The sequence below is a fragment of the Giraffa tippelskirchi genome, chromosome 4, assembly GCF_054371585.1.
Source record: "Giraffa tippelskirchi isolate mGirTip1 chromosome 4, T2T-mGirTip1v1.2.pri, whole genome shotgun sequence".
NCBI lineage: Eukaryota > Metazoa > Chordata > Mammalia > Artiodactyla > Giraffidae > Giraffa > Giraffa tippelskirchi.
Genome location: NC_137278.1, coordinates 134,530,848 through 134,675,026, shown reverse-complemented (window position 1 = coordinate 134,675,026; position 144,179 = coordinate 134,530,848). Strand labels below are relative to the sequence as shown.

At 38.4% G+C, this 144,179-nt stretch overlaps 1 protein-coding gene and 2 long non-coding RNA genes across 29 annotated transcripts; 2 read left to right on the top strand and 1 right to left on the bottom strand.

The window, feature by feature from the left end:
- Window positions 1-46,182: 46,182 nt before the first annotated feature.
- Window positions 46,183-123,972, bottom strand: SLC38A4 (solute carrier family 38 member 4). 27 transcript variants are annotated; one of them, XM_081483096.1, is made up of 21 exons: window positions 121,618-121,669; window positions 114,522-114,576; window positions 111,164-111,215; window positions 108,919-109,003; window positions 96,182-96,213; window positions 92,760-92,853; window positions 80,674-80,903; window positions 75,099-75,189; window positions 74,478-74,593; window positions 71,250-71,323; window positions 70,494-70,586; window positions 63,920-64,001; window positions 63,751-63,833; window positions 63,596-63,654; window positions 62,441-62,716; window positions 62,230-62,309; window positions 61,035-61,135; window positions 58,681-58,805; window positions 52,702-52,846; window positions 51,481-51,578; window positions 47,516-49,771 (listed from the first exon to the last, which is right to left on the bottom strand). In XM_081483096.1, exons 7-21 carry the CDS (start codon window positions 80,790-80,792, stop codon window positions 49,670-49,672), a joined length of 1,644 nt encoding a protein of 547 aa, XP_081339222.1. In that variant the 5' UTR covers window positions 80,793-80,903; window positions 92,760-92,853; window positions 96,182-96,213; window positions 108,919-109,003; window positions 111,164-111,215; window positions 114,522-114,576; window positions 121,618-121,669; the 3' UTR covers window positions 47,516-49,669. The 27 variants fall into 27 exon arrangements, with proteins under 27 accessions (XP_081339232.1, XP_081339230.1, XP_081339231.1 ...); XM_081483106.1 differs by lacking the exons at window positions 47,516-49,771; window positions 92,760-92,853; window positions 96,182-96,213; window positions 108,919-109,003 and adding exons at window positions 46,183-47,291; window positions 114,726-114,857; window positions 115,911-116,055; XM_081483095.1 differs by lacking the exons at window positions 96,182-96,213; window positions 108,919-109,003; window positions 111,164-111,215 and adding exons at window positions 114,726-114,857; window positions 115,911-116,055.
- On the top strand, window positions 57,750-89,007 carry LOC145503513 (uncharacterized). The gene is made up of 2 exons (XR_014051523.1): window positions 57,750-57,907; window positions 88,637-89,007. It is a non-coding gene; the product is annotated as an uncharacterized LOC145503513 (long non-coding RNA).
- LOC145503512 (uncharacterized) lies at window positions 121,807-124,243 on the top strand. Its single transcript, XR_014051522.1, has 2 exons — window positions 121,807-121,929; window positions 123,888-124,243. It is a non-coding gene; the product is annotated as an uncharacterized LOC145503512 (long non-coding RNA).
- Window positions 124,244-144,179: the final 19,936 nt, after the last annotated feature.

Sequence of the window (144,179 nt, the reverse complement as noted above, 5' to 3'; positions counted from 1 at the left end):
TCTGTTTGGAAACTTTCTTTTATCATAGGCCATGTTTTCACTTAAATATGTCTAATGAACCTGTGTTTGTTGGGTGCCAGCTGTGTAAGTAATTAGCTAAGGAGCCCAAGGCACTTGGCTGTTCCACCATTGCTAGATCCTAAGTTCCAAAAAATAGAGAAACAGAACAGTGAAAAATACCTTCCTCTTCAATTCCTGCTTCCTTTTCTTCTCTCATTCTGAAGCAGAGGGCTGAGAGACATAAAGATAATCTGGCCATTCAGGGGATGCAAAAAAGTTTCAAGTTTCCAACACTTTATCTTGTCCTTATACCAAAGAGCTGAAAAATATGTGGCTTTAAAATACATAAACCTGAAGAAACCATCACCCACAAAGCACTGCTGCTGCTGCTAAGTCACTTTAGTCGTGTCTGACTCTGTGCGACCCCATAGACAAAAGCCCACCAGGCTCCTTCGTCCCTGGGATTCTCCAGGCAAGAATACTGGAGTGGGTTGCCATTTCCTTCTCCAGTGCATGAAAGTGAAAAGTGAAAGTGAAGTCGTTCAGTCGTGTCTGACTCTTCGCGACCCCATGGGCTGTAGCCTACCAGGCTCCTCCGTCCATGGGGTTTCCCAGGCACGCGTACTGGAGTGGGGTGCCATTGCCTTCTCCGCACAAAGCACTAGAGGACAACAAAAAGGGAACTTCGCTTACATTTTACCCTACACATCAGAACACAGGTAATTCAAGGGAGTAAGGAGTGGTGGAAATTGGATTTGAAATTGATCAAAAAGGCTGTATATGTGAATGATACATTTTGAGGGGGTAAAAATGCAAGGAAATCAAAAGAAAATGATTACTTCCTAAAAGATGATAAGAACCTCCTAGGTCAGTGTTAGAAGGAATGATGAGGCAATAATAAGTCTGGAAAGGATTCGGGAGGTAGTGGGAATGGACTGGTGATTGAGAACAGGAGAGGGATAAAAGACGACTCCCTTTCTGAAGGCTGGAGTGACTGGGTGGGTAGCGCTGTCACCCCCTGAAATATGGAATATGGGATCAGCAGAAGGGCAGGGACAAGATGAAATGGAAGTTGAAGCAGCTTAGCTGCTTGCTCCAGCAGGAAGCAATGCCATGTGATAACAATTGAGAAGAGGAGTGTGTTAGGGCCTTGAGGACGGTCAAGGTTGACAATGGTAACCGAATACAGAGAAGATGCTGACCAAAGGGAGCACAGAGCATGACGGGCAGAACTGAGGACTCAGCAGAACCCTAAGGACACAGATTGGCAAAGTAGTATGGTTTTCTCCAGCTGTGTCAACTTAGGAGGGAGAGCAGAGGGTGGAGCCAATAAGCTTCAAAAAGGAGACATCCTGGAAGGCACAATGATGACTTGGTTTTGCATACTCTGATTACTGAAATCTTGACTGAGATAGTTAGGAAGTATCTACCCAGGCCAGATACTTAACCCACATGATATGTATTTTAAATTAATCACTGTATAAGTGAAAGTGAGAGTCGCTCAGTCATGTCTGACTCTTCGCGACCCCTTGGAATATACAGTCCATGATATTCTCCAGGCCAGAAAACTGGAGTAGGTAGCCTTTCCCTTCTCCAGGGGATCTTCCCAACCCAGGGATCGAACCCAGGTCTCCCTCATTGCAGGCAGATTCTTTAAACCAATGCACTTTGAGAAAGACTTGAGGGAACCAGGCCTAGATGAAGGGAGACGAGGTTGGAAGTCAGTCTGTGTGAAAGATGAAGTTCTGGACCAAGACAGAGTTAGCTGAGTTATAATTCAGGACCTTATGAAGTCAACAGAAAGGTGGATTTTTGTTGTTGTTTTTCCTTTTTTTCCCCCATTTATATGATTATCTGTCTGCATTAATATATGACTGAATCCTTAAAAGAGAAACAGATTTAGATGTATTATTTTTAAGAGACAGTATGATTTGGCAGGTAAGAACACATGCTAAGGTAAATCAACTCCCTGAGTTCAAATCCCAGCTCTACCATGTAAGAGTTGTGTGATCCCCAACAAGTTAGCTCACTCCTATCTATAAAGTGGAAAGAATGATTTTACTTAGTTGTATGGTTGTTGTAAGACTGAAATATGCTAATACATTTAAAGAGCTTAGAAAAGCTGGTACGTATGAAGATCTCAATAAATGCCGGTACTATTCTCTTATATATTTAATACAAATGTCTTCATCTCAGTCATTTTGTTCTTGATGTTAGAATTAGAATGGCTAAAGGGTCTTCTACAGTGCCCTCCTCCAAATCTGTGTGCTTTCCTGAAGATTATAGGAGCTCTTTCTCACAAAACGTCTGCTTACTTTTCATGTCCTGCAGTTGTTCTTTGTTCTACTAAGAGATAGAATCTTTTGTCCTAGAGTCCCTGAAGTATCTCCATCACAAGGCTAATTAGAAAATTTTTATGCAAAGCTTTAAGAGGGTAACAGTGGAGTTGATATCACAGCTCTGCAATTTACCATGAACTCTTAGACACCCCTGATTTGGAAAGTCCTTTGGACAGTCCCATTGCCTAGAAGGTGTCCCTGGCCACTGTTTTGTTCATAGGATAAGTTTCTAAGCCTCTTCTTCTCTCTTTCAGCCTCAACTTCTCCTCTCTCTTCCTTTTTAGTCCAATCTCCTCAGGTCCTATTTCCTGGGCAACTGGAGGAACTCCATCTTTTTTCCTTTATTAGTCGTATCAGTTAGCAATCTTTTTGTTTCACACTCCCATCTTCCAGAACTATGGCCTTTCAGTGTTTTTGTCAGATTAAAAATGAAATTATATTTTTAAAAATAATATATTAGCAGAATATGACTTCATTCATCAAAATGATTCCGATTAATCATTTGTAGATGATGACTGATAGCCAGATGCAATTAATATTAACTGAAATGGTTAAAATTAGAATTATTTAAATGTTTTTCACCATTGAGGACACCACCATCAGCCTTTGTTCACACCACTGTAAAACTGAGTTAAAATTTGTAGCTATAAGGGCAAATATAGCTACATTGATAGAATATGGACTGTTTAAGAATTATTAGCCTCGATTTCACAGCTTTAAAACAAATAGTGCTTTTCTTTACAATTTAATATCACTATGACACTTTCTCCATATACATAATGAGAATAAATACTGCTTTCTCTTTTCAGTGTTGTAATGTCCAAATAATTTTAGTAAAAGATCTTTATTTTGATATTATATAGAAAAAGGAAATGTATATCCATTTAAGAACAATATTTTTAAAACCAAACACTAATAAAATATTTTAATATTGCATATCCTACACTAATTAAAGATAAAGAACCATTTTTTTTTCTTAAACAAGATGGGAAAAAACAATGAAAGGACTAATAAATCAAGAAAAGAGAGATTCTCTCCCTAGGAAAATGCTGCCGTTGACTTTTAAAATAAATGTTTCACCGTTAAATGTAGTTATGTAAACAATGAGTAGGTGCTACATAGTGTTGTTCTAATGTAAATGTCTAATTCCTCAGTATATACTCTGGTGAAAAGTTTCCTTTTGTTCAACTTGTGGAGCGTTTTTGCATCTTTAATTCTGAGAGAGATTGATTTGCAATTTTCCTTTATTGCAATGTTCTTCACAGTTGTTGGTGTTGAGGCTAAACTGGCCTTAGAAATAGAGCTGGGAATGCTTATACTTTTTTCTTCCCTGAGAGAATTTGTATAAAAATATTATTATTTCTTCTATAATGTTTGGAAGTGTTCACAGGTAGGAACACTGGATCTGGATTGCGTGTGTGTGTGTGTGTGTGAAGTTGTATTGATGAAGCTCAAATTGTTTTTTATTTTAATTTTTCTTATCCATGTAGAAAAAGAAAATCTAGCTATAAACTCCATATGGCCCATCATTCCTATACAAATGCAAGAACAAAATCAAGTTATATGCTAAAAATCACAAAACTGTAAAACCTGTAATGTTTAAAATAAATATTTAAAATTAATTGAGGAGAACAAGATGGCGGGTGGAGGAGTGGGAGGACGTGGAGTACATCTCTCTCCACACGTACATCAGGGATACACCTTCAGACACAGAGGTGCTAGCAGAACAGCAACTGAGAGAGGCAGGAGTATCTGACCACTGGAAAAGAAAATATAGAACCATGCAAATCTTGGTAGGACAAAGGAAGTAGGGGGGAAAAGAGGAGAGTTAGTAGGACTCACCCTGCCCTTGGTGGGTGGGGGAACTGAAGCAGGGGTCTGATCCTCACATTGGGGCAATTTTGGGGGACAGAGGAGAAACATTTGAGGCTGAGAGCGAAGTAGCTGATCTGAGACAGTCTAAATGGAATGAGAATCACGTAGACAATCCTTGCCACAGCCATACATATCCCAGGGAGGGACATAGGTCCCACAGAAGGCACAGCAGCTGGGAACTGGAGCAGAGGGATTGTGGAGCAGTCCCAGGGTGAGGTCTGCTGTTGACTGCTGGGATATAGCCCAAGGTCATGTGAAGGAGGAGATTGTGGTGTGAAAACCAGGAAGCCATGGCGGCAAGGCAGTACTGCTGAGTCATGTGTAAGGGTGGAGCCATCACTGTAACCTCTCTATCCCCAAATGCCAGCACTGGCAACTGAACAACAGAGAGCCTGGCTCTTTAAGTGCCTGACACGTGGAACAACAGAGTAAGACCCAAGCCAAGGGGCCCTTTAAGGGCCTAAATGGAGGGAACCAACAGAGAAGGACCAGTCAAAGAGGCCTTCTGATCGCCAGCTACTAGAGGCTAGAAGAAGATTCTAACAGGACCATAGTTCCTGTGGCTGAGACAATCCATGTCACTGCACACTTGGTGCCTGGAGGATCCCTGTGACCCAAGTAGTCCACCACCTTCACACTCAGTCCTCACTGGAGCAGAGCTGCCACAGGCTAGAAAAAGCCTTAATAGCACAATTTACTTTGTGACAATAGATGCCAGTGCTCCTGCGTAGCCAGCATTGACAGGGTCCCCATGATCCAAGCAACTGCACCACCTCCATGCATGATCCCCACTGGGACAGAGTTGTCAGAGGGTATAAAAAGCCCTGCATCCATGCATAAGAGGTCACTTCAGTCATGTTCAGCTCTTTGCGACCCTGTGGACTGTGGCCTGCCAGGCTTCTCTGTATGTGGGATTCTCCAGGCAAGAATACTAGAGTGGGTTGCTATGCCCTTCTAGAACACCATATTTTCTGCTGCCCTAGCTGCTGGCTTCCATGGTGCTGCTGGGGCTCATGCAACTCAAGAAGCTGCATCACCTCCAAATCTGGCCCTCACAGGGGCAAACCCAAGTCCTGCAGGGCAGCCTCAGGAGCAAACCCCTGTGGACAACTCACAGGCAGAGGTGGAGATAAAGCCACAAATGAAACCCAGGGGCAGTGTGGCTAAGGAAGAGGACCCAAAACCTTCCCACCACCTGTGCAAGCTGTAGGTTAAATCCACATGATTAACCAGGCAGACTCTGTCTGTGTCTATGGAATATATAAAAGGACAATGAGAATTCCCACAAAAGAAAACACGCTAGTTCTGACAGCTGTGGACACTGGAGATAAGAACACACAGGAGTAGGACCAGATTAGAGTCTGAGCTGCCCTCACAGCAGATCAGAGACCAGCCCAGTGTTGGAGGGCACCCTAGGGAAGCAAGGTGGACTATGACTCCCGGTGAGGGAAAGGACTCTGACAGCAGACTCAAGAAAAGCATATATTAGTCTTACATTTTGATTTGTTCTGTAGTTGCTTCTGGAGTTTTTTTCTTTTTTTCTTCTTTGTTGTAGTTGTTGATTTTATTTGTACTATTAAATCTATTTAAGCTTTTGAGATTTTTTTAAAATCACACTTTCTTATTCTTTTATATACTTCTGCCTCTACTTTAGGTCTTCTGTGGTTCTGTATTTTCCTTTTTTCTCTGTTTTTTTTTTAATTTTAATTTTTAAAATTTATTATTTTTTTTATATTTATTCTTTTGTTTGCTTTCTCTACTGTTCTTTTCCCATTGTAGTTAATCTTTAATAATAAATCTTCTTTGCATTTCTATCTTTTCTTTCTTTTCTTCCTTTTGTTTGTTTTTCTCCCATGTTTGTTAGTTTGTTTTGTTTTTGTCGCTGTATTCTCCAGGTGGCACTTTGCTTTAGTTTTGCTTTCCAGTTTGTGATTTAGTCAGTTTTGGTTTTTACTGGTGAATATAAATTTTATTTTCCTTTGTTTGCCAGGTCAATCTATTGTACTTTATTTTTTGACTGTTTTGGTTTTGTTTATGGGTGTATATTTCATTATTTTAGTTGTTACTTGCCTGATTTTATATTGTTATTTGCCTGAGGTGTGTCTTTTGTTTCTTGTTTTTGTGTATTTGTTTTAATTCCATTTAATGCCATAACAAATCACCTGTGGAATCTATGTCCCTAGGCCAGAGATTAAGCCCTGAGCCTTTGAAGTAGGAGTGCTGACTCCAGGACCATAGACTACCACAGAACTCCTAACCCTAGGGAGTATTAATTAGCGAGAACTTCCACAAAGTCATTCACCCTTATACAAGACCCAGCATCACCCAACTGCCAGCAGCACCCTGTGCAGGATACCTCATCCAAACATCAAAGAAGACGAAAGTAAAAATCCAATCATCAGCAGACAGGATTACCACCTCACACAGTCTTGCCCATAAGAAGAAAAAAAAACACCTCACCTCCTCCCACCAACACAAGCACAAATCACATCCTATATGAAGCTTACACAAATCACTGGACCAACCTTACAAGGGCAGAAACCAAAAGGAAGAAAGAATTCAATCTCAAAGTCTGGGAAAAGGAGACCTCATACACAATAAGTTAAAAAAAAAAAAGAAAAGGCAGAGAAATATGGTGCAAATGAAGGAACAACCTAGAAACACAAAAGTCCAAAAAATGAAAAGGAAATAGGCAAACTACTTGAAAAATAATTCAGAATAATGATAGCAGAGATGGTCCAAAACCTCAAAAATAGAATGGAGAAACTGCAAGAATCAATTAACAAAGACCTAGAAGAAATGAAGAATAAAAACAGAGACAAACAACACAATTACTGAAATTGAAAATACTCTAGAAGGAATCAATAGCAGAATATCCGAGGCAGATGAGTGGATAAGTATGCTAGAAGATAAAATGGTGGAAATGACTGCTGAAGAGCAGGATAAAGTAAAAAGAACGAAAAAAACTGAAGATAGTCTCAGAGACCTCTGGGACAATATTAAATGCACCGACATTCAAATTATAGGGATCCCAGAAGAAGAGAAGAAGAAAGAGTATGAGAAAATTTTTGAAGAGATTGTAGTTGAAAATTTCCCCAATGTGGAAAAGGAAATAATCAAGTCCAAGAAGTGCAAAGAGTCCCATACAGGATAAACTGAAGGATAAACAAGCCAAGATATATACTAATTAAACTAACAAAGATTAAACATAAAAAAGGAATGTTAAAAACAGCAAGGGAGAAGCAACAAGTAACATACAAGAGAAACCCCATATCCTTAACAACTGATCTTTCACCAGAAACTCTCCAGGCCAGAAGGGAATGGCAGAATATATTTAAAGTACTAAAAAGGAATAATCTACAAACAAGGTTACTCTACCCAGCAAGGATTTCATTCAAAATTGATGGAGAAATCAAAAGCTTTACAGACAAGCAAAAATTGAGAGAATTCAGTACCCCTAAACCAGCTTTGCAGGAGAAGGCAATGGCACCCCACTCCAGTACTCTTGCCTGGAAAATCCCACGGACAGAGGAGTCTGGTAGGCTGCAGTCCATGGGGTCGCTAAGAGTCGGAAACCACTGAGTGACTTCACTTTCCCTTTTCACTTTCATACATTGGAGAAGGAAATGGCAACCCACTCCAGTGTTCTTGCCTGGAGAATCCCAGGGATGGGGGAGCCTGGTGGGCTGCTGTCTATGGGGTCACACAGAGTCGGACATGACTGAAGCGATTTAGCAGCAGCAGCAGCAAACCAGCTTTGCAACAAATGTTAAAGTGACTTATATAGTCAGGAAATACAAGAGAAAAAAGACCTACAAAAACAAACTCCCTACAAAGAAGAAAATGGCAATAGGAACATAAATATTAATTACTTTAAATGTAAATGGATTAAATGTTCCAACAGAAAGACGCTGACTGGTTGAATGGATACAAAAACAAGACCCATATATATGCTGTCTACAAGAAACCCACTTCAGACCTAAAGACACATAGACTGAAAGTGAGAGGATGGAAAAGTATATTCCATGCAAATGGGAAGCAAAAGAAAGCTGTAATAGCAATCCTCATATCAGATAAAATAGACCTTAAAATAACGTTACAAGAGATAAGGAAGGACACTACATAATGATCAAGGGATCAATCCAAAAGGAAGACCTAACAAATGTAAATTTTTATGCATCCAACATAGGAGCACCTCAGTACATAAGACAAACACTAACAGACATACAAGAAGAAATTGACACTAATACAATAATAGTAGGGGACTTTAACACCCCCACTTACACCAATGGAAGATTATCAAAACAGAAAATTAATAAGGAAACACAAGCTTTAAATGACACATTAGGCCAGATAGATCTTGCTGATATCTTCGGGACATTCCATCCAAATGCAGAAGAATACACTTTCTTCTCAAGTGCACATGGAACATTCTCCAAGATAGACCACATCTTGGGTCACAAATCAAACTTCAGTAAATTTAATAAAACTGAAATCATACAAAACATCTTTTCTGACCACAATGCTATGAGACTAGATATCCATTACAAGAAAAAAAAAACCTGTAAAAGCACAAACACGTGGAGATTAAACAATATGTTAGTAAATAATGAACAGGTTACTGAAGAACTCAAAAGGGAAATAAAAGAAATTCCTAAAAACAAATGAAAATGAGAACACAACAACTCAAAACCTATGGGATACAGCAAAAGCAGTGCTAAGAGGGAAGTTTATGGCTCAAAAAACAAGAAAAACATCTAATAGGCAACCTAACTTTACACCTAAAACAACTGGAAAAAGAACAAAAAAATCCCCAAAGGATTTTTTGGAAAAAAGTCATAAAGATCAGAGCAGAAATAAATGAAATAAACAATAGTAAAAGTTAATAAAATTAAAAGCTGGTTCATTGAGAAGATAAACAAAATTGACAAACCTTTAACTAGACTCATCCAGGAAAAAAGAGAGAAGAATCAAGTCAACAAAACTAGAAATGAGAAAGGAAGGTTTACAACAGACAATGCAGAAATATAAAGGATTACAAGAGACTATTATGAGCAACTATATGGCAGTAATGTGAACAACCTGGATATAATGGATGGATTCTTAGAAAAGTTCAATCATTCAAGACTGAAATGGGAAGAAATAGAAGCTATGAACAATCATTCACAAGCATTAAAGTAGAAACTTTGATCAAAAATCTCCCCAAAAACTCAAGTCCAGGGCCAGATGGCTTCACAGGTGAACTCTATCAAACATTTAGAAAAGTGTTAATGCCGCTCCTTCTAAAACTCTTTCAAAAAATTGCAGAGGAAGGAACACTTCCAAACTCATTCTATGAGATCACTGTCACCCTGATAACAAAACCAGGCAAGGACAACACACAAAAAGAAAAATTACAGGTCAGTGTCTCTGATGAACATAGATGCAGAAATCCTCCTCAGAATTCTAGCAAACAAAATTCAACAGCACATTGAAAAACTCATACACCATGATCAAGTAGGGTTTATTCCAAGAATGCAAGAATTCTTCAATATATGCAAATTAATCAATGTGATATACCATATTAACTATTAACAAATTGAAAGTTAAAAACCATGTGATAATCTCAATAGATGAAGTAAAAGTCTTTGAAAAAATTCAGCACCCATTTATGATAAAAAAAAAACCCTTCAAAAAATGGGCATAGAAGGAACCTACCTCAACATAGTAAAGGCCATAGGCAGTGCTAAGGCAAAGTGTTAAGGCATACGATAAAACCACAGCAAACATTATTCTCAGTGGTGAAAAACTGAAAGCATTCCCTCTAAGATCAGAAATAAGAGACAGGTGCCTACTCTCATCACTATTATTCAACATAGTTTTGGAAATCCTAGCTACAGCAATCAGAGAAGAAAAAGAAATAAAAGGAATCCAGATTGGAAATGAAGAAGTAAAATTCTCAGTGTTTGTAGATGACATGATATTATACATAGAAAATCCTAAAGATACTATTAGAAAATTACTAGAGCTAATCAGTGAGTTTATCAAAGTCACAGGATACAAAATCAATACAGAAAAATCATTTGCATTCCTGTATACTAACAATGAAAAATCAGGAAGAGAAATTAAAGAATCAATAGCATTCACCATTGCAACAAAAAGAATAAAATATCTAGGAATAAACTTACCCAAGGAGACAAAAGAACTGTATACAGAAAATTGTAAGACACTGATGAAAGTAAATGTACAAAAAAGATCTTCACGACCCAGGTAATCATGATGGTGTGATCACTCACACTCACCTAGAGCCAGACATCCCAGGATGTGAAATCAAGCGGGCCTTAGGAAGCATCATTACAAACAAAGCTAGTGGAGGTGATGGAATTCCAGCTGAGCTATTTCAAATCCTGAAAGATGATGCTGTGAAAGTGCTACACTCAATATGTCAGCAAACTTGGAAAACTCAGCAGTGGCCACAGGACTGGAAAAGGTTCATTTTCATTCCAATCTGAAAGAAAGGCAACGCCAAAGAATGCTCAAACTACCACACAATTGTACTCTCATCTCACACGCTAGCAAAGTAATGCTTAAAATTCTCCAAGCCAGATGTTCAAGCTGGATTTAGAAAAGGCAGAGGAACCAGAGATCAAATTGCCAACATCTGCTGGATCATCAAAAAAGCAAGAGAGTTTCAGAAAAACATGTATTTCTGCTTTATTGACTATGCCAAAGCCTTTGACTGTGTGGATCACAATAAACTGTGGAAAATTCTGAAAGAGATGGGAATACCAGACCACCTGATCTGCCTCTTGAGAAATCTGTATGCAGGTCAGGAAGCAACAGTTAGAACTGGACATGGAACAACAGACTGGTTCCAAACAGGAAAAGGCGTACATCAAGGCTGTATATTGTCACCCTGCTTATTTAACTTATATGCAGAGTACATCATGAGAAACACTGGACTGGATGAAGCACAAGCTGGAATCAAGATCGCCAGGAGAAATATCAATAACCTCAGATATGCGGATGACACCACCCTTATGGCAGAAAGTGAAGAACTAAAGAGGCTCTTGATGAAAGTGAAGAAGAGTGAAAAAGTTGACTTGAAGCTCAACATTCAGAAAACTAAGATCATGGCATCTGGTCCCATCACTTCATGGGAAATAGATGGGGAAACAGTGGAAACAGTGTCAGACTTTATTTTTTTCGGGCTCCGAAATCACTGCAGATGGTGATTGCAGCCATGAAATTAACAGACGCTTACTCTCCTTGGAAGGAAAGTTATGACCAACTTAGACAACATTTTAAAAAGCAGAGATATTACTTTGTTAGCAAAGGTCTGTCTAGTCAAGGCTATGGTTTTTGCAGTAGTCATGTATGGATATGAGAGTTGGACTATAAAGAAAGCTGAGAGCCAAAGAATTGATGCTTTTGAATTGTAGTGTTGGAGAAGACACTTGAGAGTCTCTTGGACTGCAAGGAGATCCAACCAGTCCATCCTAAAGGAGATCAGTCCTGGTTGCTCATTGGAAGGACTGATGTTGAAGCTAAAGCTCCAAGACTTTGGCCACCTGATGCAAAGAGCTGACTCATTTGAAAAAACCCTGATGCTGGGAAAGATTGAGGACAGGAGGAGAAGGGGATGACAGAGGATGAGATGGTTGGATGGCATCACCGAATCAATGGACGTGGGTTTGGGCGGACTCTGGGAGTTGGTGATGGATAGGGAGCCCTGGTGTGCTGCAGTTCATGGGGTCACAAAGAGTCAGACATGACTGAGTGACTGAACTGAACTGATGAAAGTAATCAAAGACAACACAAACAGATGGAGAGATACTCTATGTTCCTGTGTTGTAAGAATATTTCATTATTTTTGAAATGATGAAATTGTGAAAATAACTGTACTACCAAATGCAATCTACAGATTCAATATGATCTGTATCAAATTACCAATGGCATTTTTCACAGAACTAGGACAAAAAATTTCACAATTCACATGGAAACAAATAAGACCCTGAATAACCAAAGCAATCTTGAGAAAGAAGAATGGAGCTGGAGGAATCAACCTTCTTGACTTTAGCTTAAACTACAAAGCTACAGTCATCAAGACAGTATGGTGCTGGCACAAAAATGGAAATATAGACCAATGGAACAAGATAGAGAGCCCAGAAATAGACCCACACACCTATGAGTACTTTATTTTTGACAAAGGAGGCAAGAATATACAATGGGACAAAGGTAGCCTCTTCAATAAGTGGTACTGGGAAAACTGGACAGGTACATGTAAAAGAATGAAATTAGAACACTTCCTAACATCATACACAAAGATAACCTCAAAATAGATCAAATACCTAAATGTAAGACCAGAAGCCAACTCTCAGAGGAAAACATAGACAGAACACTCGATTACATAAATCAAATCAAGATCCTCTATAACCCACCTCCAAGAGTAATGGAAATAAAAACAAAAATAAACAAGGGGGACCTAATTAAACTTAAAAGCTTTTGCACAGCAAAGGAAACTATCAGTTCAGTTCAGTCGTGTCCGACTCTCTGCGACCCCATGAACTGCAGCACGTCAGGCCTCTCTGTCCATCACCAACTCCCGGAGTCTACCCAAACCCATGTTCATCGAGTCGGTGATGCCATCCAACCATCTCATCCTCTGTCGTCCCCTTCTCCTCCCGCCCCCAATCCTACCCAGCACTAGGGTCTTTCCCAATGAGTCAACCCTTCGCATGAGGTGGCCAAAGTATTGGAGCTTCAGCTTCAACATCAAACCTTCCAATGAACACCCAGGATTGATCTCTTTTAGGATGGATTGATTGGATCTCCTTGCAGTCCAAGGGACTCTCAAGAGTCTTCTCCAACACCACAGTTCAAAAGCATCAATTCTGCGGCGCTCAGCTTTCTTCACCATCCAACTCTCACATCCATACATGATCACTGGAAAAACCATAGCCTTGACCAGACGGACTTTTGTTGGCAAAGTAATGTCTCTGCTTTTAAACATGCTATCTAGGTTGGCCATAACCTTCCTTCCAAGGAGTAAGCGTCTTTTAATTTCATGGCTGCAGTCACCATCAGCAGTGACTCTGGAGGCCAAGAAAGTAATGTCTGACACTGTTTCCACTGTTTCTCCATCTATTTCCCATGGAGTGATGGGACCAGATGCCATGATCTTAGTTTTCTGAACGTTGAGCTTTAAGCTAACTTTTTCACTCTCCTCCTTCACCTTCATCAAGAGACTCTTTAGTTCTTCTTCACTTTCTGCCATAAGTGTGGTGTCATCCGCATATCTGAGGTTATTGATATTTCTCCCAGCAATCTTGATTCCAGCTTGTGTTTCTTCCAGACCAGCGTTTCTCATGATGTACTCTGCATATAAGTTAAATAAGCAGGGTGACAATATACAGCCTTGACGTACTCCTTTTCCTATTTGGAACCAGTCTGTTGTTCCATGTCCAGTTCTAACTGTTGCTTCCTGACCTGCATACAGGTTTCTCAAGAGACATGTCAGATGGCCTGGTATTCCCATCTCTTTCAGAATTTTCCACAGTTTATTGTGATCCACACAGTCAAAGGCTTTGGCATAGTCAATAAAGCAGAAATAGATGTTTTTCTGGAACTCTCTTGCTTTTTCGATGATCCAGCGGATATTGGCAATTTGATCTCTGGTTCCTCTGCCTTTTCTAAAACCAGCTTGAACATCTGGAAGTTCATGGTTCACGTATTGCTGAAGCCTGGCTTGGAGAATTTTGAGCATTACTTTACTAGCATGTGAGATGAGTGCAATTGTGCGGTAGTTTGAGCATTCTTTGGCATTGTCTTTCTTTGGGATTGGAACAAAAACTGACCTTTTCCAGTCCTGTGGCCACTGCTGAGTTTTCCAAATTTGCTGGCATATCGAGTGCAGCACTTTCACAGCATCACCTTTGAGGATTTGAAATAGCTCAACTGGAATTCCATCACCTCCACTAGCTTTGTTCGTAGTGATGCTTTCTAAGGCCCACTTGACTTCACATTCCAGGATGTCTGGCTCTAGGTGAGTGATCACACCATCGTGATTATCTGGGTCGTGAAGATCTTTTTTGTACAGTTCTTCTGTGTATTCTTGCCACCTCTTCTTAATATCTTCTGCTTCTGTTAGGTCCATACCATTTCTGTCCTTTATCGAGCCTATCTTTGCATGAAATGTTCCTTTGGTATCTCTGATTTTCTTGAAGAGGTCTCTAGTCTTTCCCAATCTGTTGTTTTCCTCTATTTGTTTGCGCTGATCGCTGAGGAAGGCTTTCTTATCTCTCCTTGCTATTCTTTGGAACTCTGCATTCAGATAAGAATATCTTTCCTTTTCTCCTTTGCTTTTTGCTTCTCTTCTCTTCCCAGCTATCTGTAAGGCCTCCTCAGACAGCCATTTTGCTTTTTTGCATTTCTTTTCCATGGGGATTTTCTTGATCCCTGTCTCCTGTACAATGTCACGAACCTCTGTCCATAGTTCATCAGGCACTCTGTCTATCAGGTCTAGTCCCTTAAATCTATTTGTCACTTCCACTGTATACTCATAAGGGATTTGATCTAGGTCATACCTGAATGGTCTAGTGGTTTTCCCTACTTTCTTTAATTTAAGTCTGAATTTGGCAATAAGCAGTTCATGATCTGAGCTACAGTCTGCTCCTGGTCTTGTTTTTGCTGACTGTATAGAGCTTCTCCATCTTTGGCTGCAAAGAATATAATCAATCTGATTTTGGTGTTGACCATCTGGTGATGTCCACGTGCAGAGTCTTCTCTTGTGTTGTTGGAATAGGGTGTTTACTATTACCAGTGTGTTCTCGTGGCAAAACTCTATTAGCCATTGCCCTGCTTCATTCTGTACTCCAAGGCCAAACTTGCCTGTTATGCCAGGTGTTTCTTGACTTCCTACTTTTGCATTCCAGTCCCCTATAATGAAAAGGACATCTTTTTTGGGTGTTAGTTCTAGAAGGTCTTGTAGGTCTTCATAGAACCGTTCAACTTCAGCTTCTTCGGCATTACTGGTCGGGGCATAGACTTAGATTACCGTGATATTGAATGGTTTGCCTTGGAAACGAACAGAGATCATTCTGTCGTTTTTGAGATTGCATCCAAGTACTGCATTTTGGACTCTTTTGTTGACCATGATGGCTACTCCATTTCTTCTAAGGGATTCTTGCCCACTGTAGGAGATATAATGGTCATCTGAGTTAAATTCACCCATTCCAGTCCATCTTAGTTTGCTGATTCCTAGAATGTCAACGTTCACTCTTGCCATCTCCTGTTTGACCACTTCCAGTTTGCCTTGATTCATGGACCTAACATTCCAGGTTCCTATGCAATATTGCTCTTTACAGCATCGGACTTTGCATCTATCACCAGTCACATCCACAGTTGGGTATCGTTTTTGCTTTGGCTCCATCCCATCATTCTTTCTGGAGTTATTTCTCCACTGATCTCCATTAGCATATTGGGCACCTACTGACCTGGGGAGTTCATCTTTCAGGGTCCTATCCTTTTGCCTTTTCATACTGTTCATGGGGTTCTCAAGGCAAGAATACTGAAGTGGTTTGCCATGCCCTTCTCCAGTGGACCACAATCTGTCAGGAAACTATAAGCAAGGTGAAAAGGCAACTCTCAGAATGGGAGAAAATAATAGCAAATGAAACAACTGACAAAGGATTAATTTCCAAAATATAAAAGCAGCTCATACAACCCAATATCAGAAAAACAAACAACCCAATCAAAAAGTGGGGAAAAGACCTAAACAGACATTTTCCCAAGACATACAGATGGCTAACAAACACATGAAAAGATGCTCAACATAGCTCATTATTCAGTTCAGTTCAGTTTAGTCGCTCAGTCATGTCCAATTCTTTGCGACCCCATGAATCTCAGCACGCCAGGCTTCCCTGTCCATCACCAACTCCCGGAGTTATGACTAACCTAGATAGCATATTTAAAAGCAGAGACATTACTTTGCCAACAAAGGCCCGTCTAGTCAAGGCTATGGTTTTTCCAGTGGTCATGTATGGATGTGAGAGTTGGACGGTGAAGAAAGCTGAGTGCCGAAGAATTGATGCTTTTGAACTGTGGTGTTGGAGAAGACTCTTGAGAGTCCCTTGGACTGCAAGGAGATCCAACCAGTCCATCCTAAAGGAGATCAGTACTGGGTGTTCATTGCAAGGACTGATGTTGAAGCTGAAACTCCAAGACTTTGGCCACCTCATGCGAAGAGTTGACTCATTGGAAAAGACCCTAATGCTGGGAAGGATTGAGGGCAGGAGGAGAAGCGGACGACAGAGGATGAGATGGTTGGATGGCATCACCGACTCAATGGACATGGGTTTGGGTAAACTCCGGGAGCTCATTATTAGAGAAATGCAAATCAAAAGTACAATGAGATACCAACTCAGACCAGTCAGAATGGCCATCATCAAAAAGTCTATAAGCAATAAATGCTGGAGAGGGTATTGAGGAAAGAGAATTCTCTTGCACTGTTGGTGGGAATGTAAATTGATACAGTCACTATGGAAGATGGTATGAAGATTCCTTAAAAAACTAGGAATGAAACTGCCATATGACCCAGCAATCCCATTACTAGGCACATACCCTGAGGAAATCAAAATTGAAAAAGACACATGTATGCTCAATGTTCACTGCAGCACTATTTACAGTCACTAGAACATGGAAGCAACCTAGATGTCCATTGACAGATCAATGGATAAAGAAGCTGTGGTAATATATATGACGGAATATTACTCAGCCATAAAAAGGAACACATCTGAGTCAGTTCTAATGAGGTGAATAAACCTAGAGCCTATTATACAGAGTGAAGTAAATCAGAAAGAGAAAGATAAATATCATATACTAACGCATATATATGGAATCCAAAAAGATGGTACTGATGAAATTATTTGCAGGGTAGCAATAGAGTCATAGACATAGAGAACAGACTTATGGACACAGTGCTGGGGGGGCGGGGAAGGAAAGAGAGGATGAGATGTATGGAAAGTGTAACATGGAAACGTATATTACCATATGTAAAATAGATAGTCAATGGGAATTTGCTGTATGAATCAGGGAACAAGGTGTCTCTGTAGCAAACTAGAGGGGTGGTATGAGGAGGGAGATGGGAAGGAGGCTCCAGAGGAAGGGGAGATATGTATACCTACGGCTGATTCATGGATTCATGTTGATGTTTGGCAGAAACCAACAAAATTCTGTAAAGCTGTTATCCTCCAATTAAAAAATAAATAAATAAAAATTAATCATATTATTTCAGTATGGTGGATAATTGTTTTCCTTGGCTATGTTGTGATTTGAAATATAAATGCATGTTGTTTGGGCTTCTAAGTTTACCATCCAGAAGTTGTCATGTGCCAATGGATGACTCAATTCTCCCATTCCTTTTCTTCATTTAAATATGAGAAAATTCTCTCATAAGGTACACAGTGACATCACCTGGTCTTCATTTAGCTGAAATGTCTCATCTCTACATTAAATCCTCAACTGTTCTTTATTTTTACACTAGCCCGTAATCATGAGACTAGTTCATTATTTCACTTGCTGGCAGGAGTTTATTTCATATTGTCAAATCAATCTCATTTATTAGTTAATATAAGAAACAAATTTCATGCTATGGAAAAATTTTTAATTGAAAACAATCATTCCAAAGAAAACTTGCATGTTCCTAAGTGGCAAAATAATTTGAGTGTAACTGAGAATAAGAGACAAGCATCTCTGTTTTGATATATTAGAACACTTAAGGTCTGGCTACTTTACTTATTTTATTTTATATATTCTTGGCTGTGCAAGGTCTTTGAAGTTGCTCGAGCTTTTCTCTAGTGTTGGTGAGCAGGGGTTGCTCTTTAGTTGTGGTGCATGACTTCTCATTGCAATGGCTTCTTTTGTCACACAGCACAGGCTCTAGGGCATGTCAGCTTCTGTAGGTGTGGCTCCTGAGCTCTAGAGCACAAGCTCAACAGTTGTGGCACACTGGGCTTAGTTGCTCTGCTGCATGTGGGATCTTCCCAGATCAGGAATTGAACTCGTGTCTCCTGCATAGGCAGGCGCCAGATTCTTTACCACAGAGCCACCGGATAAGCCCCTGGCTGCTTATCTAACATCAGGCAAACATGCTTCCAATGCATTAAAACTTAAATGTGGTCACTTAAAATGACTCCTTATGGTTACTGTAAAGACAAATGGAGAAGTAGGAATTAAAACTGCATGATGCTATTTGAGGATAAAGTGGTTGTCTAGATGATTACTAATATGTTTATAGTAATTTTTAAGATCATCATCTAAAAGAAAATATAGACTTAAAGAATGTGTAGGGAACACGTGAAATTGAAAATGCACTAAAATATAAACAGTAGATGACAGTAACAAATGCTAATATGTAAAATTCAGTTCTATTGTTCTATAATAGCCAATATCAGGAGTTTTGTTTCTGTAAACAGAAACTGTAGGAGAAAGCACATGTACTGTTCAAAAACTGTATTTTTGACAATAAACGATTAAATGAAAAAAGAAGAAAGAGAACTTAAAGACCCCAATTAGTCTAAGCCCCCTAGTTGAGAAACTTTATTTCATATGAAAGAATCAAGGTTTACAAATTCTGATACCATCTGATGACCTGTTCATTCATCATCCAATTCCATTGTCCTTTTCTCTGTGTCCTCTGCTGTCTCGTCCCAGGGCTAACGTGTACTTTTAACAGGGTCCTTGCTATTGTTCACAGAGATTTTAGACCTTGCAGCTAGACATGCAAAGTCTACTCAAAGTGTTGAGCTAAGAAGACTTGGCTGTCCTGTAACAAGTACTATAAAGGAATAGATACCAGCTATAGGGCAGGATCACATTCTTCCCTGTTGGTTTCTGTTAATTATGTTAGTTGTTTACCCTGTGACCTTCTCCTCTTGGAGCTAGATGATTTTGATTGTTTGTGGGCTCAGTCATGTCTGACTCTTTGTGACCCCATGGACTGTAACACACCAGGCTCCTCTGTCCATGGAATTTCCCAGGCAAGAGCACTGGAGTGGGTTGCCATTTCCTCCTCCAGGGGATCTTCTCGACTCAGGGATGGGGGACGAGTATCTCTTGAGCCTCCAACATTGGTAGGTGGATTCTGCACCACCTGGGAAGCAATAAGAGATTTTATTGTCCCCCAAATAAAAAGCACAAAAGAACCAAAGAAGTACATTAAATCCTTGCCTTTAAAATGTTGTAAAAGCCTCAAATGAAACACTGAGCTGTTCATCAGCCCTTTTGCTAGCTGCAAGGGAAGGTCTTGGACACAGTTGGAGTAAATTTAGAGGACAAGCAGAGAGCAAGATGCTGGTGAGGTGCTCTGAACAGGTTTGCTGTGCCCTGCTTCCCTCCCTTGTGGTTAGCTCCAACACTGGGGAGTGGATAGCTAATAGAACAATTCTCCCAACTGTGAGAAGCCCGGAGCAGAGGGGCCAGGGCCTCTGTTTTCTCTCCAGGACCCTGGGAACTGCTCATTCAGCAGCAGCATCCCATGACAATCTGAGTTGGCCAACAGAACTGTGTTTGCCAAGGAGCTGGGGTGTTGGGAAGGATGGACTGGTAGTTGGGGTTAGCGGATGCAAACTGTTATGTAGAATAGATAAACAACAAGTTCCTACTGTATAGTGCAGGAACTATATTCAATGTCCTGTGATAAGATATGGAAAAAATATGTAGAAGAATGTATATATGTATGTGTCTATCAGCTCAATCAGTTTAGTCACTTAGTCATGTCCGACTCTTTGTAATGCCATAGGCTGCAGCATGCCAGGCTTCACTGTCCATCACCAACTCCCAGAGCTTACTCAAACTCATGTCCATCGAGTTGGTTATGCCATCCAACCATCTCATCCTCTGTCATCTCCTTCTGTACCCACCTTCAGTCTTTCCCAACATCAGAGTCTTCTCCAATGAGTCACTTCTTTGCATCAGGTGGCCAAAGTATTAGAGCTTCAGCATCAGTCCTTCCAATGAATATTTGGGACTGATTTTCTTTAGGATTAACTGGTTGGATCTCCTTGCAGTCCAAGGGACTATCAAGAGTCTTCTCCAACACCACAGTTCAAAAGCATCAATTCTTCAGCGCTCAGCTTTCTTTATACTTCAACTCTCACATTCATATGTGACTACTGGTAAAACCATAGCTTTGACTAGATGGACTTTTGTTGGCAAAGTAATGTCTCTGCTTTTTAATATGCTATCTAGGTTGGTCATAACCTTTCTTCCAAGGAGCAAGTGTCTTTTAATTTCATGGCTGTAGTCACCATCTGCAGTGGTTTTGGATCCCAAGAAAATTAAGTCTGTCACTGTTTCCACTGTTTCCCCATCTATTTCCCATGAAGTGATAGGACCAAATGCCATGATCTTAGTTTTCTGAATGTTGAACTTTAAGCCAACTTTTTCATTCTCCTCTTTCACTTTCATCAAGAAGCTCTTTAGTTCTTCTTCACTTTCTGCCATAAGGGTGGTGTCATCTGCATATCTGAGGTTATTGATATTTCTCCTGGCAATCTTGATTCCAGCTTGTGATTCATCCAGCCCAGCATTTCACATGATATACTCTGCATATCAGTTAAAGAAGCCGGTTGACAATATACTGCCTTGACGTACTCCTTTCCTGATTTGGAACCAGTCTGTTGTTCCATGTTCAGTTCTAACTATTGCTTCTTGACCTGCATACAGATTTCTCAGGAGGCAGGTAAGGTGGTCTGGTATTCTTGTCTTTAGAAGAATATTCCACAGTTTGTTGTGATCAACACAGTCAAAGGCTTTGGCATAGTCAATAAAGCAGAAATAGGTATTTTTCTGGAACTCTCTTGCTTTTTTTGATGATCCAGAGGATGTTGGCAATTCGATCTCTGGTTCCTCTGCCTTTTCTAAATCCAATTTGAACATCTGGAAGTTCCCAGTTCACGTACTGTTGAAGCCTGGCTTGGAGAATTTTGAGCATTACTTTGCTAGCATGTGAGATGAGTGCAATTGTGCAATAACTTGAACATTCTTTGGCATTGCCTTTCTTTGGGATTGGAATGAAAACTGACCTTTTTAGTCCTGTGGCCACTGCTGAGTTTTCCAAATTTGCTGACATACTGTGTGCAGCACTTTCACAGCATCATCTTTCAGGATTTGAAATAGCTCAACTGGAATTCCATCACCCCCACTAGCTTTGTTTGTAGTGACGCTTCATAAGGCCCACCTGACTTTGCATTCCAGGATGTCAGGCTCTAAGTGAGTGATCACACCATCATGGCTATCTGGGTCATTAAGATCTTTTTATATAGTTCTTCTGTGTATTCTTGCCACCTCTCCTTAATATCTTCTGCTTCTGTTAGGTCCATACTATTTCTGCCCTTTATCGAGCCCATCTTTGCATGAAATGTTCCCTTGCTATCTCTAATTTTCTTGAGGAGATCTCTAGTCTTTCCCATTCTATTGTTTTCCTCTATTTCTTTGCATTGATCACTGAGGAAGGCTTTCTTATCTCTCCTTGCTGTTCTTTGGAACTCTGCATACGAATGGGTATATCTTTCCTTTTATCCTTTGCCTTTTGCTTCTCTTCTTTTCTCAGCTATTTGTAAGGCCTCATCAGACAATCATGTTGCATTTTTGCATTTCTTTTTTGGGGGGATGTTCTTGATCAGTGCCTCCTGTACAATGTCACGAACCTCCGTCCATAGTTCTTCAGGCGCTCTGACTATCAGATCTAATCCCGTGAATCTATTTGTGTATGTGTATATAGGATATATATATATATATAGAAATTAGCACAACATTGTAAATCAACTATACTTCAAGAAAATAAGTTAAAAATAAATTGAGATGGCTGCATGGGGAACATGGCTGGAGAGCCTCTGGTAGTCACAGCAGCTTTCCCCCAACCCATTTAGCAATGGGAAGGATTCAGAAGAAGTTGAGAGGAAAGCAGAATATTTCCATACCCCAAGAAAAGCACAAAAACCAGCTAAATGGAAACTGGCAAACCAGAAGTTGTTATATCAGTTCCAAGGGGAAGTCATCAAAAGATCTCAAAGGATAGTAGGTCTAAAAATCACAGAGAATGTGACCTCTTAGAAGATACTGGCATAAAGTGTAATGCTATAACCAGGTGAGACAATGGCCATGGTAATGAATGTAAATATGGACAGATGTCTAACAAGTAGATGCCTCCCCTGATGCTGTGGTGGTACCTGAGCCCCAACATAGATGCCACCTCAGGAAAAGGAGGGCAGAGGACAATCCCCAGTGACTGACGCTAGGATGACTACATTTATCTAGAACTGGCTAATCATATTTGTTATTATTTTTCAGCATCTAAATATGGCAGAAATTCAAAAGAATAGAATCATAAATTAATGAGTTCTCTTCTGTAAAAATATTTATCAAAGAAATATATCCTAAATTAAGGCTAAAAGGTGCTATCTCTCTCTGGGCAAGATGGTGGGGTGAGGGGGATTGGGGGGCAAGGCTGGTACGAATTTGGGGCAGCCGCACTATAATTAATATAGGTGCAGCTGATCTTGAAGTTCATGAGAAATCTATGGTTGTAAAAGCTATTTCTGGAGTTCACACTGTCCAGTTCAAAAATAAGCTGGAAAGAAATATTACAATACAAATTGACTATGCTAATGTTAAGATTTATAAACTTGATGACCTATACTGTCCTCTACCATGTTTCCTTTGTTAGGGCTTCCCGGATGGTGCAGTGGTAAAGAATCTGTCTACCAATGCAGGAGAGCAGGAGATAAGAATTTGATACCTGGGTTGGGAAGATTCCCTGGAGTAGAAAATGGCAACCCACTCTAGTATCCTTGCCTGGGAAATCCCATGGACAGAGGGGCCTGGTGGGCTACGGTCTTTGAGGTAGCAAAGTGTCTGACATAACTGAGGATGCACACATGCACGTTGCCTTTGTTGACTGCCCTGGAATATCACAATATTGTGATGGCTCTGTGCTGAACAATGCCACAGTGAGGGATCCCGCTTCTCTGTTGACAGCTGGTAATGAGTCTTGCCTTTTCATACTGTTCATGGCGTTCTCGAAGCAAGAATACTGAAGTGGTTTGCCATTACCTTCTCCAGTGGACCACGTTTTGACAGAACTCTCCACCATGACCCATCTGTCTTGAGTGGCCATACACGGCAGGGCTCATAGTTTCATTGAGTTGAACAAGGCTCTGGTCCGTGTGATCAGTTTACTCCAGTACTTTGGCAATCTGATGCGAAGAATTGACTCATTGGAAAAGACCCTAATGCTGGGAAAGATTGAAGGCAGGAGGAGAAGGGGATGACAGAGAATGAGATGGTTCAATGGCATCACCGACTCAACGGACATGAATTTGAGCAAACTCCGGGAGTTGGTAATGGACAGGGCATGCTGCAGTCCATGGAGTCGCAAAGAGTCAGACACAACTGAGTGACTGAACTGAACTGAATGAGTCTTGTCTTCAGCCTCAGACTTCTGAACACTTGAATGCTCTGGAAATTATGAAACTGAAGTATATTTTGATTCTACAAAGTAAAATTGATTTGGTATTTAAAAAAAAAAAAAAGCCAGACTAAAGAACGGTATGAACAGATCCTTGCATTTGTACAAGGTACATAGAAGGAGCATAGAAGGAGCTCCTATTATTCCAATTTCTGCTCAGCTAAAATACAATATTGAAGTTGTCTGTGAATACAGAGTAAAGAAATCTCCAGTGCCCCCAAGAGACTTTTTACTTCAGAACCCTGACTTACTGTTATTAGAGCCTTTGATATCAACAAAGCTGGATGTGAAGTTGATGACCTTAAGGACAATGTAGCTGGTGGTAGTGTTCTAAAAGGAGTATTAAATGTGGGTCAGGAGACAGAAGTCAGACCCCGTGTTGTTTCCAAAGATAGTGAAGGAAAATTCATGTTTTTATGGCTTTTCGCAGAGCATAATGATCTTCAGTATGCTGCTCTGCGTAAGTCGCTTCAGTTGTGCCTGACTCATTGCAACCCTATGACTGTAGCCCAGCAGGCTCCTCTCTCCATGGGGTTTTCCAAGAAAGAATACTGGAGTGGGTTGCCCTGCCCTCCGCCAGAGGATCTTCTGGACCCAGGGATCGAACCCGTATCTCTTATGTTTCCTGTGTTGGCAGGTGGATTCTTTACCACTAGTGCCACCTGGGAACCCTAATAAGCTGCTCTAGGAGGTCTTATTGGAGTTGGAACAAAAATTGACTCTACTTTGTGCCAGGCTGACAGAATGGTGTGGCAGTTACTTGGTGCGATTGAAACTTTACCTGAGATCTTCACAGAATTGGAAACTTCCTATTTCCTATTTAGACAGCTCCTAGGTGGACGCACTAAAGGAGACAAGAAAGCAGCAAAAGTGCAAAAGTTATCAAAGAATGAAGTGCTTATGGTGAACACAGGATCCCTGTTGACAGGAGGAAGAATTAGTGCAGTCAAGGCTGATTTGGGCAAAGTCGTTTTGACTAATTCTATGTACATGGAAGTAGAAGAAAACAAAACTGTCCTTAGTCAAAGAGTTGAGAAACACTGGCATTTAATTGGTTGGGGTCAAATAAGAAGAGGAGTGACAATCAAGCCAACACTAGATGATGACTGAAGAATTAAATAACAGATCTGGATGAAGTCAGAATTTCTCTTAACCTAGGGGTATAATTTCAAAGCAATAGTGGGGAATCAATTTCACAGTTCATTACCTTAGTAGTAGCTGTAAGGTTATTCTCATTTTTGAGTGATGAAAATTTAACCTCTAGTACTGAGATAGGGTCTACAAGAAATGTAAAAGTTGGCATAATGTTGGGTTGAATCTACATTTTACCAGAAATTAATCATTTCCAAATAATGTCTAATTTATACAGTGCAGGTTTGAAAGTAAACTGCTTGCTACAACCAGACTTTGCTGTAGCACGCATTCCACCGAACCTGTTCAAAATAAAATCTTTCTTCTTAAAAACAAAAAAGAAGATGCTATCTGAGAAAATATCTGGGCTTCTAAATTTTGCACACTTCAATATAAAACTATTAAGATTTTAATTAAGAATGGTTTCAATTTAACATTTGCTCTGAGCTTCCTGCATACATCAGTGTCTGTAGAGAGATTTTCTCAGGTAGATGAAGTTTACAGAACAGGATTATTTGAAAGTATTAATCATTTCAAACCCATTAACCACAAAATGCAAATCTGAGAAATATTTTAGGCATAACATTTCGTAAACGCCCTATTCAAAAAGATAAATTTGTCAAATGATACCAAGGCACGATAACTAAAGATAATAATGCTAAGAAAGGAATTAAAGCTCATGAATAAATCGAAAATGAAAGATTTTTACATGTCTTTGCAAGGAACAGATTTAATTTCAAATTTTACTTATGAGTAACATAAATATAGACATGAGCAAAATTGTAAGTGTAGAGTTACTTTTAGAGTTACATAAACTGAAACCAGCAGCCAACTGGAAAAATAGGCACTTCCAGGACCCCAGAAGCTTCCCTGCAGTTCCCATCTACCCCTCTCAGAGTACCCATTCTCCTAGCTTCTATCACCATAGATTAGTTTTGCCTGTTCTTGAATCCTATTCCTTTGTGTCTGTCTTCTTATGCTTAGTATTGTATTTGTGAGATTCATCAGTGATTTTGTGTGTAGTTATATTTTGTGTATTCTTGTTGCTTTGTTCCTCTATTATATAAATACACTATGATTTTTTATCCATTCTACTGTTGATGGACGTTGTGATGTTTTCATTGGGGGGACTTTTATGAAGAGTGCTGTAAATGACTACATTCTTGTGTGTCTTTTGATAAATATATGTACACTTCTATGTTGGGTCTATTCCTATGAGTGGAATTACTAGATCATGTGGTATACATATGGGCTTCCCAGGTGGCACTGCGATAAAGAACCTGCCTGCCAATGCAGGAGACCTGAGAAGCGTGGGTTCAATCCCTGGATTGGAAAGATCCCCTGGACGAGGGCATGGCAACCCACTCCAATACTCTTGCCTGGAGAATCCCATGTACAGAGGAGACTGATAGGCTGCAGTCCATCAGGTCACACAGAGTTGGAAATGACCGAAGCAACTTAGCATGCACGCACAGTATACATATATTCAGCTGTAGAAGATGCTGCCAAACACTTTGCAAAGCACTGGTACCTTTATGTCCAGGTGTTGCATCAATAGAGCCCCAGATGCTGAGTGTATCCTTATTAACATTTGCCTTTCTTCTCCTACTTCTTCCTCTTCCCAGTCTTCTCTGTCTTCTCCCCCTCTTTCTCCTGCTTCTATCCCCTCTTCCTTCTTCTTTCTCTTCCTTTCCCCCTTCCCCCTCTCTTCTCTTTCTCTTCCTCCTTCTCCTTCTCTTTCTCTTCTCCGTCTTCTATTACCCATCCTAGCACTCCTCCTCATCTTCTTCCTTCTTTTTTACCCTTTCTGTCTGGTGGATATCTACTGGTAACATATCGTGGGTTTAATTTGCATTTCTTGATGTCTGAACTTGAGCGTGTGTCATATTTGGAGATTCCCTTTTGTGAAACACCATTTAGAAAAATTGTGTTGCCTACCTTTTTCTTACAGATATGTAGTTCTTTGTAGATTTTGGGTATGAGCCCTTTGTCATATACATGTATTTCAAATATATTTTCCCACTTGAAAATTCTTACCATTCAATATGTGATATATATTTTAATTTTAAATACTCTATGAGAAAACAAATTTTCTTTTTCAGTCCTAATTTGCTAAAAGTTTATCATAAAAGAGCATTACATTTTATTAAGTGCCTTGCATCTTTCAAGTTGAACATATGTTTTTTCTCCTTTATTCTGTTAATGTAAGTGAGATATTATATACTGATTGCATTTGAAATGGCAAACCAATTTCAAGCTCTGGAAACAAACTCAACTTGTCCTTTTCTTTACACTTCAGAATTTCATTTGCTAATATTTTGCTTAAGGTTTTTGCATCTACTGAGAAAGAGTGGTCCATAATTTTCTCTTCTTTTGGTGTCTTTGCCCAGAATTAATGTCCTCATACAACATGCCAGTAAATATTCTCTTCTTTTCTTTTCTCTGGAAAAGAATTGTAAGATTAATTATTTTTGCTTCCTAAAATGTTTAGAAGAATTCACGTGTGAATCCAGCTGGATCCAGAATTCTCTTTGTGGGATGTTTTTAAATTACAGATTTAATATCTTCAATAAATATAAATAGTTTTTACTTAATATAAATAGTTTTTACTTTCAGTGTCATTTGGGGGAAACTGTATATTGACATAAATAATATATAATGTCTTGTTATGATTTTAATCATCAGTAATATGCATAATGTGGTCTCATTCCATTCCTGATATTGTAATTTGTGTTTTTTTCTCCTTTTTCTTGACCAGTCTTCTTAGGACTTTATTCTTTTTGTTAGTCTTCAAAGAACCTCCTTTGGATTTATTGACTATTTCTATAGTATACCAGTTGTAGAGCATTGTTACTTTATTAATTTTTTTCTCTTTATTATTTCTTTTTTCTATTTCCTATAATTTGCTGTATTTTTAACTTCTCTTTATAGAGAAGTATTAATTTAAACCTTTTGCCTATTCGAATATGTGCATTTAACACAATAAATTTCCTTAAAGAGCAGTGGTAGCAGCAGCCCACGTGTCTTGATTTGCAATAAATTTACTAACCTTTAGTTTAAAATATTTTCCAGTTTCTACTATGATATATTCTTGATCCATATTTAATTTCTAAGCATTTGGAGATTTTTAACTTCTCTTTTGTGGTTAATTCTGAGCTTAATTCCACTGCGTTATGAGCATACTTTGTGTGATTTTTATATTTGAAAAGTTTTTGAGCCCTATTTATGAATCCCTGATGGCTCAGTTGGTAAAGAATCTACCTGCAATGAAGGAGACCTGGGTTCGATCCCTGGGTCAGGAAGATCCCCTGGAGAAGGGAATGGCAACCCCCTCCAGCATTCTTGCCTGGAGAATTCCATGGACAGGAGCCTGGTGGCTGCTCTGTCCATGGGGTTACAAACAGTTGAACACGACTGATCAACTAACACACACACATAAGTAATTTGAGTAGCCATCCCATAAACAATTATAAAGAAAATATTCTGCAGTTGTTGGTTTTGAGTTTGTTAATCTCTGTTCAAATTCTCTATGTCCTTTCTGATTTTTAATCAATTACTTAGAGATTCTAGCTAATATTTTCCATTATGTTTATAGATTTATCTATTTATCCTTTAATTAAAGGGAATTATTTTCAGTTTTATTTCTACTGCCACATGAACAAACTCAGGGTATCCTACTGGAGAATGAGCATTTCACTGTCATCCCAGTCATTCCAGCTAAGGTCTGAGACATGTAAGTGAACCCAGGCATAAATAGATGATCCTGGTCCATACTAGAATGACCACCCAGTTGTTCTCAGTCTAAACTGATAACTACAGACTCATGAGCTAGGTAAATATTTCGTTGCTTTAAGCCACTAAGTTTTTGGTTGCTATGTTATGAAGCAATGAAAGTGAAAGTCTCTCAGTCGTGTCCGACTCTTTGTGACCCCATGGACAATACAGTCCATGGAATTCTCCAAGCCAGAATACTGGAATGGGTAACCCTTCCCTTCTCCAGGGTATGAAGCAATGGGTAAAATTAATTAGCAGAGTTTTGTAATTTGGGGGCCATGTCAGCATTTCCTTCCTGGGTTTAACTTTCTAATTGGTCTCCTGGGGCATGATGGAATGTAGTTAAACACCTGAAAGCAATGAGAGGTGGTATAGATGGAACATGAGGAGACTTTGAGCAAGAACTATCTCAGACAGAGAATGAGAAGATGATTTTACTGTCAAAGAGTGATCAGTAGAGTTGGGGGGATTCAGAATCATCTCATTCACCATTCTCATGTTCATGGTTCTGCTCTTTCTCAGTCTATGCTCTGCTTTCACATGAAGTTGTAAGACAGTTTTCCAAACAATGACACTCCACATTTGAGTTTTGGTATATTTTTCTTGAGACAAAGAAATTATCTTACGATAATCTGAGAAACTTTCTGGTTCTCTGATCATGCCTTGATGTAAAAACTTACATCGAGCAGTGAATTTCCTTTCTTTAAGCTTCAAAGCATATTAGAAGCATCCAACCCTCAGTACCTCTCTTGTATTTCTTGTGTCTTTCACACTGTGCTATGGAAGTGGCCCCTATCTGCCAAAAGTGCTAACAGACGCTTCCTGCGTACAGCTTTAAAGACAGTTTAAGTAGCTTTTTGACATTGCATGTTGTGAGTGATAAGTATTCTATTCCTTAATGGCAGTTGGATCTTCACTACCTTCCATCCACCATATCAGAGAACCAGTCCCTATCAATTGAGGTACCCCCAGTGAAAATTCGGTAGAGTCAACTGAATCCATTCAAACCAGTTTAAGCAGGAAGACATTCAGTGTAGGAAATTAGATGCTTTTTAAAACTTTGAAGGCTTAGGCTGAGCTTCTAGGAATGACTCCTTAAATGGTCTTGAAGAACTGATCTCTAAGTGAGCTTCTACGTTGACTACGAGCAGGAAGCTCAGAAAAGAGAAAGCTGCCATCACAACTACTGGCTCTAGAATGACTCCCACCCCTGCCCTCTGCCATGACATGGGCAAGTAAATGGATCTTCTTGCTCTCAGTATTCATAAAGCTAGAGATGGTCTTAAAAGACCAGCATCTTCTCTATCTGACACAGAAATACTCCCATGACACTGTTTTCCAGAAGAACTAACAGAGCAGAACTTTTCCCTTTCTAGATACCCTAGAATTTGAATCTTCCAAATCTCATGCAAATATATTTGTTGGCCTAAGCTCTGTGACTAGTTGAACTCCAAGGAATCAGGGACATTCAGCCCCTATTTTCTGACTGCACAAAGTATATCTGTAGCCCTATGGCATCAGCAACATTTGTGAGGAAACAGAGATAAGCAAGCCCATTGCAGAACCTGACACAAGGGCCAGGATGTTTAGTCTCAATGCCAGGGATATGGATGATGCTCAATTCATGTTAACTGTTACTGTTATTTGCCTGGCATTGCTCATCATGGGAATAAACAGGCTACAGAGTAAGCCTGAAGCTTCTTCAGGCCACAATAGCAGCAAATCTTTATTTTGTTTGTCTCTTTTTAAATTTTTTAATTCATTTCTTACTCTTTTTTTTTTTATTATATTTTTATCTTTTGGCTGTGCTGCATGGCTTGTGAGATTTTAGTTCCCTGACTAGGGATTGAACCTGCAGCCTTTGTATTGAAAGTGCAGAGTCATAACCACTGTACTCCAGGGAATTCTTTTTGTTGAGTGTCATGCTCTGATAAAAGGCATTCCCAAAATAGTAATGCTGAAAGGGGGCAGTTTTTGATGAGTAATTTTCATACTGTTTCTCTCTCATCATGAACTTCCTTCACCAATTAACTCCCCTATTGAAAAAAATTTCACTTTCTGTCTCTCCTTTCCTTGTTATCCTGTTTTTGTTTCTTGGTTTCCAGCTCTCCCTCCAACTCTTTCTTGCCCTTTTCCTCCCTCTTTCTCTCTCTTTCATGACTTAAAAATAAAGTTTTTATGTTATTAGAAACATTTTATTGTTTTTCTTCAGCCTTTGGACTTCACTAAAATGAGTTAATATTTGTAAAGCATTTAAAATAGTTCCAGACACATAGTAAGCATTGTCTGAATGTTCACTTTTATTTATTTACTGGCTTAAAAGAAGACCTACTTCAGGCATACTCTGGGGTCCATCTTTCACTGTAGGGTTTTTTCTTTTAAACCTTCAGGAATTAAATCACTTTGGATAGGATCCTACTTTTTTACAGCTATAAGTAATAACTGTAGATATAATCAAAGCCTAACATTGTATTAGTTTGTGTACAATATAATGATTTGATATACGTATGCATTACAAAACGATTACCTTAATTAATTTATCCATCACCTCACATAGTTACAATTTTTTTTCTTGTGATGAGAACATTTAAGATTCATTCTCTTTGCAACTTCCAGATACATAATGCAGTATTTTTAAATTTAGTCACCATGCTGTACATTATATCTCCAGGACTTATCTTATAACTGGGAGTTTGTACCCTTTGACCACCTTTACTCATTTTGCCCCATCTCCCACCCCCAGTGTCAGCAATTCCCAGTCTCTTCCCCATATCTTTGAGTTCAACTTTTTCAGATCCCACATGTAAGTGACATTATACAGTATTTGTCTTTCTCTGACTAACTTATTTCATTTAGTATGAGGTCCTCAAGCTCCACCTATGCCTTTGCAATTATTTTATACTAAATCTTGCTCTCAAGTGAAAAACATAAGACTTCAAGGTTGCCCGGACAAGGTTTCTAAACCTCTAGCTAATACATTGTAGGGAGAATAAAATGATGCTGAACATTTGGTCTAATTTAATGTGATTAAACCACATTTTATGAATAAAGATAACTCAGTTGCTTTAGGTGCTTAATTTTGCATTTCTTTAACACTTTGTTTCACACTCACTTGCATGACTGCTTAACAAGATTGGATACTGACTTTCCAGAAAAACCCGAGATAAATTGAAAGGAAACTATATACCTATTCGTCACAGACATATTCATATATTGGACAATTTTAATTATAACCTGATGTGCCTTTTTTAAAGGACTCTGAGAACTGCAAGAAAATAGAAGTACAGTGACAGTGAATAAAGACTTTCGAGCCTGAGAGGATGTAGCAGAAACTGAAGGGCCCACATCCTGGGAGGCTCATATCAGGGCAAACTTTGCCTGTAAAGATGTCCTTCAGATTTGTGGGAGACAGAGAGAGCGATTGTGAGTGGGAAACCCTGAGTCTTGCTTATTTGAGCCCTTACCGCAGTTAGCTGATTTGTTTTCCTGCATTTCAGGCACAGTTGAGGTTAATGTATTTGTCGAATGGTCTTTTCATCTACACATCCTTCCTTATGTTTTCTCAGCTGTGACCAACCCAAATGGACACTGGGTGCCCAGCTTTCAGCCTCTGAGACAGCAATTTTATCTTTTAAGTCACTTCAAAGGAGCATTTTACAACCCCTATCTCAGCTTCTTTGAGGTGGGGAAATGATCATTTTAAACAGGGTTGCAATAGACCTCACATTTGACACTTTCTTTGTTAGATTTAAGCACTTTGGGAATAAAAAGAATGGCAGAGGAGGAGGTTCTCAACAAGAACAGTCATTAGTAGAGCCCAATTCAAGAACTAACAGATCTTGATTCAACAATGATAATGAAAATCTATCTATGACTTGTGGCCAAGCAAGGATCCAGCTGTTTTCTCCAACATGACAGGGCTCTCTCCAGCGTAGTCAGTGTGACTGACAGATGGCTACCTTATGATCATTCAGTTCAGTTCAATCGCACAGACTCTCTGTGACCCTGTGAACCGCGGCACGCCAGGCCTCCCTGTCCATCACCAACTCCCAGAGTCCACCCAAACCCATGTCCATTGAGTCGGTGATGCCACCCAATCATCTCATCCTCTGTCGTCCCCTTCTCCTCCTGCCCTCAATCTTTCCCAGCATCAGGGTCTTTTCAAATGAGTGAGCTCTTAGCATCAGGTGGCCAAAGTATTGGAGTTTCAGCTTCAACATCAGTCTTACCAATGAACACCCAGGACTGATTTCCTTTAGGATGGACTGGTTGGATCTCCTTGCAGTCCAAGGGACTCTCAAGAGTCTTCTCCAACACCACACTTCAAAAGCATCAATTCTTCGATGCTCAGCTTTCTTTATAGCCCAACTCTCATATCCATACATGACTACTGGAAAAACGATAGCCTTGACTAGACGGACCTTTGTTGACAAAGTAAGGTCTCTGCTTTTTAATATGCTGTCTAGGTTGATCATAACTTTGCTTCCAAGGAGTAGGCATCTTTTAATTTCATGACTGCAATCACCATCTGCAGTGATTTTGGAGCCCCCCAAATTAAAGTCAGCCATTGTTTCCACTGTTTCCCCATCTATTTCCCATGAAGTGATGGGACCAGATGCCATGATCTTAGTTTTCTGAACGTTGAGCTTTAAGCCAACTTTTTCACTCTCCTCTGTCACTTTCATCAAGAGGCCCTTTAGTTCTTCTTCCCTTTCTGCCATAAGGGTGGTGTCATCTGCATATCTGAGGTTATTGATATTTCTCCTGGCAATCTTGATTCCAGCTTGTGCTTCTTCCAGCCCAGCATTTCTCATGATGTACTCTACATATAAGTTAATTTGACCCCATTTTCCAGGAGAATCTGGTTTAGGCATATTGTCCCTTTATTCATACAGTTAATAGCCTCATTCACTCTCATGTATGTACAGATTTGGATGATAAACTGTATGGACAACTTCTTTAACATACAAGCAAGTGTCAGGAACAAGTCACACATGGGTGTGCATTATCTGCTCTTGTCCTACAGGGTTCCTGGAGTTCTGATAAATTGTGATTTCTGCTAACTGAATCAGGAACTTAATGGTCTTCAGTGACAGGTGTGGGGAAGTGCTCCCCACTCACCTGTACTCTCCCTCCAGCTTTCCATTAAAACTGTACAAGACAAGACCGTTGGCATCATTTTGCTCATTTCCCATCTCCCCACTCCTGTCCTTTATTCCCTTTCTGCTGCTGTTCCTTTTCTCCTTCTTTCCCTCCCTGTCCCCCTCCTCTTACCTCCCCTCCACTCCCCCTCACCGTCCTCCTTCTCTTTCTCCCTCTTTTTCTTCTTCTTCTTCTCCTCCTCTTTCTTCTTTTTCTTCTATTTTTCCAGATTATTTTAAAATTGCATTTTCTATTTTAGGAATCTTTGCTCAGCAATTGTAATACATATTACAGCTGCAATATAAGAAATTCTTTGTCTTGATTACATGCTCTCCTGGTTACTTTTTCTATTTCTCCTATTCTTGCATTTCTTGTATATCTGTCATTCTTCTTCTTGGATTACATTTTTATTTTGGGTAATATTTTTCAGAGGGGTCTGTGGGTGGCAAAATTTCTAAATTGCTTGCGTGTTCAAAATTATCTTCCTTTTGCTTTCATACTTGAATGGCAGTTCAGCTGGGAAAAATTTACAAATCCTTTTCCCCCAGAATATTTTGCATATTTCTCCATGATTTTCTGGCTTCTTCACTTGCCAATCAGAAGTCTGGTGCCAGATTCATTATAACCCCTTTGTGATACTTTTCCTTCTACCTTCTGTTTTTCAAAAGTTCCTTCCACCTTCTCTTTTTTAAAAGTTTGTAGAATTTTCTTTTTATCCTTGGAATTCATGAAAATCATCAGAATGTGTGTTTTCTTAATATTTGTGTAAAACATGCTAAACCCTTTTGATCTGAACATATGTCTTTCTTTAGCATATGGAAATTTCTTCCACTGTTTCTTTGATTTTATTTTTCCCTCCATGCTCTCGGTTCTCTCATTTTATTGGGTAAGTATTTGAATGTATATTTATCTGGATACAGCTCCAAGTTTATTAATTTCTCATAGTTTTCATTTTTATTTTTTTGAATTCTTAACAAGTCCTTAGCCTAAGCTTCCAGGTTGCCAAGTGTACCTGCAGTCCTCTCTGTTTCTGTATTCAGTTCTTCTGTTGAGTTTTTAGCAACCAGATTTTTAACTCTCAAGAATTGTTTTGGGTTCTCTTGCATTAATTTTGCTTCCCCTGATGATTTTTTTTTTTACTTCTCCCATTTATTGCCTTTCTTTCTGTTTCCTCAAATGATGTCTGGTTCTATAGTAAGTGGGTTGATGTGATGAGTGGGCTTTTTCTGAAGTCCAGAGAGGCTTATTTATCTTTGAGTGTGAGGCTGTATGTCCTCAGAGAAGCCAGAAATGACCTGGGACATTACACCACTTCTCTCTCCAGCCCCATGGCTCATGCTGGGCACTTCGTACAAGTAAATCTATTGTCTAGAGAGGTATTTTTAGGACTTTAGACTGGGGCGAATGCTACAGGCAGTGACCTCAAAAGCAGATTCCCATACCCTGTTAGGTTTTGTGAACATCCAAGTCTAGTCCATCTGCTTTATACCATACAGATATTACCTCATATTCTCGTCTGCTACCATCAGCTTTTTGGTTTACTAGTGCTTCTAAGGATTTGGTTTTTATCCCTTCTATGGTACTGAGGGGAGAGCAAGTAAGTAAGTAGTCCACCCATTTTGAGCTATAAGGCACACCAATTCTCCAACTATTCTCATCCCAAAGATTTGCCCAATCTAAGCCATATGGATTGTATGGTTGATAAAGCTGAGCATAAAACACTTCTTATTATGTGCTTCTATTTACTGCTTTCTAATTATGTCTCCAATTTTGCATTTTTTCCCAATTTCTAACTCATTCATGTTGAAAAAAATCCTACTGTATGCTACAACTGTATTATAAGGACATTATTGGTAAGTTGCTGCTACTGCTGCTAAGTCACTTCAGTCGTGTCCAACTCTGTGTGACCCCATAGACGGCAGCCCACCAGGCTCCTCCATCCCTGGGATTCTCCAACCAGGAACACTAGAGTGGGTTGCTATTTCCTTCTCCAATGCATTAAAGTGAAAAGTGAAAATTGAAAGAGAAGACGTTCAGTCGTGTCCGACTCTTAGCAACCGCATGGACTGCAGCCTACCAGGCTCCTCTGTCCATGGGATTTCCCAGGCAAGAGCACTGGAGTAGGGTGCTATCGCCTTTTCCATTGCTAAGTTGAGCCAGTCACAAAAAGACAAATGCTGCATGATTCCACTTATATGAGGTGTCTAAAGTAGAAAAACTCAGAGAGTGGTTGCCAGTGACTGTGAGGAGGGAGAAAAAGTTGTGCAATGGATACTGAGTTTTAATTTTGCAAGATGAAATATTGCTAAGATAGTAAATTTTACATGTTTGTTAACCACACAAAAAAAATCAGAGCTTTAAATCTCAGTTCAAGAGAAGCTTTAAATGTAAATAATCCAGTAGGAGGGAAACAATTGGCTTAAATTTAACCATAGGTGTAAGAGACCAGTGTCAGGCCCTGTTATAATAGCAGGTTTGCAGAGCAGGAAGGGCTTCCCCAGTGGCTCAGCAGTAAAGAATCCACTGGCCAATGCAAGAGACTCAGGTTTAATCCCAGGGTCAGGAAAATGCCCTGGAGAAGGAAACCCACTCCAGTGTTCTTGCCTGGGAAATCCTATGGATGGAGGAGCCTGGCAAGCTAGAGTCCATGGGGTTGCAAAAGAGCTGGACACGACTTAGCAGCTAAAACAACAAGAACAACAACAAAGGATGGCTGATACCTTGACGCTGTGGGGCTTCTGAAGGGACAAGGTAGGCATAATATGTTGCCAAAGGGTTAGACCAATGCCGACTGTTACCCTGGAAAGTCAATGGTTGTTCTGACGCTGACACTTAGGGATTGAGCAATACACCTTGAATTGATAGATGACATTTTTGCAAAATTCCTTCAAGGAGTCAAAGGATGTTTGGAAAACAAATCCTATGGAGTATCATATGTCATTCAGGAAGTTATGAGCTTCTTTGGAAGATTATGTTGTGTATATGAATGTGTTCTGAAAAGTTAAAAATATATAAGGTAAAGCTTCATGGAGACAAAATCTGCCATAAGAAATGGTTTTGACCTGCTTTTCCTTTTTAAGCCCCTGATTATCTAACTTCCCCTAGTCATCTAACTTGCTAAAAGCTAAATTTAAAAAGCCTCTGTGTTACAGGACAACTCTTCACACTGCTGTTTTAATTGCATGTTTCCAATTTCATACCACTGACACCACACTGAGTATTAAGGGGAAGTTATGAAATATAAAAATTCCAAATGACCTAACTAATAGATGAAAATTAAGAAATACTAATGTTATCTTTTGATGAAAGATCATGAAAGCAAAAACAGAACACTCAAATTTCTAAGCTGGAGTCTTATTTGGAGCAGGAAAATTTTTGCTATGTAAAGTTAATGATTTTAAACACCAAGTTCAGTTCAGTTCAGTCACTCAGTCGTGTCTGACTCTGAGACCCCATGGACTGCAGCACGCCAGGCTTCGCTGTCCATCACCAACTCCCGGAACCTACACAAACTCATGTCCATCGAGTCGGTGATGCCATCCAACCATCTCATCCTCTGTCATCCCTTCTCCTCCTGCCTTCAATCTTTCCCAGGATCAGGGTCTATTCCATTGAGTCAGTTCTTTGCATCAGGTGGCCAAAGTATTGGAGTTTCAGCTTTAGCATCAGTCCTTCCAATGAATATTCAGGACTGATTTCCTTCAGGATTGACTGGTTGGATCTCCTTGCCGTCCAAGGGACTCTCAAGAGTCTTCTCCAACACTATGCTTCAAAAGCATCAATTCTTTGGCGCTCAGCTTTCTTTATAGTCCAACTCTCACATCCATACGTGACTACTGGAAAAACCATAGCTTTGACTAGACAAACTTTGGCAGCAAAGTAATGTCTCTGCTTTTTAATATGCTGTCTAGGTTGGCCATAGACTTTCTTCCAAGGTACAAGCGTCTTTTAATTTCATAGCTACAGTCACCATCTGCAGTGATTTTGGGGCCCCAAAAAATAAAGTCTCTCACTGTTTCCGTTATTTCCCTGACTATTTGCCATGAAGTGATGGGACCGGATGCCACGCTCTTAGTTTTCTGAATGTTGAGCTTTAAGCCAACTTTTTCACTCTCCTCTTTCACTTTCATCAAGAGGCTCTCTATTTCTTCTTCACTTTCTGCCATAAGGGTGGTGTCATCTGCTTATCTGAAAGGGCAAACTAATCCAAAAGCTACTTTTTATTTCAGGAGGGTCTTACTTAAGTGATTTTTTTTGTTCTCCTATCTTCTCATTATTATGAATATTTGCTTTATAAATGTATTCTTCCATGTAATCAATATCAAAGTATTTGCAGATTTAGCATCTGGTGAGAGCCCTCTTTCTGGCTTGAAAGTGGCTTTGCCTCTTCATGGCAGAGAGAGAGAGACAGCATACATTTGGGTCTCTTCTTCTTTGTATAAGGGCACCAATCCCATCATGAGAGTCTCACCCTCAGGACCTAATCTAAACTCAACTGCCTCCCAACAGTTACCTCCAGATAAGCATCAGATTCAGAGGTAGAGTATCAGTGTATGACTTTGGCAGGGGTAAAAACATTCATTCCATCACAGTGTGTGTGTGTGTGTGTGTGTGTATGTGTGTGTGTGTTACTGATGAGAGAGAGCTACATGGGGCTGGGATGTGAAGAATTGTATAAACCAGAAAGCTATGTCCTGGTCCTCTACTTTAATGTGAGATTCTGCCCAAACCTTTGGGCAATCTGTCTTTCTGGGAGATTTTGAAAATATCACGGGAATTCAGCAATTTTGAGACTTTTACTTGGTAAGGTTTCCTCTAAGTTTTCCTTTAGCTGAAGTCTCTTTCGTAGACTCAGTGGGTCTCTGGTTCAGATCATTTGGTTTAATCAGTCCACCAGATGAAGGGCTTTGTTGCAGGGGGGTCTTTCCCAGGATCCCCTGGCAAGGGCTGGTAGCTACCATTCAAACCTCCAAAGCCTCACTTTTCAATTTTTCTACTCCCCCATCAGCAGAGTTGGAGTTGGAAATAAAACAATATACTTTAGTTAACTCTTATTCTAAACAAGTAGTGAAAATAATTACATAAATCTCACTAAATAATACTTCATTTCATAACATTATTAAGTAGACAATGGTCTATGTGATGAGCATCCTTCACAAGTAAATAATTACTTGGTGAAATAGTCTATCTTCTTTTCCTTTTCTTGCACAGCAAGATATAGACTACTGTCATTTAAAGAGCAGCTATATCCATCTAGCAACCCATCCTGGCCAAGATTTGTACCTTTAGGAAAAGGGATAGATCCAAAATGGCAACTATTTTTAATACTCTTTAAGTTGCTGAGTTAGTATAGGCTGAAAGAAATTCTGATTATTCATCTGAGGACAGAGGTTTGGTCTGTAGACCAGGTTTAGACAATCTTTTACTCACCAAGTGAAACTGGTGATTTTCCAAAATTTTAAGGTAAAAAACTGGCAATAATGGAAAAAATATGCCCGTCACTTTATGGAGAGCAATCAAGTTTTCCTTTGAGATGATGGTACCAGGAACCTGATCATAGAAGAATCAGTCTCATGTAGCTTATTCACAAATAACCCTGATTAAATTCTCCACAATCCTGTGCCAGGGAAGCTGAGCTATGAACGGCAAAGAGTTGGGGTTCTGGCTTTCTCCCTGCACCCCCAGGGCTGGTGGAAATACTCCAGCTTAGTGACAGTTTCACTTAATGTCAAACTAAGAGTAAAGATTGTTGTCTAGGAGTCTTGTTGTTGGAGCTATATACTGTGTGAGCCAGGATTGAGAATTTCAAAGGCCAGGAAGGCCAAGTGCAGTGTGGAGATCTTTTGACAATTACCCCTTCATTCCTGGACCCTCAATTTCCCTTTTACAATATTTTCTTCTTATGGGTCTACTAACTAACAAGTTAGATCAAAATAAATCTGATTTGGAAAAAATTCATATTGCAGTGAGTTCATGTTTCATATGGTTACCTTCTGTAACCTTTCTTTGGCTGGTCTGGCCCCCTTCATCCTACCTCCAAAGCACACACAGACACACAGACACACACACACACACACATCACCACCACCACCACCATCATAGAATTAGAGTGGTACATGGTGGCAGTAATCATACCATTTTGTACTGCCATGCATAGGAACTCTAAAAAAATGGAGCCCATGTCCTTTTTATCAAAGAATGTTAACAATGACTTTTACAAAGGGTATATTTTATTAAAATAAAGATGTTTTAAAATTTTAAGATACACCATTATTTTATGAACCACTAGCAAAGGAAAATTTCTGTCAAACTAAAACACAATGCTTTATAAATTTTCCTTTTTATTTTGTCAGTCTTGGTAGAGGTTTATCAATTTTCAATTTTCCAAAGAATCAGCTTTTGTTTTATTGACTTCCGCTGCTGTTTTCTTATTTTCTATTTCATTGATACATGCTCTTACCTTTGTTATTTTTCTTCCTTCTGATTTCTTTTGTTCTTTTTTCTCATGTTTCTTAACTTAGGAATTTAACTTATTGACTTGAGACCTTTCCTCATTTCTAATGTAAACAATTTAGTGCTGCAAATTTTCCTCTCAGCACTGCATTAGATGCATTCCACATCTTTTGATATGTTGTTTTTAAAAATTTAAGTCAGTTCTATGTATTTAAATTTTTCTTTGATACTTTTTCTTTGATCCAAAGAGTATATAGAAGTGTGTTGTTTAATTTCCATATCTATTACTGACTTTTAATTGATTCCATTACAGCGCTTGAATAAATTCTGTGTATTCTGCTGCTGGTGATGGAGTGTTTCATATATACTAATTAGAACGTTTTAGTTGACTATGTTGTTCAGCTCTCTATCTTTACTGATTTTCTGTCTAGTAGTTCTATCAGTCCCTGAGAGACGAATGTGGAGGTCTGCTACTGCAATTGTGGATTCATATTTCTCCTTCAGCTCCATCAGTTTTTACTTCATGTATTTTGAGGCTCTGTGGTGTTGGAGAAGACTATTGAGAGCCCGTTGGGCTGCAAGGAGATCAAGCCAGTCAATCCTAAAGGAAATCAGTCCTGAATATTCATTGGAAGGACTGATGCTGAACCTGAAACTCCAATACTTTGGCCACCTGGTGTGAAGAACTGACTCATTGGAAAAGACCCTGATGTTGGGAAAGATTGAGGGCAGGAGAAGGGGGGCACAGAGGACGAGATGGTTGGATGGCATCATCAACTCAATGGACATGAGTCTGAGTGAGCTCCAGGAGTTGGTGATGGACAGGGAAGCCTGGCGTGCTACAATCCATGAGGTCGCAAAAGTCGGACACGACTGACTGAGTGACTGAACCGAATTGAACTGATTTCGAGGCTCTGCTCTTTGTTGTGTGCACACTTAGAATTGTATTTTCAGCTGCATTGATTCTTTTATTGTTATTTACATGATAGGGACAAAGGGCCATTGCTTTGTCTCTATTATTTTTCTTTCCTCTGAAGTCTATCAGATATTAATATAGTCACATTTCTATTATTATTCATTTTTTGAATGTGTATATTTTTTCATCCTTTTGCTTTCAGCCTACCTATGTCACTGAACGTGAAGCAAGTCTCTTGTAATCAGCATGTAACTGGGTCATGATTTTTATTCATTCTTCTAATCTTTTTTTGATTGGGGTACTTAGATCGTTTACATTTAAAGTAATTACTGCTATGTTATTGCTTCGGTCTGCCACTTTGTTATTTCTTTTCTTGTTGTTCTTTCCGGTTCTCATTCTTCTATTTCTCTTTTATTATTGGCTTCCAGTGTGCTAAGCATTTTTGAGGAATTCATCTTGGTTTAGTTATAGTGTTTTTGAATGTGTTTGTTTGGATAGCTTTTGTAGTGGTTACTCTGGATATTGTAGCATACATATATGATTTATCACATTCAACTGGTATCAACATTTAATCACTTTGAGCAAATTGTGAAGACCACACTTCTATTTAGGTCTCTGTTACCTTCACCATTAACAAAATATTACCTTGAGTATCAGATGTTATTGTAATTTTTGTTTCAATCACAAAATGTATTGACAAAACTCATGAAGAAAAGAATAGTCTATTGTATGTATATATATTTCTGGTCTTTCATTTGTTTCTTCTTTACTGATGCTCTAACATTTGTTCTTTTATCATTTGCTTTCTGTTTGAAGGATGTTCTTTAATCAATTTTTAAGACTAGGTCTGGAACAATTCGTTCAGTTTTCCTTTTTAGGGGGAGTGTTGTTATCGCCCTTCATTTCTGAAGAATACAGAATTTGCAGTTGACAGTTCTTTTTCTCTCAGCACTTGAAAATTGCTGTGCTGCTTTTTTCTGATCTCCATAGGTTTGGTAGGAAATCCTGTAATATTTGAACTGGTATTCCTCTGTAGATAACATTTTGTTTCTCTTGAGTGCTTTCAAGACTTTTTCCTTACCTTAACTTTTTAGAAATTCGAGTATTATTTGTTGTGGACTTTTTTTTTTTTTTGAGTTATCCTTTAGAGTGTAGCTTTGTATCTTTCACCAAATTGGGGAAATAGTTAGTCATTATTTCTATAAGCTGACTTTTAAAAGCCAATTTCTTCTCATTTTCTTCTAGAATTCTGATAATACAAATGTTGACTTTTTGTTTTTGTCACATATGTTCACAGTCCAGTTCTCTTATTTCCTTCTCTCTTTCTTTCTCACTCCCGTCTCTTCCCCTCCCTCCTCTTTCTTTCTTTCTCTCTTTCTTTCTTTCCCTAGTTCCTCTTTCCTTCCTTTCTTTTGTTCAGATTAGGTGAAAGTAAAATGAAAGTGAAAGTGTTAGTCGCTCAGTTCTGTCTGACTGTTTGCAACCCCATGGACTGTAACCCTCCAGACTCCTCTGTCCATGGAATTCTCCAGGCAAGAATACTGGAGTGGGTAGCCATGCCTTTCTTCAGGAGAACTTCCAAACCCAGAGATCAAATCTGGGTCTCCTGCATTTGCAAGCAGATTCTTTATTGTGTGAGCCACCAGGGAAGCCCCAAATTAGGTGAATTCCATTGCTATTTGCTCAAGTTCAATGATTATATCCTCATCATCTCCATTCTATTACCGAGAACATCAATGAATTTTTCTTTAAATTTCTGTTATTGTATTTTTCAGTTTATAATTTGCAGTTGATTCTTTTTTGAACTTCTGTTTCTTTGTTAAGATGTTCCATTGTTTTCCTCTTGTTTCAAAAGAGTTTATAATTGACCACTGAAGCATTTTTATGATGGATGCTGTAAAATCCTTGTCAGATTGTTCCAACATCTGATTCATCTCAGTGTTAGCATCAGTTAATTATCTTTTTCAATCAAATTGTACTTTTCTTGGTTCTTGATATGACTAATGATCTTCAGTTGTGTGTCAGACATTCTGTCTATTTAAATCTTTTACTGTAGTGGGCCATCACTCTCTTTCGATTTGACACATTGGTCCTGGTCTACTTTGTGGCTGTAGTACTAGGCACAGTTTAATTTTAAGAATCTTTGTTGTTTTACTTGCTCTGCTTGATTTGTATGATTCTGCTGGGGCTTCTACTGATTCATGCTGTTGCTGTGGTAAGATAATAAAAGATATTTTTAAAGTCACTAAATGTGTGGTAATTTGTTATAGCAGTACAAGGAATCTAATACATGGTTTGTGGAAGGCATGTGCATACATGTTTATGTGGGGAATGGGGAGGTCAATGAGAGGAATCATGTTCTTGTGCATAATACTTGCTCTTCTACTCCATCTCTTTACCTGATAACTCCAATTTGTTCTTTAGGATTCAACTTATGGGGTATCTGTTGCCAGAAATCCATGACTACTCCTCTTTCCCAAGGCTGAGTTGAGCACTCCCTTTAGCGGTTCCAGGGAATCCTGGGTATATACTAAAGCATTTTCCATTTTGTATTGTAACTATCTGTATACATGTTCTTCCTCCTCTAGGGTCCTTAAAACTCCTTGAAGATGAGGACTATTCTGTATTCTTGTACCTAGTGTGGAATCTGGCATGTTCTTCACTGAGTAAATGTTTATCCATTAAATTACTCAACCTGAGCAGCAAGGCAGAGTTTTCCTCAGGAGCATTTGACGTATCTGCTCATTTCCAGGACAAACTGCTGAAATCATCGTTGCAAGGTACGCTTTGTAACTTTCCCATTGGAAAGAGTTTTTCCAGCCCTCATTTGTGACTACTGCCAAACCTCTGCATTAAAGATATGATTGTTATAAGACAGAATCTTCTGACATTTCCAGTGATTACAAGCTAAATGATCTTGGGAATTACATTATACAGAAATTATTCCAACAAATATGAGGAAACTAAAGCTCAATAAAATTAAATAATTTGCCCAGAACATGGATATAGGACTCAAAACTTGGTCTCCTGACTATGCTACACTGTTTTCTTCAAGTCATCCTTATCTCATCCCAGCCCTACTTCTGATCAGGGTCTGTCCCATCCTTTGAGGGTCTGCTTCAGTCATTAATGACTATTCCCTAATTGTGAATTGCACGTTGATTTAATTATGCCTTTAGACTCAGCTGAAAATATAAAAATGTATAGAAATTGGCAGCATGGTTTAATTCTTTTCCAGAATAGAATTTGGCAGAAAGCCTTTTCTATTTCTGAAAAGTTTTTTCCTAATGATAAAAGGAATATATAGTCTTCACAGAAAATTTAGAAAATAACAGAAACATATGAAGATGAAAACTAACATTGCTAATCATTTTTCTACTTACAAATATTTACTTTTAACATTAGGTCGCTTTCTTTTTTTTTTTTCTATTTCATGCTTTTTTAATATATAAAATTGGGATAAGAAAGCTTTTATTCTTTTTTTACTTAATATTATGCCATAGTTTTTCATTTTATTAATGAAAATATTTTTTATTAAAATACTTTTGATGACTGCATCATCATCCAGCCTATGAAGGTACTAGAATTTATTAAATGATTTCACAATTTTGTACATTTGGAATATTTCAGAACTGTAAGATATTGCATGTTGAAAGAAGACAGAGTATGTAATAGTTCACTTTTCTGATTATTTCCTGAGAACAGAAATTAGTTAATCAACAGACATGAATATTGTATTTCATAGTTTCATATTGCTGTCATAGCCAACTATCACAAATTTAGCAGCTTAAAAAGGCACTTGTTTATTATCTCACAGATCTTTAGGTCACAAGTTTGGCTGGCTCAACAGAGTATTCTGCTTAGGCTCTCTAGGCTCAAATCAAGGTACTGGTGCCCTAGGCTCCTACTTGGAAGCTTAGGAGAAGCATCATCTTATTGTCTTATTTAAGTTGTTGGAAGAATTCATTTCCTTCATACAGTTTCCATGTGGTCTCCTCCATTTTCAACTCAGCAATGGCAAGTTGAGCCCTTCTTCTGCTTTAAATATTTTTGACTTTAGCTGAAGAAAGTTCTCTGATTTTGAGGGCTTATGTGACTAGATTATTCAGCATACTCTTCCTATTTTAAGGTCTATACTTCAATTCTATCTGCCAAATTCAATTTCCCGACATATTTTCATGTGCCAGGGATTAGAGTGTGAACATCTCTGGGGAGACTACTACAAGCATTTATGAGGGTCTGTATACGCATGGCCAGAATGAGTTCCACATAAGGCTAGCAAAGGAAAGGTTTCTGTCACCAGAATGAGAGTGATTAACTCCTCACAGTCATTAAAACAGAACATTGTCTTTTCTTTATTTTAGTACTCCGACAAAGCAATTTTTTTAGTTATGCTTTTACTTGCCTGTTGTTGATTCAAAGTGAGATCTAATTATTTGTAAACATGCATTCACCATTCATTTCTGTATGTGATTTCATGTTCTGTCGTCCATTCTTCTATTAGATTCTTAATAGATCTGTATTATCTCTTCATGCATTGAGGATATATTGGCCTGCATTTTGTAGTAGCTATTATCTTTAATTGTTTATTCTTTAATGGACAGGATTATATTTTCTTGCTACATAGTTATGTCTAATCATCCTTGACTGCCTTTGCGCTTTTTGCCATTGTGCTTTACTTTCCAGTGTGTTTTACTTTCCCTGATGGCTCAGATGGTAAAGAATTCACCTGCAATGCAGGAGAGCAAGGTTCGATCCCTGGGTCTGAAAGATCTCCTAGAGAAGGGTATGACTATTCACTCTATTATTCTTACTTGTCTTGCCTAAAGAGTTCCAAGGACAGAGGAGCCTGGTGGGCTACAGTCCACAGTTGTGTCACAAAGAGTTGGACACAAGTGAGTGACTAACACTTACTTTCATATGCAGCTATCAAACAGTTTTTCTTTAAATGTCTCCTCATCATGTTTTGGCTTTCCTAATGATTTTTTTTCATTTTGGTGTTTGGTGTGAAGAAAAGCTCTAAACTAATTTTATTAAACTAATAATTTGTGCAAAATTTTTTATTGAGAAAAGACAGTCATGAGGATGCATGCCACAGAAGCACAAACTATGCAAACTGCTTCTGTACATGAAGGAAAATACAGAGTCAAGAGAAAATGGCAGGACTTCCAAGCTGGTAAATGAGAATCGAATAAACTAGTTTCTCTTGTTTCCTCTATATGTGCCTATAGCAAGGGCTGAGGGATCTAATAAAGTAGACTACAAGTAGCTGAAAAGGATTTTTGATGTCTTGGGCCTATACAGGCAGTACTAGGTCTCCAAACTAAGATTTAAAGTGACTTAGAAAAAGTTATTTTTAATCAAAGATCCGTATAAAACAAGAACTAGATTAGCATACATTAGATGAAGCCAACTATAAAGCAAAAAGATACAATAACAAAAAAGGGAAAGAATTCTCGTACTCTCCAAATTTGAAAATCTAAACAATTATGACAATTAATCGACCATTCCAATTAATCTCATCCTCATTAAGACAGGAATTGCAAAACACATTTAGGAAAATGAGTAAGTATGCCATAGACTGGGAAAATACATTTGCAATCTGACAAAGGACGTGTATGTAGACTATATAAAGAATTCTGACAAATACACAATAAAAAGACAACCTAATTTTAAAAATGAGCAAGGGATTTGAACAGATACTTTACAAAAGAAAACATGAATGGTCATTATATGCATGAAAAGTTTCCCACACTAGTCATCAAGTAAATGGAAATTAAAATCACGGTGAGATAACTTTCCACACCTACTTGAAGGGCAACAAAGTACAAAAGACAACGTCAACTGTTGGCAGGGATGTGGAGCAACTAGAACTTGTGTATATTACTGGTGAAAATGAAAATGGTAGAACCACTTTGGAGAATGACTTGGAAGTTTCTTAGAAAGTTAAGCACACACTTAATATATGACCTGTCAGTCCCACTACAAGTTCATTTCTCCCCAGTCCTCAGCACTCCCATGTTGCTTTCCCTTCTCCCAAATATTTCAGATCTTTCTTTAACTATTTTCATCTTTCTTCTATTCCCTCTTTTTCCATCCCAGATGAATTCTTCATTAATTCACCATTAAGAGAGTCATTTCTTCCACATTCATTCTAGGATGATACAAAACAAGCATGATTTCAAATTAGCTGAGTATTTTGCCAGGATAAGATGGCAACTATTTCCTGAAAGCTATAAATACTAGTTTTATGTCAGAGTAACAATAAAAATGGAACATAAACCAATATAAAAGAGACAATATTAAGATTTAAAATATGTTTTCATTTATAAATAATATTTTTCATGCCTTCAACAATAGAAAGAAAATTACATCATAGTCATTTGAAAAGTTCATTTATTATATACCAATATACACTTTCTGTAATAAAAAAAAGCCTTCCAATATATTGAACCATCTTATAAATGAAATAAGAAAATAAAATTTTCATCTGTTTATAAATGGGGCTAAATTAACCAGTACAATATACCATGTGTATGCTTGTCCCGCAGTCTATGTGAACTCTAATCCTGAAAATGACCAGGAGAAAAAACGATGCTTTATTATTTGGCACTGTAGTATTGCTCTTGAATATTTATATAATTTTACATGTTGATACTTTCAAGTGAGTCATTTCAAATGTAAAGCATTCAAAATATATACAGATTTTACAGCTTTTCAGTTTTTTGGATCAATCCATTGTATTTACATTTAAATACATTCAGATCAAACATTTTTAACACTCAGAAGGCACCTTTTTTCCATTTTCTATTTTGATACTCTCTTTAGATGAATTGAAAATAGAAATATATCTTAAAAATGCTATTTGGTAAATAACAGTAAGTCAGAAGTCATGATAGTTTCTAGTAATGCTCAATTTCCCTAACACAGTGCACCATTTTACAATATTATGCCTCTAGAGAATAATACATAAAACAAATATATATTTATGTAAGGCACATTCCAGCAAAAACTATTGAAATATGATTTAATATTATCATACTTACATAACACCTGTGTTTCATACTAGGCTATACTAAAATATACAACAAATGTGCTTGCTACTGATTGAGAAAAAAAGGACAAAACTGTTAATTTTTAAATCCATTTCATGTAACTATGTTGTAAAAGTGAGCAAGAATGATAATTTGCATCTCTTTGTAGTGTTAGCACTTTTATTTTTGTAGAGAATAGCTCAATACTGTATTAAATGGCAAATCAATGTTAGCAAACACCTGTTCAAGCTAAAATGAACTAAATCCTATTTTAGACCTCCTAAATTAAAAGAACTACCTTAGTATTGATAATTATTTGCAAATAGGAAACTTATTTTCTTGTAGATGATTGTGGTAATATTGTAAACACTGAAGAAGAGCATTACCAAACTATTCAATATGTCACTCAGGTTTCAAATTTAAAATATGCCCAGTAGACAGATACATACATGTGGATTTTTGAGCCTGTCAACTCAATTCCCTACCCCCACCCCCAATAACATAAATGTTTGACTGTGAAGAGAGAAAACTACACATAAAAAATAAAAATCAAATGTACCATACATTAAAATTCTGATAACTACAGAATAAGATTATATACATAACCATAAAGCAATCACAGTTTCCTGCACTGAATGTTTATCAAATAAAAATGTATTAAACAATACTGGGTAGTGTAGCTCCACATGAATAGTGGTTTTCTAAAAATTCTGAATGAAAATGGAAGACGAGAGGGAGGGCATTGTTCAGTGACAAAAGTATGACAAGAGGACTGGGAATAACATTAATAAACAAATGCTTCCAGAACTTTCAGTACAGCCATAAGCATTGTTTTGCTGGTGCTCTATAATTTCAATAAAGCCCCTCTCTATGTTTCATAAGATGTTTTAATATTTACAGAAGAACGATTGAATGAAGAAGTCACTAATTCAATGTCACAAGTAGGATGGGCAAAATTTTCCTTTAGTGTTGAGCATAAGATGCTCCAGCCTGGTGTCTGATCACTCATGTAACTTGCAGAGACAGTTCATAATACATGTCTTTTGCCTCTGTCATTAAATAGACCCGGAATTTTTGGTGCAAGATTGAGGGAAGGGATTAAGTGGTGATAGCTTTGCCATCAGGGCATTTTTGCTTGATGTTCTGAGAATACAGAAATTTGGTACTTTTGTGGGGAGAGGGAAAAGGGTATTATCTGATGATCGTTACATGCAGCTACCCTTATTCTGTATACGCAGAAGCAAAAATACATCATCGCATACTGCTCTAGTAAATCCTGGGTGGAAATGTGCACCACAGATTTTAAACATATTAACAGCCATTTGTGACAAAAATGATGATTTTCTCTTTTGTAGGTGCTTGGTAATATTGCTGGTAAACATCTTTGGAATCTCCCTGTTATTTCCTATGACTAACATTCCAAACAAGATAACTAAAATGTCTTTGGGAGCATAATTGGTAACCATCTCCAACAGGAAAAGATAGTATTTTCCTTGGGTTAATGATGCTTGGAATTTGGGGGATTGTAAATCCAGTCAATTATAATGAGTGCCATGCTTCCCATCATGAAGATGATGCCAACCACGAGGAAAACTAAAGCCTGTAAGTCAGAAAGAACTTGTTAGGGAACACAGACATTATACTTCCTTAGTACAGTTTGCTTTTATAAGTTGTTTACTTAAGACAGCCATTTGATTTGCATATTGAATTGTATTATTCTTATAGCTGCCCATGCCTAGCAGTTAATTGATTTAGAACCCTACCTGGGGAGACAGGGAAAGAATACGATAGTAGCCAGATTTAACCCAAATGTTCAATATAGAAAATGGTTAATTGATTTGGTACATAAAATATTGGAATATCCTGTAATCCTTACAAACCAAGTAATAGAAAAAGATTAAATGACTTACGGAGTGCTCACAATCTTTCAGGTGAAAAGGGGCAGGTTATAAAAGAGTAGCATGTATGATATGATTAATTTTTTTAAAGCAAACAAAATCAAAGCCTAGTGGCACTAGTGGTAAAGAACCTCTGCCAATGCAGGAGACATAATATGAAATGCAGGTCTCATCCCTGGGTCGAGGAGATCCCCTGGAGGAGGACATGGCAACCCACTGCAGTGTTCTTGCCTGGAGAATCCCCAGAGGACAGAGGAGCGTGGCAGGCTACAGTCCATGGGGTCACAAAGAGTTGGACATGACTAAGGAGGCTGAGCACGCACACAATATAATGTATATTGCATATTTCTTGAAAAAAAAGCCTCAAAGTATATGTGTGTGTATTAATATGTAATTACATATACATATATGCCTATACTTGTAATATACCTGTAATTACATAAACATATAAATATTTCACAATTTTAACACTAAAAGGGGCTTTATAGACTACCACATAGATTGACTTCCTAATTCTACTTAAGAAACAGTGACTGAAGCCTTTTTTCACTAAGAAGGATCTAGGATATAATTTTACTCACTTTTACATCCAGCCAAACTGAAAAAGTAATTTACCAAGGTCAAAGTGCTATAAAAGTTGAAGCAGAATGGACTACATAGAGTGGAAATCTGGGGGCAAGATGATGGGAGGAGCTTTTGATACCAAACTTTCCTAAAGTCCCCAAACCATCCTGAGAGGAGAATGACTCACAGGCAAAATTCAGAGAGTCAGTCAGAGGCACTTTTCAAGCCTTAATACAAGACTTTATTAAGCAGTCATAGATAATATTTAATATTGAAGAACAATTATTTCTAGTATACATTTTTGTAGTACTATTATGGGAAAGAAATATTTACTTCCCAGGTTAATAGGACTATAAATTATATGGAAAGAGACTAACTGGACAACAGATGGTTCTGTTCTTAGTCCACAGGGAACAACAAGGTACTGAGGAGGGGAAAACAAAAGCAACATTTTTTTGCCTCACAAACCTAATGACTGTGACCATAATGTTTATATTTTTTCATAAAGCTGCTAAGGAGCCTAATTCCTTCCTGCATATTTTCCTGTGGATAGTGCAACAATAGCTTGGTGGTAGAAACTGTTATAAATGTATGCCTGTGGGCAAACTCCATTAGCATTTGACAAGTAGGAAGGACTTAGCACAAGCTATTTAATATGTGAAGAGAAGAAATCCCAGAATCATCTCAGTGCTAGAAATCTACACCTCCTTTTTTTTCCATCAGAGTTCCAGCCATCTTTGATTTTTGGTTCTTGTGCATCACTTCAATTTTTGGAACATGTGCATGCATTTCCTGGTTTACTCTAAGTAGTGGAAACTTAAAGGGAGAAATCGTAAACCTTACTTACCCCGACCTTTTGGGGTGACCTAAGAGGTTCTTTCTTGACAAGTTTAAGATAGAAAACTGCTGGAAGGATGAAGATCAGCATAGTGGCAGAAGAAGCCCCTGAGGAGAGACATGGGACGAGTCAGTCTTACTCAACAGGCAGAGACGTAAGGGCATATACTCAAAAGAAACCAAGTCTAAAACTACCCTTAGCAAAGCACAAAGCACAAAGCACAAAAAGCTCATGGTTTGTTGTTCAGTTACTTAGTCATGTCCACCTCTTTGTGACCTCAGGGACTGCAGCATGCCAGGCTTCCCTGTCCTTCACTATCTCCAGGAGTTTACTCAAACTCACGTCCATTGAATTATGCCATCCAACCATCTCATCCTCTGTCGCCCCCTTCTGCCCTCAATCTTTCCCAGCATCAGGGTCTTTTCCAATGAGTTGGCTCTTCGCATCAGGTGGGCAAAGTACTAGCCCGTGGATGTTTATTCAAAACAAAATATATTTATAAATAAAATTAAAATGCACCGAACATCATCGCTGCCTAGTAAATATACATCACACATGATAAACAACAAAAAGGCTGAGTGTTATAGATTTATAGGAAATTAGTAATCTAAACACATACTAAGGAAGCTGAACTCCTCACACACCCTTCGGATCCACTTCTAACTTTTCAAGTTGCTTACACCTGTGTTTTTAAAGTTTTATATTGTACTTAAAATGTGAGTAAACCCTCAAATCAGCAGAATGGAAAATTAAACACATTAATGGGTCACCCAGTTAAGAGAAATAATATGCTCTACAAAGTCAATCTCCTCTTTCTCCAAAGACATTCTTTAATGCTCAGCTGATACTCGCAGATCATTTAAGTAGAATCTACCTTCTTTCCTCCTTTTTTTTTTTTCTTGATGCAGAATTAAGACCTCAGTCCAAATCCTGTGTTCACTCCAACATATGATTTGACTTCTATAGGGCTAAGTTGCATTGTTTGTCGGAAAAGGCAACTAGATTAGATGACCTATAAGGTAGGTTTTAGCACCAACATTTTCTGGTCCTGTCCATAAAGTCCAGTGTCACCTGGGAGGAAGGGATGGTGACCAACTGGAGCCCAATTGGGCTACTAGGAATTCTGGGAGCTTGAGATGGACTAGGATCCCTGACCTCTCATCACTGGCTCCCTGCTCTCCATTTATGGACAGCTCGAGTTGACTAAATAAAAGCCTTTTGGAAACTTACCTATGAATCCAAAGATGTATTTTATAGTTGGCACAAGGATGACCAAAACATTATTAAGAGCAATAATTATGGCTGCAATCAGGAAATGCCTTATCCAGCTGAATGGTCTTTTGGGAAATAACAGTGTGGTCACTGATGTGCGAATCTGCAATAGGAAAGTTCAAAGGCAAGGTCAGTGCTTTGTGTTATTTTTTTATTGAAAATTCTTTTACAGTATTATGTTAGTTTCAAGTACACAGCAAACTAATTCAATTATACATAATATTATACATATTTATACATGTACATGTATATTATATATATTTATACATATATTATAAATATTCAATTATACATATAATTATACATATTTATGTATGACTATATATATTCTCTTTCAGGTTCTTTTCCATTACAGATTATTACAGTATATTGACTGTAGTTTCCTCTGCTACACCGTAGGTCCTTGTTAGTTATCTATTTTATATACCGTAGTGTGTATATGTTAATCCCAAACACCTAATGTATTTCCCCTCCCACTCCTCCTATCCCCTTTGGGTCAATGCTTTGTTTTCATCTACTTTTTCAAATATTCTCATCCCTCTAAAGCATTTTCTTTGTTTTTCTTTTCCCCCACAAAAGATCTTGATGCTGATATTTTTCCAAAAACATAAAAAATTGTGGTAAAGTACAGATAACATAAAATGTATCATCTTAACCATTTTTAAGTCTCCAGTTCAGTGGTATTAGATACATTCATATTGTTGTGTAAGTTTGATGCTGATTTTTTATGTTTGGGAGGGAGTCACTTTTCCTTGGCAATCTATCTTGTGCTTACTTTCTCAGTTTTCAGAATTTTTTTCTTGAAAACAATCTCAGTCAGAAAGATATAAAAGAACAGATAAGATATATAATTCAGAGACACAGAAAAACCCCTGTTGATTTCTAATTATGTCTCATCAGCCAGGATTAAGTATGAAGGGCAAGCACTGAATTTATTTGCATATGATTGTGAGCAGAACATTTACCAATCTGGCATCTCTTAGATTCACACTGTATTTAACATTTTTACCACCTGGTATTTTAAGAAACATGATACTTTTCGTGTTTACTTCTTTCTTTTTCCCCCCATCACCTCCCTGGCTCCCAGTATAGATTATAAATGCACACAAGGCAAAGAACAAGACCTAACAATCTTAACATTCCTCAGAGTTTCTATCTTAGTGTCTCACATGCAGAAGGCACCAATAAATGTCGATGAATTGAACAGAACAAATCCTTCCCCTCCCTTCAGGATTCTTATGAGATTTCAGTCCTATTGCAGCAGCTGAAATAAGTAGGTGAAGGGTCAGGTAGGCTCCAATTGTAGCATCTGCTCAAGTTACCCTGATGTAACCGGAGGAAAAGATCCTTGTGGGTAGAGGGAGGGAGAGCCTTTTATGTTTGTACAGCTTCACAAAGTTGAAAATATTCTTATCTTTGGAATCTTTTAGAAGACACTTTTGAACTTAGTGGAATTAGTTTATTGGCTTTTCAATAAATGAGCACTTCAGTTAAGCTAGGACTTCTTATTTTTAGAAATGTGGAATTGATTTGCACCTTAAACTTTTGCTCCTGAAGTCTCTTAATAGTGGAAAGATTGGAATTCACTGAAAAGAAAGAAAAGTAAAATATATTTTGAAAAACACATACAAATAACAAAAACTTTGAGTGGAATTGCCTCAGTGTCTAATGTAACATTCTTTTCATGCCAGTCCACCAAAAATTAAAGCCATCTGTTTAGGTTTAAAAGGTAGTTTCATTTCCAGAATGGCAAATCTGTATAGTCTCTGGAAACCGTTTAAGAGTGAGTTTGTAATGGATTTTAAAAATTGGATGAGTGAAAATTACACAACTCTGAAAAGTAGACGAGGAAAACAAAAGGTTTGACTTTGTTTTCCCCAATAGTTTATTAATTCTACATTATGTCTGACAATTAGTGCTTATTCAATGCTGTCCAAACTTAACATGCTTAAAATAAGCTTTCTGTGGTTTTAAGGATTTGTCTGAAAGTGATAAAGTTATAGCATAAACAAGTAGAATACAGGTTATTTTCAAGCAGGGGGTCACATGTTTATGCTTTTTAGTCCTTTATTGTAATAATACCTTTAATTGTATAAGCTGAGTTAGAGGCAAGCCTATATGTACTGGGTGTCTGAATGTAAATAAATACAGTTTCCTAAGATCTCATGGCTCTCAAAAACATTACAATTTGGCTTAATGATGTAAGAGTACAGAAAGTTTACAGGAATAATGGTTGAAGTAAATGGTGAAAGCTTGTGCTTCAGAATGAACAAGGAATAACAAAATCTCAGACAGAACTGAAGGCGTATAGAGTTGCCCATGTATTCCTAAAATGAGCGATAGGGCAAAGAGGGAGATGGGAGATGGGAGATGGGAGATGGTGGAAAAAAACAGAATGAAACTTGCTAGTCATTACACATAAAAACACTGCCTTGTGGAGTGAGCCTGGGATCTCGAGGTCCCCAGCAGCTCTATTTACCTATGTCAGGACAGAGGTGACTCTGGTTTATTACTGACTTATCTCCGTGTCCTTTTCTCTACTAACACAAACTGATAAGAACCTGGAAATGTGGGTCAGATACTGTGGGGAGGAAAGTTCCCCAAAGTGATTCCAGACAAGTTCCATGCAGCTCTAGAGAAAACATGTTATTTCCAGATTTAATGTTCCAAACAGGAGCCTAATAGGAGGTATTGTGTTCTAATATGGGGGCCCAATGGAAAAGTCAGAAGTGTGGAGGCCAATTGGAAAGCAGGACCCTTTGTTCTCAACTCTAAAAAAAAAAAATCCATTCTATTGCTTAGAAGTGAACCATACTTCACTTTGCAGGATTGTGTAGGACAAAGAGTGTAGGAAATACCAATGGTCACTGTGCTATTCCAGACATAGAAACATCTGCCATATTTCTATGCCTACATCCATATTCACTTCAAAACAGGAAATCTGAAGGCAACATAAGTGAAAAGAATGGTTTTACTAAAATAAAATGAAATGGAAGTAGCTGGAGGATCCGAGACATGATCTCTCTTTTTTCTTAAAGAGAAAAAGGTGCAGTGAGTAGAATTTGAGTCTTTGTGTTTTTTCTGTTTTTCATGAAAATGTGTGCATTTTCTGCATAAAGAGAAGCACAAGCTGAAAATGTCAATTCCATAATAGACACCCCAGCCCCATATCACCTTCTCCAGCTAAGAAAGAAAAAATGTTGAGCAGCTTGTAGAAAAACTAGCCTTAATTCTCTTTATTTGTTCAATAAATACTTTGTGCCTTTTCTAAGGAGGAAAATGCTGTCTGGAAAAAAGAAAGATAATAAACGGAGAGATAAAAGGAAAACCCAACCACCACTGGCAGCAAAACCTTTGTTATCTCTTCCTGGGCTCCTAAGAAAAATGACCAATATATTTGTTGAAAAATGGAGAATACCAAAAATACCTGAAACTGATAGATTTTAATCCAGATTAAACCGAATCCAATTTAGGTTTTGCTTGTTTTATTATTTATGTGTGGGGATATCAAAACAAAGTAAATAAATGTATTGGTCAAGACTTTCTTAATTCAAAGAAACTCATCAGGAGAACCATGCTATTTGACTCAGCATGCGACACATGGAAAATTTTGGTTAGAAATTGGAAGAAACAAAGAAATGCAACACAACCAATTTCTACCATTTTGGGAGAGAAGTGACTAAAATGCAGCCTGAATGTACTTAACTGGGACAAGGAGGCCAAACCCATTTTTATGTCATCCATCAAAACATGGAGGCTTGGTTCAGGTAGCCGAGATCCTCACTCAAACTGAAGCTCATGGCAGATGTTGGCAAGGGGAAGAGTCTATGTCTTTTTTGCTAGACAAGGCAGTTCATACAATTTAAGAGAAGGCAAGTTTCATCTGGAGATCGTCTTCCTTAGCAAACATGGTTGAGCTCATCCTATGCTGGTCACTGTGCACACCCCTAACCTCTAGGGGAAAATGTGGACAGTTATATAGACCCTCTCAATGTAACACTGTAAGGGTGAGGCGGATTTACAAACAAAATGTTTCATAACTGCTAATGTTGAATGAAAATACATATTGAAGGATAGCAGTTAGTTATGCTTTCTGAAATTTGGTTCTAATGGTCAATTTTGGTTTTAATGGGCATTGGATGGGAAATGCTTCTACACCACTACGGGAGATACATCTAAAGGGAAATGTGTTGCCATTCTTGATGGTCGGATTTATGCCAACGCCTTATCTGTTATACAGGGGAAGAATTTCTATGGTCAATCTGGATTGTTAATGTCAAAGTGAAATGATCATCACCAAATGAAATGCTAACTTCTACTTCCCATGATTATGACTACAGCCATCAGTGTCATCCGTGAGCAATGCATTAGCTCAAATGTTACCAGCTAGCTGGGTAACACAACCAAGTCCATTAATCTCCCGAGACCTCGGCTTGAAAGCACCTCATTTAGGGCTTATGAATAAAAAATAAAAAACAATGCAGAAGCACATAACAGATTTCTTTTATAAAATGCTTTGATTCAACAATGATATGAGTGCCCACTGTGTGCCAGAATTTAATCAGTAATATCTTTACACACAAAAAGAAGGGTTCCAGATATTCTTTTCTTGGTGATGCTGTTTGCTTGGAAGTTTTACCCTATGGTACAGTTTCTGTCTACAGCTGTTTTCTGCCTTATACCTACAATGGAGCTGACTTTAGGCTAAAGCTGTGTGCATGACATTTGAAATACTTTCAGATAAATGAGAGACAAGACATTATTTAAAAGTAAACTCTTAGCTGCTGTTGTAATAAAGATCTGATTCATGCGCTCATGAAAAAGGAATGTGCCAACAAATATTTCAGCATACAAGCTGCATTTAAAGTGACCACAGTGTCATTATATGACTAGCCCTCATCTGTTTGGCCCTGTATGGAACATTCTGTACAGGACAGTGCTGACTACTGTGCTGCTAATTTTTCCCCTAAAACGAATGGTAAATTCAGTGTTTATGAAAGGAAGGAGAGTTGGCAGGAAAGTGCAGACTTGTGTTTCTCCATAGGTAGTGGTTTTAACTTGTAACTCAAGTCTCCACAACCAGCCCTGCTCTATGATCCCATAACAACTGACCCCAGCGGTAAATGCCATGAAGGGACTGTCCCAGTACCAGTTCGACAAGAAGGTATGTGTCAGTCTTAGAAGCAGTAGAAGAGATATATGATGGATAATATGACTATTTTTTTTTAAAGGAAATTTGGTTGTAGTGTGTCATTTACTTAACATGAATCTCCTTCTCATTCACCTTTAAGAATCAGATTAAATAGGATGACTTTTGAATGTTAAGGCAGCATAATAGCACTAGGAGGTAAAAAATTGAAATACCTTCAGAACTGTGGTAAAAATTCAATATAATCTGAAAGTGAATGTGGTTTTGGCTTTCCAACTTCAAAAGTTGTATGAATTATTACTCATTCCTACTAATCTATAAGAGAGAAGCTCAAGATCTGCTTTTTTAAATTTTAGGTTAAAAACAAATTTCAATCTCAATAAAACCATAAAACAAATAAATACATAGAAACAAATTTGGTGATTTTTTTTCCCTACATTTGAAAAGTACTTAGCATTTAAAAATTCTCGCTCTACGGAATTCCCTGGTAGTCCAATGATTAGGTCTCTGTGCTTTCACTGCCAGAGATATGGGCTTGATTCCTGGTCGATGAACTAAAATCTGGCTAGCTGGATGACTTGGCCAAATTTTTTTTTTAACTTTTAATAAGTAAATAAATAATTAAAAATACTTGCTGTATCTACATATTACATAGTCAGTAGGTTCAAAATGCTATATAAAATATAACGTTCTCAGGAATTCATTTTAATTAAATCAACATCAAGTCAGAGCATATGTACTAATCTATGTGATCAAGCAGGATTCCTTTATCAAAGCCAGGTACTTACAGGGAACAGCACTATGGGCACGGTTAGTGTTACTGCCACAAGGACAGCCAGGCGTACCATGAGGAGAGGGGTATCAAATGTGTACACTTTGCTGTAAGCATGAAGCAACTCATCTTCAACTTCTCCTGCAAAGAGGAAGAGGAGAATGAGTCCACTGGTGTAGTCAAGTCGGCACTGCTCACCTATGACAACGTTTTATAGGAAGAACACAGTATAGTAGGAAGAACCCAGATCTGAGAATCCAGATACCTCTGCTTTTATCCTGTCTCAACTTATTAGTTGTGTGTGTGTGTGTGTGTGTGTGTGTTCGCTAAGTCACTTCCGTCGTGTCCAACTCTGCAATCCTATGGACTGTAGCCCACCAGGCTCCTCAGTCCTTCGGATTCTCCAGGCAAGAATACTGGAGTGGGTTGCCATGGCCTTCTTCAGGGGATCTTCCCGACACAGGGATCGAAACTGCCTCTGTTGCGTCTCCAGCACTGCAGGTGGATTCTTTATTGCTGAGCCACCTGTGTGACCTTTGTTCAAATGAACAAAGGGTCCTGAAGCTTGTAAAGTTGCAGGATTTAATATAAAATTGTTAAGGCTCTTCTCTGGGTCACTGACATTGTGATAAATCTCTCTGCTTTACAGAAGCATCACAAAACAGGACAGGCTGAGGTCCTCTGGTTGAAAGGGATGAAACAACTAAGCTTTATCATTCTGTCCCTGACATCTTGCCATCTCCTTTCTCTCCCACCTACCTAGTGAGCCCTGATGCAGCTTCTCCAAACCCAGTATGGAAGCCCTAGGACAAATGATCTCTAATACTTTTTCAAGCTCAACAGTTATGACCCCTTCATGACTCTGATAGACATATTCTTGGACTTTGTCAAGTTTTTGTTTGTCTCACTGAGTTGAGACTCATTAGACTAAGTAGCTGCAAGGAAATCAAACCAGTCAATCCTAAAGGAAATCAGTCCTGAGTAGTCATTGGAAGGACTGATGCTGAGGCTGAAACTCCAATACTTTGGCCACCAGATGCAAAGAACTGACTCATTGGAAAAGACCCTGATGTTGGGAATGAGTGAAGGCAGGAGGAGAAAGGGACAACAGAGGATGAGATGGCTGGATGGCATCACCGACTCGATGGACATGAGTTTGAGCAAGCTCTGGTAGTTGGTGATAGAGAGGGAAGCCTGGTGTGCTGCAGTCCATGGGGTCACAAAGAGTCGGACACCACTGAGTGACTGAACTGAACTGAGACTAAGTAACAATGCAAAGATGAAGTAGTATGATTGCTATAGAGTCTTCAATGAAGACTGCCCTAAGATTAAGATGCTGCCCTCCTGGAAAACACATTTCATTCAGAATTCCAGGCACACATGATAAGGAAATACTTACAGAATCAGATGTACTCTGATTTTCCCACTCCTTCCCTCAAATCAAAGGAAGCTAGAAATACTATCAATGACATTGTCCTGACTTCCATTAATTTATAACCAGCAGAGTTTATGCCCAATCTAAACCAGAGCTTGGTTAAAAACCAAATATTAGTCAAAAAGAAAAAAACCCAAGCAAATGGTGCCCTCTCCAGCCTCTTCCTCCCCAACTTGTCTTGCAATCAATTTAATTTGCTGAGTCAGTCAGAAAAAAATACAAAACATTAGAGAGTATTATTTTAAAAATATGTGTAAGTTGATAACATTGATTAATATTAATGTTTGATTCCCTGAAACTCATCTATAGGGCCATACTTCAGGGAAGAGAAGAACAATCCTGATCCCTTTGTATCCACAGAGCAAATATTTTCAGCATAATCTAATGTGACCAGAGTCACTTTGTTTTTTGATAATATGTCCCCAGATTGAAAGGAATTCTGTCAAGTCCTCTTCACTTAGAAACCAGTCACTATAATAGAATAGAATGAAATTAGCCAGAAAATTTGTCTAATGCTCCAGGCCTCCAGATTTGACTTGACTGGTAAACAAGAAGCAGGTTCCAACTCAAGGACTTTGTACTTTTTCTGCTATTTGTTTGTTAATTAGTTATTCTACCAAAACAGCTTTACAACATACAGCTGAAATATCCTTTATCCCTTAAGAAAAGGAATTATGATTGAGAGATTTTTTTTATAAAATATGAGGGAATTCACAAATTATTACTGTTATTAAACTGTTAGGTAGCCTAATTCAATTTTTCTTAAGCCATTTTCTTAGATCAAATGAGGAGGCTAAAATAGCATGCTAATTGAGTATGTGTATCTATAGATCATGCTGTTTATTGAGAGTAATTAAAAGAATTATACCTACCAGGTTAATGATCTGTCCAACTAGGATTTGCACAAAGAGAATGATTTTGACAGAGTGACCTACCATAAAAGGTTAGGTAACCAAAGAGGGCAGCAAGCAGATACATGACGAGCATCCCAGTGATGGAGACATTCGACACCGTTTGCATCTTCTTCCGGGACCGACTAAAAAAGATAAAGGACATTGAGTTTTGATTTTCTGAACTGATGAAAATACTACATTTTTGCAATTTAAAAACTAAGAAAATAATATATGTCTGTGTTGCTTATTATAAAATCACATTTTTAGTGCAAAAACATCACTTATTTAAATTTGCCTTCGAGAATTGTGTCGGATTTACTTCCATTTTTCTTAAATGCTACTTCTTCAGTCTTACAAATAACTATTTTCCTAGAAAAGGATCAGCTTATTTTATGTTGATAAGTATGCTTGTCTATTGCACGTTTGAGAGTGTAATTGACACAAAGGTCAAACTGGCTTCTAATGTAGAAAGCCTTCATACTTCACAGTGAGATAGATTTGAGGACAAGAATCCACTAGAATCAACAAAACAATCCTTCTAGGAGTCCAGACTACCTGAAAGCTGGGTATTTTTACCTGGGCAGCTTCTGGAAACCATTCTGGAGGCACCTGGCTGCTTAAACCATCATCAGGTCTCTAGGGTAATAGCTATCACCTCTCTGTCTTTCAGCTAAGATCAAGTGTAGATGAACTGCTACATAGGACTTTCCAAGTAAATCAAATTGAAGTGCTCTAAAAGTTTTTCAAGAAGTAAATCTGAATATATGGGGCAAGTTATTGTTGTTTAGTGAGAACTGAGTATTGAAGTCTCAGTAAAGAAGATGAGAATTATTATATGACACCCTCCCCTCGGGGTAAAAGAAGAAGCTGCTTAGCCAGGCCACCCTAATCATAATTTTTGGTCTGCATGGGTGTGGGTCATTTCCAGCTCAGGTGACATTTTCTTCCCACCAATTTCAAATTCAAATTCCCCATGCCTGCCAAAATCTTTGCAGACATGGGCTCCTCCTCCCCCTGAGCCCCTCACCTGGATCATTAGGATGAAGGAGTAGGAGAAAAGAAAGTAGTGAAGGGGCTGATTCACACCTTTGTGGTTAAAGCACGTTACTGATGAGTGGTTACAGCATAAACTTTCTGTAAAGACAAAGCTGTAAACTATGCTTCTGTATAAAGCACCTTTGAACATATGAGCACATTTTCAAAGCAAGTTTAAACGTTAAAATGATGGCTGCCTTACTCTTTAAGTTCACTGTAGATAGGAAGGACCTCAGGGTGGCATACAAAAGCAAATGCTAGGATGGGAATTGCATAGGCCGTCTGAAAAACAAAGATAACACCGCATATTTAACATTCCAACACAGAGGGCTACCTCAGGCCATCTCAGCTTCTGAAATAAAAACTCAGAGACTCCATTGCTAGGCTCTTAGAGGCCTCTGGTTCTCACATACCCTGGAGTTGAAGACAAAGTATTTGGGCTGACACTTGTCATCACTGTGTGCTTCAAACTCCACTCCACTGCCATGAAGAGAGCCCTTGGCCTGGTTCTCATCAAGTCCTGCAGCATTCTGGTGGGTGTAATCCATCATGAAGTTCACACCACTATTCTCAGAGTTGTTGAGTAACAACACCACATGCATTGGAACTGTATTGTTGAATGTCAGATTCCCAACACTGTGATCCAGAATAGGCAGAGGACAGGGTATTTGGAATTTCTTGTAAATCACCTAAACCAGATCATTAACAACAATACCAACAGAGTCAGCCTTTTGAGGAAAACAATGAAACAAAAATCCATATGGTTGGTTTATGGGGTAGACATGTGGGAAGTCTGCTGAAGATTCCTCTTAGACTAATGGATGATGGAGACTCCCTATAGCTTCTGTTCAAGGGAAGGAGCTGGAGCTATGGTTGGAGTTGGAGCTATGGTTTGCAACAAGACAGTATTTTGTGTGAATCTATCCTAAGCTTCATGCATACTCTTCCATGAGAAAAATGATCATTTTCTTGATGCATTTCATCTCTTTCATTTCTTCAAACTAATGAAAATAGTCATCAGAAACTCTTCCTTCCTCCTTTGCCTCTTTGGAGAAATGCTATATAAATGTCGGTGTTCATGATATTAGCTGAAATTCCTCCTTTCAGAGGGGAGTGGGATAGGGCGGGAAAGGATTTCTTTCTTTAATTCCCCTGTGGTCACCTTCTCTTCATGGGTAGAATGAGTAAGAGAAAATGGCTGATTCATGCAAATGTGGATAATTCTAGAGTCTATTCATTTATTTTCTGGGTCTCTTCACTTCTTCTTCCTCCACCTTTTTAAACACTGAGTTATTGTCACATTCCTGCTGAAGTGTTCCTTTTGTCCAACTATAACATCTAGTGTGCCTAGAACATACTATTAGCAATGGTCTTGACGTTCTAACTAACCATATTTAAACTCATGACTATTCTTCTCTCATTCCAAATGACAATACAAGAAAAGTGCTTGTGATGCAAGAACTATTTCATGCTAATGATGTGCTTGAACAAAAATTAGGACACCATTTCAGGCACTGAAAGCATCACATGCCTACCAAGTTACAAGGATCATGTCAAAAATCACTTACCACACTGACAAAAAACACCATGCAGGTAAGAGAAAATCCGCTGGTATAACCAAGGTAACCTAGGAGGTAGGAAATTCCAGAAGGTGAATATGGCATCCACAATCAGCTTACCTCTTAGAATATGAAATGAAAATCAAAATGGAAAATAACTTTACCTAAATTTTTAAGAAGAGAAAGTGGAAGAATTATTCCAACAGACACAAATATGACGAGGTAGTTGCCGTTGAGATACCATTCTCTAGAAAAGAAAGACCAGAATATTAGGATCAGAAAAGACAAAGTAGAATGAGTCTATTGATGTTACAGAGAAAACAGAAGACATACCCAGTATTTTCTTCAAGTCCCATGAATGCTCTGATTACTTCAGGTAGTTCATATTTAATGATAAAGAGGTAGCTTGACATGGCTAAAATGGAAAACGTGACAGCTTAGTGGTGTTTATGGCACCAACGTCACAGGCAAGTTGTGAGAAGTCCAGGCATTGGGGACATCCCAACTTCTCAGTAATTCCCAAACCGAAAGAAAAGCCACCCCCTGTGTATTCTGTATGCCTTCCAAGTTCTTCTCATAAATGGATATTGGGCCCTTTAGCTCTTCCCAATGGACGTTTGCTGACAGTATCAATGCTGATTCTGTGTTAAATCCAGCTCTGAGGTTTTCAGTGAAGCTGCAGTTTTGAAGCTTTCCTGTTAGTAGTCATCATGGCCTTACTTGTGTGCCTGTTTGTATCTAAAACTCAGGCAGAGGTTTGACAACCAAAGGTGTGAACCACAAGAGAGGGGGTAGAGTTGCAAGGTGGAGTTGGGTAGAGTACATGTCACTCTGCCCTCCATAGGTGGACACCAGTTTAGTCCTCTGTGATCTCCATGAGGGGTACACAAAATCTCAGACTGCTGATTCTCCAAATTGGAGTCATACTGGATTGATAAAGAAGAAAAGTACAAGAGAGGATAGCTTCTCTAACCTTTATCAAAGAAGTGTTTTTCTATATCCTTTGTCCAACTAAGAAATCATAACAAAGTGGCAAAATTTCTTGAGCATCTCTACAAGTGATGCACGTGTGATCATGTACTCTTCTGAAAATTTGACCTATAAAAATGTGCAAACCCTCTCTCTGGATAAACATTTATATAGACATGCGCAATAACATATAATTTGGGGGATTTATGCAACATCCCTTTCCAAAGTCCATCCACTCAGTGAAGAATAATACTAATTTGCTATTTCACACACGGTCAAAAGGCTCAACTGAAAGTAACACCGACAAGTTTCACACTGCAAGGTTTAAGTGTGTGCTACATCCTTCTAGTGAATTTTTGCTAACAGACATTTCAAGCAGCGATCCAAGTTGCAAATTGAACTATTAATAGTTTAAAATATTTCCTTAACCTCAAATAAAAGTAATAATAGTGATAACCATTCTCCACATGGTTTTGTTTTGCACGTGGTCAGCTGAAAAGCCATATGAAAGAACAAGATGCATCTTATCATCTTCATTCCACAGCGGAGGATATAATGATTATGAGAGCTTAAATGACATGTCCAACATCACACAGCTTGAAAAATGACAGACCACATCCAAAATATAAGCTCCCTAATTTCAGGCCAGTGTTTCTCCTCTATTGTGAAATGAAATGATTTTTACAATACCTGATGTGTCTTCTGTAAACATGACTTGGTTAATCTTTACAAAGACCTTGGCTAAAGCTAAATCTTACGGAGGGTAAACAGAGGAGATATTTCTGATTAACTAGTTCAGTGAGGTACCATTCAATTTTAGAGCTGTTAATTGCTGACTTTCAGTGATGTCACCACTGTTAATGTGTTTGGTATTCAAAAATTCAGAATGATCCAGACCTGTCTGGATAATATCAACATTATTCTGCTGATGTTGAAACATCCATGGTCAGTGTTAATTTTTCAGGGTATTGAGAGACTTACACGTTCTAAATGTGGAATTGCTAAATACAGAAATGCAAGTGATTTCTTTTAGGCCACAATAACCATTAATCACATAGAGTAACCAAAGTGAGAAATTTTCAGGAATGGTGTATGAAATTTCATCTTACTCCCTTAAAGCCACACTGTGTGTGTGTGTGGTGGGGCTTGATTGAGAGACCATGTTATAGGTTATTCCATTGTTTAGAAGCATAATAGTAGCTATCCTTGGAACAATAGACAATGCTGTTGCCACTCAGCCTACTGGTATCAGGGCTGAGTATGTGTATGTCCAGTTAGTTCTGTGGGCCAAATAAGTATATTAGATCACTTGCAAAGGACTCCTATGAAATCCTTAAATTTAAATCTCCTACTATGAAATGCTTGATATTTAAATCTTCATTGTACCTGTTCAGTCCAACTCTTTGCAACCCAATGGACTGCAGCACACCAAGCTTCCCTATCCTTCACTATCTACCAAAGTTTGCTCACACTCATGTCCATTGAGTCAATGATGCCATCCAATCATCTCATCCTCTGTTGCCCCCTTCTTCTCCTGCCCTCAATCTTTCCCAGCATCAGGATGTTTACCAATGAGTCACATCAGGTAGCCAAAGTATTGGACCTTCAGCTTTAGCATCAGTTTTTCCAATGAATATTCAGGGTTGATTTCCTTTAGGATTGACTTATTAAATCTTAATAAGGCTGAAAATTTGAACCAAATGTAAAGCAATTTATTTGGTGGAAGCTGGGCAACTTATATGCTTGGGGCTCAATGCCAGTAAAAAGAATGAAACAATTACTGCCAAATTCTACCTGGGATTGTACTCTTACTACATAAAAATATGACAGACATAAATACAAATCATTATGATATGACTGGATTTTATTTATCTTTTTACTAACTATCCATTAGTAGGAGCAATTATAGTTAGATAAAGGTTTTTAAAGAAATTGCTGCATTTTAGAAATCCCAGATAATTCCAATGATTTTATTAATCAGAAAGAATGGCCTCCTTGCAAGATCTCTATACAAGTTCATCTATTGCAGCATTGTTTGCAATAGTGAAAAACTGGAAACATTCCAAAACCATTCATGAAGTGATTCAGTAAATCAATTACTGTGCATTTGTACAATGGAAAATTCAAAAGCCATTATAAAGAGTAATATGCAAAAACATTCAAGGCATATTATTAAATAAAAAGCAAGCTGTAAATCAGTATTATAAGATGATCCTATTTTAACAATAATACTATATTTGTTAAATTTGACAGAGAGGAAAACCTGAAGTGGTTTTTTCTAAGGCTGATTTACATAAACATTTCTTTGTAATCTGTATATTTATGTAATGTTTTAGTTTTTCATAATTAGCATGTATTTGTGTTATAATTATAAAAATCCCATGTAAGGACAACCAGAAAACTGGGGAGGAATTATGCACTGAACCCGTTTTATTATGACCTTGTGAGAATGAACTACTACTCTCATTTACATAGATGGAAAAAATGGACGCAGATGTGTAAAGTGACTTTCCCAAGGTCATAGATAGGGACAGAAACAAACTCAAATTCAGGTGCGTCAAGCTCCAAAAGTCTGTTCTCTACTCAAAGATTTAAAAACCTCTTGAGATGGTTAGATAGCATCACCAGCTCAATGGACATGAGTTTCAGCAAACTCTGGGAGATAATGAAGGACAGGGAAGCCTGGCATGCTGCAGTCTATGGGATCAAAAAGAGTTGGACACAACTGAGCAACTGAACAGCAAAAACATACCAGTTCTATACAAACAAGGTTAAAGGAGCCCAGAGATGCCAGTACCTAATAGCTTAGAGAATGATAGATCATGGGAACAACCAAAGAGGGAGAACCAGAGAATGAGTGTGTGGTAGGGCTGGAGGATGGTAAAAGTAGGGGAGCTGAATGTAGTTAGTTATGACACAGAACACATAAGGAACAGACGATAGATGGGTAGGGAGAGAGAGAGAGACAGATCGATAGGGGGTTTTTCAGGAAAGGTAGACAAAGAAAGATGGTTAAGACCTTCATATGTCAGACTAAAGAGTTTAAATTTTATCTTGAAGATAATGAAGGCATGCTGAAGAATTTTATGCATGTGAGAAGGCAGGGTAGATCTGGATTTGAGAAAGTTAATTTGGAGGATGAATTACAAATGGAAGAGGGGAAGCTCAAGACAGAAAGATCAGTTAGATGTCTACTGCAACAATCTGTGGTGTGGTGATGAGACTAAAAGGAGAAAGATTAAAAAGATAAACAAGAGAAAGAATGGTTCAGTTCAGTTCAGTTCAGTTGCTCAGTCATGTCCAACTTTTTGTGACCCCATGGACTGCAGCACACCAGGCCTCCCTGTCCATCACCAACTCCTGGAGCTTACTCAAACTCATGTCCATTGAGTCGGTGATGCCATCCATCTCATCCTCTGTCGTACCCTTCTCCTCCTGCCTTCAATCTTTCCCAGCATCAGGGTTTTTTCAAACGAGTCAGCTCTTCGCATCAGGTGGCAAAAGTATTGAAGTTTCAGCTTCAACATCAGTCTTTCCAATGAATATTCAGGACTGATTTCCTTCAGGATTGACTGGTTGGATCTCCTTGCAGTCCAAGGGACTCTCAAGAGTCTTCTCCAACACCACACTTTAAAAGCATCAATTCTTCGGTGCTCAGATTTCTTTATAGTCCAACTCTCACATCCATACATAATTACTGAAAAAAACATAGCTTTGACTAGATGGCTCTTTGTTGTCAAAGTAATGCCTCTGCTTTTTAATATGCTGTCTAGGTTGGTCATAGCTTTTCTTTCATGAAGCAAGCGTCTTTTAATTTCATGGCTGCAATCACCATCTTCAGTGATTTTGGAGCACCCCCAAAAAAGTCTTTCACTGTTTCCACTGTTTCCCCATCTATTTCCCATGAAGTGATGGGACCAGATGCCATGATCTTAGTTTTCTGAATGTTGAGCTTTAAGCCAACTTTTTCACTCTCCTCTTTCACTTTCATCAAGAGGCTCTTTAGTTCTTCTTCACTTTCTGCCGTAAGTGTGGTGTCATCTGCATATCTGAGGTTATTGATATTCTTCCCAGCCATCTTGATTCCAGCTTGTGCTTCTTCCAGCCCAGCATTTCTCATGATGTATTCTGCATATAAGTTAAATAAGCAGGGTGACAATATACAGCCTTGACATACTCCTTTCCTGATTTGGAACCAGTCTGTTGTTCCATGTCTAGTTCTAACTGTTGCTTCCTGACCTGCATACAGATTTCTCAGGAGGCAGGTAAGGTGGTCTGGTATTCCCATCTCTTTCAGAATTTTCCACAGTTTGTTGTGATCAACACAGTCAAAGGGTTTGGCATAGTCAATAAAGCAGAAATAGATGTTTTTCTGAAACTCTCTTGCTTTTTCAATGATCCAATGGATGTTGGCAATTTGATCTCTGGTTCCTCTGCCTTTTCTAAATCCAGTTTCAGCATCTGGAAGTTCACGATTCACATACTTTTGAAGCCTGACTTGGAGAATTTTGAGCATTACTTTGCTAGCATGTGAGATGAGTGCAATTGTGTGGTAGTTGGAACATTCTTTGGCATTGCCTTTCTTTGGGATTGGAATGAAAACTGACTTTCTCCAGTCTTGTGGCCACTGCTGAGTTTTCCAAATTCACTGGCATATTGAGTGCAGCACTTTCACAGCATCTTCTTTTAGGGTTTGAAATAGCTCAACTGGAATTCCATCACCTCCACTAACTTCATAGTGATGCTTCCTAAGGTCCACTTGACTTTGCATTCCAGGATGTTTGGCTCACATCATCATGATTATCTGGGTCATGAAGATCTTTTCTGTACAGTTCTTCTGTGTATTCTTGCCACCTCTTCTTAATATCTTCTGCTTTTGTTAGGTCCATACCATTTGTGATCATTATTGTGCCCATCTTTGCATGAAATGTTCCCTTGATATCTCTAATTTTCTTGATGAGAACTGTAGTCTTTCCCATTTTATTGTTTTCCTCTATTTCTTTGCACTGATCACTGAGGAAGGCTTTCTTATCTCTCCGTGCTATTCTTTGGAACTTTTCATTCACATGGGTATATTTTTCCTTTTCTCCTATGCCTTTCACTTCTCTTTTTTTCTTAAGAGCTGGTATTTAATTGAATGGTCAGGGTTAGGGAGAGAGGGAAAGGTTTAGGCTGATCCCCAGATTTCTGGCTTAAGAAACTGGATGCTGCTGGTATTGTCTGTTCATGAAGATGAGAGAACAGAAGGATGGAATAACCGATTTGGGGACTGGGTAGGAGGTGGGGAAATAAGTGCCACTATGTGATGATATAGTCTGGATCATACCAGAGGACATAGTCACAGGACATCAGAAATATGTATTAAAATGTCTTTAGAAGGTCAAAGACATGACAGGACCAGTGAAGTTGGTGGGAAAGTATAACCTGGAACACACTTAAAAAATATATACTTCTAAACTCTCTCTGGAAATGATCATTTGCTAAGAATTATAGGAATCTGTTTTACAACGCTTTCGATGCCTCACCAGATTTTTACCTTAGCACAGCTTCTGTGAACACTGCCCAGTGGGCTGACTGGACGAGATGTGTCTCAATGACCCCAAAATTTACCACGTGCCTCAGATACTGAATTTTTCCTTTTGTGAAATATGCTCAATCATATATATTTAAATATATTTGAAATCAAGAAAGGTTTATTCTTTATTTTTTTATAGAATTTGTTTCATAAGGTTTATATAGTATTTCATTTCAATATAGATATTCATGTTTTGGGTTATAGAGAGATAGCAAATCTGTTTAGGAAACTTTACTTATTAAATTTAAAAATGATAAAACAGGTATTTCTATTTAAATTCTTGTTCATTGCCATTAAATTTTCTTATTTCTTGAACCTCCTTTAGAAAGTTTAAATGGTTTGTTGAAAGCTATAACCTCTTACCTCCAATGTTCTGCATTGTAATGGAAATAAAAGCTCCGATTTTCCCAGGCCATCCAAATGCCTTTTCACCTAGTTTTTCATAAATTAAAGACCCTATAATCAGAAATGAAAAGAACCTTGTTAAGAAACTGCTTTAGTGATGAAGATATTTCTATAATATAATTCTGCACTGGAGCCTCAAACATGTAAATAAACAGCATATAGAAATCACAGATCTCAGGTTCAGCCCCTGGGTTAGGAAGATCCCCTGGAGAAGGAAAATAGTAACCTGCTCCAGTATTTTTGCCTGGAAAATTCCATGGACAGAGAAGCCTAGGGGGCTATAGTTCACGGGGTCACAAAGAGTCAGACATGAGTGAGCACAAGCACCTAAATGACCTAAGCGACCATCTATAGAAATCATAAACCCCAAATACGCAATCTCAAAAGCCATTACAAAATATGGTGAATGTTCTCCAAACAAGGAGTGATGACTTCATTCATCTTGGCTCCATGCAGCAAGTCAGAACTGTTATTTCTATCATCCACCAAAAGTCTTTTTCTCTATTTGGCTTGAACCTGAGCAGGCTGACTTTCACTTTTACTTGATTTTTCACTTGCCTAGATAACTAAAAACATGGAGAGGTCATGTGATTGGGATTAGAAGAAAATTAAATGTAAAATTGACTAACACCATCTTATAGGTATGGAGCTGGAGACTGAAATGCCTTTAACTAGAATCAAAATGGCATGTCTGGTGTCTAAGGAGTAGCATACCTCCTTCTTTGGCAGTCTTTAATAAAAGATGAACTGAATAAAGAGATAGGACTGCCACGGCAAGCAGCATGATTCTGTGAAAGGAATAGAAAGGAGACAATAAGATTTCTGTAAAAAATAAGACATAATAATACATGATGTTACAATACATTATTACATTGGTCTTTTCAATCATTAACTTTCCAAGAGTATGTGGATTTGGGGAAGCTGAAAAATTCTTTTTCAGAAAGTCACAAATACTCTTTAGTGCTTCAGAACTGAAATTGGCTTTATTTTATGGGCCAAAACATACTACTGGAAGTCCCTAACACATCTTTTTTAGTGTGTTACTACTACCAGTAGTAGAATCTAGTTTAAAATTTAGATGCTAAAGGTACAGCAAAATTAGTAAATACTATATCTACTTACTCAGTATAAGGGGCATATGTATATATATATATCATATTTGCATGATATTCTCATGAATATTTATAATTGAAGGGCTATTCAATGACCTGACTAAATATCCATCTAAAATCTAGAAATAGAGAAGCCAAAGCAAACTCTGAGTTCCATTACTATTGTCTGTCCATTATATGAGAATGATCAGAGGTGTGAACCAGAGAGTCTGGCAAATGCCTGTATAATAGAAAAAACAGAAAAAGGTAAGTCTAGGCTGCAGGAAAACCTTTGTTGTACTCAGAAAAGAATCATTTCTGGTTCAGGGCCCTCCACATGTCCACAGGCATATATGGTTTCTTTATGTATTCAGTGATCAGTGCTTTCCAAAAACAAGAACTGAACAGCAAAAATAGAGTGCAGATAGAAGCAATTATATAATAAATTAAGGAACAATAGTAACCTTTACCTGAAACTGAAAAAAAAAATCATATTCTTTGTCTGTTTCCTATGATGAGAGCACACGAACCATTCTCCCCACAACTGATCTAATTCTTTGGTAATTCTTGGGGAAGTTAAGTTTGCAAACATAGATTTAGACAATGAGGTACAAATGTTCTAACAATTCTAGCTCTATTTATCACAAAATGTGATAAATTTATCACAAAATGTGCTCTTATTTATCACAAAATGTGTTCACCAGAACTGTCTAATCAATGTCTTATTCATCTATTGCTCTATACAGCTTATGAATTGACCTGTTTTTAAGAATTACACAATTCAGATTATATAATTTTATTCCCTGGATAAATAATGAGAACACTCTATATTCTAAACATATACTTGCTTTGGCAGAAAATACTAAAAGTAACACCAATGAAATCCTGTGTCACTTGTTGGGAATTAAGGGAGATTGCTGAATCCATTTTGGGCTACTTGGATACACAAAACACATCTCATGATCTCTAATGATTTAATTGCTTCGGCCAAATTAATCTGCTAAATGTTTACAGGCCTAAAATGAGGCTCTCAGTTTTAAAAGTGGAATATTCTCTTCCCATGAAGATGATCTGTGGCTCTAGAATCGGAGAAGGTATCTCTTACTTCTATTCATCAGTGATCTATGAAAATCTCCTAATTAATTTTAATGGTATGTGTAATTAGTACAGAGAAGGCAGACTGTTTGTTTGGAAGACAGAGTGTAATACAAAAGTATACAACTACATATATAGCCATTAAGAATCTGAGAATTTTTTAAAACTACTTTATTTCAAACATGGCTTAGAAAGCTAAAGTTGACATAAAAACCTATTCAACTAAAAACTATAATCTAACAGCTCAATCAAAGCACTGACACAATATCAATATTTATAGTCTAGCCTGATCCTTGACCCTCAAATAGCTATGTGATTATCTAATCATATGTGATGTTTGGAACATAAATAGCATATATTTATAATATAAATGTTACATTCTTAGACAGTTATTTAACACTCCAGCACTGCATTAGGGATTGTGATCTACATTTACACTGATGCCTGACTAACTTTATTCTTGTGAAGTATTTCACTGTTGCCAACTGTGTCTTTGAAAATATCAGGCTGTACATAATGCACAAATGTTTGTGGCTGTCTGTCACAATGTGGTCTCCATCCTCCAGGTCGGCTCTGTGATGCTGCTGCCACTAGGCAGCATTTGACCAAGTTTGGATAAAGTGCATTGGTTTAGGAATAAACTTCGGCCACTCTGCAAAAATTCCCCATGCCAAGCATTGTTACTAGGTCTTGGGGATACAGACATGAGGTGAATAAAAACAAGGTTGAGCCATCTCCAAAGGCTCGACACTTTGGAGATGATAGTCTAGCAAGGGAGAGAGCCATTAAACAAATGAATCAGACAACTGCACTAAAATACTAACACTGTGAGGAGACTATAAGGTGGTTTGTCCCAGTCATGGAGACTGGGGGAAGGCATAACTGAGGTGAGGCTGAACTGAGTTATGGGGGGTTAACTAGATGTAGAGGAAAAGGAAGAAGGTTCTAAGATCATGTGCAAAGGCCCTGTGGTAAGAGGGAATGGCACCTTCAAGGGATGGAGAGCAGGCCCCTGTGCCCATTGTATCTGGCATATAGAGCAACAGATGATGGAACTTGAGATGGGATCGAGGCACACAGGACTCTGCAGGTCCAGTTTAGGAGGGGATGTTTTTCCTAAGAGTGTGATAAAGTCAGATTTGCTACTGGGAAAGATCTTTTAAACTATTAAACACCAAATTATTTTACAATGAATAACTTTGGACTGGTAGGGCTGTTCTAGCACTTTGGGGGCTGCTGCTGCTAAGTCGCTTCAGTCGTGTCCGACTCTGTGCGACCCCATAGACGGCAGCCCACCAGACTCCGCCGTCCCTAGGATTCTCCAGGCAAGAATACTGGAGTGGGTTGCCATTTCCTTCTCCAGCGCATGAAAGGGAAAAGCGAAAGTGAAGTCGCTCAGTCGTGTCCGACTCTTAGCGACCCCATGGACTGTAGCCTACCAGGCTCCTCCGTCCATGGGCTTTTCCAGGCAAGAATACTGGAGTGGAGTAGGGTGCCATTGCCTTCTCCGAGCACTTTAGGGGAAGGGGGCTCAAACACATAAACTTTCTGCCATTTGAATAGAGATGGCTGGCGAACAAGTACCAGGATTAGACTGCTCTGATTATTTCTCATTGCTGTTTTGTTTAAAAAAGAGAGAGAATATGCTAATACTTTCTCAGATGATTCTTATTTACAAAGATCAAATTTTATTAATTGAAAGAGCACCAGGTATGCACAGGCTTTGAATTGCATGTAGATACGTCCAGGCACTTACATGAAAAGTATGATCCCTGTGTTGGCCATGGCATAGGACAGGCCCAGGATTCCACTGCCCATGATGGCATTACTCAGGTTGAATGAAGACATTCCAAAGGAGGTGGTCCCAGGATGCTTGAAGAAAAAGTGATACATGATAAGCAGATACCCACCAAAGGATGAACCTTTTTTGGATTATTCTTATCCTCTATTATCTTTTTTGGAAGAGACTACCACCAAAAATTGAAGATTAAAGTAAAATCACAGCAAATAAAACCCTGATTCAACTTCAGTAAAAGCGTGTAATTTTCTGTGGAATGTGGTACTTGATTTCAGCAGAGGTCTCAGTAAAAATAAAAAATACAGGTTGAGTAATAGAAAGAAGGGAAAGCATGTATGACTGCAGATCACGTTTGAGTTAGAATGATTTCTCCAAAAAACAAATAAATTTCATAAATGATTTATGCAGCCATATGGCGAACAGGAAAAACAAGCCCTTATTCCAGTAAGGGCCTGAATAAACAGAGAATGTGCTGATCAAGGCTTGGAAAATTTCAGTCACATTGCTTTCCTGCAGAGACCCAGGTAGATCAGACATCCTCAAGTCCTGTTTACTGCTGGAAAGCAGAGAATCACTTACATGTTCATCGTCATAATCTGCCAACTTCTTTTTCCCCAAAAATCCATTTGTCAGGAATTTCTGACTTTCAGCATCTTCATTAGTAAACTGACTGAACATACACACAAAGGAAAAGAAGACAGTAAAAACATCTAGTAAATGCTCTGATTTATATTTATGTTTCAGGTGACCAAAGCCACTGAATTAAGGGAGGAAAAACATGACACTTAAAGCTTTTTTTTTTTCTTTTCTCCTCCTCATACTAGTGTTCCTTCCAGACAAAAGGACTGAGTCCTATTTATGAGTATACTTTGGGAGGGAGAGAGAAAGCCCTGAAAGAAGAAAATATTTTTCAGTTGAAATCTTTTTAAAGCCACATTTTTCCTCCCACATTGACTATGCAAAAAAATAGAATAATTCGAGCTAATTTTTGCCATTTCAAGCTCTCCCAAAGAAAGGGAACAGAGCAGTGACTGTGTTTTCTCAACTGTTAAAACACCATGACCTCAGGATCTTATTAATTCAATAAGTATTTATTAAGTGCTTTGGCACTGTGATCTCATCTCTCTTGGTGCTCAAATGTCTTCATAAGGGAAACTTCTATGTCTGATATGAAGCAACTATGGCTCAGAAGAGTAAGACAGCATGTCCAGCCCCACCAGATCCCTAGTCTAGGGTCTCCTACAGCACCATGGAGCCCTAGACAGAGCCCTTAGCTGGTATTTTCCTCTTTTTTGATTCCACATTTTATATGCATATCTCTTGCTGGAAAGGAGTTCAATGGTAGCTCTGTGCTGTTTGGTTGTGTGCAAGAATGTGTATTTTAATTACTCTGGAAATGTACTTGGTTGTGTTAGACAATGAATGAACTAAGAAAACCTTTTAAAGAAACCCAATGAATTAGTAGAAGAGTTGAGAGGGCTGTAAGATGCAGGATTAAAAAGCAGCACTTTAAGACATCATTATCCACACAGAGCAGGGCTTTCTTGGTGGTTCAGTCAGTAAAGCATCTGCCTTGCAATGCAGGAGACATGGGTTCAATCCCTGGGTCAGGAAGATCCCCTGGAAAAGGGCATGACAACTTCAGTATTCTTGTCGGGAGAATCCCAAGGACTGAGGAGCCTGGCAGGCTACAATCCATAGGGTCGCAAAGAGGCAGACATGACTGAAGAGACTGAGCAAGCACAAATCCACAAAACACTGTGACAGTGGTCTACTTGGTAAAGGCTGGAAGCTGCACATCCCATGACAGCACTGGTTGGCAACTGAAGCTGTATGCCAGAGACTTTGAGGATATGAAGCTAGTACCAGTCACGTTTCTGAACGTTTGACTAATGAGTTCAGCAGTCACCACTGCATTTTGATACTGGAAAATGTCACAGGCTTTCGATTATAGGAAATACTCAAATATGTATGCTTTTTAAAAGTGCTTCATTATTAGATAAATTGCAACTTTTAAGGCATTTCTTGCATGAGAGAATAAGGTAAAATGATTGGAGTTTTTTTTAAAGTAACCCTTAGAAATAAAAAAGGTAAAATAATTATTATAGATCCGTGCAAATTATCTCTTAGAAGTTAACCTGAAAATATCTTATGAGAAAGAGGGACAATAAGACTACTTTTTGATAACAGAGAACAACATAAAGTGCAGACAGAACTAGACAGATCAGGAAGATAAAATCACAAAGTTTCATGTGCTTTTCTAAAAACCAGGAAGTGGGTTTTCTTGAACCTCGTGGTGTACAAGTTAGGAATATTTCCTGTCATTTCTCTTCTATCTCTTGAAGGAAGAATAATGCCCTCAGAGGCTGTCTTCCTCCATCTCTGCACTCCTTCCTCCCTTTTGTGCTTTATTTTAATAGTCTGTAGTTAATATACTTGCTAGGCGGAGACTGGTACACAATGTTCATAGCTAGAAACGGAAAAGATAAGATGAAACAGAGCCCCAGATGGGCCTAACGATTATAAAAACAAAGGTGTCGTCTAGATTTAAACTCTGGAATATCCAACATTCTACTTTTAACCTTAATCAATAAGCTAGAATCCTTTAGCCCATGAGTAATTTTTAGTTTTAAATGTAAAAGTAAACAGACTTTCTCTTTTGAGGCATTTGCATGTTCTTATTTTGGCATGAGATGAATAGTAGTCATAAAACATGCCGAGATTATATAAAATATATGAGAAATGTCCCCAGCGTCTTCAGTGATTTAATATCAAACCCAGCATATATTGAAAACATGAGTATAATGATTCCAAACAAATGTATTATGTTGAACTTCCCCCCAATTTACATTTAAGAGATCAAACCAAATATAAACAAACCCATCTTTAAAAATGATCATAAAATTGCAAAATAATGACCCACTAGAGTCAGGACTTACAAGCTAAGTCCTTGTAAGTGTTCCAGAGCACATTGTCTGAAGCTGACAAAAGCATTCTTGCTCTTTTCGTGCCGGCTTTCAGAGGACCAAATCTAATGACTCTGTAGGACTCTTCTTAGGACCCTGTCCCCTTCAGCTCTGTCACTTCCACAGAGCTCATATGTGTATGCACCCTTCTCAGAAACAAAAGAGCCCTTGGATTTGATCAATTTCCTGAGTGATGAAGTGGAGGGGAAAAAACAAAAGTTCACTGAGTATCGTCTATCTCAAAGGCACTCATTTAATCCTTAGCAAAGTAGGTGTTGGTTTGCCATTTTGCATTTTCCCCTGAAGCTCAAAGAAGATAAATATCTTCTCCAAAGTCAGATGACTCCTCTGCCAATTCCAAAGCCCTGGTTCTACCACATTGTGCCTCCTCAAAAGTGAGTCAGAAAGAGAAAGACAAACATTGTATATGAACACACATATACATATTTATGGAATCTAGGCTTCCCATGTGGTACTAGTGGTAAAGAACCCGCCTGCCAATGCAGGAGACACAGCAGACCTGGGCTTGATCCCTGGGTCATGAAGATCACCTGGAGGAGGGCAGGGCAGCCCACTCCAGTATTCTTGCCTGGAGAATCTCATGAACAGAGGAGCCTGGTGGGCTATAGTCCATAGGGTCACAAAGAGACACGACTGAAGCAACTTAGTATGCATGCACATATGGAATTTAGAAAGATAATAGTGATGAGCCTACTTGTAAGACAACAAAGGAGACACGGACATAGAGAACAGAGTTTTGGACACAGTGCGGGAAGAAGAGTGTGAGATGAATGGAGAGAGTATCATTGAAACCTATATCAGTTCAGTTCAGTCGTTCAGTCGTGTCCGACTCTGCAACCCCATGAATCACAGCATGCCAGGCCTCCCTGTCCATCACCAACTCCCGGAGTTTATCCAAACCCATGTCCATCGAGTCGGTGATGCCATCCAACCATCTCATCCTCTGTCATCCCCTTCTCCTCCTGCCCCCAATCCTACCCAGCATTAGGGTCTTTTCCAATGAGTCAACTCTTCGCATGAGGTGGCCAAAGTATTGGAGTTTCAGCTTCAACATCAGTCCTTCCAAGGACTGATCTCCTTTAGGATGGACTGGTTAGATCTTCTTGCAGTCCGAGGGACTCTCAAGAGTCTTCTGCAACACCACAGTTCAAAAGCAACAATTCTTCGGCGCTCAGCTTTCTTCACCACCCAACTCTCATATCCATACGTGACTACTGGAAAAACCATAGCCTTGACTAGACGGACCTTTGTTGGCAAAGTAATGTCTCTGCTTTTAAATATGCTATCTAGATTGGTCATATATTACCATATATAAAATAGATGGCCAGTGGGAATTTGCTGTATGACACAGGGAACCCAAAGCCGGTGTTCTGTGACAACCCAGAGGGATGGGATGGGGAGGGAGGTGGGAAGGGTTTCAAAAGGGAGGGGACATATATGTATACCCATGGCTGATTCATATTGATGTATGGCAGAAACAACCATGATATTGTAAAGTATCCTCTAATTAAAAATTTTAAAATATATTATGCTGAAAAAAAAAAGAGTCACCCAATCTACAAAAAGTCATGTTGACATCTCCATGGCCTCTCTCATCCAACAACACTAATGTTTACTGGGCTGGCTTCCTAGAAGAAGAAGAGTGCTTCCTCCTGACACCCTTCCTGGGTGTTGTGAATGCAATAAGACGTCCTGATTTGAGGATAATATTCTCTACTTCAGACCTAGATTTAATCAAAAATTCACTTCTGAATATCTTAAATCATGAATAATTTGTGTTATATAATATTTTATAAGAAGTTAATAAACTTATCAAATAACAGTTGTGCAGCTACTCTGTTCCAGGCAGTGCCATTAACCTGTTGTGGTAGCATCATGAACATCTGGGTAGGGAGAAGGTGCACAAAGCAGGTGATCACTTCTAACTGCGGGATGGCTTCATAAGAGACCTGATATTGAGCTAAGTGTTGAAGAAAGAGTGCAGCCAGTAGAGAAAAAGGGGGAAAGTGAGTGGGTAATACTTAAATCAGGGCATTCCAGGCAGACAGAGCAGAGTGAATGAAGGAACAGGAGTTTTGAGTGGCTCAACAAGGCTAAAAAACAGCACATAAACAGGGAACAGGGCAAGAGATGAACAGGAGATCTAGGTGAGGGCCAGATCATGAAAGGGATGGGATGGGGAGCAATCTTTCTCTCATAGCTACTGAGGAAGCCCTGAAAGGGTTTACTTTAGGATAGGACATGAGTCAATTTGAAATTGTAAAAGGTTACTTTTGCAAGGAATGTGGAGGGCTATCTGGAAGAGAGTGAATTGTAAGATGGGGAGTAATCAGGGCTGTTCTAGTGGACAAGTGACAGATGATGAGAGACAAAAGCAAGATGGCAATAGAATGGATATAGACAAGTGGGTGGATCTGAAACATTAATGAGGTAGAAGCAACTGGATATAGTTAAACATTGTACATGCAGTTTTGGAGAAGGGATGAGTCAAAGTTGACGCCAAAGGCCCTTTGATTGAGTTGCTGAATGATGCTGATGACTTTCACCAAGATGAAATTGCTAGAAGAAGGGAAAATTTTGAAGAGGATGATAAGAGTTCAATATTAGACATCACAAGTGTAACTTAATCAAGGAGGCAATTCAGACACATGAGTCATCCAGTAGAGATGTATAGTAAACAGTTGGATATGATGATCTGAAATTCAGCTGAGAAGTTTAACAGGCTGAAGATATGGCATATGTTCAGTGGGTGAAGCCATGATGGTTATGAATAAGCTTGCTCAGAGGACACTTTTAGCCAGAGAAGAATCTCAGCAGAACTCTAGAGATATAGAAACACTTAACAGAGTGGTCAGAAGAAGAGGAACCTGAGAGAATAACCCAAAAGCTAAGAGAAGTGGTATGTTAATTATAATTTAAATTATTCTATGTTATTAATAGGAACAAGAACACTGTAACTGAAATGTTAAAGTAATCATACAAAGGACTGACATACAATAATGATATAACAATGTGTACTTCAGGATCAGAGAGTTGATGGGTTAACATCAACATCATTGTTATCTCTCAAATAGGTAATAAATCCAGTTCTTCCCAACAAAAATTTTGTTTTCCATGTCTGTAGACCTCTCATTTTTCCATGGAGCCTGATCATTTTAACCCCATACCTGCTCATTGCTGCCTTTTCTAAATTTCCCATCCTGGTGTAGCTATCTTGAATACTTTCTCCACTGATGCTCTCATCATCAGGCTCGATGTTGACATTGCTCAGTTCCACGGGATCCATTTGAGCTGTCAGCGCTTTCTTGTCCACACACAAGCTCCTTCAGTGTAAACAAGATACTGTACCTTCAGCTTGAGGCTCTTCTAGTTGATGTTATGTTCAGAACACTCTGTTCTGTAAACAGAACACAAAATAAATCATTATAAATTTCTTTAAATTAGATAAATAAATCCAAATCACCTACTTGTGTATGTTCTCTGTAAAAACATGAAAAGTAAGTAAATTCCTGAAAAATTCACAAAGTATGTCTCCAAAGTTTCCATTACCCAATACCAAAAAAAAAAAAACAAAGAAAGAAAATGAAAGAGAAAAAGGAAAATTCTTAATAAATTGCCAAATTAGCTGGTATTTATAGAATGTTTTTTCAATGGCAGGGGCTTTGATAGTTACTGTAGGAAGAAAAAAATAAATCTTAAGACATGGCAGCAGTCTTCAAGAAACTTTAGGTATTTGTTAGCAAACTGTATTACTTAAATGGGTGACAATGGTAAACTTGATAAAGAAAGATCTGCCAAGGTAGAATCTACCAGTGTCTCCACCAGCAGTAACACAGAAAATTACTGTGTTAATTTTGCTTAATTTGTTAATCGGGCATGAAAGGATTAACACCATCAAAATACTTGATAACATGCGTCACAAGGTAGAATCAGGCTCAGGGAGCCACTTTTCAGGCACTTGGATCATGAAACCAAAGTTAGGAACAGTAACAAAAGTAAGTACAAGTCTATCTTTGAATCAGCCTCAGTCACCATCTATGCAAAGTTGAAATGAATTTTAACAAGAAAGGGATCGAGCTTTTAGGCTTTGCTCTGCCTTTAATTCACTGGATCTCAGCACATTTAATTTTTTGACCGCATTTTCCTCAATTAAGTGGAAAGGGGTGGACTGGTACTGTGCAAAAAAATTGCTATAAATCCATTAATGTTAATATTCTGAAATTTTTACTATTAGTTTCATTCAATTCTTATTGAATCAATATATTGGGAAAAATACTATCACTCTTGGAAGGTGTGGTTCTGAAACATACACTACCATTTGGTAAGGAAATCCTGAGCAGAGAAACTAACATAAAAATTGCTTCAGTATGCATGGAATCTGTAAATTCCCTGGCAAATAAGAAACAGGCACATGAGAATGATGCCATAAATCCAGTGCTGCAGCAGCCCATCTGTGGAGGACAAACCTTGATCAAGATGATTTCACACTCCAAATCACAAAAGTTGCAAATCACATATGGAAACTGAAACTCACTAGGAGAGTCAGTAGGCACAAGAAGTAATAATTCACACCTGAGTGACTACAAACTGCAAAGTAATTTAAAACGGACTTTATGATAAAAGAAAAAATAAAGTGGACTATCAAATTAATATAATAAAAAGTAATAAAAGATTTGAAATAAGAAATAACATCAACAGATTATGAACACAATAGAAGATCAGACTGGTTTGAGAAAAAGACAAAAAGAATTCTAAAAATAAAATATATAATCATATTAAAAAACTCAGCTAGAGGGAGAGTAATGAAACTGGAAGATAGATTGGTGGAAATCACTCAAATTATATCACAGAGAAAGAAATAAAAATATGAAGTTAAGAGACAAGGGGAAGAAAAACAGAAGTAAAAAGTTAAACATGTCTGAATAGTTATTCTAATATGAAAGAATTGTGAGATGAGAGACTAAAAGGACAAAGAATTGTTGAGAACTAAAGGAAGAGAGTAGTTCTCAGGATTCAAAAAAAAACCACACAGTACTTCCAGCAAGAGGAAGAAAAATGAATATTTTCATTAATAAAAGGTACTGTAAGTGTATAACATCAAAGATAAAGAGAGGAATCTTAGAAGCACCAGAGAGAAGCATACAATTAAAAGAAGAAATAGAAACTTGTATTAACTGAGTACAAACTTGTCTCAACATCCCACAGAATCCCACAGTTAGCAGTTTCACTTCCCAGTAGCAATCACTAATGACAGTTACTGTTTTTACTTCTTCATTTAAAGTTAGTCATTCTAAATTTAAAGTATTCACTAAAACCTCTCTGACTTGGTTTATCAACTCTAAACTGACACTTAGGAAAGATAAGGAAATTAACATACTTCTTCCTATACTCCTAATTGCTTCTTCTACACTCCTAATTGTTTCAGCTCATAAAATACTTCTACAATGTTGAGATTCATGATAATGTAATCTAGTCTGTAAAACAAATCTCTCATAATTTACCTAAATAATCAGCATTTACAACATTGATGTGCTGTAATTTACAACATCACAGTTGTGCAAATAGTATGCCCAAAGAACCAACCGGTATATTTGACTACATAATAAAGGCAATATAATCCTATACTACTAAAACTTTTGCTTCCCAGGTGGCGCTAGTGGTGAAGAACCTGCCTGCCAGTGTAGGAGACATAAGAGACATAGGTTCAATCCCTGGATTGGGAAGATCCCCTGGAGGAGAGCGTGGCAACCCACTCTAGTATTCTTGCCTGGAGAATCCCATGGACAGAGGAGCCTGGTGGCTTACAATCAATGGGGTCACAAAGAGTGAGACATGACTGAAACCAACTTAGCAGGCATGCTCTAAAATTTTGGAAGCAAATTATCCACACTCTTTTACTTTCTGAAGGGTTTCCTTCTCCCTCTTCTGGGTCTTATTCAGCTGCCTATGTTTCTTGAATGCCATGCTATCTCCTTTCTTCAATTCATTTTGCATTGTGCTGAAATACTCCCTTGAATAACTTTTTCGCACAATAGGTCCAGAAATGGAATTTCTGAGTTGTTTCATGTTGGAAAATGTCTTTACTTTATTCTCAAACTTTTTTGATTGTTTGAATTCTAGATTCAAAATCATTTTCCTTTACAAGGTTGAAAACCTTTGTCTCTTGACTTCCAGCTTCTTCTGATGAATCAGCTTCTCATCTTTCATTTTTTTCCCCCCTTCTGGAAGGTTTTAGAATTTTCCTCCTTAACACAATCTGAAATTTCTCCAGGATGTAATTAGATACGAGTACGTTTTAAAATTCATCTTAATCCACATGTAGAGAGCCCATTCACTTAAGAGACTTGTGTCTTTCTTCTGATAAAAATGTTCAACCATTTTAAAATGTTTCCCTTCCTTTGAAACTTGTATTAGTCATGTACTGGCCCTCTTTATCTCTATTTCCAAGATTTTCTCTTTATTTCCCATCTCTTTGTTACTCAATGTTCAGGGATAGTTTCTCAATTTCCAGAATTACAAATTTGATTTTCAGCTGTGTAACATTGTGATATAATAGTATATATACATTTGGTCTTCATTCCCATTTTTGACACAAAGCTCCAAATGTAATTACATAACTAATATTTGGGTTTTGTACTCAGATCCTGAAATAGTTCTGGAATGATAAAGATGTTTTTGTTGTTGTTGCTGTTGTTGTTAGACCAATGGTAAAACGGTTGCAAGACCGTTTTAACCACATCTGAGTTTATGATAATGAAGTGGCTTTTGCAAAGCCCTTGGGATAGGGGCTGTTTGCTAAAGGAACCAACCAATTGATTAGAGAGTTGGAACTTCCGACCCTACTTCCAATCAACTGAGAAAGGAGACAGAGTGTGGGCTGAGTCAGTCACATATGGCCAATTATTGAGTCAGTCATGTCCAGATATTAAGTTTCTATAAAACACCCTAACTGAAGGGGTTTGAAGAGCTTCTGGAGTGGTTATCATATAGAGGTGCTGGGAGAGTGTCCACAAGGAGAGGGCATGAAGGTTCTGAGTCCCTCTCCTCATACTTAGTCCTGTGCATCTCTGCCATCTGGCAGCCCCTGAATTATATCCTTTTATAATAAACCAGTAATCTAGTAAGCAAACTGTCTTCCTGAGTTCTGTAATTCTAGAAAATGATTAAATATGATTTATAGCTGACTGGTCAGAAGTACAGGAGGTCTGAACTTGCCATTGCATCTGAAGTGGAGGCAGTCTTGTGGGACTGAGCCCTTAATATGTGGGATCTGATCCTAACTCCAGGAAACAGTGCCAGAATTGACTAAATTATAGGACTCCCTGCTGGTGTGGGAGAATTGGCTGGTATGGGAAAAATTCAAACTTTTGGTACCACAAGAAAGTATTGGGGGTAGAGTATAAAACCTTTGTTTACTTTTAAGCTGTACCCATTTTATTTTTCAACCTGCCAGCTAATTATTTTTCACAATCATGTTTTTAATTTCTGAGCATTTGTTTATTCTCTTCTTTTTTCATACCATCTCTTTTGTTCATTTTACAGATGCAGTATTTACACAAACCTTTCTAAGGCTATTGATTTCAAGTTTCCAAAAGCTCTTGTTGTTCTCTAAATTATGTATTTTGTCCTGGAATTATTCTGTTTGTTCATCTTGGCTCTTCTCTTCCATTTGCCTGGCTTTCCTGAAATTCTTAGTGATCCTAGGTTGTCTGTTCATATTTATGAATGAAGAGTATATTGGTTAACTTAGAAAGCTAGTACTTGGGGTTTCTCTGAAATCTTACAGGCTCATTCCACTGATGGATTCCTCCCTCGTAGGTCCCCTGTTGCAGCTTCCCTGCTAGCTCAGTGGTAAAGAATCTGCCTGCAAATGCAGGAGTTGCAGGTTTGATCTCTGGTGAAGATCCCCTGCAGAAGGGAATGCCTGGGAAATCTCATGGACAGAGGAGCCTGGCAGGCTGCAGTCCACAGGGTTGCAAGAGTTGGACACGACTTAGTGACTAAACAGCAAACAACAGGTCCGCAGTAAGTGGCGTCTATGCAGCCAGTCTGTCTGCAGAGCAACTGTAGGACTCCACTCCCAGACATAGTTGACACTGTAGGCAAGGTTCCTCAGGGAGCAAAACACAATGATGTATTTTCCTCTTGATGGAGCTTCCATTTTTGCTTGTTATCTCTCTCTGCCTGCTGTGGAGGTCTTAATATCTGTTATAGAGTCCATTCTTAGGCTCTCTTTACAGACTAGATTGCAGCCTTATTTTTTGACCAGAAGAGGCAGCCCAAACAGATGAAGAGTCCAAACCAAAGTTCCTTGGTGATCACCTGGTCATTGGTTGCTCATGAATCGTGCCTCCTCTTTGTGTATATTGACTTCACTTGGAACTCCTACTGGAATGCCTCTGGAAAAAGCCCAATTACCTGGTTTACTCTGGTTCCTTTTCTCTTTCACAGGTTTTCCACCCCTATCTGCTTCCTGGCTTGTAGGAATTCTTAAAACTTCCATTTGTTGCTGATCAGTTCAGTTCAGTCACTCAGTCATGCCTGACTCTTTGCAACCCCATGGACTGCATCATGCCAGGCTTCCCTGTCCATCACCAACTGCCGGGGCTTGCTCAAACTCATGTCCATCGAGTCGGTGATGCTATCCAACCATCTCATCCTCTGTCGTCCCCTTATCCTCCTGCCTTCAATCTTTCCCAGCATTAGGGTCTTTTCAAATGAGTCAGTTCTTCGCATCAGGTGGCCAAAGTGTTGGAGTTTCAGTTTCAGCATCAGTCCTTCCAATGAAAATTCAGGACTGATTTCCTTTAGGATTAACTGGCTTGATCTCCTTGCAGTCCAAGAGACTCTCAAAAGTCTTCTCCAATACCACAGTTCAAAAACATCAATTCTTTGGTGCTCAGCTTTCTTTATAGTCCAACTCTCACATCCATATGTGACTACTGGAAAAACCATAGCTTTGACTAGACAAACCTTTGTCGGCAAAGTAGCGTCTCTGCTTTTTAATATGCTGTCTAGGTTGGTCATAGCTTTTCTTCCAAGGAGCAAACTTCTTTTAATTTCATGGCTGCAGTCACCATCTACAGTGATTTTAGAGCTCCCAAAAATAAAATCTCTCACTGTTTCCATTAATTCCCCATCTACTTGCCATTAAGTGTTGGGACCAGATGCAATGATCTTAGTTTTTTGAATGTTGAGTTTTATTATTTTACAGATCTCTTGTGATTTTGTTCCTTTAAGAAGGATCATTTTATTTGAAGTTTCTTTGCTTGAATTCCTCCAGGATAAGTCCTAAACTCCCCTTGTTCCAATCTACTCCCAAGGCTTCATAAACCATGGACTCTTTAAGTCACAGTTCTGGCCCAGGCCTTCATTCTGACCTCTAGTTACTTGTGTCCAGTGGCCTGATGTATATACATTTGTGTATCTCAAAGGCAGTTTAAACTCAATGTGCCTAAAATCTAACTTGTGACAGTTCCTCCTTCTTCCAATATTTCCAATCCAAAGAATGTTGTCACCATTTGTCCAGATCCTCACATCAAAAATATCAGTCTTCTAATTTTTTATCCTTAACATTTACTCCTTTCTAAAGTCTAGTTGATTTTGCAACAATTAAAGTATTTCTCAAATTAGTCCACTTCCTTCTATTGCTTCCACCACTGGTTTTGTCCAAACTTTCTTACATTGTCAATTGCAAAAATCATAACTGATACCTTCATCCTTTCTTGCCTACCCTCCCCCTCCTCATTTATTTTCTACAAACAGGCATATTGATCTTTTAAAAACAAAACTTAGATAATGTCATTTATTTGCATAAAATCCTCTATTGTCTTCCCTTTACTCTTAGGATAAAGTGTAAAATTCTGCACATGCCCACAAAGTTCTACATGGTCCCTCTACTCCTGATTTCACTCCTTCCACACTCTTCCCACCTCACTGTTCTAGGTACTCTGGCCTCCTTTCAGTTTCTGGGTCTCCCTGAGTTCTCTACCACCTTAGGCCATTTGCCTGATAAGATAGATTGCATGAAGTATGGCCCCTAATCCTAATTTTGGTTCTGGTCAAGGAACATCTTCCCACCAAAGTTGGAACACAGTTTCACAGCTCATGTCTTTAGCTTTGAAGATTCTATTACTGATCTATTTTAAAGGAACAACAGCTAAAAGCACAATTTTAAAAGAATTAGAACATTACGAGAAACTAGATACTCTGAGTCATTTGCCTGCTGCACAAAGTAGGTCCTTTGAAGCATTTAGACCACAGCATAATTGCTAAACCTTAACAACATGATTAATCAACAAGGAAGTGTATAAAGATGGTATTTATTTATTTATTCAACAAATACTGAGAATGAACTATCAGCCAGAAACTATGAAAGATAAAGCACGAATAAGACAGAATCCCTATACTTGATGAATTCTGTTTAGTAGAGAAAACAGATTTTTGAACAAGCTCTTATATTATAATCTTTACTTTTTTCTCTGAATAAATACTTATTGAACTAATCAACGAATCATTCCCTGGGGAGACTAGAAAAGAATGATGCTGTGATTGAAAAATAAAATAGCATAATATGTGTGTGTGCTCAGTCACTCAGTCGTGTCTGACTCTTCACGACCTCACAGACTGCAGCCCACCAGGCTCCTCTGTCCATGGAAAACTCCAGGCAAGAATATTGGAGTGAGTTGCTATTCCCTTTTCCAGGGGATCATCCTGACCCAGGGATCAAACCTGGGTCTCCTGCATTGCAGGCAGCTTCTTTACTGTCTGAACCACCAGGGAAGCCCTTTTCATAATATAATATATATTAGTTTTCATAGCCATAGATTCTTCTGCTGCTCCCCATCTCAGTACATGGCACTTCATAAGAGGTGCTCACAGTGAAACGGAGCAGAACCCGATAGTCCTTGCTCTCCTCCCCTTGTCCTCTGCCCGCCTTTTGCCTGTGGAAAACCTTAGTTAAAGAGTAACTTTAATCAGAGAAGTGAGAAATGCAGAAACAAAGGAAAACAGTCAAAGGAGACCAAATAATAATAATAATGTAGTCATTAAGCATAGTCAAGGACCTTCAGTTCTTTCTCAAGGGCTATACATAATATTCTGAGCCATATCCCATGAGCTGTCTTACAGATACTCAAACATCAGGTGGAAGAATTAACTAAATGATGAGTCGACTGAACCCACGACATGAGCTGCCACAATTCTGAGAACTGGCCACAAAGAAATGGGAACAAACGGACCTTGGAACTGAAGATAAACTGTACCTAAAACAACCACGATGAGACTGACCAGACCACCAATGATCAATCTGAAGATGACTGTCAGAGCTGACTGTGCTGTTTTTGCACATAGCTCCCTCTCTCTGTCTATAAAAGCTCTAATCCCCTGCTTTTCAGGGATGGTGGGGGCAGAGGCGGGGAGCTGGCCTTTGGACAGATGTCCACCCCCCCACCCCCCCATCCCAGTTGCCAGCATCTGAAATAAAGCAAATTTCCCTTTCCACCAACCTGCCTGTTTATTGGCTTTTGGGGGTCAAGCAGCCGGATCCCACACACCTTTCAGTAACAATAGGAGGAATCTGGCTGAGCTTCCCAGGTGGTCCAGTGGCTAAGACTCTGTGCTCCCAATGCAGGGGCGCCTGGGTTCAATCCCTGGTCAGGGAACTGAATCCCACATGCTGCAATCCTGTGTGTCGCAACTAAGACCCAGTGCAGCCAAATAAATAAAATAAATATTAAAAGAAAAAGAGGAATCTGGTTATCATTATAGGTACTTCCCCTTCCCTACACTGTACTCCCTCTCCCATGTTCAATCTATCACCATATCAACCTTTCTTGCAACATTTATTTAAAATTAATTCACTTTTCTCTCCATGACCATTATGTTAATCCAAATGACTACATGTTGAAGGACCCAAAATTATTTTTCTCATTACTTTTCAGAATAAAGTCAAATTTCCTAACATGATATAAGGCTCTACATAGCTTAACCCAGACAGAGCTCTTGACTCCTGCATTGAATCACATGCCCCCTCACAAGATACACTGGACTTCTTTCATTTCTTCATTGTCACCTCAAGACCTTTTTAACCTGCTGTTTCCTCTGCCTGGAATTCCCTTTCCCGCATTCTTAACAAAGTGTCTCCCACAGTTAACTAAAAGAACCTAAAAATCTTTGAATGCCACATGGTCAGAGAGGCCCCATGTCTAAATTAGATTCCCCCATGGAGCATGGTCTCCTCTTCCTTACAAACTCATCACACTTTGAACTTACATTTTTAGTTGCATGCTTATTTGATAAATATTAATAACTGTTTCCTCTGCGAGGCAAAAAAAAATTTCATGAAGGTGGGACAAGGTCAGGTGTGTAGACCTACACATATTTCTATTATCTAGCACAGTACCTGGTGACATATTCTTCTAAGACCAAGGCAATTTTATATGATCTCCTTTATAGATACAAGTACAATTCTTATTATAGCTTTATAGGTTAACATTTCAAAGTGAAAGAGAGATGTTCCCTTCTGGTTCCCAACAGGAAGAGCAGCTTTGTTGTACAAAGAATGTTCAAAATTCTTCTAAAAGAAAAACCAAATTTGATTTGACAGAACTTCCTCGCTAATGAAGTTAGCTTTCTCTGCAAGAGAGATTTTGCCGAAACAGACTGGATATTTGAGTGCAGTGATCTTCTGCATTACCATTTTACTTTGTTCATTCATGAAAGTATAAAATCAAAATTTGCAACAAAAGTATTTGGAACACTATCACCATTTAGAAGTCTTTGTTTCCTCATACTTATTACGTTATCTGAATGTCCTAATAGCTGATTCCTTATATTCAACTTTTAGTTATTAAGTATTATATATAACATTTCTTTGTAGTATGATTTATAAACATTTATTTTACCTGATAAATGAAAGCACAAAAGGAGCTAAATTTCCCACCATTGCTATTTGTTTTTCATGCCAGTCCAGTTCTGATGAATCTACTCTGAAATCTAGGTTCAGGTAGCAGATTTTACCCTTTGGTTGGATGAGCAGGAAGTTGCTGATCCTACAGCAACTCACTCCAGTATTCTTGCCTGAGCAATCCCATGGACAGAGGAGCCTGGCAGGTTTCAGTTCATGGGGTCACAAGAGTTGGACATGACTTAGTGACTAAACTACCACCAACCACAACTTCTAAAAGCCAAATTATCTTGCATCAAAGGAGCTGATTTAAATCCACATCCAAAATATATCTTAGATAAATGAACAGATTTGACAATGAAATGAATCTAATATTACCTTTATATAAAATTCTCTTAAACAATTTCCCCAACAATGTCATTCTAATCACACATTGATACTCAGATGACTCATTAGTCTATGGCATGATTTTTCACATAAATCAGCTTTCATAAAAGCATTCACTGTCAGTCTGAAGTACATCTTACAAAAGAAACTGCCAATAATAGCAAAACCGTATTCACTTGACTTGGACTTCACTGGTGGCTCAGATGGTAAAGAATCCCCCTGCAAAGCAGGAGACCCAGGTTTGATCCCTGGGTCAGGAAGATCTGCCGGAGAAGAGAATGGCTATCCACTCCAGTACGCTTGCTTGGAGAATGCCATGAACAGAGGAGGCTGCTGGGCTATAGTCATTGGTGTCTCAAAGAGTCGGACATGACTAAGTGACTAAGCATGCACACATTCACTTGACAACTTCGTATTGCTGGTACTAATATTTCAACATTTTCATTCCCTTCCTCTACTTAGACATAGTTTAGAAATAATATCAAGAGAGAACTAGAAAGTTAAAAGAATTTACCGTATGTTGAGGTCTTGTCCCTTTGCTAAGAATATTACATGCTTGCTAATATAAGAATTAAAGCAGCCTTTTGATGAAGTATAAAGGACTATTCATAAAATCCATATACATTATTTTGCTTATAAATTTTCTAGCTCTGCTCTTAGAAAAAGACATAGATTCTCTAGTCATCTTAAATGTTAAGAAATACCTTAAATTCCTGCATAAATTTTAGTTCCTATTTCCCCAAACAGTAGTTTGTTTCCACAAGTGCACAGCCGTATGTAGCATATTTAATATTACACAGTGAACTCCTTATGCTATCCATGTTAATGCATAATATTTAATAATTTGTCATAAATTGTGGATATACTAAGTTCTAAATGTCTATATTCTATATAATAGACACTGGATCACCCCCAGAAGTACCTTTTTTCTTCTGAAATAAACTATTTAACTTTTTAAAATTAACTCATATATTAAAAATAATAGCTTCAATAACCCTAAAGCATCTGTATAACATAGCTTAAGAAAAGTCAAGAGATGAGCTCGCAAAGCTATATTTCTCAGTACTTAAATGTTACTGATATACTTCTTAGAAGTAGAAAGACTTTCCAGAAAATCCCAAAACACTATCTAAATATAAATCTGAAAAAAATGGAAGATCTTGTCTTGTAAAACAAATGGCTATCTTTTCTAGGAAACATACCTAAATTTTTTTAGTTTGTCAAGAATAAAACTTAGTCAACGAATTGTCCATGAATATGATGTATATCATCATTTAAAATATTTTTCCACTGAGTTATAAAACAGTTCTGTTATCACCTAGACATTTAATTAAAATAATCACCATATGCTCTATAAGAAGCTCAAAATACATTGAGAATTCTCCCACTGTCTGATAAATACATTTGAGGAGGACAGATCTAATTTTTGGATATCTGATTCCAACCTTTCTATATCTAAAGCTTTGCTTATATTCTACTAATCTGTCAGTTTCTTCCGTTAAATTTGCTGTAAAAATTCTCCTTCACTAAAATGGTTACATAAAAACACAAGCTAAGACACAATATTTTTTTTTTTTCTTTTGAAAATGATGCCACCCAAACACTTAGCCTTTCACATCTGCTGTAGTGGTATGATGTTCCTTCTCTGATTAAACTAAGTTTTGGTGGGTGTTTTTGCTTTTAAGATAAAGAAAGTCTTTAATAACACTAAGAATGTACATCTCAAATGTTATACTTTTTCCTAAGACAAATTGTGTCAACTCTTCACTCCAGAGCCTCCTCCCAGGATCGGGGTAAATAATTTCAATATTTGACATTATATTGAATTGATTTTTTATAAGAAAAGTTGCCCAAGCAGTATTTTCAAACATTCTAATTTGTAATAAATAATCAATACCATAAAAAGAAGAATGAAGCATTATTTCAACACTGCAAGTTTTCATGTAAAAACAGCTTTACCTTAATTATTTATCCAGTCCTGTGCAATCTTTCCAGAATTGTTTGGCATAGCAGACCCCTGTTGCAGAGTTGACTCATGTGAACTTTTGGGGATCTAGACAATGATTTAAAGACCAGTGGGAGTGAGCTAGACAAGCCAATCATCACCAACCCCTCACCCCAACACCTCCCTCTGTCCAACTTGCGTCAGCTCTTAAAAAAATAGAGAAGCTAAATCAATTTACTGTTGTACACTCGGATTAAACACCAGTTACACCAATTTCTGTTTGCTTTTAGAATTTTGGCTTTTATACAACAAAACAGTCACTTACTGAAAGCTTTACCTTGATTGGTATCTTTCTGTATCAAGATTCTACAGGTTGGTTGACTGATAAATCTGAAATGTTAATTTTTCTAGAGGTTTGAACTGAAGTCAAATTAAAATAATACCATAATAATGGAGTCAGACTGCTTAATGAAATATTATAATCAGAAAGTGTAGAAAGTATTAAATAGCAGAAGAGTTATTTTCTTTGGAATTGTCGATTTTATCCAGAAGAAACATTATACTAGAATAACAGACACTCACAACAGCACCAAGTTACTCAAGGTGACGTGAGGCTGGAAAGCATAAGCCCTTTCAGCCTCTGCTACCATTTCAAAGGTAGTGTGCTGAGTAAGTAAAACATTATTTGGAGTTTTTAAAGAATTTCTAAACAGACATTTTCTCCCTTTCAAAAAAAATCTACTTGATTTTCCATACATCAGAGGAAGAGTTAAAATGTGTTGGCAAATAATTCATTCTGTTATGAAAATGTATAAAGCAGACAACATTCTGAAAGTTAAGTGAGAAAACAGATTAAAAAATCAGTCCGGAATTAAGAGTTCTTTGCCTTTTTAATATTTATAACATCGATGAGCTCTCCAGTAACCAATCAAAAGACTCTAGATTGCAACAGTTGTGTCAATTTCCTATTTCTGGAAAAAAAAAAAACAAAAACTAAACGTTGTTCTTTGAGAAAATCTTAAGTTGATGCAAGAAATTAAACATTAAGCAAAGTGTCCAGTTATCCATTTCTCTTTTCCTTTTCAAATAGGCCCATTTCGTCTATTAACTTTAACATGGTATGTTTACTTTCATTTGTCTTTTAGTTGCTGCTTCTTTATTTTTCAGAGTTACCTTGTAGCTTTGTCCATGATCGGATGAAAATTATTATGGTATAGGGGAAAAATGATAACAAATACACTAATTTGTTGTCAACTGAAGCTCCAATACTTTGGCCACCTGATGCGAAGAGCCAACTGATTGGAAAAGACCTTGAGACTGGGAAAGATATAAGGCAGGAGGAGAAGGGGACGACAGAAGACGAGATGGTTGGATGGCATCACCGACTCAATGGACATGGGTTTGAGCAAACTCCAGGAGATGGTGAAGGACGGGGAAGCCTGGCAAGCTACAGTCCATGGGGTTGCAAAGAGTCGGACATGACTGAGCAACTGACCAACAACAACAACACTAATTTAAATTTCAGATAAATTTAAAGAATATTTCTTTTCAAGTTATTTCCATCATTTAATTATTATCTTTCTAACTTAACATTTTCTTCTGTTTGCAAAGTTATAAGATGACTATAAAATCAAGAAAGCAAAAACCTGCACTAATTGTTAGAAAATGAAATATCTGTGTTCTTGTAAAATTTCATGTAATAGTACAATTTCATTTCATAGCATATCTTCATGCAAAATAGGGTGGAGATAAATGAATAAATACCTACAGTTTTACCTCTCAAATTTTAAGTCTTGGCATCCATATAATTCTTTTGTTCTTCAAGTTCACTAAGTAATGATAGCAAATTAGCATGCTGGATTAAAATGAAAAGTACACAAAAGAGACTTCTATGAAGAGTTTTATATTTTTTTAGAACCTACTCTAATTACAAAATTCTTATCAGAAAACTTTCCTGACATTGACTCAAAAGTCAAATATACACAGACGAAAACTAATTTGACAAGAATTAGGTGAATTAAAATGACTTAGGAACTTTTTTATTGTGCAATCATTTTTCCCCTAGATATCTGACATGTTTGGACATGCAAAGATTAATGAAGAAATGTATGGTTTGGTCTTGACAAAACTCATAGTAACTTTCCTTTCACAAGGAAACTACAGACTTAAGCATTATAATTTTATGTTCTGAATATTTCTTAAATCATATCATAATGTAATTTCATATACATTTGGCAATAGGTTTATTCTCTTTTGATTTTTAAAACATAAAAATGCCACATAATCTGATAGGATCTAATTTGGTACAAGCATCAGTGTACAAAGAGGTAATGAACCAGAATATGTACAGACTTTTCAAAAAATGAATAAAATGAAAAATATGTGGATAGTGAATAATGAAGCAAGTCTGAACAATGAAATGAGAGACACTATGATCCTTTTCATAAGGAATTCATAGAAGCGCCACCAAGAACAGGTATATGAGACTTGGTTGAGGTGGGGAGCTGGTTTGCAAGGTGTAATATATGTCCACTTAAGCAGATACCCAGCTTCCAGATTACAATATGATTAATATTAGCAGAATTATATCATATATTCCAGGACTCTAGCAGATGAAAAGTCCCCAGGGGCTAAGATCATCCAAGATGACTTGAGGGAGCCTACTGATCTTGAAGAGGGCCTTAAAGTCTGGGTGATATTCCAATGGGTAGAGATGAAAGGAAGAGGCATTTTGGAGGCAAAATGTAGAAATACCAGAAGCATATTCTGGCAACAGTGAAAACTAGTCTGGCTGCAGCAGAGACTTTTCAAAGAAAAACAGATTGGAATGGAATAGTTCAGGCTCTAAAAGGCATTAAATCTAGAGAACTCAGATTTCTGTGACCAAGATCTCTTGAAAGCTTCTGAAGAAAATCACAGAATCAGCGGGGAGGGATACAGGTGAGATGATAGGGTAGAAATGGAGAAGAGTACAAGAAGGATGCTGAGGAGGCTGACTGATGGCTTGGCTTTGGTGATATTTACCTGTCTGAGAATAATGGCAGAAGAGAAGGCAAATGGAAAGGATTTGAAGTGGGGTCAATGGTAGTTTGACTTCTTCTTGTACTACTGTTTCTATTTATCACTTTCACTAGCTCACAATGCATGGTGTGAATTTTATGTGATACTTCTATCAGAAATAAGAAACTTGTAATGAAACCTTTATATTTCTCTATACAGAGAAAGAGAATAACTCATCTACTTCAGCACCACATCAATCTGTGGTTCTCATTTTCAAATAGTACAGAGAAGATCCTAGAATGTATATCCCAATATGTTATCTAGTAAAAGTACAAACTTTCTGACTCAAACTGATTCAGATTATACCCATGCATTAAATCAGATTTTTTTCTTGCCTGTATTTAAAAGCACTACTCATCTTGTATCAAACTTCTACCTTCATCAATGTCTTCGAAGGGAAAGTTCCAGCTGGATAAAGTTAAAAATTGGTCAACAATAATATATATACATAAATCTCCTTTAGCCAGACTATCACGGCATTTTGCAATGACACAGGGAAAGATAATCTCTTGTTCTCATGATTGTACCCAAATTTCTAATTTTAGTCATGGGACAAAATAATACTTGGAAATACAATGTGGTTATAGCCAAATTGGCAGAATATTGGTAGAAACAGTAATGACTAAGAAACAAAATCACCTAATTTTTAATAATTTTGTATTGCCTTTGTATCTGTATTCAAGTGCTTTTCTTTGCTCCTATTTTAATTTCCCTTTAGGTCACCTACCTTTTTCCTTGCTCCTGTTTCTTTTTAACTTTTCTGTGCTACATTGTCCTTTTTTAAATCTATTTTTAATTGGAGGATAATTGCTTTACAGTGTTGTGTTGGTTTCTGTCTTGCGACCATGTGAATCAGCCATAAGCATACATATATCCCCTCCCTCTTGAACCTCCCTTCCACCCCTTCTATCCCACACCTCTAGGTTGTCACAGAACACTGAGTTGAGCTCTCTGGATTGAGCAACTTCCCACCAACTATTTATTTTACATATGGTAATGTGTATGTTTCAAAGTTATTCTCTCAATTGCTATACTGTCTTTACAAGCCCTTATTCAATAAGTTATCTTTTACAATTTCTAAGTTTTAGCTTTGTAAGCCCAAAATCGAATACAGTTGATCAGTTGCCAAGATTATAGGTCTGTCCTCATCCTACAATATTAGTGCTTCCAAATACAGACAATATGTGAATTAATCCAACTGTTTTTTTATAGTATTGTAGGTAATCATCTACAATGACCAAGCCATTCCTAGAAATGGAAGACATTAACATAACTGCAATTAGAAACAAGACTTCGATTACTTCTTTTTAACTTAGGATTTATTCTCTGGCTTTTGGATTTCCAGCTTCCAGGGACAAAGAACATTTGTGATCTTTACTGACATCACTCTTTGCCCCTCCAAATTCTTCATCGTATCTTAGTATGAACATTTTCTAAAAAAGAAGAAAAACCATATAGAGATGTTGCAGAAATCTTCCTAAATCATTCAAATCACAGAATTTGTGTTATCCTGGAGGTGATCTGAGCACATAGGTCCTTTGAATCATCTGCAGAGTGAGGGAAGCATAGACGTGCTATAGGTCTCTCTCTTCATAGTTATGAAATTATTAATCTCAACTTACAGAAAAAAAATAAGGACTACAAGAAGAAAAATGTAAATATGACCCTCAAAAGCCACATACCAAATTAACTGTAAACATAGAAATACAAATGAATAATTTTCTAATTCTTCTTTGGCAGAGGATTCAAAAATACTTTTTAAAATATTTAAAAATCCAAAAGAGGATTTCTGAACTGTCATACATTTTTCAATGTTCCTATTTCACAAAATAACACCTCAACACACATATAATACAAGTGACTTTATGAAGAGCCTTATTTGATGATACCTTTTAAAAGTCTAAATTTGGGACTCTCTCAAATATGAGTTCTCAAAAGGCTGCCCAGCCTGGCCCCAAGGAGAGGCTCTGCTTTTGTGTTCAGAAAAAAATAAAAAAATTCCCTGACCAAGAAAAGGGCAATGACCCACATTTGCTAAGGAAATTGCTTGATGGATGGCATCCCCCTCTCTTGAATCCAACCTAAACCACCTTTACTGTTATACAATGGAGCATTCTGGAAATGTTTGAATAGTCACCGTGTTGCAAAATTAGCAAACAAGGTTGGGGCAGGTTGACAAATTTACTGACTTGGCCACAGACCTAAATAGAAAATTCCTTTAGCCTCAGCTGATGGAAAAAAAAAAAAAAGACTAGTTAGAAGACAGCTCATGTTGTTCATGTTTTGTCGTTTCTGCGTTTTGCTTTTCAAGCAACTAAGATCCTTCTGATCCATTTCATTTCTTGATGCCACATTGAAACGATTCAGAGAAAAGTGTATCTCAAGTTCATTCTAGGCTTCTGCCTGAGCAGTTACACCAAGGTGAAGAAAGATAACAAGATCTGTGGGGCTTGTGGATAATTATAACTTAAATAATGTACTGAAATTCTAAATGTTAATTGTTGTCGTTTAGTTACAAAGTTGTGTCCGACTCTTTGTGAACATGAACTACAGCATGCCAGGTTTCCCTGTCCATCATCATTTTTTCATGGAGTTTGTTCAAGTTCATGTCCATTGAGTAAGTGATGCCATCCAACCATCTCACCCTCTGTTGCCCCCTTCTCCTCTTGCCCTCAATCTTTCCTTGCATCAGGGTCTTTTCCAATGAGTTGGCTCTTCACATCAGGAGGCCGAAGTATTGGAGCTTCAGCTTCAGCACCAGTCCTTCCTTGCTTTATACGATTCCTATCATGTAAAAGGCCTGCTTGAAAAAACAGCACTACTAGCAGACAATGATTAAATTATAGCAGCACTTCCTAAATAAATCACCTTGATAATTTAAATTTTTTACAGAGAATATAGTATTAATATTGTGCTAAGTTGAGCTGACTGCCTTTCTAACAAATAGCAATTAATGTTTCAAAAACTACATACTATTTGGGCCGCAGCACATTAATTTTCGTTGCTCTCTCCCTTCACTTTCAAAGCAAATTCCCTTCCAAAATAATTTCTGTGCATTTGGATTTTGTAATTTCATCAGTGATTGGACTTTGTAATCCTGGTGTCATCTTGCTTGGATTGGACAACCAACAGTTTCTTAAGCTGGGACCCAATAGGCTGCCAGCCTAAACTGGGAGGAGATAGACAGCAAAGGAGACCAAAAAAAAAAATCACCCAGCAGGATTTTTAAAGGGAAGGGGCTCTCCAAAAAGGGGATGACACAAATCCATGCTGTACAAGAATCAGCGTCCCTAATAACAAAAGACATGCTCAAGCTGGCCTCTCCAGAATTTTGAAACCAGGAAAGTAAGTCTACGCTAAGGTGTTCTTCAAAGGAATTTGAGCTGAGTGAGACTTATAATAGTGATGTCGACATTTCTTAATGAATGGACTTTTCAGGGAATGCAGATGATTTCCTGAGTTAGATCTCAGTAAGCGAGGGGGCAGCTCTCTCTCTCTGCTGAGCTATAAACAACCCCCAGGGCCAGGTCATGGTGTGGTCAGAGCTCTTTGCAGCATGTTGACAGATGCATTGTCTTCTGCTACAAGGGTTAGCAGGAGGCAGCATGGCAAGATTCACTGAACTATTTGTCCTTTATGGGTTTTATGAGTTAGGAATTATACTTCCTGGAGGGCTGGGTAACACAAGTCTTTCTTTAAATATAGGAAAGCTGACTCAGAAAAAGTACATGTCTTGACCTCATTCAGCAAGACAGCAGTCGAGAGGGACATATGGGTAGATGGTATACTTAGGAGGTTTGGGGATAAATTCAAGTATGTCTAGACTGCCAAGTTAGATTAGTTGTGAATAATTTCTTTTGTTTGTTTACCTTAATATTGGGCTATGGCCTGTTCATAGTAGGTATTGCATAAATGTTAAATGAGTGAAAGTCTTTATTAAAGGTACTATCTCAATGTGTGCATCCAAAACAATTCTTTAGAACTTATTTAAGGGTTGCAACAAGAAACATTATAATTATTCTAAATGAGGATCATGCCACATATTAAAACAGAGTAGTTCCTTCTTGTGCTCAGAGACAGTTGTGAGATGGTATGGTGAATGTCCATACTACATGCAAGGAGCCATTAGTCCTTTTATAGAGAGCCGGATTCCTGGAATATTAAGCAGTAATCACCAATCATGTATTGAAAGAATATTCAGATAATAATAAGGGCATGAGAAAATTATATTTATAATCAGTTTTGAAAAGCAAGATACAAAATCTAACAATAATATGTTCCTAGTGTTGTTTTTAAAATTATACATATAATATATAAAAATATACTATATATATAATATATATATTTTAAAGGGAAAGGGAAAAATGCCTTAGAGAACACATATCAGAATATAAAGAGTGGTTATTTCCAGATTGTGAAAATGTCAACAGTCTTTCTTTTCTCATCTATATTTTCCCATAAACTTTAAAGAGTATGGATTACTTTTACTATGAGAAAAACAATAAATACTATTAAAATACTAGGTTTTGTAAAAATTGTTAATCAATCCTGGACATTAGCCACAAACTAAATCTCTATTTTTAGTGAGAATATTTTGGATGCTTGACCAAAACAATCAACTCTATTTAAAAAAAAACTTCAATTCTGAATGGGCATTTGAGTTATTTAAGGTATAGACAAAATTATCCATGTCCAGTTTATTCTGGTGGGATGGATTGTTTTTCTTCCCAATCAGCAAGAGGTACTGTAATAACTCTCAAAATATTACTGAGACAGAGAGATTTAAATATATTTGGAGCCTCAATGTTTTCTCATAATGCTGTGAGATAGTCAGTTTCTGTTATAGCCTAGTAAGCAGTCATCTTCATTTATTCATTCAATAAGTATTCATGTGCCAGACTTTATGGTAGGGGCTAAGGCAAGACAGACAAAAATGTAAGACCCAGTCTCTGTTCTCAAGAAGCCCTGGTCTCTCCAGGCAATCTGCTTAAGTAGGTCAGGATGCTATAATGTGGTATGTGAAATGCCCACAGGAATGGGGAGAGGGGTCAGAGAAGTGCAGCACCCAACTCAGCTTGAAAAGGACAGAGAAGACTTACTGGAGAGGTAACAGCTGGGCTTAGACTGAAAGAATAAACAGGAGCTGGCCAGGATCAATGGCGTGGGAGCCGACTGCAGGTAGACAGACAGCACAAGAAAAAGCAAGAAGGCAAGAAGCAGCTCCCAGTTGCCTGGTGTTCCTGGAATGTTGAAAAACACTCGACTGGCAAAGTCACTGGTGGGATCACAGGGGGTTAGGGTTCCGTGTTTTTTCTCTATTCTGTTCAGTTCACACAAGTTCATTTAAAAAGACTGGCCCAGCAAAGCCACATAGAGCTCACAATTTCAGATATGTGAAGAAAATGTGCTTTGTCAGGAATGGTGATAGTTAAGGTTACTGCTAACAGTAATAACCAACAGGGTAGCATGAGGCAGTTCTTTCCTGCATTGTGTTTAGGTGAGCTGGGGTCACTGCTCTGTGTTTGCACCGTCAGGATTGTTGTATTATAATTTGCCTAAGAACAGAAAAATTCACATTCATGAGGTATTTTGCTTAAAATGATGTAAATAGATGATTTGTTATTGAGTCATCAAGTTATATCCAACTCTTCACAACCCCATGGACTGCAGCACACCAGGCTTCCCTGTCCCTCACCATCTCCTGGCGTTTTTCCAAGTTCATGTTCATTGAATCGGTGATGTTATCCAACCATCTCATCCTCTGTTGTCCCTTTCTCCTTCTGCCTTCAATCTTTCCCAGCTTCAAGGTCTTTTCAAATGAGTCAGTTCTTCTCATCAGGTGGTCAAATAACTGGAGATTCTGCTTCAGCATCAGTCCTTCCAATGAATATTCAGGGTTGATTTCCTTTAAGATTGACTGGTTTGATCTCCTTGCAGTTCAAGACTCTCAAGAGTCTTCTCCAACACCACAGTACAAAAGCATCAATTCTTCAGTGCTCTGCCTTCTTTATGGTCCACCTCTCACATAACTACTGTAATTATAAGACTTATAGGAATTGAATTTTTAACTATAGAAATCTTGACCCTTTCTTTAGTTATTCCTAGATATTTGAACATTATTTTTTAAGTTAGAATCTAAGGTTCAACCTATTTAAACTCTCTTTTTTCCTTTTTCAAACTTTTTATTAATTTGATTGCAAAAATGTATGTCAGTCATGGTAAAGATGGTATATTTTCTAAGGCTATCAAAACAGAGAGAATTTTGTATCAAAGATGGCCAGAAAGCAGACATAAACTTTCTAATATGGATAAAATTAGGGCAAATTGTATTGGTCAAAAAGAATTCCTACCATCTTTTAAATATTAAAACAGCAGGAAAGTATTATTAATGTGTTTTTGTACTGTCCTGGTAAACTTTCCTTAATTATTTTAAAAATACATCTAAGTGAAGATTGATAACCAAGTAAATTATACATGAGTAATATACTCAGTAATATTAATGCCCTAACTTTCAAGTGTCTACAGTCTGTAATTCTTTTTTTTATAGTATCTAGTATAGTGTAATAAATAACAATTGGAAGACTGATACTTGCTTTTAAATGATGGATGATCTGATTTTTACATGCACATAAGACAATCGTAGTGATGCAAATAATTTTGCTTGTGGCCTTTTTTCAATTTTAAAAGACTGATGACATTTCCTTTGAAACTTATGACTTTTAACAGCTTTTTCAGAGGAAGTCTGAGACGAGCTCACATTTTCTGTCTTGAAACTGTCTCTATTCATCCCTTCTAATCTTTGACACCCAAATAATTTGAATGGCTAAACAAGGTCTCTCTCTTTTGTTATGCTAACATTTTCCATTGCACTTGATTCTAAAGATTTGGGTTCCTGGTCTAACTCCATCATTTACTAGCTGTGGAATTATCAACTCAGTGAACTCTGTGGGCCTTTGTTTTCTCATTTACAAAACAGTATATAATTCCCGAGGTGACAACAAGATGACCGGAAGAAGTAAATGAAATTCACTCATTCATCTATCCGGAAGAAGTAAATGAAATTCACTCATTCATCTATTGAGGATCTACTGTGTGATGAAAAAACACTTATAAACATGACTATAGTTCATACTGGCAAAACAGTTATTTCTTTCTTCCCATAGAGTCCCTTTTGCCACCGTTTGAACTACAAAACTTAGAAATGTAAATAGATGTTAACTATATTTATATAACTGTCAAAGAAATAGCAAAGTGGTTTTCCACTAGAGACTCTTTGGACATAAAATTCTGATTGTTGACATAAAATTCCTATTCTAAATATTTAGATTTAAATAACTCTCATCAAAATTTTAGCAAGCTAAAGGGTGAATAACAGAATGAATTGTCTTTAATCTCTTTTTTTTCCCTTTCCTTTTCCTGTTTTCTATCGGTCAATTAGCAATCACTCAATTAGGGTGTAAACACTGAACACCTATTATGTATATGCTCCTATAACCGTACCCATCAGTGTTTCCCTGTCTTTAGTCTTTCCTTCTACTTCTGAACATCTGGCTGTTTTTCTCTGACAAACCCCAAGTCACAAGAATGACTGGAGAGCTTTACAGTTGGGTTGAGATAAACAAGAGTTCTGTGGCTATCTATATATATCTTTTAAATTATATATTCTACGTTACATATACAGAGAGATCTGTATCTATGTTTACATTTATATCTATTAGGATTCAAAGTGCTTTTTTCCCCTTTTTAAAGAAACTTAGCTTTTATCCTTCGGTTCATATGCTAGGGTACTATAAGTGCATTGCTGTTTTCGCACTGTAATTCGCAATTCTTTTACCAAACATGGAGTTGCCCTATGAAATGGAGAGCACACTGACTCCGGAGTCCAAATTCAAGGATTCGTATCTAAACCCCATTGTGCTGCCTACTAGTTGAAGGACTTTACAAAGCAGTTAATCCCTCCCTCCTCTGTGCTGTCTCTGCTTCCTAAAAGCTTTGCTACCATGCCAACACGCTCTCTTAGCATATTTGTCTACAGTAGCTTCTAGACTTTGAAGTCCTTAGGAGCAGCCACTGTGTCTCATTTAGTGTAGTTGAATCTAGTACAGGTTCTGGACTTTGACTGCCTAGACTTAAATCTGATTCTTGTCACTTCATAATCGTCTGACTCTGGGCAAGTTGTTTTTTACTTCCATGTCTCAGTTTCCTCTTTTGTAAAAAGGAGATAATAACAGTGCCTCCCTCACCTTGCTGTTGTGGAAATTAACTAAGTCCCTGTTTGTAGAACATTTAGAAGAGTTTCTGACACATAATAAATATTATGTATTTGTTATATGTGTATGCTTAAGGAATTGTCTCTAACTTCGAAAGCTAATATGGTATTTATTTTCTTTGTTGAAAAGTAGATAAAGGAATGTAAATATTCTAGAACTCAGTCTTGTCTTTAAAATTGTGCCTAATAAGAACCATTATGACTGTGAGGATGAAATGAGATAACGGATATTTAACCATTATAGAGATAAAAAGTATTTTTGTGGCTGTTTGATTATAAGGGCAATGTGACATTAGCAAAGTCATTCATAGAATTAAATTGGTTTCAACGCCTTTTGGTTTGGAAGTGTATTGTCACTGTTTATTAGAGTATTATTTCATCTGTTAAACTATTGATTAGTGCTGTTGAAAAGCTAGAAAACGGCAGGTTTTGACCCTGACCCGTGGAATCTCAGAAAGCAACCTCGTAATAAGATACCGTTTGCAGTACATGTTTTTGTTTAACATTAACCAACCTGTGAAGCTGCAGGTACCATGGTACATATTTACCTCTGAACGTGTCCTCAAGAGACAGTGTTTAAACATGCAAATGTGCTGGTAGGTCTAGGGAGGTTTGATTTGGCTTGCTTTGGATTTTTTTTTTGTCTATAAGATTGACAAAACACGAAGATCCCAAAATGTACCAAGACACACGTTTCAGATGCCACAATAAATGACTGACTTTTTGCTTACACTATGGGATTTGAGATTGCTGGCCTTCTTGTACTAATTCTCAAATTGTCCAGCCACATAGGCTTGTCTAATCAGAACCAGTTGATTCAAAGGTAAGACCCTTTTAATCATTATGAATCAGTATCTGGATAAGCTGGCAACATGAATGGATGACTGGCTGCCTTTGAAGCAGCTTCTTGATCAAAGAAGGACCCATATCCTTATCTCTTAAATACAGGGAAGTCTTAAAAGCATGCACATATGCTACTTCTCACTAACTTCCAGTTAACTTGTATAAGACTGCTTAGAATTTGAGTTGAAGTTTAAAAGACTAATGTGTCAAATTTTTTATTTTTTATTAAGTCTAGTTCAATATATTCTTGGAAGTTTAGAGATGAAACATATACACAGGTGTATTCAAACAGAAAGCTTCATAGAAATGAAAAACATTAAAAATCTTTAGTATTCTTATCAAACATTCTTATGCTTTTTGGGAAACAGGCCATTTTTTCCTAGGTGGTACGGGTAGAAATGGGAATAAACACAACGCTGGTAAAAGTTGGTGTTATCCACCCTGATATTTTACTTTCTTTCCATCTTTTCCTCTTTCAAACAGTTGATCTTCCAGTTACTGACATAATGAACTGTTTTCACATGAGTGTATCCATACTGACATCAAGCCCTGTCTTTCTCCTAAACAGAATAATGTTGAAGTATATTTATTATATCAGTATGGATGTCTCAAGACTTAATACTTATCTAGACTATTAAGACTCATGGTCTCAACAATGCTGTTTAATTTTCAGAAGATAAACAGTTGTTTTTTAAATCAGTCCATTTGGTGGTAGGATAACAATAACTATTCTGTTGTATTGCTCATTGTCCAATGTGTCACCACGTAGACTGGTTTTCCTGGGGCAATTGTTAAGTAAACAAGATTTTATCACTCCCATGCTCGATTATGAAAAGCATCAACAGGAGCAAGAACTACAATATGAAACAGAAAAAAAAATGAGACTGCAGTGAGTTATTGAAAATATCCCCAGAAGATTTTTCTCAATGTTTTTTGGTCATGTTTTTGTCATAGGAAATACAGCTTAAATATTTCTTTTATATCCAGTATAGATAGTATTTGTAGCACTAATAAAAGGATTTAGAAGTATGTGGCAAAGAGATGAAACACATGTTTAGATATCTTCTCACTACAGCTAGAATGAAAAATGTGAGATTCTGTTTATTATTTTTCCTAGGATTTTAGCAAATAAAAGTGTTCAGTTTCCATATGCATTGTCACCAAGTTTAGACCTACCCATGAGGAATGTCTAGGTGTATGTACAGGTCATTTTCAAAGTGTAGAAACAGGTGTGGTCATATGGCCTGCTGAGTTTCCACCACAAATGCTTAAGAAACAATTTTCTTTCAAAGCTTTGCATTATCTCATCTAATCATACTTAGTTATTCTCTGTTGTGACCACTAAAATTATTTGAGAATAACTGTGCATCAGATAGTAAGCCTACATCGAGCAGATCTGGAGGGGGCGGGGAATAACTTTTCGGAGATTCTATTTATAAAAAGTTAAAAAGCACCTATCTTGATCTCTGTGTATAGCTCTATGGATCAAATGGAAATGGTTTTTGCTTTGTATCTTGAATAGACTGGTAAATTAAGACATTTTATTTTCTATTATATTGCTTTTTCCTTCTTTTTTGTTCTTATTTTTGCATGGAACACATTAACTTATTAAAGAAGGTATATGCATTTGTTATTTACTTTTCCACAAGTGGGATCATACATGTACAGAACTTAGAACAGAGCTTGGAATGTAGTAATATAGATACAGATATGTGCCATGCTGTGCTGTCGCTTCAGTCGTGTCTGACTTTTTGCGACCCTATGGACCACAGATTGCCAGTCTCCTCTGCCCATGGGATTTTCCAGGCAAAAATATTGGAGTGGGTTGCCATGCCCTCCTCTGGGGGATCTTCCCAATCCAGAGATTGAACCCTCAGTCTCTTATATCTCCTGCATTTGGAGGCAGATTCTTTACCACTACCTCCACCTGTATAGAAGTAAACAAATATTAGTTGTTGCTGTTGGTTGTATATTTTTAAATACATGAACCATATGAAGTAGCCTAGGAATTTAGTGTTTTTATGAGAACCCTCTTAAACAGTAGATTATTTTTGACTCAGAAGAGCAATTATCATGTACTAACCAAGTGAAGTCGCTCAGTCGTATCCGACTCATTGCGACCACAAGGACTGTAGCCCACCAGGCTCCTCCATAAACATTTCATTCTGTATTCTCGGCTGAAATCCAGGTGGCAAATTTAATTCCTTGGCCTACTAGCAAACATTCCAAGAATAGCCTCCAAACTTTTGTTATTTGCAATATTCACAGATCCCCAGGAAAAATAACTTCCTTTCATGGGCTCCTTTGAGAGAATAGCATTGAAACATGTATATTACCATATGTGAAATAGATCACCAGTCCAGCTTTGATGCATGAGACAAGGCACTCAGGGCCGGTGCACTAGAACGACCCTGAGGGATGGGATGGGGAGGGAGGTGGGAGAGGGGTTCAGGATGGGGGACACATGTACACACCCATGTCTGATTCATGTCAATGTATGGCAAAAACCACCACAATATTGTAAAGTAATTAGCCTCCAATTAAAATAAATAAATTAATTTTTTTTAAAAGTCAGCCTCTTAAGCATTAGCATTCATTACCTTATGTTAACTTGCTTTGGAGTTAACATTTCAACATAGGAAACTCTGAAAACATATATATTCATAACAGAAATACTGACATACTCTTGATGCTTCCAGCTACCTCTGCCTTCTGCAATGTCTGTTTACTCTGATCTGGTATTTATTAAAATATACAAATTTGCCATAGCAACCATTGCAAGATAAAGCCTATATGTGTTTCTAAAATAAGGAGAACCTTTTTTTTTAAAGAAACATACAAAAATATGCTAGTTATCCAAGTACAGATTAGATATTCTGCAAAATGGAAATGTGTATAGTAACAACATTTTCATATGGAACCATAAGAATATCTTCAAATACCTCGACTGTTTCTAAGTACCTATTATTGCTACCACCATTATTTTTTAAAAAAGAAATCTGAAAGGTGTGGTGTTATTGGATACATAACAATGAATCTGGCAAAGAAGACACAACAGTGTAAGAATTTGAGTTAATGGCTATCATTTTACAAAAAAACATGATTTGTAAACATAATGCCTTATTTTTATTTTCTATGACATTTGACATTTTGTTTTCAAGTTTATTTGTTAAAAGTGAACATTGTAGAACCTGAGAAAACCCACTCTATATCTTTTTAAAGAGCAAGTGAAAAAATTCCTTCTTTTTTTATGCTGAAAAAGTGATCTATGCTTTATTGTCAGGTGAGCAGGTGACTGGGCCTTCTGTTGGCCTCAATATTTGGTGTATTTGTTTGGCTTAAATCCCATGAAATTTGAAACCCAACACACTTAACTATTTCCATGCCTTCCCTATTCAAAAGTGGGTTGTCTCCATCTATTTTTCTCACTTAATTTTGGTAGAAAATAAAGGAATAAAAAAAAAATGTATTCACTTAGGTTATTGAATCATTTTTATAATTTTTTTTTTTTACAAAACTTAACAAATCTAGAAACTAAGGACATATACCTATATTAGTTGTACTGAAAGAATTACAAAGAGATACAACTTAGCTTTTTATTTCAATTCTGATGAAAATTCTTAAAAAGTAAGTAGATAGAAAGCAATAGCTCAGAGGGATTGAGGAATCTGAGTATAGAATAATCTCTCACCAGTTGAGAGCATTAAACTTCTGAAAAGTCCATGAGAGGAGAATTCCAGGTTGGGTAATTCAATATCTTAAGGGATGATATGTTTTACAGGGTTAGGGCCAAGCCTGAGTGAATCCACAAAATACTTTTACACTCATAAAAGTAAAAATATCACCGATAATATTATTACATATTTTAAATTGATGATTCCAACTTCTCACCTTTTGCCCATGAAAATGTCCCTAGAATCTTACATTTTGCTGTTGCATAGCAGATTATGACAAAAAATTAACTATTATTTACCCTGGTGGATCAGTGGTAAAGAATCTACCTGCCAATTCAGGAGATGCAGACTTGATCCCTGGGTCTGGAAAATCTCCTGGAGTAGGAAATGGCAATCACTCCAGTATTCTTGCCTGGGAAACCCAATGGACAGAGGAGCCTAGATGGTTATATCCCACGGGGTCGAAAAGAGTCAGACATGACTTAGCGACTAAACAACAAAATTAATTACTTAATGACATAATAGAAACTTATTATGAATAGAAGCTAAATGTCCTTTGAAAAGTATTTTCTAGTATATATGGCTACTGTAAGCATAAGGTGTTAATTCTCTTACCTTTCCAACGAATAGAACAAAGGGAAATCAAACTAAAGTTAAACGTTGATAGGTTTTGGGAAAGTTTTGCTTTTGACCTTCACCTTGGAAAATAAAACCTGAATTCTCATCTGGCATAATAGCTGGGAAAGCTTATAAGTGTGATTGTCATAATCCATCTGAGCATCTTCTCTTATGGGATAATCAAAGGGTTTGGGTCATTCCTCTTCAGGGAGTCTTTTGTCAACTATTAGTAGACTATAGGGACATGTTGATGGGTTCTGCCACACTAGAGTGTTAAAGAAGGCAGTTTAGTCAAATCACAAAACCAATGAATCACCTCTGCATGAGTCACATTTTCAATCGCTCCAACCCCATTTCTCCATTTTATTTAAATATTATTTAATATTGATTTTTTCACTTGAAAACTAACCTGTTTTTAGATAAATCAAAGTTTGCATTGTTCCTTAGACATGATGTTTTTAAATTGGAGGATAGCTGCTTTATAATGCTGTGCTGTTTTATTCTGTGCAACAATGTGAATCACTCATAAGTATATTTATGTGAATCAGTCATAAGTATATTTATATCTTCCTCTTTTTGAACCTATGCCCCCATCCCACCCCTGTAGGTCTAGACAATTTTTTAAGTGTCCTTGGCAATAAAGTTTCCCAAAATGGAATGTTTCATTACATAACTTAGCTTATATACTGTATTTTATTTTTATTTCTTACTAGGGAATATTTCAAATTTATACAAATGTTGGTGGAATAATATACAGAAACCTTACATATGCACTATCAGCTTCAACAATTATCAGCCATCATTAATCTCATTACCTGTAAACCACCACTCCATTATTTTAAGGCAAACCCCAAATATGTTAACTTCCAAGTAAATACATCTTTGCATATCAGTAATAGAAAAGTATGCTTTTAAAAATGTAGTCACATAGCAGAGTTTTTAAAATCAAAACAACCCCTACTGTTTATTGGTGATGTCTTGCAATCTTAGAGAAAGTTGAGTAAGCACCTAGGTTAGTAGATCAGTACACATTTTGAAACCATACTGAAAGGGCAGTCCAGGTTGGCCAGATTCTATCTGGAAGAAATGTTCAGTAAATTACAGATACTATGAATAAGGATATTTGTGCAAAACTGCACAAAATGTAGGCGGCAGGACAGGACCCTCAAGGAAACAGGCAAAGAAATGACAACAAAGTGCAATTTTTCTTTAAAACAGAAGCAATTTACAAGAGTTAGAATGAAGAAGGCAGACGATTTAGAGTTTGAGGGTGACATTTTTAAGGTTGTATAAATTAACAAAATTCAGAATATTGAAAATTCTATCAGACATATGATTGGGATTTATCATCAAATAAATTACATAAGGTTAAAAAAAGAGAGAGAGAGATAAAGTGTGGCTGAACCTCTAGGTTAAAACAGACAGGAGAAATATCAACCAATGAGTGTGTGAACCTGTTTCATTCTGATTCAAACACAGCAAGGGTAAAACAAAAGAGAGAATCAGGTATTTGAACACTGCCTGAATATTTGATAATATTAAGGAAACATTGGTTTACTTAAGGTGTGATGACATTTTAGCTATTTTTAAAGAGCTCTTATCTTTTTGAGATACATCCTGAATCGTGTATGGACCAAATGGTATGATGACTGGCATCTGCTTAGAAATAATCTGGGAATGATTATGGTTTTGGGTAGCAGGGAGGAAAGGTTTGGGTGTAGGTGAAATGCAACAGACAAGTATTAACAATTGTTGAAGTTAGATGGAAGACAGAGTTACAGACTATCACTCTCTACTTTGAAATATGTTAGAGATTTCCATATTAAACATGGTTAAGTTTCCCAGTTCAGAACTACTACATGTATTTTCTTTGCTATTTCTCCCAGAAGTTTAAAAGCAGAAGGAAGAGACTATCAGGTTCTTCAACCAACCAGAAATTTCTATTAACTGGCACCTTTGAATTTGGTCATTACAGATGAAGTTCATGATGGTGAGCCCAGGATACTCTGAAACATTGAAAGATTAAATTACATTTGATAAGACTGTGATTTTAAAATGAATCTTGCTATGTTCTAATTCTTTGAAAATCAGCAATCCATAGCAGGTACAATTTCCCCTTAATCGGAACGTTGCATTCCTCAGTCATTTAACAGAGCTTTTCCATATCCTTAGTTAGACGAAGGAGACTTTTGAGCAAATGTTCTTCCTCTGTGCCTGTGAAATTTGTACAGATCCATGTGCATATGTGCACTTCACCTAATACTGAGGACTCTTTTAGAGGAGGCTGTTATTCAGAAACACTCGCACACATAGTTCCAACCACTTAATAAAAGAGTAATTATAAGGAGTGGCCCCAGAATAGGAAAAAGTCAGAATTTGTATGGGACCTTTTATTCCAGACCCACTATATTCTGCTATTTATTTAAAGTATGGCTGTTCTGTTTGTAATTGCATGCTATGGTCTAAACACATCCTTTTTACATCTATAATTCAAAACACAAAAGGAGTTTGTTTAGACAAAAGTGTAACCAGAAAAAGGGCTAATAGTTATGCCCTTGATTTGATTGAAGCCATGCTTCAGGAAAATATCAACCAATTTGTAGGGAAGCATTAGAACTCTAATAATTTGGTATTATGTAGCTTGAACAACCAGTTAATTCATTGAAATTTTCACTTGTCTGAGGCTACAGGTTGTGTTTGTGAATCAAGGATAGATGATTCATCATGAGACTATTTTAATTACTCTTTGTAGCTAATATCTAGGATTTGTTCCTTTCTTTATAAAAATTCATCCATCACTTGATTATCTCTTACTAAAACTAAAATCTGTGCCAAACCACACATATTTCCATTAGATTTAAGAAGGGAAGAATCATTCTGCTTCCATCTGTTTGTATCCAGTCTCAGTGGGTGGGCAGCTGGAGACTCTCTCTTCCTTGCTGACAGGCAGAGAGGGACTCTGTTCCTCCTTGTGGTATCAATTAGGATTGAAAGATGCAGAGAAGTCTAAACAATCAAGTTTTCTTCATCCTCCACTCACATCATTATCCTGTTAATTTTGTAAAGTCTGAAATCTCTCTTATTTAAGTTCTCACTAGTAATAATCATATTCATGACAGCCCAACAGTATGCCAGGCACTTGTATCAAGTCAGTAATATCCTAACCTTTGTTCTTGTTCAGTCATTGTGTCCGACTCTTTGTGACCCTGTGGATTGCACCATGCCAGGCTTCCCTGTCCTTCACTCTCTCCTGGAGTTTGCTCACATTTATTTTCATTGAGTTGATGATGCCATATTATCTCCCCATTTTTCAAGTGGGGCAACTGATGATCAAAAAGATGGAGTAACTTATCCAAAGACCAGAGCTGGTGAAGGACTGGCTGAGCAGGACACACATACCCCCATGTCTGACTACAGAATCCCGTTCAATGTCCATGGAGTACCTACTCCATGTTGGACACTATTTCTAATAGAGTCCCTGTCATCAAGTAATGGAACTAAACTGGAGGGCTCAGCAAGAGAGTTGGGACAAATAGAGCAGGTGTCATGGAGGGAAAATGGTGTGGCTTCTGAGGTGAGAGGGGTTCCAGGCAGGAGTAATGGTTTCAGAAGTTTGGGCCCAGAAATAGCAAAATGACTATAGCCTACTTTATCTCAAATGGAACGTTCATGCAGGGTCTGTCTGAGGTTGGCCCTGACCACCAGTTAAGGAGTTTGAACATTCTGTAATTCTGGTATAAAAATAATGTAAAGCATTGGATTTTGTTTCGTTCTTCAAAGTGTGGATATTGCTATAGTGTTACAACATTGTTTGAAAGTAACTGTACAGCTAATACTTGATTTCGATGTACACTGATATAATACATGCATTATTTATATTTCATTTTTCTTTCAGAAAAGCTCTACTTCTTTTCTTTAAAGAACAAAAATTCAAAAACAAACAACCTCCCCATTATCCCTTAAAAAACAATCACTACAGTGCTTATATTTTGTGTCTGCCCCCCTATACTGTCATCATTAGTCACATAAGTAAACAGCATTAATATAAGAAAGGTAAACTAAATTCAGTGGGCCTTTCGTTCAGTCTTCCCATTGACAGCCAAGTGTTGGCTCCTTCAAGATAGCAGGGTTGAGTTATCTGCCCTACCACATTCTGTGTGACCATGTGGTCCAAACACAGGAGACGTGACCCAGAATAATAGCCTGTAAATCAATATAGGATATCTAACATTTACACAAAATAAAATAAATCATAAAGACAGTACAAACAATTCTATTCCATTTTGAAAGATTCAGAAAAGCAGATTTGCCTATCAAAGAAGTTATAAGTTATTTTAGCTATGACATTCCTGGTCCTTTCTATGTTTTAGGCTTTGGAACCAGCATCCTGTATCTACCTTCCATCCTCAGGCAGAGGATGAGGGATAAGAAATATTTGTCTGGTAACGTAAAACATTAAAATGGAGACTTAGTGGACAGTACCTTCAGTTAAACTTGGTTCTAGTCAGGGTTCCTGACTGATAGTCCATGTTATTTTGTGAATTGTTGTGACTCAGAAAGCCCAAAATGTGAAATTCTAAAAGCTTAAAGGAGTATTTACAGTTTCAGATAGTAGTAGATATTTCATTCTTTCCTCTGCTTGGAGGCATGGTAATATTGGGGTGGGAAGTTCCCTAATTAGGTGCTGACTGATGGAAGGGCCAAGCCTACCTCTTCCAGTACTATAGAAGTGATGCACTCCCTTAGCCGTTACAGCCACCAGCATCCAGGCTTGTGGGCATTCAGGTGAGAGATAACATATTCTCTTAACACTTAAGTGACTTCTAGGGGATGCTCCTCCCATTGGCCGGTGGGATGAAAAGCCAGAGTAAGGTAACACTGACTGTCTCTGGACCCTTGATAGTTGCCCTGGGGCCAGAGATGCTATTTTGACTCTCAGTGACCCTGTCAAACTAAAGGGCCATTTGCTGGCATTTCCAGTCATATGTCTGTCCCTGAGTTATCAGCTACGTGACTGAGCATAAACTGGCAGGGGATTTCCTACTGCAGAGGCTTTGTTTTTGTTAGTTTTAAGAAATTGGAGTTGTCTAAACTAAACGTAAAATCACAGAATAAATAATTAAATAGGTATGGAAATTTTAACAGATTCTAGATTTTATAACTTATTGTCTAAAGACATACTTTCTCTGCCCTATTCCTTTTCTCTTTTCCATCCCTCCAATGACCTCCATCTTAAATGGAGATATAGTTCATACACCTTTTTGTCCTACCATACAAATGTCATTTTTAAGAGAAAAACATTCAAATTTTACCTTCACACTTCACATCATCAAGTTCCTTCAGCACCTCTTTAATCCAACTGAAGTTCTAAATAAGTATATCAAGTGAGAGGAAAAAATATAAAAATATGCCAGTAAATACAGTCAAACAACTGGTATACTACTTGCCAATAGAAAGGACCCAACTATGAATACAACAACCCATTTCCCAGGTGGCACTAGTGGTAAAGAACTCACCAGTCAATGCAGGAGACCAAAGAGATGCAGTTTTGATCTCTGGGTCAGGAAGATCCCCAGAAGAAGAGCATGGCAACCCACTCCAGTATTGTTGCCTGGAGAATCCCATGGATAGAGGAGCCTGTTGGGATACTGTCCATAGGGTTGCAAAGAGCTGGACACAGCTGAAGTGACTTAGCAGGCATGCATACATGGATACAACAACTTGAATGACTCTCAAGAACATTATGCCAAATGAAAAAAAATTGATCCCACAAAAGATCCCATACACTATAATTTCATTTATGTAACATCCTGAAAATGATAAAAATAAATAAATAAAGAGATGGAAAATAGCTGTTTGCCAAGGGTAGAGAGAAAGAGGAGGGTGTGACTACAAAGGTTCTTCATCTCTGTGGCATGGAAGCTCTGTCTCTTGGTTGTGATGGTAGTTGCACAAATCTGTGCATGTGATAAAATGACACAGAAACTATGTATACATATTGCACCAGTGTCACTTTCCTGGCCTTGATATTGTAAGAAAATTATGTTCCAGGTAACTACTGGAGGAAACTAGCTTTGAAAAGTACATGGGGTCTCTCTGTGTTACTTTGCAACTTACTGTGAAACTGTAATTGCCTTAAAATAATAAATTTATACAAATCAACCAACAATGCTGACTCCTCTGCACAGCAAGTATAAACACAGCATAGCTACCAACGCCAAAAAAGTATCAGATCTTTTTTAAAGGTGTGCTGTCTCTAAAGAGTTGCTTCAAAGGCAAGAAGGAATAAAATCGTGCTGGACTGTGTTCTTGGGGCTATCACAGCGTCCTCCATTTCTCCAGTGCTCTGAACCATCTGACTGTTTTCTAGGGGTGCACAAAATGAGGATGGAAGCACGAACCCCTTTAGTTGGATCCCGTCAACAATCAAGGTCAGTTTGGTCATTTATAAGAACATTCTGCATCCAGGTACCATATTCCTCTCTCCCCTTTGAAAAAATTCCAGAAAATAAGGCATGTAGCCCCATGTAGCATGCAGGAAATGTTTCTTGAAACAGAAAGGATCACCATAGCCTCTCTCCTTAAAGAATGCCTCTCTCTCCCCACCTTTTTCAGTTCTTTGCTAAGTCTCCCTCCAAGTTCACCTAACTCATTAGCCTGATCTTTCTAGTGAAGTTGTATTAATGGCAAAGCAGGCAAACCTGTGAGCGATGTGGCAGCCCCAGGCGGTGGCCTCCTACGGTTCTCCCTGTGCACAGCGACCCGGCGGGCGGGGCATGAGAGTAAACTGCGAACCACCAGTTGCCCCTGTAGATGCTGCTGGGCAGCCCTCACCAAGTACCAACACTGCGAACACAACAGCAGCCTGATCAGCTGTCGGCCGAAGTTGCCTCCTGGTGAATTACATCTTTTTTTTTTTTTCTCATTTAACATTTTTATAGTACTGTGTGCTGCTGCTGCTGCTGCTGCTGCTAAGTCTCTTCAGTCGTGTCCGACTCTGTGCGACCCCATAGACGGCAGCCCACCAGGCTCCGCCATCCCTGGGATTCTCCAGGCAAGAATACTGGAGTGGGTTGCCATTTCCTTCTCCAGTGCATGAACAGGAAAAGTGAAAGTGAAGTCGCTCAGTCATGTCTGACTCTTAGCGACCCCATGGACTACAGCCTACCAGGCTCCTTCGTCCATGGGATTTTCCAGGCAAGAGTACTGGAGTGGGGTGCCATTGCCTTCTCCGATAGTACTGTGTACCCAGTGTTATAAAATTATGCCAAAACAAAGAGCAAAGTCCTTGTCCTGAGGAGTATGCGGTATAAAAGAAGCGAATGACGCAAGGAAAAATAACAGCACAAACACATAGGGTGGGGAGAAAATGTAAGGTAGAATCAGTAAGACTTTCAATAGACCAAGAAAGGAAAGGCTATCGGCAGGGCTCCAACTCCTCCCCACAAAACAGAAATATAATAGCAGTAGCAACAGTAACATTTGGAGGTGTTTCTCGTTATTAATATGCATCGTGCAGTCTTGTGGAATTAATTCTGTAATGCAGGTACTTTTATTATACCTACCTGGAAATAAAGGGTTTCTTTTAACTGTTAACAAACACCTCTAATGCTTACAAAGTTCCAAATATGCTTCTGAATAAATTAACTCATTTAATTCTCATAAAATCTTTCTGAAATAGGAACTGTTTCACTCACTTTACAGATAAAGGGAATGAAGCAGTCAGGTTAAGTGATTTGTTCAATGTGGCTCAGGTAGAAAGTGAGGGAGCCAGAATTTGAACCTGAGAAGTCAGAAGGATGGAGCCAAGATCCAAATCCAGGAAGCCCAACTCTGTGATGGCTCCAGGATTCATATCCACATGCTCTGACTCTCAAACCTGTCTGTTTCATTATGTGCAATGAAGTACAATGAAAAACTAATTTAATTTTAAAATATTTATATTGACTATTCACAATGCAGATTTATTTTGTAAAGGCCTTTAATATTGCGATGAAAAAGTGTTTATTTGAAGAATAAATATTGTTTTAAAAAAAAGGGGAACATGTTTTCCTCCTTCCTTCCTTCATTCAATAAACATGCATGAGTGTCTGTTTACACCAGACACTATGTGAGGTACCACGGTGACAGCAGTGACCGAAAGAGACAAAAATGAGAGAAAATTAGGGAACTGGACATGATGTTCATTTGAATGATGAACATACACTAGATTTATCAGGAGCGCTAGGGGCAAATAGCCAACAGGAAATAAGGGAACATTTTAATCTTATTATACGGGGAATGACATTATTCTGGGCTGGACTGTCCCACATGAGGATTCTTTAGCCCTCTTTTCATTTCCTCCCTTCTGTTTCCTTCATTGTAGTTTCAGCACTTCAACAAGAACACGTTATCAAATAACACTTAGTACAGACATTTGTTAACGCTTCAAATACTGCTCTGCGTGACAGAAGGAGTAACATTAATGATAAGAGCTATCACATATTAAACGCTTCTTATGTATTAGGCATTAGTCTAAGAATTTTACGTATGTTAACTCATTTAATAGATCGTGAGATCGATTCTATTATGATCCCAATTTTATAGACAAAGAGATGGAAACTCAGAAAGATTAAGAAACTTACCCAAGGATATAATGCTAAAATTTGGAGGTTTTAATCTGTTAATGGAAATTAGGTTTGGGATTACCTATAGGTTTCAGTCACTCTTTGAATTCCCTTCCTCATTACAGTGTGAGTGAGTGTTTTACAAGTCTGGAAATGGTGAAGTGGCATGCAGACCTCTGAACTTGCAATGAAAAATTAGTATAAAAGATCCCTAGAGAAAAAAGAGATTCTGAGAGTTAAGTTTTCAAAGTCTAATATCAAAAGCCAAAATTGGCTTAAACATCTATTTTGGAGATAGGAGAGTGAAATTTATTACTGTCTTCTCATTTCATTTTTTTAAAATAAATTTTTACTTTCTGATTCTTCTTTAGCATGCTAAAATGAAAAATAAAATCAATATAAACTAAAATAAGAAGAGAAATTCACAGCCTTCCAAGCTACCTTTTAAGAAAAGCATAATAAAGCATTAGCTTGGAAGTCTTTTTCATGATTATGTATATTGTACCTATACCAAAATAAAATATCCTCTTGAGAACAAGAAAAATAATTTGGTTTTCCCATACAGAGGACAACAAAGTCTGGTCTTCCTATCTGAGCTTAGGTTTTAAAACACTAACATTATAAAGAGTTATAGTCCTCTATTAAAGGGCCATAATAAAATGATAAAATAATAAAATGTATCACTAACTCTTACATTCAGTTATTTTGTTCCCTGTGAGCACAGTTCACTTCCGACGTTCAAGAGAGAGGCAGAGCTATGGGATATTTGCAGAGAAATCATGCAAGGACACAGACCATATATTCCCCAACCCACCTCCTCCCAGCAATCTCCACTGAACTCTTAAATTCCCGAATGGTCCCTACCTTCTTTCTCTGCTTAGGCCAGTCTTTCTGTTGAGAATCCTCCCCTACTTCCTTCACTTCTTGGCCTGGCTGACTTTTATTTCTGCTTCAAAACCCAGCTGAGGTATCATCTGGTCTAGAAATGTTCTCTGACCCCTTTCCTAAGCCAGGTTTGGTGACAGAGTGCTCAAATCTGGTTTTTTCCCCCTGGCCCTTCACATGCTGTTAACACAACTGTGTGCTTATTTATTCTTTCCTCCAGTAGACTCATCCTTTTACTCAACAAACATTTCTTGAGCACCTGGGACTGTGGTAGGTGTTAGGGAGACAAGGAGAAAAGAAACTCCCTAATACACTTCCTGGGGGATCATGATAGTCAATGATTGTTTGCAGAATGAATGAATGGAATTAGGTCATTACAAACAGTGGAAAGAAGACCAGAAGATTAGCAGGCACATGAAAGTGATTTGTTTTTTCCATTCTCCCATTTCTCACGGCCCCCTCTGTTGTATAACACCTCTCTAAGCTTCTTGCTTTAAGTTTTCGCTCTCCTCGTAGTCTTCATCTTACTGCTGTCTTTATGGGAAGCAGGAACTTTGGCATAGGAGGGACCACAGTTCTGATGCCAGCCCTGTCCCTTACTCTCTCTGTGATCCTTGGCTCTTTGCTTAATTTCTCTGAGCTGGAATCTCCTCCTCTGTAAAATGGAGATTACAAATACCTATGCGGTGGAGTACTGTGTGAAGATCAAATATGATTCACACATGAAAAGGGCTTGACTCAGTCTGAAGAGTCTTCCTTTCCTTTCTTTTGGCTCTCCCCTTCTTCTATCCCTCATCTTCCTACAAGACATCATCAGGGTAGTAGTAGTATGTGAGATGGTTCCATGTGATACATGGAATTTTCTGGAATAGTAATATTACTTTTATATATATTATACATTTTTAGAATAGTAATATTACTTATATATATTAAAATATATGGTCATTAAACTTCATTCAACTTTTGTTTTCTATAGAAATTATTGCTTTGGATTTGCAAAAAATAAAAGAGAGATTTAAGTTTTTAAAAACAGGAAAAGAATTTGAAAAAGAATGAAGATATATATACTTCATAATAAAATAAAAATTAAATTTAAAAATGAGAAGAAAAAAAACAAAACCAAAAAAATAGAAATATTATTGTCAGTACAAAGGATAAGGGGGGGAATATATGCCTAAAAACCACTGTAGAAATGAACAAAAATAATGATATGAAAGAAGAAAAACCTTTAGCTCAGAAGTTCACAAGCTGCTATATTTATTATGCTTGCCCTGAGAGCTTGATAAACTGAGAAGTAAGCCTCTTGAAAGCGAAAGAGGAGAGTGAAAAAGTTGGCTTAAAACTCAGCATTCAAAAAACTAAGATCATGGCATCCGGTCCCATTGCTTCATGGCAAATAGATGGGGAAATAATGGAAACAGTGACTTTATTTTTCTGGGCTCCAAAATCACAGCAGATGGTGACTGCAGCCATGAAGTTAAAAGATGCTTGCTCCTTGGAAGAAAAGCTATGACCAACCTAGACAGCATATTCAAAAGCAGAGACATTACTTTGCCAACAAAGGTCCATCTAGTCAAGGCTATGGTTTTTCCAGTAGTCATGTATGGATGTGAGAGTTGGACTATAAAGAAAGCTGAGGACCGAAGAATTGATGCTTTTGAACCGTGGTGTTGGAAAAGAATCTTGAGAGTCCCTTGGACTGCAAGGAGATCCAACCAGTCAATCCTAAACGAAATCAGTCATGAACATTCATTGGAAGGACTGATGCTGAAGCTGAAACTCCAATACTTTGGCCACCTGATGTGAAGAACTGGAACTGACTCATTGAAAAAGACCCTGATGCTGGGAAAGACTGAAGGCAGGAGGAGAAGGGTACAACAGAGGATGAGATGATTTGATGGGATCACCAACTCGATGGACATGAGTTTGAGCTAGCTCTGGGAGTTGGTGATGGACAGGGAAGCCTGGTGTGCTGTAGTCTACGGGGTTGCAAAGAGTCGGACACGACTGAACAACTGAACTGAACTGAACTGAACCATAGTTATGCATTTCTCAAATGTCACTTGTAAAACAATCCAGTCCTGGGTCTGACAAAGATTAACTGTTAAGCTGCATGGACATGCTTTTGGCTTTCTTAGCATAGAATTAGTCTCTAATAGGCTAAGAAGTCAGTCTTGGGTCTGTAGATGGTACCTGTCCAGTTCTGACTACGATTAAATATAAAGTGAAAGAAGATTGTTCTGTACACCTAAGAATAATTAATGCCTAAATAGAATTTCCAAAGATGTTCTAAGTCCCCCACACTGTGTACTCCATTTCTTGATCTATAATATAGGGAGAATTATAGAATCTAGTTCAATAGGCTAGGGTCAAATGAGGGTCAAATGTTAAAAGAAGCACTTAGTAACATATAGGGAATATAATAACTGATATGTATGTGTGAGCCATTATTATGATGAATACAGTAGAGACTAGCCTCTTTGGGGCACCTAGCACTGCCTACTCGGGCAGAAGAACTGGCCTCCTATGCCCACAGCCTTGAAAGTTATTTATCCCTTTACCCCAGTCTTTCTGTTTTTTTGAGGTTTTGTGATAAAATCAGCCCATTAGAAGCTTTCTGTCTCTGAACACATATTTGTTGTTGTTCAGTCGCTAAGTCATGTCGGACTCTTTGCCACCCCATAGTATTCTGTAACTTGGGGAGATCAGATCCTCCCTTCAGTGTCTGTGCTTACAGTCTTTTACCAAAAACACAGATTTTCTACAGATTCATTTGTTAGAATTTGAGACTATATCACACACACAAACATTTCTTGTGTTCCATATGAGAGAGTCCACCAATCTCACCCACTCCTTAGAGACTTATTTGCAGTGGGGACAAAAACAAACAAACAAAAAAACCCAAGGTCAACTTTACCTTCTCCCAGCAAACGTTAAGGTCAGTAAAAAGTTTTAACCAAAGCTGAAACAAACCCAGGCCCTGGAAATTGTGACCTGGGTGTAGGATGCTCTCTTTACAACATAAGACGATTTAGTCATAATGATGATGTCATAATGATTATGTCTGCACTGCCTAGCGGAGAGGGCAATGGCACCCCACTCCAGTACTCTTGCCTGGAGAATCCCATGGATGGAGGAGCCTGGTAAGCTGCAGTCCATGGGGTCGCGAAGAGTCAGACGCGACTGATGGACTTCACTTTTCGCTTTTCACTTTCATGCACTGGAGAAGGTAATGGCAACCCACGCCAGTACTCTTGCCTGGAGAATCCCAGGGACGGGGGAGCCTGGTGGGCTGCCATCTATGGGGTCGCACGGAGTCGGACACGACTGAAGCGACTTAGCAGCAGCAGCAGCACTGCCTAGGGAGCGAGTAAAGATGAATATAGGAAATCAAGAATTTGGGAAACAGACCATTCACGGTGAAAGGCTGGCCACTCCCTCCTCTTCTTAAGGGTGCCAAAGTGCACCACTACCCAACCAATAACAAAGAAAGCAGGTCCAGCAGCCTTGGGGGATGGGGCACCTGACCAGGTGGCGGAGGAGGTAAGTGCAAGACCAGGTCTGCTTACACCTCCAGGGCAGAGGTTACCCTTCGCTTCTCCTCTCTTCTCTTATCAGGGTCTAAGATGCCTCTGAGACAGGTAGAAATACACCTTTTGCACTAAGAGATACACATCAAGAGCCAACCTGGCGTCCTCCGGTGAAATCAGGCCCAAGTATTTAAAGGCTCTGCGGAGGACTGCAGGTGGGGATCTCTGGATCATCCCTGGTTTAGTTTACCCAGTTCCTCTAACCAAGTCAGCAGCCTGGTACCCACTTCCTGGGCTGGTTCCGGTGCACGTGGAAGGGACACTCTCAACCTTTCCCTGCTGGATCACTAAGGGGAAGCTAAGGGACGCGCGGTTTCTCCACTTCCAGCCAGCGCTCACTAGGGCGCACGCCCACCTGTGCGAATAGCCCCTCCCTGCACCTCGCGCGGCTCTGGAGCTGGTCCCCGCGCTCACCCCTCTCCTCTCCCGGACTCCGAGGTGCTCCCAGCGTCCCCGCTCCCGTTTCCATCCTCTCTTCATTCCATTCTTTCTCTCCCTTTTCTCCATTTTCCTTCCTACTCCTACTCGTCTAGGGGTCTGGACCCTTATCGCTCTCTCCTTCTCCCCTCCTCGTTGTACTTCAACCCTCTTTCCCGACGGCTCCTGTCCGTTCCCTTGGCTCCACTTGTCTTTTCTGCTTGCTTTGCTGCGCCGCTCTTTCCCTGTTTTCTGCGCGCCCCAGGCTTCTCAGTCCGACGGCAAGGAACGCGCTCACCGCCGTCAGCCAAGGTCCGCAGATTCAGCGCTGATCTCGCCTTCTTACTCCCCTAAAGAAGCCTCCCCGGAGTTCCCTGGGCCAAGCCAGAGCTCCCGACCCAGGGAACAGCGCTGGCCTCCCGGGGGACCCACCTGTCAGGGAAGATGGGTCTATTTTAGGTCCTGCATCCAGTGTCCACACTCCGAGGACGCGGGCATGGGTCCCGCGACTCGGGTAACACCTCTCCAGCAAGATCCTGAGCTGACGCGGAGCCAGTTCTTCCAGAGAGTCTCGGACCCCTGGCCAGGCAGGCGGCGGCGCCACGGCTGTGGATGGCGGTCTCAAAACAAGCATCTCGAAATTCGAGCACCCAGGGAATCCCGGGCTCGCGGGCGGGGCGTTCCAGCGCAAGCACCCACTGCCCGCCCCCCAGGAATAGGCCGCCTTGGCACAGTCACTTCTCCTGGCATAGAGACTCACAGGAGCTTTCCCAGCCTGTGCCCTTTACCTCGGTTTGCCCTGGTTTACCTAATTTCTAGTCAGTCGGGTTATTAGCCTGCAGTAACCCACACGCAGTGGGATCCTTTGGAAAATGATAAGGATTTCGGACCATCAACAAGACACAAGGCGCCACAGCGCCTGACCTAAGCCCCAGAAGGTTGAGAGATCACGCTGCAGACGTGTGCGTGTCCCCATGCGCACCCGAGCGCGCGAGCGCGTACACACACACATATCCCAGTTGGGATCCAGCCACAGGTTTGCACACTGACAAGCTTTTAAGTCAAGGGAAAATATAAACAGCTTCACTCACCCGCCTTTTCCTTCCCTCTCCCGATTGAGATCCAGGGGAAAAGGGTGGATTAAGAGACCCTTCTTTCTTTTCTTTTCGCCTTTCTAAAGAGTGGAAATTTCCATCATGAGATAGGGGGCAGCATCCCCAGTGTCGCGTTTCCTGTGGACCCTCCCTTCCAGCCCCAGCCACCAATCGTCAGGCGGCAACCTGAGATGTCAACGAAAGCATCCTCCCAGGTGGGGCTGAGCTGTCCAGCTGTCCTCCAAAAGTGAAGCCTGGGACCTGCCAGCCCCTGCTCCAGCTTTCCTGGGCCCACGACAACAGAGGATATCGTGGTGTGAGTTGAGCTTTTCTGTAGGTTTGGTTTTTTTTTTTTTTTTTGAATGATTAAGTTTCTTCGCTAGTCAAGGTTGCATATATTGGATCTTTCCTGTATGTGGAAATATATGTCCATGCTCATTTTGAAGTCTGTAAAAGAGTCTTTTTTTCAGTAGGTGGCTCTAAACTTCCTGTAGGTTTGATGATGTCCAACCTGAATCTGACATAAAGGAAAAAAAATTGAGGAAGGGTTGCAAATGAAAAACCTGTTATTCACAGTAAAAATCACTTAATGCAAGAGCACTGTAGAAGATAGCTTGCCAGCCCTTAATCATGGCTAGGGGTCTTTTGCAGTCATTTCCCACCCACTCCCCACTGCCTCCACTCCAGGATTCCACTGTAAGCATAATCCTCAGTATATATGAAGAAGGAAATGGGATTTAATAAATAGCACTATAATTTCAGTTCTGCTTGTTAAAGGCACCACTTACCATTTTAAGGAAAGCTGTTTACATTGAAACTTTTCTGAGGTTAACCAAAATTTCTGTTCCCAAAAAGCCTATGCATGTAACAAATATGTTCACAACCTCCTGTTTATTTAATGCTCATTCGTCATTCTTTAAGGGAAAAAATGTTCTCCTATAGAGACCTGACCCCATAGTTTAACAAACTTATCAGGCAACGCAAATTACTTTCTAAATTCTCACATACCAAATTTAACTTTATCCAGAATGGTAAGGTTCACTGTTCAGACTGAATATCTAGAACTGTCTTATTTTACAGTTCCCATTAACTAATGCATCAGCAGCATCTCAGCACTTAGAGAAAAAAAAAGAACAACAAAAACAAAAATCCATCCAGACAATGCAGATATATAATAATCAGGAGTATTAAAAACTCTCCATTAACACACATACACACACATCTGCTGCTGCTGCTGCTAAGTCGCTTCAGTCGTGTCCGACTCTGTGCGACCCCATAGACGGCAGCCCACCAGGCTCCTCCATCCCTGGGACTCTCCAGGCAAGAACACTGGTGTGGGTTGCCATTTCCTTCTCCGATGCATGAAAGTGCAAAGTGAAAGTGAAGTCGCTCAGTCGTGTCGGACTCTTCGTGACCCCATGGGCTGTAGCCCATCAGGCTCCTCCATCCATGGGATTTTCCAGGCAAGAGTACTGGAGTGGGTTGCCATTGCCTCTCAAATTGTATTAAAACCATCCAACAATGTAAATTGAGTATAAGGATGATGTGATAACTACCTTCACTGGAGTTACCATTTTGAAACCTAAAAACAAATACATTAATTATTTAAACAGGATATAGAGGGTATATTTTTTATGAAAGCTGATTATCCCCTGCCTAGCCAAATGCAACAAGCATCTTTAGTTTGTCATAAGAAGTTTCACCTTATGAAATTAGAATACATCAGAATAATTTTGATGTCTCTTTAAACTTGTTAAAACTAAATTATCTTCACATTATTACATTTTTCCATTGATTCTTGTTTAATAAATATAAGCATCTTTTATAAAAGTACTACATTGTCAAAACTGGTAAAATTGGGAGAGGATTAATGAGAGATCATGATAGATATATATTTCTCTCTACCTAAATTAGTAAAAGCAAAATCCAAGGTTCTAAAACAAAAGGCCCTTTCAGAGAAAATATAAATAAAAATGGGATCAATGCAGTCCTAAGATTGATACTAGTTCACTATGCAGCTACTCGACCTTTTAATAAATTGCTTATTTAGTCAGTTCTTGGTGTCCATATCTTAGCTAGTACAGAAAAGTAGTGGTTCATTGCCTAATTTTCTAGAGAACTATAGGTTGTTCATTTACATATGTGCTACTTACTTTAATCATACATGTATTGAAATAAAATGCGTTGCATTGCCTACAAAGCCACAAAGTGATGAGCAAAATTCAAATTTGTCATCTTTTGTAGCTATTTTACATTCTGAGAGTTTTAGAAGAGCTCTGAGCAATATCCAGGTGGTCTGAGACAACTGGTATGCCATTGTCTTTCCGTGATACAATCAAACTCTTGAGCCTTTGATGACTATGCTGAATCTGCTTAACAATCCTCAAGGGCTTGTTTTAAACCAGTGTTTGAAAGAGAAGGGAATGGCAATCCTTGGAGAAGGGAATGGCAATCCACTTCAGCATTCTTGCCTGGAGAATCCCATGGACAGAGAATCCTGGTGGGCTGCAGTCCATGGGATCTCAAAGAGGCGGACACAACTGAGCAACTACTACTACTACTACTTGTGAGGCTGGTGTTTTTATCTTTACTTTTCAGATGAGAAAACAGAGTGAATGAGTTAAGGGACTTGCCAGAGGCAGAATCAGAGTAAGGATTCAGCTATATATGATTCCAAAGGTCTCCCCTTTCCATCCCACCTTTAGACTTGTCCTCATCTGGGCTCCAGAAGCACATCATAACACACGAGTATAGGCCCCACTAGACTTCAAGCTCCTGCGCAACCATCCTCTGTTTATTCTTATCAGTGTTCCTGGTATTTGCCATAGGGTAGTTCTATAGTCAGAGAAGGCAATGGCAACCCACTCCAGTACTCTTGCCTGGAAAATCCCATGGATGGAGGAGCCTGGTAGGCTACAATCCAAGGGGTCGCGAAGAGTCCGACACGACTGAGCGACTTCACTTTCACTTTGCACTTTCATGCATTGGAGAAGGAAATGGCAACCCACTCCAGTGTTCTTGCCTGGAGAATCCCAGGGACGGAAGGGCCTGGTGGACTTCTGAGTATGGGGTCTCACAGAGTCAGACACGACTAAAGCGACTTAGCAGCAGCAGCAGCAGCTCTATAGTTATTTATTGGATGAGTGGATGAACTAATGAAGAACACCCCTACAATATGTATACTGTCACAAACACTACCTGTGCCTGAGTCATTTGTTAAACAAAGTGATCTGTGATTTATCCCTAGTGATATTTTGCATCTTCTCTCAATTTTTTCTCTGTAGTTAAGAAGAACCGTAATTAGGTGGCCAGTTAGAATTTTGGTGCCCAGAGAGACAATCGCTGATTGAGTCTGCCAGGATACCAGTTACTCTGACATGCTTTGCACAACTGGTGTTTGAACAGAGACTGACATTGATTTGCTATTGCCGGGTAACACAATCGCATGACAGCTTTCAGAAAATACCGAATTACTCTCAAAGCAAATTTTCCCCTTTGCGACATTCCTCTGAGAGCTAGAAACATAGTCATGTCAAACTTAACTTACTATTTCCTTTATTTGGAAAAATAAAATGAAAGAACTTATCACTACTCTCCAAAAACTAGAGATGTTTAATGAGAATTACCACATTTAAAATAAGTATTAATATATACATGTATGTTTTGCAAATGAATAAGATGTAGAACATGTAAAGTTAAACACTTGGTTTCTGATTTCTGGAACCAGAATCCTTCCTGGGTTTGAATTCCAACTCTGATATTTACTAGCTGGTAACTAGTTATTAGTTATATAATAATAAGGTAAATTATTAACTTCTCCATGCCCCAGTTTCCTCATCTGTAATTTGGGGATAACATGGGCTTCCCACATGGTGTTAAAGAACCACCTACAATGGTAAAGAACCTGCCTACCAATGCAGGAGACTTTAGAGACTCAGGTTCAGTCCTTGGGTTGGGACAATCCCCTGGAGGATGGCATGGTAACCCACTCCAGTATTCTTCCCTGAGAAACCCCATGGACAGAGGAGCCTGGAGGGCTACAGTCCATAGCGTCGCAAAGAGTTGGACACGACTGAAGTGACTTAGCATGTATTTTTACCTATTCTAGAGTTGTTTCAAAAAATTAAGTAAGTCTCGTAAGGCTCTTAAATCATCCTTTTTCACATGGAAAATACTGATTATAGTTGTATCATCTGTTACTGAAAATTTCTTATAATTACCCTAAAACTTCATTCTATTCTCCTGGGCCTGTTTCCTCATTCTTAGCACAAGAGAGTAGACTATTTGATCCTTGCATCCTGTGTGATCTTAACATTCTACAATTGCACAGCTCGTGGGTATTTACTTCTTTTATTCCCTTGTTACCACAATAAAACCCTAGTTCCCTAAAATTTGCCTTCGGAAGTAATGGAGAACAGGAAACTATCATTAACCTATTACGTAAATTTCTTAAGATTGAAATTTAAAGCAATACAAAATTTGCAGTTTAATTTTGAAACCATGAAAACGTTTAACTTCTAGTCTTCAAATATAAAAGATAGATGTTGTGAAAGAGGTCAAAACTGTGTGCTTGCTTTTCCATGGCCCTGTTCCAATGCTGCAGTAGGTTTCATTCTTTCTCATTGTATAATAAATTGTTTACATGGTTCCTCTGGAGACTCTAAATTCTATAGATGTGATACGAAAACATATTTGCTAAATAAATAAATGAGTCAATCAATTGATGCTTCTCTGTTTTACAAAAAGTTGAAAAGCTAAGTGATAATTTTCTTCAAGATAAGGATAGAATTTAATCAAACAAAAAACATTTCAAATTCAAATACCACTATGAAGACACTTTAGGAACTCACTGGTTTAAAATTATAATCTGGCTTTGCGTGCTGTGCTTAGTCACTCAGTCGTGTGTCTGACTCTTTGCGACCCCGTGGACTTCAGCCTGCCAGGCTCCTCTGTTTATAGGGATTCTCCAGGCAAGAATACTGGAGTGGGCTGCCATACCCTCCTCCAGGAGATCTTGCCAACCCAGGGATTGAACCCAGGTCTCCCACATTGCAGACAAATTCTTTACTGTCTGAGCCACCAGGGAAGCCCTGGAGGAGGCCATGGTAACCCACTCCAATATTCTTGTCTGGAGGATCCCCATGGATGGAGGAGCCTTACAGTCCATGGGGTCACAAAGAGTCAGACATGACAGAGTGACTAAGCACAGCGTGCAAAGCCAGGTTGTAATTTTAAACCAGTGAGTTCCTAAAGTGTCTCCATAGTGGTATTTGCATTAATGTTTTTGTTTGATTACATTCCATCCTTATCTTGAAGAAAACTATCACTTAGCTTTTCAACTTTTTGTAAAACAGAGAAGCATCAATTGATTGACTCATTTATTTATTTATTCATCAAATGACTTTACTGGGGGTCTTATTTTACTCCAGCCTGGATGAAGGTTCTTCCTAACCTGTGTGGGACATTGGAAGAACTGAGTCTTCTTGAGATTTTCTTTGCCACTCCATGTAGCTGTCGCTGACCAAGGGGGATTCCTCCTTCTGTGTCACCTAGGGGTTCAATGCTTTTCCAGATCCTTCTCTGATGAGGCTTTCAGCAAAACAGAACATCCAGACTCTTCTCTTTCATGTCATCCCACTTGGACAGCCTTCAATAGCTCGCAAGTGCAGACTATGTAAATATGCTAAGTTCTGAGGAGTGAGGCGCATCTCTGAAGGGTATTCTAAGGTGGACAATTCAGGGTTGAAATTCTGACTAATTTGACTGCACAAAGGAAGGCTCTGACATGAAGCCTCATGTATGTTGCTTTTACTTGAGACATCTCTCCTCTCTGAACTTTGTCTGCCCACAGGTAGTCCCCTGTTTAACGCTCATGACCCCATGTCCTTCCTCAGAAAATCCAGTCCTGTCTGCATTTGCTCATCCTCTGATTTAAAAAACATTTATTTGGTACTTCCTAAGTTCTAGCTATGAGTGACAAAATGGTGAGTCAAAATAGACACAGTCTTTGTTCTCATGGAGTTTATAATTTGGTAGGAGAAAGCATTTTAATCAAAGTGTTAAGTGTTAGTCACTCAGTTGTGACGACACTTAGGGACCTCATGGACTGTAGCCCTCTAGGCTCCTCTGTCCATGGAATTCTCCAGGCCAAGAATATTGGAGTGGGTAGCCATTCCCTTCTCCAGGGGGTCTTCCCAAGCCAGAATCGAACCCTGGTCTCCTGCATTGCAGATTCTTTACCATCTGAGCCACCAGGGAAGCCCGATCATGAGTCAGAGCAGACACAATCTTTGTTCTCGTGGGGTTTATGATCTGGTAGGATAAAACAATCAAAGTGTGACACTAATACACATAACATGACAAAGACTGCAGTGGAAGATGGATACACTGATCATAGGGACAGACTTCCCTGAGGAAATGAGTCGTGAAGATGAAAGTGAACAACTTTAATGTATTCCCATGCATATAGGGAGCCCATGCCTGTAGGGGAGGCAAGGCAGCCTGGTGCTCCTGAGATGGTGGGACATGTGGATCCATCTCAGGTAGAGTGAGCACCTTCGGTAGCAAGAGGGACACCTTCCTCCTCTTAGTTTTCTTTACTCATTCTCTCCAGAGGTGGACAAACTCCTGTCCCCACAATGGGATAAATGCAAGATCTGATTCTAGTTCTGTCTCCCTATCAGTGAGAGCTGTGAGCTGGCTGGTCTGTATTCCTAGATCCTCTGTAAATCCACACATTTCACAGACACATGATTTACTCATCTAGGGACAACCAGAGTTACTCCTCTTTTTGTTGATCCTTTAGTAACCCGATAGCTCAGGTGGTACAGAATCCACCTGCAATGTAGGAGACCCCAGTTTGACTTCTGGGTGGGGAAGGTCTGCTGGAGAAGATATAAGCTACCCACTCCAGTCTTCTTGGGCTTCCCTTGTGGCTGGTAAAGAATCCATCTGCAATGTGGGAGACCTGGGTTCGATCCCTGGATTGAGAAGATACCCTGGAGAAAGGAAAGGCTACCCACCCCAATATTCTGGCCTAGAGAATTCCATGGACTGTATAGTCCATGGGGTTGCAAAGAGTCGGACACGACTGAGCGACCTTTCATACATACTCAGACTTAGGAATCCGAGAGAATCCCATCCTACCCCTAACACAATACTTTCCGGTCTTTTTATGTTCTTCCTTAAGCCAAGCACATCACACTAAACATCATGGTACACTAGTTATCAGTTATCCCTTTGCTTTCTAGAAGCAATGATCCAGCTTGATGGGATATTTTTGATAAGAGATCCTCTGCTGATGCTCTAGATAGGAGAGGATGGAATCTGTTAGTTCAATCTGCCATAGAGAGTTCAAGGTAAAAAAGGGTTCTGGCTTTTATAATAAAGCCAGACTGTAAACTGGCGAGAGCATCTGAGTGGGATGGTAATGAATGAGCCTCAAACTCAGGAACACTGAACACCATCATTTTGAGGAAGATCTGGTGCATGAAACAGAGTTTCCTTTAAAACTTAAAAAAACAAACAAATGAAAAGTCAGTTTAAAACTGAGATTTACAGTCAGTGCATAAATTTTTCTTAAACCTATGTTGACACATTGCAGCATGTAGTATGTTAGGAAAGACCTGTTGCAATATTTAATGTGTAAAGGACAAAGTCACACCTCAAGCCCAGCTTCCAGGCTCTGTGTTTTTTAACATAACCCATTTTTATGTTAGCAGTTCCACTTATAACTTACAGGGCAAATGCCTTCAGATAAACTTGGCCATCCTTCTTCAAAGGTATGAGCTAGTACACAAGAGTGTCAAGGTGATCATGACAATTGGTTTCCAAATGTAAATTTCAAGTATCCTCATCAAATTGAGTCTTCTGTTCATGAACCTGGTATTTTGTTACCTCTGCTCTCACTTTAAAATCAGCTCACCACAGAGAGTCAGAGAGTCAGACACAGCTGTAACTGAACACACACACACACATCACCTATTTAGGACTGACCTCAGCACGGAAGTTGACAGCTTGTGTCTGTCAACTGAGCAGATTTTGACATGGAGAAGGATAAGAATGTGAAGGCGTGGGGACGCCCCCCACATCACATCCCATGGGGCAAGACAAAGCTGAAGATGCATTAGACGTATGTCAAACTGTCAACTTTTGTGCTGAGGTCAGTCCTAAATGGGTGGGGTGTGTGTGTGTGTGTGTGTGTGTGTGTTCAGTTACAGCTGTGTCCGACTCTTTGTGACCCTATGGACTGTAACCTGTCAGGCTTCTCTGTCCATCGGATTCTCCAGGCAAGAATACTAGAGTGGGTTGCCATTCCCTCCTTTGGGGGATCTTCTCAACCCAGGGATCAAACCTGTGTCTAAAGAACCTAAAGAATGGCTCCCCATTCTTTAGGCTGGCCTTAGCCAGAAGAGTAAATGCAATGAAATGTGACTGACATATTCTCTTACTTTCCCCTTTGAGTATCCTCTGGTCCCTGCCTGAACATGTCCTATTTCCTATCTTTTGCAGGACAAGAAAGAGCCTTCTGTCTGTTTAGGAAGGCAAACTCCCTACTTTGCTCCCTGAGGTAGTGTCCTAATCTGTGGATACCCCATAAAAATGTAATACTCTTTCTCTCATTTTATTTAGAAGCTTGTACTTCTTTAGGGCAAGCAGGCCTTTAAGCATTCAATACACCAAAATCCTCAGAATCACCCACTCTGTGAACAGGCCCTTAAAAGAACTACTTGATGACAGCCTAAGAGATGTCCTAATACGGGGGAGGTATCACTTATTTGGGTCTCCGCAGTGGCTCAGTGGTAAAGAATCTGCCTGCAATGCAGGAGACACAGGAGACACAGGTTTGATCCCTGGGTTGAGAAGATCCCCCAAAGGAGGGAATGGCAACCCACTCTAGTATTCTTGCCTGGAGAATCCGATGGACAGAGAAGCCTGACAGGTTACAGTCCATAGGGTCACAAAGAGTCAGACATAGCTGTAACTGAACACACACACACACACACACACACACACACATCACCCATTTAGGACTGACCTCAGCACAAAAGTTGACAGTTTGACATACGTCTAATGCATCTTCAGCTTTGTCTTGCCCCATGGGATGTGATGTGGGGGGCGTCCCCACACCTTCACATTCTTATCCTTCTCCATGTCAAAATCTGCTCAGTTGACAGACACAAGCTGTCAACTTCTGTGCTGAGGTCAGTCCTAAATAGGTGATGTGTGTGTGTGTGTTCAGTTACAGCTGTGTCTGACTCTCTGTGACCCTATGGACTGTAGCTTGCCAGGCTTCTCTGTCCATGAGATTCTCCAGGCAAGAACACTAGAGTAGATTGCCATTCCCTCCTCCAGGGGATCTTTTCGACCCAGGGATCGAACCTGTGTCTCCTACATTGCAGGCAGATTCTTTATCACTGAGCCACTGGGGAAACCCAAATAGGTGATACCTCCCCCATATTAAGACATCTCTTAGGCTGTCATCACCGGCATTAAGGTGTGAGGATTTGAGGTACTATCTTCTGTCTATTTAGCAACATTTATTAACATGCTGGATAATGTCTAACATGCAGAGACTAGTTAGACATTCACTGTTCTTAAGAGGCCTTCCCAGGTGGTGTTAGTGGTAAAGAACACGGCTGCCAATGCAGGAGACACAAGGGAGGCAGATTCTATCCCTGGGTTGAAAAGATCCCCTGGAGGAGGGCACGGCAACCCACTCTAGTATACTTGCCTGGAGAATCCCATGGACAGAGGAGCCTGGTGGGCTATGGTCCATAGGGTTGCAAAGAGTCGGACACAACTGAAGTCACCTAGCCCACCCACCTTGTTTTTAAGAATTAGCAGTCTAAGGGAGAGGGGTGTACAGGTAAAAATAGTTATTCTAAAATAATTTGGGAGGTGAGTGGAGGACAGTGTTGAGAAGCACGTGTGAAGGAATGTAGAACTAAGCAGCCTCAAGGTTCCAGCTGGGTCATGGTTGGAAAACATCTCAATACCCTCACCCAAAGCAATGTGATAGTGCTTAATGTTAATTATTCCTATTCTCCAGCACTTAAAGGGACCCTCTTTCCCTGGAATGTTTGCTGCTGATAGAGTAACCAAACAACCTTTAGGCCAAAGGAATGAATCTCTAATTGTGCAATTTCGGGAACCAGAAGAAATGTGCTATATCCTTACTGTCTCTAATTCCTGACAGGTCCACATACAAATTTGTACCAGATATGTCTGAAGCATGGGGTATATAGAAACTCCCGAACTCCATTCTGAAAAATTTGATTTGGTAACATCAATTTGTGTCCCTTGAATCTACCTCTTAATGATATACCTTGGATCATCCTAATGTGTGGCTGGGTTTGAAAACTACAATGCTATCTCTTGAAAATCTGAAATTATACTGGGTCAGATCATGTCTATTTGTAAGGTCAACTCTCACCTTTCCCCAGGGTCCTACTTAATGTCAGAGAATGACTTAGGTCCCAAAAGATTGGAGTCTTACTATTTCAGTGTCCATATCTGTTACATGGATCATACTAGCTTTGGAATCCAGGTCCATAAACTTTAGCTGGATAGGGCCCATTTTCCTGGGCCTGGAATCAGATGAAAATTTTGTGCAAGACAGGGTCCCTAGATAGCCACCTGAATGGGAATTCCCCAGAATACTTGTGAAAAATTCCCTATTCCACCCCCGGCGTGCTGAACCAGAGTCTCTAGAATGTGAGGAAAACCATATTTTTAACACGTTCCTCAAGTGGTTCTCACGCCCACTAAGACAGAGAATATCTAGACAACAAGATACACCCACTGATGAGACAAATTTGAGGATGTGCTGGGAGGGTGGCAGGTCCAGCAGTCTAAATACAATACTTACAGGGTCTGGTGACAACTCACCATATTATCTCTGATGCAGCTTCTTCATGGAGAAGCAAGAGGGCCAGGCAAGTGGAGATGCTGAACAGGTAATTCTAGAGGGTGGGATAGGGAGGGTGGAGAGAAGCCCTGAGTTAGGAGATTCAGGAAGCACTACGATCATGAGCAGAAGGACCTTGGTTATAACACTGAGAACTGGGGTTCGGTGGCACTTGAATCTGCATATGAATTTGCTCAGTAGGAATGACTAGTCTCTGCTCTACAGAGCATCAGCTGTGAGAATTCACTTCCAAGACAGCTCATTCACATGGCTCACAAGTCGGTGATGACTGTCATCTAGTTTCAACTGGAGCTATGATCTGAGAGCTTCAGTTATTCTCCACGTGGGCCTTGCACATGGAACTGCTTGAGCGCTCTCAGTGCCATGGTGACTGATTTCCAAGAGTGAATGTTCCAGAGGGTAGAGATTGGAAATGTTATCTGCTTAAGTCAGGGCCTAGAAAAGGGAATGTAGCACCTCTACCATAGACAAGCAGTCACAGAGCCTGACCTCATCCTCATCCTCTTAATGAAAAAATGTTAAAACTTTGAGACCTTCTTTAATCTATCACAATGAGAATGCATTAAGTCAACAGAAATAAGAAATATGATCAATTACACTATTGTGTTAATTTTAGGTCTACAGCATAGTGATTTAATTTTTTGCAGATTATATTTCATTAAAGGTTATTATAAGATATTGGGTGTAATTCCCTGGGATATTTCAGTAAATCCTGTTGCTTATCTATTTCATATATAGTAGTTTGTATCTGTTAATCTCATACTGCAAATTTACCCCTCCCCCAATCTCTCTTCTATTGACAACCATAAGTTTGTGTTCTAAGTCTGTGAGTCTGTTTCTGCTTTGTATATAGATTCTTTTGTATTATTTTTCAGATGCCACTTGTAAATGGCATTATATAGTATTTGTCTCTCATTTAACTAAGCATAATATTACCTAGGTGCATCCACATTAGTGCAAATGACAGTATTTCATTCTTCGTTTTATGGCTGATATTCCATTGTATGTATATACTACATCTTCTTTATTTATTCGTCTGTTGATAGGCACTCAGCTTTCATGTCTTGGATACTGTAAATAGTGTTGCTATGAACACTGGGTACGTGTATCTTTTACAAATTAGTGTTTTTGTTTTTTCTAGATATATACCTAGGAATGGAAATGCTGAATCACATGGTAGTACTATTTTCAGCTTTTAAAGGAACTTCTATACTGTTTTCCATAGTGACTGAACCAGTTTACATTACCACCAGCAGTGTAAAGGGTTCCCTTTCCTCCATATTCTCTCTAACATTTAATTGTAGACTTTTTGATAATAGCCATTCTGACAGGTGTGAGGTGATATCTCTTTGTTATTTTGATTTGCATTTCCCTAATAATTAGTTATGAACATCTTTTCATGTGCCTGTTATCCATCTGCATGTCTTCTCTGGAAAAATATCTATTCAAGTCTTCTACTAATTTTTGTTTGTTTGTTTGTTTGTTTATATTGAGTTGTATGAACTGTTTGTATATTTTGGAAATTTAACCCCTTGTCAGTTGCATCATTTGCAAATATTTTCCCCATTCTGTAGGTTGTCTTTCCATTTTGTCATTTTGCTGATGGTTTCTTTTGCCATGCAAAAGGTTTTAAGTTTAATTAGATATCATTTGTTTATTTTTGCTTTTACTTCTTTTGCCTTGGGAGACTGACCTAAGAAAAAATTGCTATCATTCATGTCAAAGAATGTTTCAACACAACATCGTAGGTCAACTATACATGAATAAAACTTTGTAAAAGAATGTCTCACCTACATTCTCTTCTAAGAATTTTATGGTGTTGTGTCTTCATTTAGGTCTTTAAACCATCTTGAGTTTATTTTTGTATAGGTGTGAGGAAATGTTCTAATTTCATTCTTTTACATGCAACTGTGCATTTTTCCCAACACCCCTTATAGAAGAGATGGCCTTTTCTCAATTGTATATTTTTGACTCCTTTGTTAAAGATTAATTGACCATAGGTGCATGCGTCAATTTATTTCTGGGCTCTTTATTCTCTGCCATTGATCTATGTGTCTGTTATTATGTCAATTACACACTGAAAGAAACAACAATTTAAAGTCTCTGGAAAATGTCCTAAAAAGCATATAGCAAGTGAAGAAAATTTTACTTATTCAAGAAAATCCGCTAAATCTCAGTAAGAATAGCAAGAGCCTGTGGCTCTTGTACCATGATCCTCTCTCTCACTCCCCAACTCAGTGTAATGGGAGCTCCACATTGGGGAATGTGGCTAAGAAACTGGAGCTTTCCCCAGATCTCAGTGAAGGGATACAATTTCTCACTGGTAGAGCAGGATGCCAGCATTTCTCATCACTCCTGGTTGAAGAGTCTAAATTCCTGGTTGCACAATCAAGAGATTAGGGGTTCCTTCCTTCATCTAGCCTGCATTTCTGAGAGATACTTACACCAAGAATACTGGGAATTGACTATACCGGCTCACTCAGAGAGCAGACGTTCCACACCAACAGAGGCAAGCTGACACCAGAGGTTATCACCTTCACCCAGAACTCGGCTTATAAAGGAAGGGTGCCAATCAGAGAGGAGTAGACAGCTATCCCCATCTGCAGCTCCTGAGCAGGGACTCAGAGGTTTTGCCTACAGAGAGAGGCAGTCAGTAAGAACAGCTCAAAGCTCTTCCTAGAGGAAATGATTTTATTTGAAACAGATTTTGGGGAAGTTCAAGCTCAAGCACTCTTAAAAATTATGGTGGTTTTGGTGGTAAGCAATTAAGTGGAGGCTAATAGCTTTATGAAGGTAACAAGCTAAATTGTAGGTCAGTCTGTTTACTGAGTGAACCAGGGAAAGAAAAACTGAGATCTCTTCTAAAATCAAAAAACCCTCAAAGACTGGCTTCAAAGACTACCCTTGCAAAGGAACCTGAATTTAATTGGATCATACCGTGGGACAGTGGATGCCCTAGGGTATCATCAAAACAATAGAGCGACCATCCAGCGACTAGTGGAGCCTAACATCTGGATGTGATACCAGAAGAGGCAGACAACTTAACAGTGAAATCAGGGAAAGACAGTCAAAGAGAACTCTGTTAAAAGTACTATACTCCCAGAGTAAATGTGTACTTGTCCAAGATTGCATCCTTTGAGGAATAACATCAGAGACTTTACATTTATGGGAAATAGATTTCATTTAAAATATTTCAGTGAAGTCACTAAACAATTGAAAAAGCAAATAATAAGGAAAATAAACTCTAGGGAAAAGGGGAGAATAGTATCCAAAATTACCACAAATTTTACCTAAAGTGTCCAGTTTTTAACACAAAAAAATATGAGATATAAAACACGAAGGAAAGTATGACCCGTACACAGGAAAAGAAAGCAGACAACAGAAGCTATCTGTGACTGGGTCTAGTTATTGGATTTAACAAAGACTCTACTGTAGCTATTATAAATGTATTTTAAAAAATAAAGAAAATTATGTTTAAAGAAAAAAAGTATGATGACTATGTCTCATAGAGAATATTAATAAATCAATATAAATTATCCAAAAGAACAAAATGGAAACTCTGCCAACAAAAGGTGAAGGAATTGAAATGAAGAATGCAATACACAGGCTCATCAGTTTATTTCCACTGGCAGAAGGAATCAGAGAACTTGAAGATATATCAATAGAGATTATGAAATATGAAGAACAAAGAGAAAAAAAAGAATAAAGAAAATAAACAGAGCTGCAGAGAAACGTGGGATCCTATTAAAGTGCACCAACATATACATAGTGGAAGTACCAGAGGGAGAGGTGAGAGAGAAAAAAAACAGAAAAAAGAAAAAGCTTAAAGAAATAATGGCTGAACATTTACCAGTTTGATTTTTTAAAAAGAAAGAAAATCCATTAACTATAATCTACACATCTGAGGCTCAACAAACTCCTAGTAAGATAAACACCAAGAGATCCACACCTAGACATATCACAGTAAAATTCCTGAAAGCCAAGGACACTGAGAAACTTTTGAAAGATCAAAAAAAAAAGCTATTAATTATATATGAGAAAATTAGTAAGATTAACAGCCAACTTCATTGTTCAGAAAAGTTGGAGCCCAGAAGGCAGTGGGATGACACAGTCAAAGTCCTCAAAGAATAAAAATGATAAATAAGAATTTTATATTCAGCAAACCCATTTTCCAAAACTTAAGGTGAAACAAAGACTTTTCAAGAGAAATAAAGACTTTTCCATTTTGGAAAACAGTCCAGCAATTCCTCAAAAAGCTAAACAAAGTATTACCATATGATCTAGTGATCCCACTCCTACAGAAACATGCATCTACCTAAAACTTTGACACTGATGTTCATAGTATCATTATTCATAATATTGCAAGAGTGGAAACAACCCAAATGTTCATCGATTGATAAATGGATAAATAAAATGTGGCCTGTTCTTACAATGGAATATTATTTGTCAAAAAAAGGAACTATTGATATATGCTACAACATGGCTGAACATTGAAAACATTATGTCAAATAAAAGAAGCTGGCCAAAAAATAAATAAATAAAAGAAGAAGCTAATCACACAGCCTGGGTGGGAGGGGGGTTTGGGGGAGAATGGATACATGTATGTGTATGGTTGAGTCCCTTCCCTGTTTGCCTGAAACTATCACAACATGGTTAATTGGCTATACCCCAAAATAAAAAGTTATTTTAAAAAAAGAAGCTTGCCATAAAAAACATAAAAAACACATATACTGCATGACTCTATTTATATGAAATGTTCAAAACAGACAAATGCGTGGAGAGAAAATAGATTGGTGGTTGCCCGGGGCTGTGTGGGGATGGTACTTCGGTGTGAGGGGAAATGATGAGTGACTGTTTGTGAGTACGGAATTTCTTTTGGGATGTGATGAAAGTGTTCTAAATTTGATTGAGCACAAATAAAAACCACAATGAGATGTCATCTCACACCTGTTAGTATAGCCATTACCAAACAGAAAAGAGAAGACAAATCTTGGCATGGATTTGGACAAAATGGGTAATGTGCACCATCAGTGAGATTGTAAGTTGGTACAGATACTACAGAAAAAAGTGTTTAGGACACTCAAAAATTTAAAATTAAAACTAATATATAATTCAGCAATTCCATTTCTGGGAATATATCCAAAATAAAAAACACTAAATCAAAAAGAGTATATGTCCCCTATATTTTTGTTCAGTTCAGTTCAGTTGCTCAGTCGTGTCCAACTCTTTTTGACCCCATGGACTGCAACACGCCAGGCTTCCTTGTCCATCACCAACTCCCAGAGCTTTCTCAAACTCATATCCATCGAGTCAGTGATGCCATCCATCCATCTCATCCTCTGTTGTCCCCATCTCCTCCTGCCTTCAATCTTTCCCAGCATCAAGATCTTTTCCAATGAGTCAGTTCTTTGCATCAAGTGGCCAAAGTATTGGAGTTTCAGTTTCAGCATCAGTTCTTCCAATGAATATTCAGGACCGATTTCCTTTAGGATTGACTGGCTTGATCACCTTGCCCAAAGTTTATAGCAACGTCAGTAGTCAGATATGGAAACACATTAAGTGTCCATCAATGGATGAATGGACAAAGAAGTTGTGAGGTATATGTGGGATATAGCCTGCCAGGTTCCTCTGTCTGTGGAATTCTCTAGGCAAAAATACTGGAGCAGGTTGCCATTTCCTTCTCCAGGGGATCTTTCCAACCCAGGAATTGAACCTGGGTCTCCTGCATTGCAGGCAGATTCTTGACCAACTGAGCTACAAGGGAAGCACAATATGTGGAATACTATTCAGACATTAAAAACATGAGAAAATTCTACTGTTTGCTACAAATGAATAGAACTTAAGGCATTATGCTAAGTGAAATAAATCAGACAGAAAAAGATAAATACTGTGTGATCTCACTTATATGTGAAATCTACAAGAAGGAAAAACCCCAACAAACTCATAGAAAAGGAGATCAGACTGGTGGTTGTGAAAGGCAAAAAATGGAGATGAGGAGAATGCAGAGTACATCATGAGAAACGCTGGGCTGGAAGAAACACAAGCTGGAATCAAGATTGCCGGGAGAACTATCAATAACCTCAGATATGCAGACGACACCACCCTTATGGCAGACAGCGAAGAAGAACTAAAGAGCCTCTTGATGAAAGTGAAAGAGGAGAGTGAAAAAGTTGGCTTAAAGCTCAACGTTTAGAAAACTAAGATCATGGCATCTGGTCCCATCACTTCATGGGAAATAGATGGGGAAACAGTGGAAACAGTGTCAGACTTTATTTTTTTGGGCTCCAAAATCACTGCTGATGGTGATTGCAGCCATGAAATTAAAAGATGCTTACTCCTTGGAAGGAAGGTTATGACCAACCTAGTTAGCATATTTAAAAGCAGAGACAATCCTTTGCCAACAAAGTTCCATATAGTCAAGGCTATGATTTTTCCAGTGGTCATGTATGGATGTGAGAGTTGGATGGTGAAGAAAGCTGAGCACCGCAGAATTGATGCTTTTGGACTGTGGTTTTGGAGAAGACTCTTGAGAGTCCCTTGGACTGCAAGGAGATCCAACCAGTCCATCCTAAAGGAGATCAGTCCTGGTTGTTCATTGAAAGGACTGATGTTGAAGGTGAAACTCCAATACTTTGACCACCTCATGCGAAGAGTTGACTCATTGGAAAAGACCCTAATGCTTGGAAGGATTGGGGGCAGGAGGAGAAGGCGACGACAGAGGATGAGATGGTTGGATGGCATCACCAACTCAATGGACATGCATTTGGGTAGACTCCGGGAGCTGGTGACGGACAGGGAGGCCTGGCGTGCTACGATTCATGGGGTCGCAAAGAGTCGGACACAACTGAGTGACTGAACTGAACTGAGTCAAAGAAAAGTGCTTCCCAGTTTTCTCAGCAGTAAAGAATCCACCTGCCAATGCAGGAAACATGGGTTCAATCCCTGGCTAGAGAAGATTCCCTGAAGAAGGAAACGGCAACCCTCTCCAGTATTTTTGCCCGGGAAATTCCATAGACAGAGGAGCCTGGCAGGCTATAGTCCATGGGGTCACAAAGAGTCAATCATGACTTAGTGATAAATAACAATACCAAAGATAAACACTTCCATTTGTAAGATGAATAAACCCTATGGAGGTAATGGATAGCAATGACTTAGTTGACACTGTGTGTAATGTATTATATATATAATATAATATATAGGAAAGTTATTATAGTTAGAATAGAAGTTGAGAGACTAAATCCTGAGTTCTCAATATAAGCTAAATTTTTTCTTCTTTCTTCTCTTTTTATTATATTTGTATGAGATAACTGTTGTTAGTTGAATTTATTGTAGTAATCATTTCACAATATATGTAACTCAAACCATGCTGTATGCCTTGCACAGTGAAGAACATCAGCTATTTCTTAATAAATAGTTGAGAAAAAATTGATTGTCATTATTGTTGTACAATTGTGTGAATACACTAAAAAAAACATTGAATTGTAAACTTTTTATCATATAAGTTTCAGATGTATAGCATTATAGTTCAATATCTGTATCCACTACAGAGTGTTCACCACTACAAGTCTATTTACTATCCCACACCACACACTTGACGTCTTTCAGACAGTTTGTCTACCCCACAACCCCCTTCCCCTCTGGTAACCAGTAATCTGTTATGAATTTCTTCTGTTTGTTTATTGTTTTGGGGGTTTTGTTATTGTTTTTTGTTTTTTAAATACACATATGAGTGAAATCATATGGTATTTGTCTTTTTGTGTTTGATTTGTTTCACTTAGTGTAATACCCTTAAGGTCCATCCATCTGTGGGAGGATTCCATTCTTTTATGGATAAGTAATATTTCATTACTTATGAATACTTATGTATACCATATACTACATACTTATATATACCACATCTTCATCCATCCATGAACACTTAGGTTGTCTCTATAGCTTGGTTATTGTAAATAATACTGCAATGAACATATGAGTGCATATATCTTTTCAAATTAGTGTTTTCATGTTCTTCAGATACATAACAAGAAGTGAAACAGCTGGGTCATACAGTAGTTCTATTCCTAACTTTTTGAAGAATCTCCATACTGTTTTCCATAGTGGTTGCACCAATTTCCATTCCCACCAACAGTGTACAAATCTTTCCCCATTTTCTTCAGCACTTGGTGTTTCTTGTCTTTTTCATAACAGCCATTCTTCCAGGTATGAGATGATATCTCTTTGCAGTTTTGATTTACATTTCCATAATAATTAGTGGTAACATCTTTTCCTGTGTCTATTGGCCATGCATATGTCTTCTTTGGAAAAGTGTCTATTCAGATCTTCTGCCCACTTTTAAATAAACTTGTTCATTTTTTATTGTTGAGTTATATGAGTTCTTTATATATTTTGGATATTAAGCCCTTATTGAATATATGATATGCCAATATCTTCTCCCAATGAATAGGTTGCCTTTTCAGTTTGATGATACTTTCCGTTTCTATTCAAAAGTTTTATAGTTTGATGTAGTCCCATTTGTTTATTTTTGCTTTTGTTTCTTTTGCTTTTGGAATTAGAGCCATGAAAACATCACTAAGACTAATGTCCATGAGGTAAAGCCCTGTTTTCTTCCAAGAATTTTATGGTTTCAGGTCTTAACATTCACATCTTTAATCCATTTTGAATTAATTTTTGTGAAAATTGATTTTTTGCAAGATATTGGCCTTGTTTCATTGTTTTGCATGTGACTGTCCAGTTTCCCCAACCTAATTCATTGAAAAGACTGTCCATTTTTCACTGTATGTTCTCTCTTCATTTGGCATAGAATATGGGGTCCATTAATCTATGTGCCCGTTTTTGTGTCGCTACCATACTGTTTGATTACTATAGCTTTGTATATAGTTTGAAATCATGGAGTATGATACCACAGTTTTGTTTTCCTTTCTCAAGCTTGTTTCAGCAGATCAAGTACTGAGCCATATACTCCTTAATATAGAGGCAGGTAATTTTTTAGAGAAAGCACCCTTATAAAATCATCCCTTACCCTCTCTTGGGGGTAGTGGGGAGGAAGGGGTGTTGGTGGTTGCAGTAATTAGTGGTACTGAGGAGGGAGTAAGTGACTTCATTATTCCATTATACTACCAAAGCCACTTCTGATTAGAGACCACTTGTGTATCACTACTCTTCTTTCAGACATACTTTGTTCCCAAATTTTAAATAATATCCCTGCTTATATAGTTTCACAGGAGTAGTATCCACTCATTAAGCCAGACTAATGACTTTTATGTGCAGCCAAAGCAAATAATGTTGGCCAATTTCCTGTTTCCCATTATCCAAAAATATAAACAGAGCCAAGATCTTATTTGTTATGGTTTCTATAATGTTGGAAATTCCTACAAAAATATCACCAGAATCTTTCATGGTGTATCTTACTCAGTTAAGTTCAGTCACTCAGTCACGTCTGACTCTCTGT

Coding starts and splice junctions, on each gene's coding strand:
- SLC38A4 (XM_081483084.1), bottom strand. CDS start 80,792: ATGGATCCCGTGGAACTGAGCAATGTCAACATCGAGCCTGATGATGAG. Junction 61,136..62,229: donor ATCTACAGTGAACTTAAAGA/GTAAGGCAGCCA, acceptor TATCTTTTTTAG/TCGGTCCCGGAAGAAGATGC. Junction 51,579..52,701: donor ATACATCTTTGGATTCATAG/GTAAGTTTCCAA, acceptor GTCTCTCCTCAG/GGGCTTCTTCTGCCACTATG.